General features: G+C 36.2%; 14 protein-coding genes and 4 long non-coding RNA genes across 20 annotated transcripts; 6 read left to right on the forward strand and 12 right to left on the reverse strand.

Moving 5' to 3' along the window:
• Positions 1–2,792: 2,792 nt before the first annotated feature.
• Positions 2,793–4,034, reverse strand: LOC110942268. Its single transcript, XR_002594713.2, has 2 exons — positions 3,721–4,034; positions 2,793–3,138 (listed from the first exon to the last, which is right to left on the reverse strand). It is a non-coding gene; the product is annotated as an uncharacterized LOC110942268 (long non-coding RNA).
• Positions 4,035–13,274: 9,240 nt separating this feature from the next.
• On the reverse strand, positions 13,275–18,446 carry LOC110941486. The gene is made up of 3 exons (XM_022183125.1): positions 16,781–18,446; positions 15,888–16,513; positions 13,275–13,301 (listed from the first exon to the last, which is right to left on the reverse strand). Exons 1-3 carry the CDS (start codon positions 18,444–18,446, stop codon positions 13,275–13,277), a joined length of 2,319 nt encoding a protein of 772 aa, XP_022038817.1.
• Positions 18,447–18,745: 299 nt separating this feature from the next.
• On the reverse strand, positions 18,746–20,112 carry LOC110934464. The gene is made up of 3 exons (XR_002588369.2): positions 20,020–20,112; positions 19,500–19,553; positions 18,746–18,996 (listed from the first exon to the last, which is right to left on the reverse strand). It is a non-coding gene; the product is annotated as an uncharacterized LOC110934464 (long non-coding RNA).
• A 3,612-nt stretch (positions 20,113–23,724) lies between these two features.
• On the forward strand, positions 23,725–37,555 carry LOC110942277 (nicotinamide adenine dinucleotide transporter 1, chloroplastic). The gene is made up of 9 exons (XM_022184018.2): positions 23,725–24,063; positions 30,555–30,650; positions 32,351–32,457; positions 34,641–34,686; positions 34,820–34,929; positions 36,213–36,307; positions 36,418–36,506; positions 36,590–36,684; positions 37,174–37,555. The coding sequence occupies exons 1-9, from the start codon at positions 23,994–23,996 to the stop codon at positions 37,414–37,416; spliced, it is 951 nt and encodes a 316-aa protein (XP_022039710.1). The 5' UTR covers positions 23,725–23,993; the 3' UTR covers positions 37,417–37,555.
• A 4,321-nt stretch (positions 37,556–41,876) lies between these two features.
• On the forward strand, positions 41,877–51,998 carry LOC110942285 (kinesin-like protein KIN-14I). Of its 3 annotated transcripts, none has more exons than XM_022184024.2 (19): positions 41,877–42,131; positions 42,231–42,397; positions 42,480–42,623; positions 42,729–42,944; positions 43,628–43,696; positions 43,823–43,891; positions 43,981–44,058; positions 44,184–44,315; positions 44,392–44,473; positions 44,589–44,684; positions 44,789–44,962; positions 45,484–45,590; positions 45,690–45,868; positions 46,812–46,973; positions 47,816–48,069; positions 48,473–48,636; positions 48,728–48,823; positions 50,241–50,707; positions 51,571–51,998. In XM_022184024.2, the coding sequence occupies exons 1-19, from the start codon at positions 42,026–42,028 to the stop codon at positions 51,698–51,700; spliced, it is 2,892 nt and encodes a 963-aa protein (XP_022039716.1). In that variant the 5' UTR covers positions 41,877–42,025; the 3' UTR covers positions 51,701–51,998. The 3 variants fall into 3 exon arrangements, with proteins under 3 accessions (XP_022039716.1, XP_022039724.1, XP_035833676.1); XM_022184032.2 differs by having other exon boundaries at positions 51,574–51,972; XM_035977783.1 differs by lacking the exon at positions 42,729–42,944.
• A 2,731-nt stretch (positions 51,999–54,729) lies between these two features.
• LOC110942297 (ethylene response sensor 1) lies at positions 54,730–59,488 on the forward strand. The gene is made up of 5 exons (XM_022184037.2): positions 54,730–55,481; positions 56,157–56,703; positions 57,483–57,749; positions 58,379–58,503; positions 59,124–59,488. Exons 1-5 carry the CDS (start codon positions 54,745–54,747, stop codon positions 59,332–59,334), a joined length of 1,887 nt encoding a protein of 628 aa, XP_022039729.1. The 5' UTR covers positions 54,730–54,744; the 3' UTR covers positions 59,335–59,488.
• Positions 59,489–61,670: 2,182 nt separating this feature from the next.
• On the reverse strand, positions 61,671–63,592 carry LOC110942301 (60S ribosomal protein L19-3). The gene is made up of 5 exons (XM_022184048.2): positions 63,403–63,592; positions 62,544–62,666; positions 62,110–62,423; positions 61,957–62,018; positions 61,671–61,867 (listed from the first exon to the last, which is right to left on the reverse strand). The coding sequence occupies exons 1-5, from the start codon at positions 63,512–63,514 to the stop codon at positions 61,843–61,845; spliced, it is 636 nt and encodes a 211-aa protein (XP_022039740.1). The 5' UTR covers positions 63,515–63,592; the 3' UTR covers positions 61,671–61,842.
• Positions 63,593–63,908: 316 nt separating this feature from the next.
• On the forward strand, positions 63,909–64,956 carry LOC110942311 (proline-rich protein 1). Its single transcript, XM_022184058.2, has 2 exons — positions 63,909–64,355; positions 64,442–64,956. The coding sequence occupies exons 1-2, from the start codon at positions 63,926–63,928 to the stop codon at positions 64,771–64,773; spliced, it is 762 nt and encodes a 253-aa protein (XP_022039750.1). The 5' UTR covers positions 63,909–63,925; the 3' UTR covers positions 64,774–64,956.
• Positions 64,957–65,490: 534 nt separating this feature from the next.
• On the reverse strand, positions 65,491–66,094 carry LOC110942319. The gene is made up of 2 exons (XR_002594758.2): positions 65,949–66,094; positions 65,491–65,865 (listed from the first exon to the last, which is right to left on the reverse strand). It is a non-coding gene; the product is annotated as an uncharacterized LOC110942319 (long non-coding RNA).
• A 3,291-nt stretch (positions 66,095–69,385) lies between these two features.
• LOC110942331 (proline-rich protein 1) lies at positions 69,386–70,202 on the forward strand. Its single transcript, XM_022184088.2, has 2 exons — positions 69,386–69,764; positions 69,856–70,202. The coding sequence occupies exons 1-2, from the start codon at positions 69,386–69,388 to the stop codon at positions 70,185–70,187; spliced, it is 711 nt and encodes a 236-aa protein (XP_022039780.1). The 3' UTR covers positions 70,188–70,202.
• Positions 70,203–70,865: 663 nt separating this feature from the next.
• Positions 70,866–79,746, reverse strand: LOC110942324 (putative GTP diphosphokinase RSH1, chloroplastic). Its single transcript, XM_022184075.2, has 24 exons — positions 79,321–79,746; positions 79,048–79,184; positions 77,646–77,822; positions 77,438–77,503; positions 77,262–77,354; positions 77,038–77,169; positions 76,857–76,958; positions 76,707–76,784; positions 76,546–76,617; positions 76,338–76,445; positions 76,135–76,232; positions 75,963–76,023; positions 75,795–75,857; positions 75,658–75,714; positions 75,464–75,565; positions 74,740–74,901; positions 74,514–74,645; positions 74,325–74,411; positions 74,169–74,240; positions 73,996–74,082; positions 72,789–73,233; positions 72,235–72,296; positions 71,353–71,421; positions 70,866–71,269 (listed from the first exon to the last, which is right to left on the reverse strand). Exons 1-24 carry the CDS (start codon positions 79,343–79,345, stop codon positions 71,165–71,167), a joined length of 2,592 nt encoding a protein of 863 aa, XP_022039767.1. The 5' UTR covers positions 79,346–79,746; the 3' UTR covers positions 70,866–71,164.
• A 2,909-nt stretch (positions 79,747–82,655) lies between these two features.
• LOC110942339 lies at positions 82,656–86,020 on the reverse strand. Its single transcript, XR_002594767.2, has 3 exons — positions 84,862–86,020; positions 84,250–84,300; positions 82,656–83,986 (listed from the first exon to the last, which is right to left on the reverse strand). It is a non-coding gene; the product is annotated as an uncharacterized LOC110942339 (long non-coding RNA).
• An 8,872-nt stretch (positions 86,021–94,892) lies between these two features.
• LOC110941494 lies at positions 94,893–101,942 on the reverse strand. The gene is made up of 10 exons (XM_022183136.1): positions 101,873–101,942; positions 101,741–101,779; positions 101,340–101,636; positions 100,996–101,244; positions 100,479–100,917; positions 99,410–100,350; positions 99,176–99,310; positions 98,116–98,865; positions 96,413–98,043; positions 94,893–94,994 (listed from the first exon to the last, which is right to left on the reverse strand). The coding sequence occupies exons 1-10, from the start codon at positions 101,940–101,942 to the stop codon at positions 94,893–94,895; spliced, it is 4,653 nt and encodes a 1,550-aa protein (XP_022038828.1).
• Positions 101,943–102,522: 580 nt separating this feature from the next.
• LOC110941499 lies at positions 102,523–103,483 on the reverse strand. The gene is made up of 4 exons (XM_022183141.1): positions 103,397–103,483; positions 102,990–103,319; positions 102,743–102,922; positions 102,523–102,645 (listed from the first exon to the last, which is right to left on the reverse strand). The coding sequence occupies exons 1-4, from the start codon at positions 103,481–103,483 to the stop codon at positions 102,523–102,525; spliced, it is 720 nt and encodes a 239-aa protein (XP_022038833.1).
• A 5,714-nt stretch (positions 103,484–109,197) lies between these two features.
• LOC110870463 lies at positions 109,198–110,421 on the reverse strand. Its single transcript, XM_022119644.2, has 6 exons — positions 110,281–110,421; positions 109,978–110,186; positions 109,756–109,876; positions 109,490–109,681; positions 109,314–109,382; positions 109,198–109,245 (listed from the first exon to the last, which is right to left on the reverse strand). The coding sequence occupies exons 1-6, from the start codon at positions 110,419–110,421 to the stop codon at positions 109,198–109,200; spliced, it is 780 nt and encodes a 259-aa protein (XP_021975336.2).
• A 638-nt stretch (positions 110,422–111,059) lies between these two features.
• Positions 111,060–111,653, reverse strand: LOC118481206. The gene is made up of 2 exons (XM_035976525.1): positions 111,480–111,653; positions 111,060–111,383 (listed from the first exon to the last, which is right to left on the reverse strand). Exons 1-2 carry the CDS (start codon positions 111,630–111,632, stop codon positions 111,060–111,062), a joined length of 477 nt encoding a protein of 158 aa, XP_035832418.1. The 5' UTR covers positions 111,633–111,653.
• Positions 111,654–112,538: 885 nt separating this feature from the next.
• On the reverse strand, positions 112,539–114,206 carry LOC110934474. The gene is made up of 4 exons (XM_022177496.2): positions 114,137–114,206; positions 113,689–114,048; positions 113,035–113,604; positions 112,539–112,929 (listed from the first exon to the last, which is right to left on the reverse strand). The coding sequence occupies exons 1-4, from the start codon at positions 114,179–114,181 to the stop codon at positions 112,681–112,683; spliced, it is 1,224 nt and encodes a 407-aa protein (XP_022033188.1). The 5' UTR covers positions 114,182–114,206; the 3' UTR covers positions 112,539–112,680.
• A 1,589-nt stretch (positions 114,207–115,795) lies between these two features.
• LOC110942347 (alpha carbonic anhydrase 7) lies at positions 115,796–118,329 on the forward strand. Its single transcript, XM_022184103.2, has 7 exons — positions 115,796–115,962; positions 116,064–116,281; positions 116,674–116,780; positions 116,861–116,963; positions 117,773–117,940; positions 118,020–118,073; positions 118,171–118,329. Exons 1-7 carry the CDS (start codon positions 115,866–115,868, stop codon positions 118,252–118,254), a joined length of 831 nt encoding a protein of 276 aa, XP_022039795.1. The 5' UTR covers positions 115,796–115,865; the 3' UTR covers positions 118,255–118,329.
• Positions 118,330–142,974: the final 24,645 nt, after the last annotated feature.

Below are 142,974 nucleotides of genomic sequence, written 5' to 3' on the forward strand. Positions count from 1 at the left end.
GGTAAATCTAGTATCACGATCCGAGATGATTGACACGGGCACCCCGTGTCGAGATACGACTTCGTTCATGTAGACCTCCGCCATCTTTTCGGAAGAATAAGCTTCTTTAATGGGTAGGAAATGGGCGCTTTTCGTAAGTCGATCTACGATTACCCATATTGTATCATGCCCCTTTTTCGTTTTTGGAAGCTTGGTTACCAAATCCATTGTTAGTTCTTCCCACTTCCACAACGGTATCCCCAAGAGTTGTGATTCCCCGTAGGGCTTTTGGTGTTCCGCCTTCACTTGAGAGCACGTTAAGCATTTTGCGACATACTTAACGATATCGCGTTTCATGCCCGGCCACCAATAATTGGTTTTTAGATCTCGATACATCTTTGTAGCCCCAGGGTGGACCGAATAACGTGACTTATGTGCTTCGTCGAGTAGTGCGGCTTTGACTTCACAAAATCGGGGTATCCAGATTCGGCCGAATCGCGTTTTGAGTCCGGTCGAATCTTCTTCTAATTTATCAATTACGCCTTTTAATCTTTCTTTCTTTAAGTCTTCTTCTCCAAGAGACTTTATTTGAGATTCACGTATCGTTTCGAACAATCGTGGCGTAACTATCTGATAGAAGGGTGAATAACCATGTTTTAACATGTGTAAATATAAGGTTTTAAGTGTTTATTATCATAAAACATGGTTACTTTGAGTGTGTTTCTATTTGTAGGTCCCCAGAGCTTAACGGATGGATATTGAAGCTAAACAGGAGGTTTTCGGGAAGATTTATGAAGGTTAGAAGTTTACACACAAGTTGGGAGTTGAAAAATGCGAAAAATGGTGAGAAACCAGTACTTGGCGCAAGAAGAAATCAGTTTGGCGCAACCTGGTGTCAGTTTGGACGCAATACAGATGCCAGTGAGTCAGGGGCGCAACCTTGTGCCAGGGGGGGGCGCAACCTTGCGCTGACAGCAGATACACATGCGAAAATTCGGGATTTCACTTTATTTGGAGATATCTACAACCCCAAAACATATTATTCACGAACCCTAGCCGTTTTCCACTTCCCAAGGACGAATTTTGGAGTTCCAAACCTCAATTTTCATCAATCTTTCATGCAATCAAACATCCAAGACAACCAAGAAGATCAAATCATGACTATGAGTGGCTAGATTCTTTTGTGATCACCTCCGGGTGGATGGTTCATGTATGTGAAACTCAAACCTTGTTTATTTAGTTTTTTGGGATTGTTTTTCATAACTTGAAGAATACTTGTGGTTTAGTTTTGTTTAAAAGAATTGTGAGTGTTGCAATTATTCATCTTTTACCATTCGCATTCGGTTTTCTTGCATCGTGAGTAGTTTGGTTATTCGGTGGGTTCTTGGCACTTATGATTTGGTAATTAAATTGCATAGGTTATTATTAAAAACTTGTCTTTGATTATCAATCAAACTAAACCGTTAACAAGACCTTTTGGTATCTATCTAATTAAACAGGTTTGGGTGAATCATTGAACCGGAAATCCGGAGGGGGTTGCTTTTCTTTAAAATTGATAACTTTCTTATTTATTCTCAATCAAAAATCTCAAAACGTAATCAAAGCAATAGTTTTTCTTAGTTTTAGTTAATCTAGGTTTCTACAATCAACACTAACCACATATTCCCTGTGGAGACGACCCTACTTACCCTTGCTAGTAAAGGTACTTAGGACCAAATTTTAAACTTGTTTTTGACCGACCTTTCGACATCGATCAAAATGGCGCCGCTGCCTTCTCTGTGTTGGAAACCCTCATCATACCCGTGTTGATGTTGTGGTTGGTTAAGACGAATGATGTCCCCATGTCGGAGATTAAGATTTGCAGGTTGGTTTTGTGGGCCTGGGTTGAATTGTGGAAATGGTTGTGGTGGTGGTTGATTCTGGTTTTGGTTATTTGGCTGGTTTTGATTTTCATTCTGGTTTTGGTTTTGAGGGATTGGTGGATCTGGAATGGGTGGAATTGGTTCATTTTGTGCTTGGTTATGTGGTTCTTGATTAGCCATCTCGTTAGCTGCTTGTTCAAGGTCTTGAGCAACTGTTGATGACTGAGCTTTAGCTTTTACTGCTGAACGTAGAAGAACACGATTCTGTCGAGCAGTCTTTTCTATCTCTGAATCAAACAAAAGCGGTGATGATTTCTTGGAAAACCTGGTATGCATGCAACACGAGAATCACCTGCACACAGACAAACAAGAAACCAAGCGTAATACGGAACAAAACAAATAAAAGACAAATAAAAAGAAATATTTTTGGTTTTTCTGGTTTTTTCTAATTTTTAGGTTTTTTGAATTTTTTAATAAAAACAACTAACTAACACTAAGCGCACCGATTCCCCGGCAACGGCGCCATTTTAATCGATGTCGAAAGGTCGGTCAAAAACAAGTTTAAAAATCGGTCCTAAGTACCTTTACTAGCAAGGGTAAGTAGGGTCGTCTCCACAGGGAATATGTGGTTAGTGTTGATTGTAGAAACCTAGATTAACTAGAACTAAGAAAAACTATTGCTTTGATTGCGTTTTGAGATTTTTGATCAAGAAGAATTAAGAAGGTTATCAATTTTAGAGAAAAGCAACCCCCTCCAGATTTCCGGTTCAATGATTCACCCAAACCTGTTTAATTAGATAGATACCAAAAGGTCTTGTTAACGGTTTAGTTTGATTGATAATCAAAGACAAGTTTTTAATAATAACTTATGCAATCTAATTACCAAATCATAAGTGCCAAGAACCCACCCAATAACCAAACTACTCACGATGCAAGAAAACCGAATGCGAATGGTAAAAGATGAATAATTGCAACACTCACAATTCTTTTAAACAAAACTAAACCACAAGTATTCTTCAAGTTATGAAAAACAATCCCAAAAAACTAAATAAACAAGGTTTGAGTTTCACATACATGAACCATCCACCCGGAGGTGATCACAAAAGAATCTAGCCACTCATAGTCATGATTTGATCTTCTTCTTCTACTTCTTCTTCCTCATCCGAAACATCATATTCCGGATCCGAATCATCCGACTCCTCTACAACAAGAAGTTGTTTCTTTGCCTTTTTTGAAGCCCTTTTAGAAGGTTCCTCTTGAGCCTTCCCTTTCTTATTCTCTCGAACACGTGCCATTCCTACAATTCACACAAACTTCCAACTATCAACTTCCCATAATCAACAAATAACATTATGCAAAATTCGGCCACTTGATTAATTATATTATCTTAATTGTTTGAAAAAGAATTTAAATCTTAACAAGATACCAATTTCACTTAACCAAGACAATATAACTTCCAAACCATTTTAAGGCGAATTCAACATAATCCCAACACTATCAAATTCACACAAGTGTGCCATCCCCACACTTGTTTCCAACAACACTCCTTTTCCCAAATCACCATTATGAATCAAGGTTTTATAAAAGAGTTTAAATTTTCAAGAAAATACCAATTACATAACCTTAATCATATTCACCATTTAACTAAAATTCATGAAGAACTCTCATTCTAAGCATTCGAATGGTGATTTCCTAACAACAACCCCTCTTTCACCAAGGTATACACTATTCAACACCCAACAAGCAAGTTATCCCCAAACCAATGCTAATTAACTCATTATACATCAAAAACCCACCCACATTCAAACAACAAAGTTCAAAATCACATGGATATTCAACATAATCTGTAATAATCTAGCAAAAACGGGTGAAAACATACCTCGAGTGATGATTAAACAAGCACTAAACACCAAGGATGAAAGCTTGCAAAAACCCACCAAGAACCCCCAAAATTTCGGACCAAAAATGTCCAAAAATCTCAAAACCCGTGAAGAATTTCGAAATTCTGTTCGGTTAGTCTTGTTCGTCTCGAAAAAACACACAATTTGGACCCAAGAATCGCTTGATTTCGTTAAGAATTGAATGAGTTATGGTGCTTAGAAGTTAGGGTTTATGTGGGTTTTGTGAAGACGACAATGGGTTTTGGGGGACATGACCTGTGTGTTTTGAATGAAAAGTTAATGTTATTGGGTCCTCAAATTGGAATCAGGTATGGATGTTGTTGACCCATGTTTATTTTATTTTTTATTATTATTATTATTATTATTATTATTATTATTATTATTATTCTTTTTTTTTTTTTTTTTTTTTTTTTAAGTTTGACCCATGTTTATTTAATTTGTCTCACACACATAATGGGTGGACTATAAGTTAGTGGGGCCAGGTCACGTGTGGAGTTTTTAATTGGTGGCCAGGTCACATGTGGCCAAAACTTATGTAGAGCTGGGTAATGGAATTTTAACGCAACATGTGGTTCTTTACAGCGCACTTCAGTGAACAATTAGAATCAACGCAAGGTTGCGGCTTAGCTGGCGTAAAGTGGCGCTGCCAACAGCTGCTGTTCGATTTTTATTATCCCCTGATATATATTTGTGAGATTTTCCTTGAAATTATCTCTACCCATTTTAAAAAAAATCGAACAAGCTGGTTAAAACTTTTTATTTCTTTATTTTCGTTGTTGTTGTTTTTTTTTTTTTTTTTTTTAGAACAATAATTAAGAACATGTTTTTTTTTTTTTTTTTTTTTGAATAAAAATATATAAAAACAAACGTGTGTGCTCATATTTTCTTACTCGTTTGACCACTTATCCCCACACTTACCCGTGCATTGTCCTCAATCACACCTAAAACATACTTGGGATTCCACTAAGTATCCCCACACTTGGGTAACTGCATCCGTGGAGATTAATACCTGCAAGACACACACGCAAGACAAAACAAAAACAATACACTACTCTACATCCTCGGGCTGCCTCCCGAGAGCGCTAAGTTTATAGGTCTTCAGCCAGACCATACCTGATCATGGTTATTCCTCGTCATGGACCAGAGTGCTTAACATAAAGCTCTCCGACTGTTTGCCTGGTCCATTAATGTCATTCGCTTCCATATACGGTTTCAACCGATGTCCATTCACCACTTGTCTCAGATGGTCATCAAAGTCTTCATATCCCGTAACCGATTCCACAAAATCAAGTTCATAATGGAGTTCCGCAGTTTAATGCGGGAAGAGCTAATAATCGGTTTAGGGGCGATCAGATACAGTTTGTGGATGGTGTCCCACAAGTCGTTCAAGGGGCACCAATTCAAGGCGTTGAAGGTCACTGTCGACCAGTTGTAGTACCTAACTCGTCGGCTATAGTCACACCGGTTGGAAATAATAACAGACCTTTCGAGGTGAGGCCTCAATACTTAGGCCATTTGCCGGAATTTTACGGAAAAAGGACCGAAGAACCATACTTGCACATTGCAAGTTTTGATTCGATTTGTCAAACGATTGGGGTTTCGGGGTTTACAAAAGATGATGTGAAACTGATGCTGTTTCAGTTCACCCTGAAAGACAAAGCACGCCACTGGTTCGCCACATTACCTCCAGGTAGTATATACACATGGCAAGAGATGCAGCTGGTGTTTTTGGAGGAATACTACACCATGAATAGAACTAGTGAAGCTCGAGATGCAATCAGAGCATTCCAGCAACATTCAGGGGAACCGTTCCATGAAGCGTTCACAAGGTTTAAGGAGTTGCTTAGGAAATGCCCACATCATGAAATTCAGACATGGGAATTAATTAAGGTGTTTTATGATGGGCTACTTCCTGATGATGTAAGAGATCTTATAGCCATCAGCAATGGTACGTTTCTCACAAATACAGAAGCTGCGGATTGGGCATATTTGGAGAGACAAAGTGCCACTTCAAAGAGACAGACACAATCAAGCAGGAGGGCAAGATCAAGTTCAGCAAAGTCAGTCGATTATGAAGCTGAGGAACGGGTCGAGAAACTGAGGCATCAAAACTTGTTGCTTGAGCGTCAGGTAGCTCAAATGAACCTTGGAAAAGGGGGTGAAGTTAAAACCACCAATACGTTTTCGGTGTGCACTGAATGTGGAGAGTTAGGGCATCAAGTTGGAGAGTGTGCTGTGTTGGGTGGTCAGACTAATGAAGTGAATCAACTGTACGGTGAACGAAAGCAATATGATATGAAATCAAATACATATCATCCAGGTTTGCGAAACCACCCCAATTTTAGTTACGGTAATTCTACTAATCAGTTGAACCCCAATTTTCAAGTGCCTAACCAAGGAGGTCAACAGCATCAGAATCGGCAAGGAAATTACCAACAAGGAGGTTATCAGAATCGAGGCCAATATAATCAAGGGCCTCAAGCCAACAACCAACAGCAAAATCAAAGCAATTATCAAGGGAGTTGGAGGAATCAAGGTAACCAGCAAGGTAATTCTGCAGGTGGTGGAGGCGACTCGAGTGATTCGAAGCTGGATGCAATCATGTCGTTCATGAAAGATATTCAGAAGGAAAATGAGGTGAGAGATAAGACTTCTACAGCAATGCAGAAGCAATTGGGGCAATTAGCAGAGGATATAGCCCAGTTGAGAAGAGATCCCGGAAAGCTGCCAAGCACCACCATGGTCAACCCACAACATCAAAGTAATAGTTCAGCTACCCAGAATGCACGTGTTAACCAGGTAAGTGTACTTCGTTCTGGTAAAGTATATGACAACAAGGTTGGCACTCCACCACAATTTGTTGAGGGTGTGGTGGAGGATTGGGATGAAAATGAGGACAATGAGCTTGAGTCTGAACCTGTAAACCCTAAAGAATCTAAAAAAAATAACTTTTCAAGAATCTAATAATAGGGTAATAGAGAATGACTTGTCCAAACCAAAGGAAAAGGGTGTGGAGGGTAATACCATCCCGTTTCCTAAGGCATTGGAAAATCCTGAAACAAAAACTGGCAAAACGGGAAAAAGGGGCCCACAACAAGAAGAGATGTGGGAAGTTTTTAAGCAAGTGAAAATCAATATCCCATTGCTAGATGCAATAAAACAGGTTCCGGCTTATGCTAGGTATTTGAAGGACATGTGCACCCAAAAGCGGCAAAACAAATTTCCAAAGAAAATCGATTTGACCGAAAATGTTAGTGCCGTTTTGTCGGGTGCTATCCCTCCTAAACTCCGAGATCCAGGTGCTCCGTTAATACCCATTCAAGTGGGTGACTTTAAAATGAGCCGAGCATTGCTGGATTTGGGAGCGAGTGTAAGTATTCTCCCGGGGAGTCTTTACGATCAATACGATTTCGGACCGTTACAGAGAGCCGACACCACAGTAGTGTTGGCCGACTTGACTTTGAAATTACCCCGGGGAATCGTGTGTGATGTCATTGTCAAAGTAGAGGACTTTTACTACCCAGTTGACTTCTTGGTTTTAGACTATGTCTCAATTGATAAAACTAAACAACCTAATGTTATACTCGGTAGACCATTTTTAGCAACTGCCAACGCTTTAATTGATTGCAGAAATGGAACAGTTGACATGACCTTTGGTAATAGGAAAGTCCAATTAAACGTGTTTTCCCGTGCATCTGATTCTCTGGTTAGTGATGAATGCTTTATGGCAGACATCATTGACGAGTGTCATCCTCATGAAAATGGGGTAAACACAACAGAGACGTGTGTTATTTGTGACAGGGAACAGGCTGAATTATCAGAATGTTGGAATGAAGCTGAAAAGGAATTGGAGGTAATGGCTATAAAGGAAGGAAAACCCACTTGGACCCACCAAGTAGAAAGTTTACCTGAACATATTGACACTCACCTTAAGCCATCATTGGAATCACCTCCTCAATTAGAACTGAAGGAGTTACCAAAGCATTTGAAGTATGCATTTGTGGGAGACAATGACACCCTCCCGGTGATCATTGCGTCTAATTTGACGGAAGCTCAAGAAAAGGCGTTGATGGAAGTTCTCATGGAACATAGGGCGGCTATTGGATGGACAATCGCAGATTTGAAGGGAATTAGCCCATCCATTGTGATGCACAAGATCATTACTGAAGAAGGAGCCAAGCCAGCTAGGGATGCTCAAAGAAGATTGAACCCGAACATGCGGGAAGTGGTGAAGAAGGAAGTTCTGAAGTGGCTGGATGCAGGAATAGTTTACCCCATCTCTGATAGCACTTGGGTAAGCCCGACTCAGACGGTACCAAAAAAAGCAGGAATTCAGATTATCAAAGGTGAATCAGGTGAAGAAATTGCCACTCGGCCGGTAACCGGGTGGCGCATTTGCATAGATTACAGGAAGTTGAATGCTGCAACTTCCAAAGATCACTTGCCCTTGCCTTTTGTTGATCAGATTGTAGAGAAACTTGCAGGTCAGAAGTTTTATTGTTTTCTAGACGGGTATTCAGGTTACAATCAAATAGCTATACATCCAGACGATCAACAAAAGACCACTTTTACATGTCCATATGGCACTTTCACATTTAGGCGAATGCCATTTGGATTGTGTAATGCCCCGGCCACCTTCCAAAGGTGCATGATGAGTATCTTCTCAGATATGGTTGGGGAGTCTTTGGAGATTTTTATGGATGATTTTTCCATATTCGGTACATCATTTGAGTCATGTTTAGATCAATTAACAAGAGTTTTAAAAAGATGTGTCGAAACGAATTTGGTACTAAGTTGGGAGAAGAGCCATTTTATGGTTCAGGAGGGAATTGTGTTGGGACACGTGATTTCAAGTAAGGGGATTGAGGTAGATCATGCTAAAATTAAAGTAATTTCATCTTTACCTCCACCTACTAATGTTAAAGGTGTTCGTTCCTTTCTAGGACACGCCGGGTTTTATAGACGGTTCATTAAAGGATTTTCAGTTATTACCAAACCGCTATGTAACCTTCTTTTAAAAGATGTTCCATTTGTTTTTGATGAAAAATGTTTAAAAGCGTTTAACACTTTAAAACAAAAATTGATTGAAGCCCCAATTTTACAATCACCGGACTGGTCTCTCCCATTTGAAATCATGTGTGATGCGAGTGATTATGCGGTTGGGGCGGTTTTGGGACAACGGGTTGACAAGAAACCCGTAGCTATTTATTATGCAAGCAAGACTCTTTCAGATGCTCAGTTAAATTACACCACTACTGAGAAAGAGTTGCTTGCGGTTGTTTATGCGTTGGATAAGTTTAGATCCTATCTTTGGGGTAGCAAGGTTATTATTTATTCTGATCATAGTGCTGTCAGGTATCTCATGGAAAAGAAGGATGCTAAACCAAGGTTGATTAGATGGATTTTATTATTGCAGGAGTTCGACCTTGAAATCCGCGATAAGAAGGGAAGCGAGAATGTGGTAGCGGACCACTTATCTCGAGTGATTCATGAAATTGATGAACCAGATGCCGACATTAAAGAGACGTTTCCAGATGAGCATTTATTAGCTATTTCAACTGAACCTTGGTTTGCTGACTTTGCAAATTATGCAGCTACAGGTAATGTTCCAGAACATTGGACACGGAAGAAAAAACAACAATTTTTAGCTAAAGCAAAGCATTACATTTGGGAAGAGCCAGATCTTTTCAAAGTTGGAGCAGACCAGATCATCCGAAGATGCATCCCGGATGAAGAAATCCCTTGTGTTTTGGAGATGTTACATGCCTCCGCATGTGGTGGCCATTTTAGTGGTCAAAAGACGGGTCACAAAGTTTTATCATGTGGACTTTATTGGCCCACCATATTTAAAGATGCTTTTGAATTTGCTAAGAATTGTGTAAAATGCCAAAGGATGGGTAGTATTTCGAAACGGAGTGAGATGCCCATGCAACCGATTTTAGTAGTTGATATCTTTGATGTATGGGGAATCGACTTCATGGGCCCATTCCCGAATTCGTTTGGCAATTTATACATCTTGGTGGCGGTAGATTATGTGTCTAAATGGATTGAAGCAATCGCCACCAAGACAAATGACCATAAAGTTGTATGCAAGTTTGTCCAAAGTAACATATTTTCACGATTTGGAATCCCCCGTGTGATCATAAGTGATGGGAGATCGCATTTTAAAAACTTTTATTTTGGCAAACTTCTTAAACAATATGGCGTAGATCACCGAATTGCAACACCGTATCACCCACAAACGAGTGGGCAAGTTGAGGTATCGAATAGGCAAATTAAAGAAATTTTGCAGAAAACCGTACGAGCCGACCGCAAGGATTGGTCCACTAAACTGGATGATGCCTTGTGGGCGTATCGTACGGCTTATAAAACGCCTATTGGTACCACACCTTATCGGTTGGTCTATGGAAAGGGATGTCACTTACCTGCTGAACTTACTCATCGTGCTTTATGGGCTATTAAACAAGTTAACATGGATTATGAAAATGCAGGTAAAACGAGGAAGTTGGTGTTAGGGGAATTAGAAGAGTTAAGGGATGAAGCATACGAATGCGCGTCTGCTTACAAGGACAAGACGAAAAAAGTGCACGATGCTAAGTTGAGGCCACAGAAGTTCGAGGTTGGTCAGAAAGTGTGGTTGTTCAATTCTAGATTGAAGTTGTTTCCTGGGAAACTGAAAAGCAAATGGATGGGCCCGTATCTCATTACGCGGGTTGGTAATTATGGAGACATCGAGATTGAAGACTTGTGAAGACCATTGGGCCACACATCTTTGGACGACAAGGGAGAAGACACATGAGTGAATTTTTGTGGAGGAGGAAACGGATATACTTGACAGCCGCCATAATCGGGGGAATCGCATCATCATCACAAACAATATTGAGAGAGACAGATCCGGTCACCGACATGAGCGGCTAAATCCTTGTGGACACTTCGGGTGAATGATTTTTGTGAGACACTTTTAATTCTAGTTTCTGTTTTGTATTGAGATTTGGATTTGTAGTCGGGTGACAGCCGGCTATTTGCATGATTATAGTATTTGTGTGACAGACAAATCCTGAGTGACAGTCAGAGTTATAATTATGTGTCGAATCCACTTATGCTTTTGTTGATTGAATGATTCCTATGTATGTTTGTTTTAATATTTATCTGATCAATTAATATTAAGATTTTGAACTGCATAGGTAATTGGTAGATGTGACAGATTTACTATTCAATCAATAGCATCCAATAAAATCAGAACTAGGTTATTAGTAATTACAGAATCTAAATCCCGGAGTGGTCACGTTCCTATCTTTGTTTTCTCATTTTCACAATACTTATTCATAAAAATTACAAAAATAGATAAACTAGTAAATTTCATAAAGTAAGTTTAGATTAGTTAAACGGTATTACACTGACCACATGCTCCTCTGGATTCGATACCTGACTTACCCTGTCTATAGGTAATTTTAGGTTTTTGCATGTCACGAACGACAGACATCAAAATGGCGCCGCTGCCGGGGATTTGATTTTTATCTTTTATTTGATTTTTATTTTTATTTATTTTTTTTTCAGTACTACTTTTAGTTTGTTACTTGTGCAGCAATTATGGAATGGGATTATGATGTTGAAGCATGCTCATGTTGCGGGAGTCATAATCACTGGGCTCAAGATTGTCCACGTTCTTACCACCCGGATCATGGCTCCAGAGGATATCAAAATTACAATCAATCCGATAAAGGCGGTAACGAGCAGAATCGAAACGCAATTGAGGAAGACGAGAATGATGATGAGGTGGAGTTAGTGCTTGATGAGGATGGGATACCGGAGTGGGATGCGTCAAAGAGATTGTCTAGGTATCCTATTGAACATAGAGCGGGTATGTATCGTAAGAAGATAGAACGAAGTACACAACCTAGGAAAGAACTATTTTTGTGTGAGAAGTTTATAGTTTTGAAGGACTTTCATGCATTTGGTATAGAAGAGTGTTTCAAAAAGTTAGGTTGGCTTGATTTTCTACAGTTTACCGGGGGCGACGAGATTTATATGGATGAAATTATAGAATGGATGTCTAGTTTGGAAAAGGATGAGGGAAATAATCCACCGGTTACTACTCGGTTGATTGGAAAGGTTAACGGGGTGGACGTGGTGTTGTCATTTGACGAGATGAAGAGGATAAGTAAGTATGATACTAAGGCTACGTTGAAGGGGCCATATGCATATCCTAAAGAGGCGGAGTTGGCGGATGAGACAAAGACGGAAGAGTGGAAAGCGAGAGTTCGAAGTTTATTTGATTTGCCCCGGGGGGTTGATTTGACAAAGTGGTCCTTGAAGACAGATTTTTTACGCCCTATGCCTAGGTTTCTTGTGCGGTTTATAACTTACAATGTTATGCCGCGCACTAGTGATTTGGGTAAGGTACGTTTTCCCGAAATGTTGGTTCTTGAAGCTTTATTGACAGGTGTTCCAAAGTTGTCGGCCAAACACCTTATCATGTACAATGTGTGGGAAGCGAGGGAGAGAGAACAACGAATGATGATTCCTCATGCTAGATTGTTATCTTTGTTGTTGAAAAAGCAAGGGGCCATTCCTAAGGGGGTTAAGGGATTTGTCAAGAAGCAAACAAAAATTAATATGCAAATGTTCACTAAGGCGTCTAGGTGGAGGTATTCCAAGACGAGGACTAAACATCGATTGACTGTCGAAGGGACAAATAAGTATGTAGAGGGGCAGAGATCAGATGTGGAAGGAGATGAAGTGGATGAGGAGATGTCGGTTCAGGTTGGTACTAGAGTTCAAGAAGGTGTGCCTTTGGAGATTGAGTTGGAACCAAGGAGAGTTGTGAATGTAGGTGAAGGTGCTTCGCAGACAGCAGTGTTAGAGCCGTATTTGACCGGGTTTACCCCGGAAATGTTAGGGACACCTTGGTATGTTCATATGTATGATACGGTGATGCGAGCTAGGCCCCCAGTTTTTGGGACATGGGATGAATATAAAAGAATTCAGTTCGATAGGCAGTCTCAGGCGATGGAGGAAACTAGGATGTTTCAAAAGCTGATGATCTTGCAGAATCAGCAGCGGATGGGTGAAGGATCGAGTTCGCAGGAACCGCATGGCATGGATGCAGTGATGAGAGGCTATTATGAGATGGTTTGTATGGGACAGGATACGCTTCTAGGAGTTTGATGGGTAGTGTGTGTTTTTTTTAAACACTCACTGATCAGGGTTGCATCCATGATCAGGTCCATGTGTTTTCTCTTTCTTCTACTTGGCATGTTATGATTGTTACTTTAAAACTGTTGGGAGGTGGATTGGGATGTTTGAACATTATGTTAACATTTTGGTTGGAATAGAGGGTTAAATGTTTTGAGATCTTAAGTTCGCAAATGGTACCCCGCCCCATTATTGATAAAAGAGTTTTCTGAAAAGCATACATTGGGGACAATGTATCCCAAGTGTGGGGATGGGGGAACCCGAGGGAAATGTTTGAAAGTTCACACAAACATTGAGCGAATTTGAACAAAAATGAAAATTTTGAAAAAAATTGTTTCTAAGCGGGCTTAATTGCGCTTGAAAGCTGCATTTTCAGTGTAAATCATCAACTTTTCGAACGCCAACTTATTGGTCTAGGTCCGTAGTCATGGTCTAATTCTACAGAAAAGTAATATGAACCGTTTTCAGCAGGTGTTTTATAGAAAATGTTTAGAATTGCCTAACTAGGGGTGACAAGCTCTCGGTAATAAATGCATGCACACATCGGCAACCCTATTCCCTACTTAAGTGAGATTTTGAGCCTACTAGAATGGTTAGATGATTTGATATATATTCATTTGTTGAGAGTGGGCTGTATGTTGCTCTGTTTTAGAACTTGTCTGATTTGATACATGCTGAGACTGTGAACTTGATTTATGCACATAGATGATAAAGGCAAATTAGGAATTCCTTCACCTCTACACTTTTGTTTAACAATTACCCTTAGTAGCCAAATTTGAGCCTGATACCTATTCGTTTGTTAAACCCAAATTATTACCTAAACCGAACCACTCTGTTATCAACTGTTAACGACAATCTATGTGTTTAGCTATGTATATAGTTGTTGCAAAAAAAAAAAAAAAAAAAAAAAGAGAGAAAAGTTCAGCCAAGTAACTGGGTCAAATGACCAAAATAGGCGGCTGAGGAAAAAATCATGTGATAGTGGTGTTTAATTATGGATCGAAAATAACCCAAAGCTGTTCGTTAGTAGGATTAGTATGAATAAAGATCGTTACGGTTTGGTTTTTCTCTGTTCTTATGAGTTACTTACAAAATCGAGAAAAATTACCTGTCCTTAGCCTAAGCCCAAAACCCGTAAGTCCTTTAGATATGTGCATTGTCTATGTGGTACAGTGGAGGTGTGATTGTCAGACAAGCTTATAAGTACAGAGTTTCATATTCAGTTGATGAGTGATTAATACTAGTGCACTACATACTAGTTCAGATATTAAACCGAGGGGAGTGACAATTTGTGAGGGGTGTGTTGCATGAGAATAAAAACCGGGAGCATGTTATGTTTAGCTGGGTAAATTCGGTTTTAAAAAAAATATCATGTTTTCCTGTTGAATTAACACATCTAATGCTGATCTGTGAATGGGGTATGACTTTGGACCGAACCGAGAATTGGTAATGATTAGTGAGGTGTAATTGCTAATGTTGGTGGGATAGTTGTGAGAAAGCTTTGCTTGGGGGCAAGCAAAGGTGAAGTGTGGGGATGTGATAGAAGGGTGAATAACCATGTTTTAACATGTGTAAATATAAAGTTTTAAGTGTTTATTATCATAAAACATGGTTACTTTGAGTGTGTTTCTATTTGTAGGTCCCCAGAGCTTAACGGATGGATATTGAAGCTAAACAGGAGGTTTTCGGGAAGATTTATGAAGGTTAGAAGTTTACACACAAGTTGGGAGTTGAAAAATGCGAAAAATGGTGAGAAACCAGTACTTGGCGCAAGAAGAAATCAGTTTGGCGCAACCTGGTGTCAGTTTGGACGCAATACAGATGCCAGTGAGTCAGGGGCGCAACCTTGTGCCAGGGGGGGCGCAACCTTGCGCTGACAGCAGATACACATGCGAAAATTCGGGATTTCACTTTATTTGGAGATATCTTCAACCCCAAAACATATTATTCACGAACCCTAGCCGTTTTCCACTTCCCAAGGACGAATTTTGGAGTTCCAAACCTCAATTTTCATCAATCTTTCATGCAATCAAACATCCAAGACAACCAAGAAGATCAAATCATGACTATGAGTGGCTAGATTCTTTTGTGATCACCTCCGGGTGGATGGTTCATGTATGTGAAACTCAAACCTTGTTTATTTAGTTTTTTGGGATTGTTTTTCATAACTTGAAGAATACTTGTGGTTTAGTTTTGTTTAAAAGAATTGTGAGTGTTGCAATTATTCATCTTTTACCATTCGCATTCGGTTTTCTTGCATCGTGAGTAGTTTGGTTATTCGGTGGGTTCTTGGCACTTATGATTTGGTAATTAAATTGCATAGGTTATTATTAAAAACTTGTCTTTGATTATCAATCAAACTAAACCGTTAACAAGACCTTTTGGTATCTATCTAATTAAACAGGTTTGGGTGAATCATTGAACCGGAAATCCGGAGGGGGTTGCTTTTCTTTAAAATTGATAACTTTCTTATTTATTCTCAATCAAAAATCTCAAAACGTAATCAAAGCAATAGTTTTTCTTAGTTTTAGTTAATCTAGGTTTCTACAATCAACACTAACCACATATTCCCTGTGGAGACGACCCTACTTACCCTTGCTAGTAAAGGTACTTAGGACCAAATTTTAAACTTGTTTTTGACCGACCTTTCGACATCGATCACTATCATCTTCATGGACTTTACACGGAGAGGAGACGGATACTCTTTTCGGCTTAACGCATCGGCTACCACGTTTGCTTTCCCCGGGTGATAGAGGATATCACAATCATAATCTTTGATAAGTTCCAGCCATCTTCGTTGCCTCATATTCAAATCTTTCTGCTCAAAGAAATACTTGAGGCTTTTATGATCCGAGTAAATCGTACATTTCGTACCGTATAGGTAGTGCCTCCAGACTTTTAAGGCGAACACTACCGCTGCCAATTCCAAATCATGTGTTGGGTAGTTTACCTCGTGAGGCTTTAATTGCCGCGAAGCATATGCAATAACCTTTCCCCTTTGCATCAAAACACAACCTAACCCCTGGTGTGAAGCATCTGAATAAACAACCAGGTCTTCAGTTCCATCTGGTAATGTCAGGACCGGAGGACTCGACAACCTCTCCTTTAGTATACGAAAGGCCTCTTCCTGTTCCTTACCCCACACAAACTTTTCTTTCTTTCTCGTCAGCCTGGTTAAGGGTAGAGCTATCCTTGAGAAATCCTGTATGAACCGCCTATAGTATCCCGCGAGGCCTAGGAAACTCCTTATTTCAGTCGAGCTTTTCGGGGAAAGCCATCTCACTACAGCATCAATCTTTGATGGATCCACTAAAACACCTTCCGCATTAATCACGTGGCCTAAAAACTGCACTTCCCTGAGCCAGAAGGCGCATTTTGAAAATTTTGCGTAAAGTTTCTCCTTGCGGAGAATTTCGAGTACTTCACGCAAATGCCTTACATGCTCAGCTTTGCTTCGCGAGTAGACTAGGATATCATCTATGAACACGATTACCGATTTATCTAACATGGGTCGGCACACCCGGTTCATAAGATCCATAAACGCAGCCGGCGCGTTCGTCAATCCGAACGACATGACTAGAAATTCATAGTGCCCGTAACGGGTTCTAAATGCAGTCTTTGGAATATCCTCTTCCCGTACTCTAACTTGATGGTACCCTGAACGCAGGTCTATCTTGGAGAACCAGCTCGCCCCTTGTAATTGATCGAAAAGGTCGTCGATTCTCGGTAAAGGGTAGCGGTTCTTTATGGTCAGTTTGTTTAATTCTCTATAGTCGATGCACATACGCATCGACCCGTCTTTCTTTTTAACAAAAAGGACGGGTGCTCCCCAAGGCGACACACTTGGGCGTATAAAGCCTTTATCTAGAAGATCTTGCAACTGTGTCATCAGTTCTCGCATCTCGGTGGGAGCAAGTCTATAGGGAGCTTTTGCAACTGGCTTCGCGTCCGGGTTTAATTCGATGCGAAACTCTATCTCCCTTTCGGGAGGAAGTCCCGGCAATTCTTCCGGGAATACATCCGGAAATTCGTTCACGACCTCAACGTCTTCAAGCTTCGGGAGAGTTTGTTGGGCATCTCCTACATAAGCTAAGTAAGCTCTACTCCCGTTAAGTACGTACTTATAAGCTTGGACCAAGGTACACAACTTGGTTTCCACGTTTCTCTCTCCTTGAATACTTAATTGCTTTCCACTTGGAGCTTGAATAACCATTACCTTGGTTTCACAGTTAATCTCCACATGGTGTCGCGCCAACCAATCCATCCCCACGATCATTTTGAATTCCCCCAAAACCATGGGTATCAGGTCGATGTCAAATTCTTCATCTTCTATAGTGAATTTACAATTTCTACAAACCTCATGTAACATATACATCTTGCTATCGGCTATTTCTACTTCTAAAGGCATTGGCATTCGTTCGATCTTAAAGGACGGATGTTGTATAATTTCATTCGAAATAAATGACATAGTAGCTCCAGTATCGAATAGCACATAAACCGGTATGGAGTTTAGTAAAAAGATACCTGAAATCACATTCGGGTGAGACTTGGCTTCTTCGGATGTAATTTGGAACATTCTACCCTTGGCCCTAGAACCTTCTTGTTTCTTATCTTCCTTCTTCGACTCTTGCTGGAGTTTCGGGCACTCAGATTTGATGTGCCCTTTTTCGAAACAGTTGAAGCAAGTTTTTGGGCTATTCGGACATTGATAAGATGAGTGTCCCTCCTTACCGCATTTGTAACACCCTTTCTTGCCTAACAAACATTCCCCCGTATGAAGTTTTCCACAAGTCTTGCACGGCGTGATACCACTCCTCGACTTATCATTTCTTCCTTGCTCTTGATACTTCCCCTTTTTGGTCGGGGTCGAATTTCCACCTTTTTCATTGGGTCTCTTTTCTCCACGCTCTTCTTGCCTCTTGATCTCGATTTCTCTATCCCGCGCTAGATTGATGAGCTCATCAAGGGTCTCACACTTCGAGGGAGTAATGAACTCCCTAAATTCTGCCTTTAACACGCCATAAAAGCGGTTAATCTTCATCCTTTCAGTTTGCACAAACTCTCCACAAAACTTCATCTTATCCAAGAAGGTGTTTGATATCTCATTTATCGTCTCGTTCTTCTGTCGGAGGCGTAAGAAATCCTCTTGAATCTTATCAACGGCGGACTGAGGGCAGTGATATTTCATGAAAGGATCCTTAAACTCTTGCCAGGTCATTGTTTGGAGCCTTTCTTCACCTATCTCTTTACTGTGTGCATCCCACCAATCTTTTGCCTGAAAAGTGAGTTGGCCGGTGGCGAACATCACCTTATCTTCGTTATCACAACGACTTCGAATGAACACCGCTTCTATATTTGAAATCCATCTTTGGCATGCGATCGGATCAATTTTACCATCATACGTTGCCGGATTGCACGCCATAAAGTCTTTATACGTGCATCGTCGTTCCTTACCTTTACTTCTAGACCCCTCAATTAGTTCTTTCAATTCCTCGATCTTACTGGTCATCATAGCATCCACAACCCCCAGAACTCGGCTTTATACGTGCATCGTCGTTCCTTACCTTTACTTCTAGACCCCTCAATTAGTTCTTTCAATTCCTCGATCTTACTGGTCATCATAGCATCCACAACCCCCAGACCTCTTGAGCCAACCGTGGAAGATTGGCTTGCATAACCCCTTCCGCTACTTCCGTAACTTTGTTCTCGAACGCTTCTTGTCTAGCCACATCGTCATTATAAAATAAATAGGAAAATTTAAGGAAAAATTCGGCATGACCTATTCGTTTAAAACCATTAAACCCCCTGTTATACATACCAAACTTCAACGTTTAACATTCTTGACAAAACCCAAAACGAACAAAGCCTACATTGGACACGACATGACTTCGACTACCAAGTTTTTACCCAACAACGAAGTTATTAACATACTACATAAACCTAGTTACATATGACCAAAACTTAACCCCTTTTAAAAGACTTAATAACGGAAGCGTGAGGCGGGCGTAATCCAAGTGTGCACGTTCCAAGCCGTCCAAACGTCTAAATCGAGGATTTACCTACATTAAACATCAAACTTTTAAAAGTTAGTAAAGACACTTATTTAGACCATAAAACCAATATGGTAATTATAATCATCTATATGCTTCCATTTCTCATACGCATTCGATTACCCACCTTAGTGAGTATGGCATTCAATCTCATATTGAGATTCAAGTATCTTGCATTCGACCCGATAACATCGGGTTAATTACTTTTAGCTTAAGAATCTTTCGTTCTATCCGTTTAATGGATTGAACCTTATGCATACGGTTATTGGCTTGCATGACCACCCATTCTAGTCGGATGGTTTCATATCCTTACTTGACCTAGTTGTAAGAACCGGTCGTTTTGCATAACTTAGCATAGTCCGTTTTTAGCTTAAACGAATCCACAAGGGATTACCATTCATTATTAACACTTCAATAATTAAACATAGAATGATTCTTATAACACGGGTTATTCATTATAATTGCAAACGATCAATAAAAAGAAGTAAACTTTCGTATGTAACGGATCATACCTTTGTCTTGCGAGCTTTCCGACTTCTTAGAACCCGAGCCCTCTTCCTTTACACCTATATTAACACATCCGTTCATTTGTTTAGTATCCGGAATTTCATTCCTTTACATTCAATATTTCACATAGGTGTTCATTCAAGCATTTCATCAAACACATGGCGGGTTTCGCATTTTTGAGGAATTTACTTATTTAACTAACATATATAGGTAAGCTAATTTCTTTAATCATTCAATAACATTCAATAAAGCTTTACTCTAAATCAGATTATCTAGTGATTATTCATCATAAACAAGGTTATTCCTCACAACACACATACACATATCAAATCTTGATCAATTTACCCCTAGCAACTTCTCCTCAACTTGGGTTTCGGCTATTAATCACATTTCTTTCAAAAATTCAGACATAATCCTGATCCTACATCACAACCTTAACTAAATTTCATAAATTTCCTACCATGCATTCAAGATTAGATCAAAACCCACTTGCTACAATTTGTCAAATCACAAAATCGAACTTACCCTTTCAAAGGATTAGTTAAGAGCTTGCAATTTCCTGATTATGCTTTCAATTTGCTTGAATCTTTATGATTTTCCTTGTGAATTAGATGAAGCTAGGGTTTCTCCCTCCCCTTGGCCCTTGTTCGATCGTACAGAACCCCACACACGTACTGTGTGTGGGTTTTTATTATTAATCATTTTAATTAATCTCATTTTTAGGTATTTACAGCTTTAGTCCTTGTATTTCCTTCACAACTTTAATTCTAGCACTACCCTTTTAGCGTTACTTTTAACTTATATATAATAAATATTTTTGGGGTGTTACAAAAGGGTCACTCAGAGGTATAATTAAACATGTTGACACAATTAACCCCCGCAACTTGTAATCTCTCACTTTCTTCCGCGTTTCGCTTCCGTACGATCCATGATTTATCGTTTGAAGGTACGAGCATCGTTTAGGGTTACTATACAGTATACTTACCCTTGTTTGACATTTATAACCCTCGAATTTACATACTTTCAAGGTTTGTCAACTTTAGTCCTTTATTTAATATTAAATGCCACGTGTAACCTCAAGACACGTGTCAATACATTATTGGACACAAAATTTCGAGGTGTTACAGTTAAAGGCGTCAACATGTTAATTTATACCTCCGAGTGACCTTTTAACGAACCCGGAGCTTATTGATGTTCGGTTATACTCCCGGTATACCTAATACTGGCTTAGAGGGTTTAAAAGTGCTAAAAATGAAAGTTATAAGAGTTTTGGAGGCAACGGGTTAAAACTGCCAACATTTCAAAGTTTTTGGTGGGCGTCGCGTCGCGCGACAACCCACTCCACACCTTGTCGCGTGCCGCGACGGCTTGATCTGCGCAGAAAGTTACTTACAGCTGCTGAATTATTTCTTGTTCACCACACAAACCACCAATACTCTCACAACTCGAAACCATGAGCTCATAGCTGGTTTCAGGCACATCCTAGGACACCCGGAGTGATCTCCTAGCCTCTCAAAACACCTGGCTTGATCCAAAAACCTCAGCTCCAACTATAAATAAAGGTCTTGGTGCACCATTTCACCTTGCACCTTCTTTAAATCATTCTTCTTGCTCTCTCTGGAGATTCCCAACTGAAGGGAGACTCCACTTTAGTGCAAGTTCGAGCTAGGACCTTTTGTAAGTGTTCCTACCTCCTACATTTTCGTTTATAGGCTTTTAAAAGCCGAAAGTCAAGCTTTTTGGATAAAAGCTTTGACTTTCGATTTAGACCTGAATGGTCCAGTCATTGTTCGAGGCGAACATGGCTACGTGATCATAATTAGGTAGGTGTTAATCCCTCAAAAGGGTACCTCCTGAAAATCACGTTTGCTTGGTCAATTGACAGGTCAAAGTTATTAATATTAAAAAGTCAAACAAGTCAATGTAGTCAAAGATTCTTGTAATAAATACACAGACGGCTTGTAACAAAGGATCCACAGGCGGATCATAAAAATGTATATATTTATCTTGAGGTTGAAAATAAATGGAAATAATCATAGAATGTAGTAGCGAAATTGGATAGTTGTGAGTAATGAAAAAAGTTCATGACAATAAAATAGTTGATGAATAGTTCAAAAATGAAACCTAAGTTAACTAGCAGAGGAAAAAATTAAAAATAACGTAACAAACTTCTGATGTGAGCGTGTCAGCGAGTGAATCAAACGAGTTATGTTTGGGCTAACACATTTATCAAACATAATAAGTTATATTAACTAACCAAAAAACATAATTTTATTGCGTCGTGTAAATGTATTTCGTGTCGTTTGCCGACCCTAGTTTAAACCTCTAATCATCTAGAGATTTGGACAATGACTTGAGAGCCCAAGGCGAGAGTGTGCGCCTAATTTCTCTTCGTTTCATGGACCTAAGGGGCACGTCTTCTTCTTTTAGCTCCGGTTAGAAGTTGGATATCATTCTATATGCTTTAAGAATAAAAAAAATACGATCTTTCTGTTGTGAAGGTTTTAATGATTAAAGTGAAAGGTAGAATAGAATGGTTGGTTTCTTTCAAAGCAAAGTTATAAAGACATTAGAAAAAAAGATGTGGTTGTGTATGTATTGTGGATCAACACCAATACATATCCTGGCTTATCGTCAATACAATTGTCAACGGATCGGCTACTTATTTTATATTATGGTTATGATTCATCCACGTAAAAGAAGAAAAAAAGGCTTTATATCCATATCTTGATTTCCATAAATGTGTATCATGAAATATTGGTTTTAAACGAACCGAATAAATATAAACAAATTCTGTTTGCGTCTGTTTAGTGTTTAGTTAGATTTAACTGAGGAAATAAACAGACGTCTTTTTTTGTTTGTTTGTTGTGGTCCATAAAGAAAATTGTTTGTATTGGTTGTAAGAAAATGAACTTGTTTGTATTTGTTTATATATGTGTGTTCATACGCTAAACGTATCGCTTACTAACTCTTTTATTAATATTGTTTTATATTATTAATAGAATGAGTAATTATATCTTTTGTAAATAGTGTGTATCTATATATATAGATACAAACATACATGTAAATGAAGGAGTATTAACAAATTTATTGTGATGCACAAATAGGCTATCAAACATTCATTTCAATTAAAACCAGTTCGATACCTTCATGGCTAAACAATATAGTTTGTGTCAAACACCTCGAATCCTATGAAATGTGTCGTGTCATGCAACCTACGCATCAAACGTGTCCGTGTCTAAGTAAATGACGCATTTAGCTAAACGTGTCTTGCCAAACGTTAAAAACCATTTACCATTTATGGGTGCAGTTTTCTCTTGTTAAATCCTTCTAATTTATTATTTTAATAATAAAATAACCAATGTTGTAGAAGGCGCTAGGCGCTAGTCGGGCGGTGAGGTACAGCCTAGGGATTAATCGGGATTAATCGGAATGGGATTTTTGTATGTATTTTTTCAAAATTATATATATATACCCAATAATATAAAAATAATACTTCAAAATTCACATAAATACTTCAAGTTTCAGATAGTATGGTTCGATTTTGACCGATTTTTACCAATTTTGACCGCCTAGGACCGATTTTGACCGACTAATATTGTCCGATTAATCTGATTTTTGACCGCCTAGGACCGATTTTGACCGATTTTTGACCATGACCGATTAATTGACCGCCTAGCTCAAAATTAGGCAGTAAGTGACCGCCTAGGCGCCGATTAATCGGCCGCCTAGGCCGATTTCTGCAACCATGAAAATAACTAGTGAACTATCACCTGCGCTTCGTGGCGGGGTTCAAAACGTGAATAAAAATAAGCAAATCGCAACCAATCATTCTACGTGACGATAAAAAAATCATGTCATGGCGTTACATTTGAAACTCACAGAAAAGTTCAGCACTCGTTATAACCATAAAAACCACGATATAACCCAATAGAACAAGTCGGTTTTTAGATCAAAATAGGTTTAGCTTCAGTCAAAGAAAGTCAAACTTATGTTTTGCTAAACCAATCCAGCTTAAAACCTATTTGGTCTTAACCGGTTCTCTGTTCTCAATACAACTACACAATGTTTAAAAATCCGGTTCTTATACCGTACTAGATTAGATTCAGAAACAATTTAACCGAGCGTATTGGATGGTTCGGTTTTAAACCAATTTTTTTCTCCACCTCTAAACCAAACTCATTGATTTGAATCTCCAACCGGCCCAATTAACATTTCAACTTGTCCATTTGCAATTGGGCCCCACTCCAAAACACCAACCACCAGCATCCATCCATCCATCTCTCTTTCGTTCATGGCGTTTTCCTTATCCTCTCCTTCTTGATTGCATCGCGATCATCGATCCCCACTCACCTCTTCTTCTCCTTCTTCATACAAACCCTAATAATAAATAACCTCTGCACAAATCACAATATTTTTCACTATTATGCGACCTTCGTCATCCACAACTGTCTTCTTCACAGAGGACTCATTCAATTCACCAATTCAATCGTTCTTCAATGGCCACCGATGCGTGCGCTCCCACTCCGTTTCCGATTCTCTGTAATGCCGCTGCTGGTGCTTCCGCTGGTTTGTTTTCCTATTTCTACGTTTTGATCTTTTTTGTTAAGTAATTTGATAGAAGGCTAGGGTTTCGGATTGTGTTATTGTTTTTGATTATTGAATTGTGTGTGTAGTGTTGGATCAGTTCTGTTTATACATAAAGGAAAACGTATGAATCATACCTGTCAATGCAGACAGTGCAGAGGAGAATCCAGTGAGAGAGTTCGACATGCCTGTCATCTTGATTCGGTTCCTCCTTAGGGTGCTAACTGATGATGGTGACTTAGAAACCGAAAAGGGTATCGGTTTAGGAGAGGAGGTTTAGTGATGATGTTATGGCTTATGGGGTGTGAATTGTGAAACTGAGTAACCCTTAAACCTCCACCTTATTCTCCTTATATAAGCACCCAGGAGGAAACCTAATTAGTTACTAAGGGTAATATGGTCCATCAACAATTACCAACTAATTAAATAATAGGTTCTAATATATTTTGATCTCTATAATGTAAATGATTAAGATGGCTATAGATTAAATATTAAACATAATAATATTTAATCTTACATTCTCCCACTTAGCCGAGTAATCATTTACTATGAGTATTAGATAAGCCTGATCAGGAGTTAACACTCATTTTAGCCTTAAACAAGTACTATAGCAGAAAAATACAGCCGTTGAATCATTATACGACTCAGGACCCCCATTAATCATACTACAGCCTTAATTTAAAACCTAATCATCATGATCAAAATACGCGTAAGCCCTTTGTTTGATTTGTAACTTTTATTTGTCTATATGCCATTATACCGGTTGAACATATTCTAACAGACATACAAAATCAAACTTGAGGAAAATTAACTAATACTTAGTCATTCATAGTACGATATGCGGTTGCGCATGGCCATTAATTAATACCCGTCTATGAGCTCTCTTAATAAGACTTATGGGTAATAGCCCTTCAGTTATAGGATCCTTAAGCATATCATGAATGTATTCGATACAAAACTTAGTTTCCTCAATTCGTTCATAAACGAATAATTAATTGCGTATCGAAACTTAATGCAGCACCTCTTGAACTGTTACTGTTCAAGGAGTTATGGTAGCTGACTTTATCACACTAATTCTTCAAAACATTATATGGAGTTAATAAACTTATGAGTCCACTGATTAAATTTCAACAACATTTAGTGACCATGTTATGTCATTATAACTTAGGTTGTTAATATCAGTGCATTATGACTCCTCCATGAAATAGGTTTTGTCTGCTGACATAAAGATATACCCGAAACTGCATTTTTATAATCTTTGAATATCTCAAAGTTAGAGTAATAAACCGGTTTTAATTCTCACTTCTTCTTTAAATTGTAGTCTCTCGTTTCTTTTAAAGATATTGTAATACTCCATTAGATGCTACACATTAATCTAGACATATCTAGTGTGTTGCAATATGAGTAATATCTAAACGAGTATAGACTTAAACTTACATAAGGCTTCTAATTAATGAAGCGTAAATAAATAATCTCATTTATCCTATTATCCTCTAAAGGAGAGCAATATTGATTGTTACATATGTAAGGACCCATTTAATGTTAAACTTATGGAACGAAACTAATATCCCATTGGGTCTATCTCAGTATGTTATGATATCAATCACGTAAGAGATATCTCTGAGTTTTATTATATCAAAGTTTGTGTTAACAATGCTTTGACTTATGTAACATATGCTTGTCAAAGAATGTCATCTATATAGACAAGTTTATTTTAGTTGCTCCCACTCATCTTGAGGTAGGTACATTAATCCACTTGATTCTTGATGAAAATAATTACGTTAGCTTTTCATCACATTATGATGTTTGCATTAACCCATACATGGATATTATTGGCTTACAAATAAAGTGTTCTTTAACCTTCAGTTTGAAACTTTAGGTTGTTATCTAATGAACATGTAAATGTGTCAGCCATTTATTAGGGAAAATCGTTTTAATGTTTATCTAATGTAGCTTAAAACTATTATAAGCTACTAGAACAGTAATGATCCTCAAAGAAATCTTTTGTTAGATATGCTATAAAGAGTCTTTAATAACTTATCTCTTCCTGAGTACAACCTTTGACAATCAATCATGCTTTTGAGTGTCTTAACGCTTATATTAGGATTTGGTTTAGTCATGAACACTCTTAGGTAACTTAATCAAATCCCAAACGTTATAAGAACACACAAAATCAGTTTTACTAGAAAACTGTTTTATTCCATTCAAATGATTGATTTACACTAATGGCTTAATTTGAAGAGATAGGATCAGTAAGCATTTCCAAAATCCATTTCAACTTCAATTAGGGAGGTTATGTAATCATCAAAGTTAGTAGGCTTTTAAACCTAGATGACCTCCTGAGTTGATTATTGGGTTCATTAGAAGTTTCAATTTTATGAATTAGCTCTTGGTTAGGTTGCTATCATTTTCATTCTAAGTTTGTAAGAGTTGGTGCAGTATAGTGTACAAGAGGTGTAATCGGAGTTAAATTTGGAGTGAATTTAATGACACTCTTCCCCCCGCCTCTTGTATTCCTTGCAAGTCATAATAAGGACTTTGACTGCTCCCACTAACCTTAGAAATCTTTTAGGAACTCAGCATGCGTAGGGTCAATACTTAACGACCAACAAATTCTAATAGAGAAACAAGTTAATGACGTTAGTCGTTGTGATTTCTCTTGTTGAGGATTACGTTAGTTTAGGTAAGAAATCTAAGTGCGCCCACAATTAAGCAACAATGAAACTTTTGTAAGAGTAGCATTAGATTTAAGGAGATAAGGTTTGATTGAACAGTGTCGTGATGGAGCGATGTCTTGTACAAGAGGTGGAAATTTAAAATTTTCAATCCCCCATCTCTTGCAACTATTGCAAGTTATTATTAAGACACTTAATGCTCCCACTAATCTTTAATATCTCTAGAATGCTACAAGAGAAGTTTCAATGAGCTACGTGACGTGGGAACCTATCACATATACGTTAGACTTTATTTGATTTCTTTAATGTCCAGATATCATAAGAAACTTTAAGGACATATTTAATAGAAATCTTATAAAGTATATGTATGAATAAATTTCTTCTAAGACCGTGGGCCATATGTGACAAAATTTAGATACAAGTTGATAGTCTGTTAAATGATAAATGAATTATGTCTGAATATTCCATTTGGAATAAGCTCCACGAATGTCAATGAATGACTTATGATGGACCCATATTTATTCCTTAAGCCAAGTAATATTTAGGGCTGTAACGTCATGATTTAGAATCACTGAAAATGAGATTAGGTAAAAAAATCATCCTCATTAACCATGTTATGATTTCTCATGAATTTTGGTTCTAATGGATGAAATTTATAAGTCTCATTTTCCTTTTGTCAAATTCTCATTTGCATGATGACAAAGTTGTGAAAAAGTAAGGTATCATCTAGTTTCATCACAGTAATGTTTCTATCCAGATATTTAGAACAAATAAGATGAGAATTTAAGATAAGTGTGACTTTATGTTGACTATGCAAACCTCACAACCTTCATAACATTGCTTAATTATGATACTATATTCTGATTAATCAGAATATATAAGGTATCGAAAAGCGTTGTTGGAAGAGTCTTCATTATGGTTCTTATAGTCTTGACATTTAATTTTGTCACTAACTCTCATGTTAGTTATTTGTCGAGTTCTGGTAAGGAAACGTATGGAACTAGAGTCAACTAATCATGTGTTAATTGGAATATTAAAATTATCAGACTTAAATATCATTAGTAAGTTACTATCTAATCAATTTATCCAACTGCTCTTTAGAATAATGGATAGTCTCGTTGCTTATGCCTAGTCTAATGACATAATTATGCAGTGAGATTTTCCCTTGAAGAACCTTAACGTTGAGATTAGCACTTGTAATTTGTCTATGGACTTTAGAACAATCCTCTCTTAAGGTTTTAGTGGTTTTAAGGTGAATAACATCTTATTTTCCAGTTTCAAACATTTATTTTCTATGTACATATGTTGCTTATCAACACACTCGTTATACTTTGGTACTTTTGAGTGTTATAGCTGATTTATAATGCATCAAATTGTACAAATGAAAACTTAGTATGTAATGTACTGGAAAATGTACTTATTTCCATGCGTAAGCCCTTAACTTTATGGGTCATGGTATTGTACATTATAATATATTCACATATACCACTTAACCATATAATTTATAATTAGTCAAATGAAGACATGCACCTTAGGAGTTCTTGTAATTATTCCACAATTATAGATTAGTCTTAGGAAAAAATTAATCTGGAATAACTTTAGTGATAGCAATTATATTAGATAGTTCTTGATTATCATAAGAGACATCATGTTCGATTTATCCTAATCATCATGCTCTACTTTTCTTCTGTAGTGCCTTATCAGAAGAGAGCAATAAGGATCATCGTGTCTTAAGAGATAATCAAGGATTTAATTTAAGAGCTAATTCTTATAGAAACTTTAAGTAAAGCAAAACATTTTAGGCTTAGGAATTGGAGTGGATGAGATATAGATTTATAGAAGAAAATTATAGTGAGTAAAAATTATGGGTACTAAGAATAAGGCAGACAAAATGATCACAAAAATTAATTGAGGATCATTATGTGAAGAGGTTGTGATATGTCTATTACTAACATCAAAATAATAGACTACTTAAAGTTCTACTTAAACGAAGACAAAACAGCTTTGGCCAGAAGTGTAATCATTTAAGCATATGTGCAAAGTGGTTGTAACAAATCAGCTTTGGCCAGAAATTGAGACAAACACTTTAGTTATGCACTTGTTGAGTATGCCATCTATGAATGAATTAAATCAGCTTTGGCCAGAAATTAAGACATTCATGCTTATGATGCACACACAACATAGCTTTCGTAATACCTGGATGATAAGTAGATGCATCAAGTCAGCTTTGGGCAGAAATGATGCATCAGAAGCTCATTCAAGTAAAGCCATTTTGGTTTTGTAAAACATTATTTGATCCTCATTAATTAACTAAATAATTACAAAAACCAATAATTTAATAGCAAACCACCCGTTAGCGCGGATCGAACTCCGCGGTGAGTTCGCTGGGGGGTGCGGGGGACAGCGTGCCCCCGCCCGGGGTTCGGGGCGGAGCCCCGAAAATTTTTTTTTTTTTTTTTTTTTCCTTAGTTCACATTTAAACAGCTTAAAATAATGAGATTTCGAGTCGCAACCACGATTTCGACTAATGACGTTATGGTTGCGAGTCGCAACTACTGTTTCGACTAGTCACGTTATGGTTGCGAGTCGCAACCTCATGGTTGCGAGTGATGACGTTATGGTTGCGAGTAGCAACCTCATGGTTGCGAGTCATGACGTTATGGTTGCGAGTAGCAACCTCATGGTCTCGACTAATGACGTTATGGTTGCGAGTAGCAACCTCATGGTTGCGAGTAGCAACCTCATGGTTGCGAGTAGCAACCTCATGGTTGCGAGTAGCAACCTCGTGGTCTCGAGTAGCAACCTTATGGTTGCGAGTAGCAACCTCATGTTCTCGAAACTTCCTGTTACAGCTGTTAATTGTGATGACATAACTGAAAATTCGAAATCTAAGGGATTAAGAGATATTCTTTCCTGTTTTAAGCTGATCTAATTTTGTCAACATATTTCGAAAATAATAACTGTTTATCTAATAACAGTTTCGAATAAAATTAAAAGATAAAATTAGATCAAACATGGAAAAACACCCATTAATCCTAAATCATTCCAAATCATAACAGAATTTTTCGAATTTTCACATGAACATGATGAACCCTAATCATAAAAAATAAAATTCTGGAACCCGAAACCTGAATTTTAATAATTTTACTAAACAGATTTCGGCTAAAATCGTAATCCAGTTAATTCGGTAAACAAAACAATTAATCTTTTCATCGAAAATCAGGGATCTCGAGTCGCAACATGATGAACTCGAAATCGGCTGTTATGTTTTTAAAGGTTTCAAAATTCCGTTTTCCAAGTTTCAATCCCAGAATTATGGATACGAAAACAGAACTGACTAATCAACATATGCTCTGATACCACATGTTGGATCAGTTCTGTTTATACATAAAGGAAAACGTATGAATCATACCTGTCAATGCAGACAGTGCAGAGGAGAATCCAGTGAGAGAGTTCGACATGCCTGTCATCTTGATTCGGTTCCTCCTTAGGGTGCTAACTGATGATGGTGACTTAGAAACCGAAAAGGGTATCGGTTTAGGAGAGGAGGTTTAGTGATGATGTTATGGCTTATGGGGTGTGAATTGTGAAACTGAGTAACCCTTAAACCTCCACCTTATTCTCCTTATATAAGCACCCAGGAGGAAACCTAATTAGTTACTAAGGGTAATATGGTCCATCAACAATTACCAACTAATTAAATAATAGGTTCTAATATATTTTGATCTCTATAATGTAAATGATTAAGATGGCTATAGATTAAATATTAAACATAATAATATTTAATCTTACATGTAGGAGTTATTGCTGCTACGTTTGTGTGTCCTTTAGATGTGATCAAAACTAGGTTTCAGGTTCATGGTCTTCCGCAGCTTAATGGTGGAACTATTAGAGGTATGTTGACTTTGTTTGGGAATATTAGGGTTTGAGATTGTGATAGTTTTCTAAATTCAGTATGTTGTTACATATTTTTGGAGACTGTTGGTTGAAAAGTGTATAAAGTTTGGTATATGTCTATTTTGATATTCGAACATGGTTGTTAGCGGCGAATAGCGGCAAATAGCGATAAGGTACCTATATGCTGCATAACGATAAATAGTGGGCGGCTATTTTAGAAATAGCGATACACTAGAATTTTCTTTTTAAATTTTTATATATATTATATCAAAGGGTGGGCTTCGACTACAAAGTCTATTTTTCCTACAAAGTGTACAAAGTCATAAAACACCACAATTTCAGCCATAAAACACATTCAAAACCCACAAATAACATGTTGAAGATCACTAAAACACAATATCCAAACCCCAACAGTTCATAAAAAGCTTCAAACTGTGTTTAAAAAAGCGCGCTTAAAGCGAGCGTGAAGCGCTGGAAAAAACGCTTTTTTGGGTCTGAAGCGTTACATTACGTGAAGCGATGTGAAGCGAGCTTTAAGCGGCGAAGCGATGAAGTTGTGAAGCGACGCTCCAACCAATCAGATCACCATTTGGGCCATTTTTTAAGCCCAACAGTCTTTACAAGGTACATATCGACCTTATATCGACGATATAGCGACTTCCTATGTGAAATCCGGCGACAAATTCCGGCGACGGAGTTGCTTTCAGCTGGAAACCAGGAAGAAGGGGGAAGAAGAAGAAGAGAGATGCTGAGAGCGGCTGCGTATCTGTCTTTTAGGCTTTTAGGGTTTTTATAAGTTAAGGTTTTTAAACATTTAACCCCTCTATCTTTCATTAGTTTACATTCAGTCCCTGAAACTTCTAACTTTTTACTTAAAAAGTGTAAAGATAGTTTGTCTATTTAAACATTTAACCCCCTCTATCTTCAGTAGTTTACATTTGGTCCTTAAACTTTTTAATTTATGCATAAAAGTACAAAATTAACATTATAAAATACATATATATAATATGGATAGCTATTTTTTATACATATATATAAAATTAACATTATATATAATTATATATAATATGGAGTGCTTCGTATACGTGAAGCTCTCGCTTCGCGCTTGAAGCTTCGCTTAAAGCTTTTGGAACCAAAACGCTTCGGAGCGCTTCGCGCTTTTTTAAACCAAGGCTTCAAACACACCATCGTAGAACTATGAATATAAAACACAACATGATAATCAACATAAAACACACTAATGTTAGTCATTCGATAATCAAAGCCTTATCATCCGAAACACAACATAAAACCCACAAATATGGCATTTTAGTAATCTTCACTTTGTTAGCTGTGTCTTTTGAGTGTGTTTTATGGTTGACATTAGAGTGTTTTATGACTTTTTACACTTTGTAGGAAAAATAGACTTTGTAGCGAACTCCCACCCTTATATCAAAAATACCCTAGTATATATGCTATTTTAAATGTATATTTAACAAAAACCGAAAATCCAGCTGTTTTATAGCTATATTTAAATGCTATTTATATAAAAAAACAAAAAGTAAAAAATAGTCGCTATTATCGCTATCTATCGCTACAACCCTAATAGCGAGCCTAGACCTATACGCTACGTGGCACACTATATTGACAACTATGTATTAGAATTGTGGTTAAGTTTCTGATTTTGTTGGTTTCTTCTTTTGGAATTTTTGGATCAGGTAGTTTGATAGTAGGTAGTCTAGAACAGATTTTTCGCAAGGAAGGGACGCGTGGGTTGTACCGTGGGCTTTCGCCCACTATTCTTGCTTTGCTTCCAAATTGGGCGGTGAGTTGTGCTTTTTGTTTCTTAAAGTGCTTTAATAATCTTGATTCTTTTAGGGCTTGTTCTTTTTTTTGGTTAGCATGTTCTTTCTTTTAGATAGGGACATAGGGTTATAACCTAGTTTTTTTGTTACATATGCTTCCCTGTGTAACAGAAAGGTCTTATAATATAGTTCAAGAACGATTTGTTAGCTGTTTCTTATTCTTATTAAGTTCCTTCATTCTTATGTATTAATGAATTTTACATTTTCTTCATGGTTAATACTTAAATTTCCATCTTTGATAAAATATGAAGTTTGTGAATAGCTGGATTGTTCTTTCAAAATTAAAAGTAGCTTTCTTTGTGATCATGTAAAATGCTAATGCATAGTTGCATACATGTCCTGACCTGTTAGCGATTTTCTTTATATATTACTTCTATGATTTTTAGCCATTTTCTTGATATATTACTTCTATGATTTTTAGGCTGTACATACTACAAATAGCTTTTTCTAGGTTGTACATATAGCGGTAGGTGTGTGTGCATGGATCGGTTTGGGTCGGTTTTGGCCTAAAACCATAACCATAACCAGTATGTCGGTTAATGGATAACCATAGTCACATAAATCGCTCAGAGTCCTGTGAATTCCGTATTGGTTCGTTTTGTACCAAAATGAAATTCGTTTTGTACCAAATCGCTGCTGGTACTCGACTTCAATATAATGGTATTTTACAATTGATCCGATGATGGTGGGTTCTGTGATTTGGACCGTTTATCAAGGCTATCCGCTACACTATAATACGCGACTGGTACGTTCTGATCAAATCATAATTGACGTCTAAAATAGGGATAGGGCACTGTTATAGGAAAGTTTGTTATTTGTGGAATGAATCGTCGACCGGATTGGGCTAGGATATGGCGGGAATCAACATGCGGGAATTCGACGTGTAGATTAGGATTTTAAAACTTTATGTTTATGTTTTTCTATTTGCTAATATGAATATTGGATTTTGATCATTTGGATTTATGAAATTAGTAATTTTTGTTTAATTTGTGTTTACCGAACCGGTCGGAATGGTACACCGTACCGAATCGTACGGGATCGTACCGAAATGAACTTACCCCCCTCCGAACCGAATTCGTCCCAACTAGCGAATTGCGAACCCGAACCGGAGCATACCGCGAGTTAGGTGACTATGACCATAACCATAACCGATCGGTTATGGCGGTTATGGTTAATCGGTTTTGATGGTTATAGCGGGTCGGTTGTGGGTGGTTAACCGTGTATTTAGCCTAGCTTAAAATATGTTAATTTTTTAACATGGAATAAATTGTTATTGCATATTTGTATATGTTAGTATATTACATAGTATTAAAAATACATATAATCTATAATATTAACACTGAATATTCAAATAAAGTGATGTGATATATTTCATAAATTCAAATAAACATTCACCCAAAACTGCAAAACAATATAAAATAATCCGTAAACACTAAAAATCTTTAATAAAAAACATCAAATATTAAAAAAACCCGGTGAAAAGTCCTAAATCCTACAAAGGTTTATTACATGTTGGTTCGGTTCGGTTCGGTTATGGTCGGTATGGAAACATTGATAACCATAACCGAGCCGCTACATTCGGTTTTCAAAAAACCATTAACCGACCCACCGGTTTTTTATTTGGTTCGGTTTTTCGGTTCGGTTTTATCGGTTAATTCGGTTATGGTTCGGTTAATTCGGTTTTTTGCACACCCCTACATATAGGTTATATATATCGAATCGTGTATAGAGGTTTAACTTTCTAAATTTTGGGTGTTTAAGGATTAACATTAGTACATTATAGTAAACATCACCTACAATAAATATATAAATATAATTTTAATACCCTATCAGTCTATCGCCTCGCCTACGTGATGCGTGCGCCTCGGCTCAGGGTACCATATCGCCTTGGTGCGCTTCGCACTTTATAAAACCAAGCTATACACTTAGCTATCTTTACTGCCAAGTTTTCATGTAAAATAGCTATCTTATTTAGCGACTTCCGTTTTCATAATTAAATTTGAACTTAGCACAGATAAGTTCTAGACTCATGAAGAAAGATCCATAACTATCTTTAAAACCTTTTTAACAGCATCTTGAAATCTATCTGTCTTAACCATGAATGTTGTAACTTCTTTAAAACCAAATATTGTAACTTTTGCAGGTTTATTTTACTATATATGAGCAGCTCAAAGGTCTGCTTGGTTCCGGTTAGTTTCAGATCTTTTACTTCTTTTTTACATTCTTTACAAAATTAAAGAATATGGTGTTTTTATTCATGAACGAGTGAATTTGGGCTCGTTTCAAGTGATTGATGTGGTGTTAGCTATTTTGCATCTTTAGATGGAATTCATGGTCTATCGTTTGGTGCCAATATGTTAGCTGCTTCCGGGGCTGGAGCCGCAACAACCATTGTGACAAATCCTTTGTGGGTTGTGAAGACAAGACTACAAGTATGTTTGTAACTTTGGATTTAGGATCTTGGAATGGGAATGATAAAATGTGTTTGGTTTGATGGTATGCATTTTAATAGAGTAAAATGGCATTTTCGTCCCTGAGGCTTGGCCAGTTTTGCGACTTTCGTCCAAAGGTTTGTTTTTCTGCATCTGGATCTAAAAGGTTTGAAATCTCGCCATTTTCATCCTGCTCGTCAACTTCATCCATATTTCTCTGTTAAGTCAAGGGTATTTCCGTTTTTTTTTGTTAACTTAAAGGGCAATTTTGGTCCTTTTCACTCTATGTAAAAAGACCCCATACCCTTGAAAAATACTAAATTGCCCTTTAAGTTAACAAAAGGAGTAAATTGCCATTTTAGTCCATGAGGTTCGACCAAAATTGCCACTTTAGTCCAAATAGTTTTTTTCTTGCCATTTTGATCCAAATTGTTTTGTTTTCTGCCATTTTAGTCCCCGACTTCTGTCATTTTTTGCCATTTTCATCGACCACCACCACCACCTCCCACCACCACCCTATCACAACCTTCTATCATCGCCACCACCTGCCTGCACCGTCACCACCCACCCAACTACCCCACCACCATCACCATCACCACCCACCATTTCCACCACCACCGACCACTTTTTCGCCACCCACGTCATCAACCAACACCACCGCCATCATCGTAAAACCAAGAACCACCGCCATCATCTTCACTGTAAACCGGCACAACACCATCCCCATACCATCGCACCTGCAGAAAAAGAAAGAAAAATGTGGTTTGACCAAAATTCACCTAAGTTAACTAAATTTTTTTAATGGAGTTAGTGGGTTTGATCAAAATGGCCAAAAATAACAAAAGTCAGGGACTAAAATGGCAGAAAACAAATTATTTGGACTAAAATGGCAAGAAAAAAACTATTTGGACTAAAGTGGCAATTTTGGTCAAACCTCAGGGACTAAAATGGCAATTTACTACTAACAAAAGGGATGGAAATACCCCTGACTTAATCGAGAAAAATAAATGGAGTTAAGTAGCCGGATGAAAATGACAAGATTTCAAACGTTTTGGATTCAGATGCGGAAAAACAAGCCTTTGGACGAAAGTCACAAAACTGGCCAAACCTCAGGGACGAAAATGGCAGTTTACTCATTTTAAAATAAGGAATTATATCCTCAAAAATCGCCAAAGAGTGTAGCTCTAGAAGTTAATCGCCAATCCTATTGGACCTATTCCCACTCCACCGTACTTTGACTGCAAACCAAACACCACCTGAATATTTTGGTTGCTATTGCGCAGACTCAGGGAATGAGGACAGGCATAATGCCATATAAGGGTACATTTTCAGCTTTGAGAAGAATCGCTCATGAAGAGGGTCTTCGTGGCTTATACAGGTTGTTGTCGCTTATCATATACATGAATACGATATTATCATTCCTTTAGTAATATTATGTTCAACCTAAATTTAACGTTTGCATCTTGAAATGCGTCATTCGGTGGACAGTGGTCTAGTACCTGCACTGGTGGGCATTAGTCATGTTGCAATCCAATTTCCCGCTTATGAGAAGATCAAAATGTATTTGGCTAGTAGAGGTAAAATAAAAAATAAAAAATTATTTGAATTCCGTCTTTCCAACACAAACAAAAACATATTCGGTCTTTTTGAATATTTACAGAGGGTACCACACCTGATAAACTTGGTGCTCGTGATGTCGCTGTTGCTTCTTCGGTTTCAAAAATCTTTGCATCCACATTAACGTATCCACACGAGGTATGAATGTATGATGGTAACTATACCACCAATGTTTTGATGATTTTTTTAGAGTAAATTACAAAAATCGTCCTTTATGTATGTCACTTATTGCAAACTGTGTCCTTTATCTTCAATAATTACAGAAAACGTACTCGATGTTTGCAAACTCTTGCAAGTTGTGTCCTTTAGCCCTAACTTAGTTAATTTTTTGTGGTTAAATCTGACCAAATGAGGGTATTTTGGTCATTTTACTCTCATGTGGGGCCCATTTGGTCAGATTTAACCACAAAAATACCCTCATGTGTGGTCCATTTGGTCAGATTTAACCACAAAAATTAACTGAGTTAGGGCTAAAGGACATAACTTGCAAGGGTTTGCAAACATCGAGTACGTTTTCTGTAATTATCGAAGACAAAGGACACAGTTTGTAATAAGTGACATACATAAAGGACGATTTTTGTAATTTACTCTTTTTTTATATATATTAATGCGAGAAAGTATGAACAGGTTGTTAGGTCAAGGCTACAAGAACAAGGGCACCATTCCGAAAAGAGATACGCGGGAATGATGGATTGCATTAAGAAAGTATTTGAAAAAGAAGGGTTTCGTGGGTTCTACCGTGGTTGTGCTACCAATCTATTGAGGACAACCCCGGCTGCAGTTATAACGTTTACCAGCTTTGAAATGATTCACCGGTTTCTCGTCACTTTATTCCCTTCTGACCCGCATCCTCACACATTATCAAGATAATTACATTGGTATTTTTTTAAACATAAACATTTGTATAATTACAGGACTTTTATTCTTGGGTAGTGTATACCAAATTAGTAATCAAAATTCAAATATAAGATTTTTGGATTTGGATGTTAAAACGAGATTTCTTTTATTTTTTTGGTAATCGTAAGAACCTATTACTGGAAAACTCACAGGACCTGCCACCCGCCGATACTTCAGATGGGATTAGGTAAAACGCAACTTGTGTTGGGAAAGTTTGGTTATAGTGTGTTTGAATATAAGTTAATAAAGTGTTGAAGTACTAAAAAGTTGAAAGTAGAAAATAGGGAACAAGGGATCAATTATCAATAGCTTGTGCTGATGAATTTAGAGACAAATAGTACTAAATCTCTTATGATCAAGTAAAACCTCTATAAGGTTTAGGAGGTACTTGACCATGGACCATGGTATATGGACCATATCAACTTGACTATTCTTTTAGCCTTTACATCCTGATGCCACATTACTTGGCTAAAAAAGGTGGCCTTAAAGCTGCAACATTGTTAGCAAATGGTATAATATAAAAAAAACAAAATAAAACAACAATGAGTAAAGTTTATGATGCAACTTTGCACATGCAAAACCATCATGCATAACAATAAAGAGAAGAGAAAACAGGAAGAAGAATGATTGGATATTATTAGTGGTGAGAAGGTGTGATTATATGACACACATCATCATGTTTAGTTTAATCACAACTCACCACACAATACACCATACACCACACACCAAAAAGAAAGAAAAAGAAGTGTGCCTTGCTTTCATTATATCTTTCATCTTTGCCAATTGCCACCCTTGGCTTTGGGCCCTCACTCACCACCACCATTTGCTTCTTTCCCACTTTATTTTATCTTCTCCAAAGAATTACACAACTTTTTAGTCTTATTAATAATCAAAAGAACAATGTTTTATTTTTATTAACTTCTTGGATTCTTGACAATATTGTCACTTTTATTATAAAAAAATAATACTTTACATACACTTGGTAAAACAAACATTAATGAAATAGAACAAGAATATTGTCACATCATAAACAAATTGGTGTCACTAGTACTTTTGATTAGGGCATAACGTAAAAGGTTTGACAAGTTAATGAGTAGGTTAATATGATTAATGTCTAGCCTTTTGATTAGTTAAGTTTGATTATTGGTAATTGGTATTAGCTTTCTATAAGTGACCAAAAGGAAATGCATATTGTTTAACCTATGGCCAACTCAGAAAGGATTGTTATGATTGTGGTAACTACTATGGTTTCAATGCTTTAATAAATCATTAATCTTAATCTTATTGGAAATTACATAATACCTTTTTGTATATTAAAAAAGTCAATATCCATCTAGCTTTTTTATTTACAAACATAATTTTTTCAAGACTTCTTTTGCATGTAATTATTAGCAAAGTAGCATTAGTATATTGTATTGAAAAGCAAGCAATCCATCATAAATCCTCTTATTATATACACACACATATATGTATGTGTGTACATGTATATATATGCAAGAAAGAATTTATCATGAAATAAAGACCAAAAACTGAATAATCTCATTTATATGAGGATATGAGTTTATGATGTCAGTCATCAACCCAAAACAACAAGACATTAATGGGACAAATATATCCTTTTAAAACCACCACACCCACACCTACACCATAGGCCACATCTCAAGTGGTGTTAGGTTAGTTCATATAGCATTAATATTAACTAGGTCTGTTTTCAACAACCATTAGTTGCTTGAAAATGATGTTTTGCCTTCTTTCACTCAAAACCCTAACTAATTCCATTCTCATTTCCTATTAAATCCAAAAATTAAATAAGTATCTTATAGAGTAATACTTTAATACCCTCTTACACCAAGCACTTGAATCCGTATAAGTGACAATCATACACTTATTAAAATTAAATATGTAAATTCAACTCATCCATATATAATATAAACATTGCACATAGTGAAATTTTGTGGTCATTTTTTGGTCATTTAAAAAAAAATGTTTGGAATTTTGGAGGCAAGGGTAGTGTTATGATCAAAGGAGGCAAAAGCTTCATATAATAGCATGAAGATATGGAGAGTAAATAAGAAGCAATGTTGCATGTTATCACATGTAATTAACCACCAACATCAACTTTACTTTTTGTCACTTCACATCAATCTATACTAAAACTTCCATTAATATATATAAAAACAAAACATGAATATTAACCAAAATCTCAACCTTATGTGTAGAATTCTAGCTCATTTTGCGTATCTAATATTTTATTTTCTTATTTAGTTTAGGTTGTTTATTATTAATCTTATTTAAAAAAAAAGATAAAGTTTAAATTTGTTTCACTTTAATAAAAGTCATGAAAAACAGCATGTTATGATAATATATGAGTAACATAGAAGGTGGTCCTAGGATTCCAAGAGCACCCAACCTGGAAAGATAAAAACATATAGGTAATTGATGCTTCTTCCACTTTCACTTTCGGTTTCCATCAAAAAGAAATAAAAATACCATGTAATCCAAAAATAAAATTCAATTTCTGAACTAATATACATGGTGAAATCAAAAAGTTTTTATGCATCAATAATATAGTTTCTAATTAATATATATTAATTTATTATACATATATAGAGAGTTAGTTAGTTAGTTATACCATATAGCTAAAAAAAATTATCTCTTATTTGAGTACATTATTGTTGTATTACAAAGAATTAAGTGTATTAAAAATCGGTTATTACACACTTGTAAGTTGTTTATTATATATATGCAATTTATTTTTATATATAATTAGATTATTACATATACGTAACTCAATTATTACATATATTTCACTCGGTTATTACATATATGTAATTTTGTTTTCTATTATGTTTTTTTTGAACGACTAATTTTTCCCTTTAAATACTTACACCTTCAGGGTTGAACCTTGATCTCCTCACAAGAGAAAATTCCTCTTAACCAGTAGACTATAACCTAAGTGGTTGTTTTCTACTATGTAAATGTAATTTCTATAATCACATTAATGTAATTGCGCAATCATGTTAGAAAAGTTCATGATTACATATGTATTCGTAGAATCAAGGTTTTTTAAATGTATTTTGTGTTAGGGAAACGAAAAACGTTTAGATATGAGAGAGAAATGAGAAATCTTAAGGATTTTCTTAATAGCGTGTACTAATTTCCAACGTTAAAAACTTGTTAAGATGTTGATTAGAACCATTGATCATGATCAATAATTGAGATTGAGTTTTTTATTTTCTCGTTTAAATGAGTTTAACCCTCTTATACATATATGATTATATACTATTATACGTAAAACATTTTATATTTTTTAGAAATAGACGGTTTTTTTTTAAATATATAACAATTCTATAGTCAAATTCAATAGAATGAAATGTTCAATACTTGTATCGTATAATTAAGAAAAAGTGAAATACATAAAATTTACATGGGTTTTAGAAAAAAAAAAAATGATTTAAATAAAAGTTCAATAACTTTTCATTTTTGCTCTTTCAAATTTCAATTACCACACACGTCTAGTAAATTATGTAACCACGATCCCATTTTAGTCATCATCCTGTATATTATGTAACCACGATCCCATTTTAGTATTTGTTTTAGTCAAGAATCTAGATTTTCTTCTTATGCTAAATCCATATAGTGTGAAACTAAAATGTATAACTAAAACACACACTTTAAAAAATATATATAACAATACTATACACAAATTAAAGACAATAAAGTGCTCAACATTTTATTATATAATTTAAAAAAACAATGAAATATACAAAAATTGTTTGCGTTTAAAAAGTGAATAACGATAACTTTTCATTTGCTCTTTCAATTACAACACACATCCAATTATTTTAAATTTACCACAGTCTCGTCCAGTGGCGAAGCTTGAATTTTTCGGCGGGGGGGGGGGACGTATATACCCAAAAATTTCTATAGAACCGGGGGCGAAAACGTATATACCCACAAATTTCTATACGAAAACTACATATATAACACTACTGAGCGAAAAATTCGGGGGGGGGGGGGGGCGCCCCTCTTATCCTTCGCCCCTGGTCTCGTCTTAGTCATTGATTTACTTTGATTAACGATCTAGATTCACTTCTTACGCCACAATACAAAAAATAATAATCTATATAAAAATTGCCTTTTTATACTAAGTTTTATACTTTTATGTTTGTGGACGTAGATTCAACCACGCAAATCCTTATATTTTTTTTTTATTGTGTACTTTATACTTTTGTACTTTGGATATTTATTTATATCATAAACAATAGTAATAGAATAAATATTTTTTTTGAACGGCAAGAAAGAGAATAATAATAATAACAATTAATTAAAACTTTAAATAAGAAATAAAGGGGTTTGTTAAGCAAGTATTAAAACTTTAACTAGTACATGAACAGTACTATAAAACAAGCAAACAAAAGCAAAGATAGAGAAGAATGTTATAGTTATAATACCTCTGTGCATTAAGCAGCAAGCAACCTCCTCACCCTACCTCTTACCTCATTCATTTACTTTTTGTTACCTTCTTCACTGAATTTCACGTTCCAATATTCATTTTAGACATCATAATTTATGCTTGATCATGGCGGACGATAGTACATTATCCTTCTCGATGGCTTCTGTTGTCGAAGATGTCCTTAACCGCTCACAAGCCCTTGATATGGACTCCCGAAGAGCACAAGAAGCCGGTATGCATATGTTTAAATCGTATAATGTTCTGTTAACATGTAAATATGTAATATATGTTGGATCTGAATTATATATATGAATTTTTGAAATGTGTATAGCGATAAGAAGATATGAAGGTGCGGCATGGCTGCGAAAAATGGTAGGAGTTGTTGGCGCAAAGGATTTGCCTGCAGAGCCTTCAGAGGAAGAGTTTCGGCTCGGTTTAAGGAGTGGATTAATATTATGTAATGTGATTAATAAAGTACATCCAGGAGCTGTGTCTAAGGTTAATAATCCCATTTCTTAATAGTTTTATTATTAATTAATTAAGATTAATATTATGTTAATTGAGGTTTTGATTTGATAAGGTTGTTGAAAGTTCTTGTGATTCTGCTGCTTCACCGGACGGAGCTGCTTTATCTGCGTATCAGTATTTTGAAAACGCGAGGAACTTTTTAGTGGCGGTTGAGCAAATGGGGCTTCCTACCTTTGAAGCGTCCGATTTAGAACAAGTGAGTGTTTTGTTGTGATAAATATGATTAATGTGGTTGTGATCATGGGAGTTAAATTTATTTTTTATTTTTTATTTTTTATTTTTTATTTTTTATTTTTTTTAGGGAGGAAAAACATCAAGAATTGTGAATTGTGTGTTGGCACTAAAATCATACAGTGAGTGGAAACAAACAGGTGGTCATGGGACTTGGAGATTTGGGGGAACGGTGAAACCGAGCACGCCTAGTAAAAGCATTGTTCGCAAAAACTCGGACCCGTTCTCGAATTCTTTGTCAAAGATGAATGTTCAATCTCCAGAAACTGATAATAATAATAAAATGGTAGGTAATTAATTTAACTAAAGTTGGAAAAATGAATCATACAATTCACTTTTACCAAACATTTTTTTAACTGTTTGGTGCAAGAAATTTTACAATTCCTACCAAAGTATGCAATTGTTGCATTAAATGGTAAAAACTGGTAAGTATGCTACATTAAATGGTTATAAAACTGCATATTGTAGGTAAGAAATGGTGGTAAGTTTGTTGCAATAATTCGATAAAAAGTACATTGCATTTTACAGACGTTCAACGCCCCGCTTGCGGTATGCGCATATAATGTATATATGTGTGGGCCATCGGGGGCAAAAGTGAAAGTGCACTAATTTTAACGTTATTTTACTAATTTTGTGAAAATAACGTTAAAAGCTGAGGACGGTTAATCATGCATCATGTGGTGGCGTTGATAGCTGAAAGACAAAAGGTTACATGCACTAATCGGTCTTTGTCCCGATTGTTGAGTGTTATGTGCATTATGTCCAAGGCTTGATGCAAAACTACTATCGAGTCGGGGGTAGAGGTAAGGCTGTCTACATCTTACCCTCCTGAGACCCTACCTTTGCTTTGCTATTGGTGGGATTTACCGAGTATGATGATGATGATTTTACAGACGTTCGATTTTCTAACTAATGATTATTTTTTCTTCTCATCGTTTATCTTGATACTTGCAATGTTCTTCTATGCAGCATAATTCATCCTTAAGTACACTCGTTCGTGCAGTTTTGATGGATAAAAAGCCCGATGAAGTGCCCGTCGTAAGTGCAACCGATGGTTCTTAGTAACTTTGTGTACTAAATTAACTAGCTTCAGTCAAAATGTCATTTGTTTTATTTTTCGTTAGTGTGATAATACACCGTTTGACGCTAGTTCTCCCCGTGCAGCTTCTAGAATCGTTGCTAAGTAAGGTCATGGAAGAGTTTGAACATCGTATTGCAAGTCAAGTTGAATCGGTAATCCATTTACTCATGTATAGACATCCAGATTGTGTCGGGCACCATATTTACTCGTCGTTTTGATTTTTTTTTTTTTCGTTCAACAGCAAAAACCCGTCCCCAAGGATTCGCCTACTTTAAGTGCAAACAGAACATTTTTGAAACATACTACTTGTGATGCTAAGGTAACTTTGTTAATTCCTGGTTTTTTTTTTTTTTTTTTTTTTTTTTTTTTTCAACAAGTAACACCATTTTATATGTGAACACTAATATGTTACATCTTTTAACAAATTTTTTTTTATCATTAAAGGTAGAAGACCGAAACGCTGCAGTTGTAGTGAAAGAGAAAATCTCTCATAAGAACGTCGTTCATGACGAAGAAATTAAACGAAAACACATAAAACATCAAATGGCTTTCGTTGCACAACAAGAAGACATCGAGGTACGCTCCATATTTTTTTTAGAAATTTACGCTCCTTATTTAGCTATGTTATAACAGCGTAACACCGGCTTTTCAGGCATTGAAGCAAACGCTGTCAACCACAAAAACCGGGATGCAGTTTATGCAAAAGAAATTCTTCGAAGAAATTAAGAATCTCGGTAACTTTGTGATTAATGTTTTTTTCATTTTAATTACTCTCTCTCTCTCTCTCTCTCTCAATTAGTCATTTCTAAAATCATTTTTTTCTTTTTTCTTTTTTTTTTGTGTTTGTAGGTCAACATGTTCTTGGTCTAGCTCATGCAGCTTCAGGATACCATAGAGTTCTTGAGGAAAACCGAAAGCTATATAATCAAGTACAAGATCTTAAAGGTACCTAGAACCTTTCAGAAAGTGTCATCACCTTTCATCACCTTATTTTTATAATTCAATGAGGCGAAATCTCTTACAACGGTTGATGTTTATTCTCGTAACAGGAAATATTAGAGTTTATTGTCGGGTGAGACCTTTCTTAGGACGACAGTCAAACGCTACAAATACTGTCGATTGCATCGAGGAAGGAACAATAAGCATTAACACCCCACCGAAGTATGGAAAAGGACGTCGATCGTTTAGTTTCAACAAAATTTTCGGCCCCTCAGCAACCCAAGGTTGGTGTTTCTTCTCATTTTTATAGTTTAAAGTAGAGTGAATTTCAAGGATTGTCCTTTATCTTTATACCCATTTTCAGGCGCTATCTTTTATGTTTAAAATTGACGAGTTTTGTCCTTTATGTTTTCATATCATACACGTTTTGTCATTTAGGCCTAACCTAGTTAGTTTTTTCAGTTAAATTTGGTCATTTGCTTTGCACATGAGGGCATTTTTGTCAATTCAAAGGTTGCAGAAGCTTTGAACTGTAAATCTGCCGTTGAACTTACCTTTGAATTGACAAAAATGCCCTCATGTGCAAAGCATATGACCAAATTTAACTGAAAAAACTAACTGGGTTAGGCCTAAAGGACAAAACGTGTATGATATGAAAACATAAAGGACGAAACTCGTCAATTTTGAACATAAAGGACAACGCCTGAAAATATAAATAAAGATAACGGACAATCCTTGAAATTCACTCGTGTTTAAAGTATTATTTAATAATTATATCTTATGCATTGCTCTTGTACATGTTAAGAGGAAGTCTTTGAAGATACTCGACCCCTAATTCGCTCTGTTCTTGACGGTTACAATGTTTGTATATTTGCATATGGTCAGACTGGATCCGGAAAAACTCATACCATGGTACTTATTTTTACTTTTTTCTATATAAAATTATAAACTAGAATTTACATTAACCAATTATTAAGATAATATTTTCTTACTTTTTTTTTTTAAATCCAGAGTGGACCGAAAGATCTAACCGAGAGTAATCAAGGAGTTAACTACAGGGCGCTAGGCGATTTGTTTCTTCTAGCGGAGCAGAGAAAGGGAACTTTCCAATATGATGTCTCGGTTCAAATGATAGAAATATACAACGAGCAAGTGCGGGATCTCCTCGCTACTGACAGTTTAACTAAAAGATATCCTTTTTTTTCTTATTAATGGCAAATTGGAAAATAATAATCTCATCTTTCTGAAATTGACCGATAATAATCCCAAGTCAGTTATTAGCTAATAATAATCCGACCTCGTCCAATTTTTTTGTAAAATAGTCCGCCGTTAAAACAGCTTAACGGAGTTAAGTGTTTTTCCGAATTACAAACCGATGTTTTAGGGCTTTTGATCAGAACGAGGATACGAGTCGATTGATGTAAAACTTACCTCGAAATACTGCCCCCAACCCACGAAAACGGTGCTTCAATTCGGGTGTTTAACTTCCAATTAACAAAATTCAAGCCATTTCGAACACAATTTCGATGTAAGTTTTACATCAATCGACTCGTATCCTCGTTCTGATCAAAAGCCCTAAAACATCAGTTTGTAATTCTGAAAAACACTTAACTCCGTTAAGCTTATTTAACGGCAGACTATTTTACAAAAAAATTGGACGAGGTCGGATTATTAATGGCTAATAACTGACTTGGGATTATTATCCGTCAATTTCAAAAAAATAAGATTATTATTTTCCAATTTGCCTTAGAAATAAAGCAACAGATTTTACTTTACTTTACTTTACTTTACTCTAAAGTATTTTATTTCTAATATAATGTAATTAAGAACCCTGGGCTTATAGCTCAGTGGTTATGGAAATGAGGGAAGACTTTTGACCGAAAGGTCTCAAGTTCGATTCCTGATCCACCCGGGTTTTACCGGCTTTGCATTGTCGTGCCCTCGGGCGGGTGCAGGGTCGGGTTTTCCCCGGAACTGGTGGCATGGTGGGCTAGGGGCTCCGTGCGTGCAGGTTGGGCTGCCGCGGGCTACCTTTCGGCCAATGGGTGCCGCGTACGGAGTACCCGGCGATTCTTATGTTGGACGTTCAAAAAAAAATATAATGTAATTAAGTGTTCCTTAATCTGTTATTACGTTAGAGATCCGTAACAACTCACAGAACGGGTTTAACGTTCCAGAAGCTAGCTTGGTCCGTGTTTCATCCACATTTGACGTTATTGATCTGATGAATTTAGGCCAAAGAAATCGGGCCGTGGGTGCAACTGCTCTTAATGACCGTAGTAGTCGCTCTCACAGGTTACTTTAAATCCGTACTTTTGTCACTTAAAGGTTTTTTCTAGCCCGTACGTTGTTAATAGCGAGCATAGCGCTTGCTACAGCGAATAGCGTAGCGAAGTGGCAGTATGTCGTAATATAATGGTTAGCCGTTAGCGACTCCATAGCGGGAAAATAGCGAGATTTTAGGTTTTTTTTCGTTTTAATATAAATAGTGATGCCAATTAGTTTTTTTTGGATTTTTTTTATAAAGAGTAAAATGCACGGATAGTCCCTGTGGTTTGATGAAATTTCACCTTTAGTCCCCAACTTTTCAAAATTACACTCTTAGTCCCTTTGGTTTGACAAGTTGTTACTCGGATAGTCCCCAAAGCGGATGGAGGTTAGTTTTTCTAGTTAAGTGGGTGTGAAATGACAAGGACTATCCGAGTAACAACTTGTCAAACCACAGGGACTATCCGAGTAACCTTCATTCACTTTAGGGACTATCTGAGTAATAACTTGTCAAACCACAGGGACCAAGAGTGTAATTCTGAAAAGTTGGGGACTAAAGGTGAAATTTCACCAAACCACAGGGACTATCCGTGCATTTTACTCCTTTATTTAAGTATAGCTATTTAATATAAATAGTATACTTAGATTAAAGAAAAACAGCGTATTTTGATAAATATACATATAAAATATTTCTCAAACTTTCTTCTGGTGTATCGCTAAACATGAAATAGCGCCCGCTGGCCGCTAGGTAGCTTGTCGCTATCATCCACTATTCGCTATTGACAACTATGTAATCTGGCCTAAAAACAAGTTGGTCACCTTTTATACGATTGTCCGTCAATTGACTGTTTAAATTTCGATAAACGCAGTTGCTTGACCGTACATGTGCAAGGGCGGGATCTAACATCAGGAGGCGTTCTACGCGGTTGTATGCATTTAGTTGATCTTGCGGGAAGTGAACGCGTCGATAAATCTGAAGTAACCGGAGATAGATTAAAAGAAGCACAACATATTAATAAATCTCTATCTGCCTTAGGAGATGTCATATCTTCGCTTGCGCAAAGGAATGCGCATGTACCTTATCGAAACAGCAAACTCACACAATTACTCCAAGATTCACTTGGTAAAAAAATGCAACCATACACATGCATATTCAATCTTTTTTTTTTTTTTTTTTTTGAGTAAACTTCCGTTTTGCTCCCTGTGGTTTGGTCACTTTAACGGTTTTGCTCCAAACCTTTAAAAATAGCCATTTTACTCCCTGATGTTTTGGTTTTTTTGCCAGTTTGCTCCCCGCCTCTAACTCCATCCAAATTGTTTGTTTTTCCATTTTGCTCCCCGCAGGGAGCAAACTGGCAACAAAACCAAAACATCAGGGAGTAAAATAGCTATTTTTAAAGGTTTGGGGCAAAACCGTTAAAGTGACCAAACCACAGGGAGCAAAACGGAAGTTTACACTTTTTTTTTTTTTTTTTTTTTTTTTGTGAATTAAAGATTTAATGTTTGTTGGTGTTATGCTATATTAGGTGGGCAGGCGAAGACGCTTATGTTTGTTCACATAAGCCCGGAGTTGGATGCTGTTGGAGAAACGCTTAGTACACTTAAGTTTGCCGAACGGGTTGCCACTGTCGAACTTGGTGCTGCGCGAGTAAATAAAGACAGTTCAGACGTCAAAGACCTCAAAGAACAAGTAAAAAAAAAAACTTATATTCGCCACGATTATTCAAAAACTATTGTATATAAAATTTGATTAAAATTAAAAATCATATTTGCTTTCTCAGATTGCGAATCTAAAGGCAGCTTTAGCACGGAAAGAAGGAGAACAAGAAAGTGTTCAGGTTCGAAGGAAACCGACAGGAGAAATAGGCAACATTGAGGTATCTCCGTCTCTCTCTGTCTCACTTATGTATGATTTGTAATGTTTATTTCATAGGATCATATATAGGCCACTCGAGTATTCAAAAAGCGAAACCAAGCGCCAAATCACAAGTTTAAAAAAAAATTGTTTCGTTATTGGATGTTTAGTTATTGCTCAAATTCCTACGTGGCAGTGACCTGGCGGTGATGTGGCAATATTTTAGTAATTTTTGTAGAAAGATTTGTAAATAATTGACGAAAATGCCCCTGCGTCCCAACGTTAAAGCTTTTCCTACATCTAGAGTTATAAAATTACAAAAATGACCCGAATCCGCTTAAATACCTTTTGACAGCTTCCCCCCCCCCCCCCCCCCCCCCCCAGGTATTTTCATGATATTGCAATTTTAGCCCCTTTACTTTGTAACCTTCAAAGTTTCATAAAATGGCAATTTTAGTCCCTAAACCTTCTACTTTGAATTTTCAAAACCACAACCTCATCTTTCAAACTTTGCCAGCACCAACCCTCTACTTTGGTTTTCCACCATCACCCCCTTAGCTCTTACATAGTTACGCACCAACCCTCTTCTTTTACATTTCCACCAACGCCCCCTCATCTTTTACACATTTCCGCCACCACCCCTATACTTTTACACTTTGTCTTTTTTAGACTTTGCTTTTTTACCCCTTGCACTATTACTCCATTTTTACACCCGCTCAACTTTAAAAAAATTGCAATTGTAACCCCTAGACTACAACTCCTACTTTTGCAAATGCCAATGCATTGTGTTTTACGAAATGTCTTAGGCATTGTGTTTTACACTTTGTGTCTACCTTTGTGTTTTACACTTTTTTGTATTTGTCTTTTACGCACTGCGTTTTACGAATCGTGTTTTGTCTTACTATATGTTTCCACCCGTCACGCACCACTGCAACGCGCTGCGGGCAAAATACTAGTTTTACAATATGTCATAAAGTTTATGGCCTGAATTGACATAAATGAAAAGATTTGATATATGAATGTCCTGTAATATTGTTTGGTTATCCTGGCCACATAGTAATGTTAAAAAGGAGTATGCATGCATTATCCATTGTTTCATAATCTAAAAGAGTTAATTACTGTTTTCGTCCCTGTGGTTTGTCAAAAATCACTATTTCAGTCCATTAGTTTAAAAATTGCGATTTCAGTCCCTGTGTTTTCACTTTCGTAACCATTTCAGTCCACCTCGTAACCATTTCAGTCCCTGTACTTAGAATAAATGGATTGAAATGGTTACGAAATTGAAACCACAGGGACCGAAATTGTTACGAAAGTGAAACCACAGGGACTGAAATCGCAATTTTTAAACTAATGGACTGAAATAGTGATTTTTGACAAACCACAGGGACGAAAACAGTAATTAACTCAATCTAAAAAATGACATTATGTTTATGTTTTAGGCACGAAAAAAATACAGGCCAAGACAGAAGACACAAAGTATCGATTTAGACGAACTGTTAGGAAACTCGCCACCTTGGCCGCCAGTAAGCAGCCCTGGTGAGATGTACGGTGAAGACGATAGAGAAACCGGGTCGGGTGACTGGGTAGACAAGGTGATGGTAAACAAACAAGACGGAGCGCGTGGGACCGTTGGATGTTGGGAACCCGAAAATACCCGAATGTCTGATTCGTTTTACCAAAAATACCTCCCGGAACAATGTTATAACATGTTCGCAGGCGGAAATGGGTTCGATGTTGCCACTACTACAGATGATCTTGATGAACTTGATGCTGCCACTAGTGACTCATCTGAGCCTGATCTACTCTGGCAGTTCAATCACTCAAAACTTTCAAGTTTGACCAATGGAGGAGCCATGTCAAAAGTCAGTAACTTAAATGCAAAGTCAACAAGGAGCCCAGATATAAGGTAGTCACTTATTATATTATAGAGTAAACTTCTGTTTTGCTCCCTGTAGTTTGGTCACTTTAACGGTTTTGCCCCAAACCTTTAAAAATAGCCATTTTCCTCCAATAGTTTGCTATGTTTTTTTCCATTTTGCTCCCCGTTTCTAACTCCATCCAAATTGTCTGTTTTCCATTTTGCTCCCCGCAGGGAGCAAAATGGAAAAAACCATAGCAAACTATTGGAGGAAAATGGCTATTTTTAAAGGTTTGGGGCAAAACCCTTAAAGTGACCAAACCACAGGGAGCAAAACGGAAGTTTACTCTATATTATATTGTATCATATCATATTATCACATACTGCACGCGATGTAAAAAAAGGGTGAAATGCCATTTTTTGTCCCTGAGGTTTGATCAGTTTTGCGACTTTCATCTAAAGGTTTGTTTTTCCGCATCTGGATCCAGAAGGTTTGAAATCTTGCCATTTTCGTCTGGCTGGTTAACTTCATCCATTTTCCTCCGTTAAGTCAGGGGTCTTTCTGTTTTTTGTTAACTGAAAGGGCAATTCGGTCTTTTTCAAGGGTATTCGGTCTTTATACATAAAGCGAAAAAGATCGAATTGCCCTTTAAGTTAGCAAAAAAGACGGAAATACCCATGACTTAACGGTGAAAAATAGATAGAGTTAACGAGCCAGGTGAAAATAGCAAGATTTCAAACATTTTCGATTCAGATGCGGAAAAACAAACCTTTGGACGAAAGTCGTAAAACTGGTCAAACCTCGGGGACGAAAATGACATTTTATTTTACTCAGAAAAAAATGTAAACATGGTCAAAAGTTTCCTTAAAAAAATTGAAAATTTTGTTATTGATTGTTTGACTAATTACAGCAGCAGAACAATGAGTCCAAATCTCGGGCCTTCGCCATCAAGGAAAATGGCGAATGTGGGTCCGCAGCAGCGAGCTGGGAGGCAAGTAGCCTCTGCAGAAGTTAAAAGGAAAACTGGGAACAGGAAGTAGCCAAGTGACTGATCTGCTTTTGAGTTTCTTGTTTTCTGTATTTGATCTTATTTTTTTCTTTATATATAGAGAGTGAGAGTGATGAGAGGATTTACATACTTTTTTTTTTTTTTTGGTTTTTTGTTGATATTTGAATTAATTGTTTCATGTTATATATATAATATATATGTGTAAATTTGCCACAACAGTTTCAGTTGCTTGCATCTTATGTATTTTGACATAAACTCTATTATATTAAACAAGTCAAGCTCAACTCATGTTAATGAATTGTTCAAAATACTTATATTCTATTATTAAATTTTATTTGTCTCCATGAATAGTAATATATTAATTTTTTATTCATAATCCTTTATTTTTACTTTTAGTTTTTTTTTTTGTTATTTTATTATTATAAATATTTTTAGCATATTTTATTTTTCTGTTATGATTTTTAAGATACGGTGTTTTATAATATTCTTAATAGATTGTTGCTACATGCCTATTTTTATCTGCGTCTTTACATAAACTTTACTCAAAACCGAGTTGTGAATAGTTATGCACAAGTTATCGAAACAAGTTCATGTCATCAAAGTTGCCTCACTGTTTAGTTTAGTTTTTTTATATAAGTGATGTTGGTTACCCTTTTCGTTATTCTAATAATATAGTGTAATGCTTTGTAAAATTCCGAACATAGCGTTATAGTATTGGTATATGTATCATGTGATTTCGACCAAACAACATCGGTACCCGTATAACTATGGGGACTGTTACTGATATTTGTTTTTGTAGTTTGTTTCATGTAAACCATGTGTCAATATCATTTTGAGCATATTACGACTCGGTTTTTGAGTTTTATCTTCGATTGCTATACCAAGTGCCAAAAGCCGTACATAAGGATTTAAGTGTCTCAGCCGAGCCGAAAAGAAAATGCCTTTTGGCCTAATGAATTATATAAACTATTTTTAAACGACGATTAACGTTATAGTAATAAACATAGCAAAAATATAGAATTGCCATATTCATTGGTTTCTAATGTGTCAAGTAACTTCAACTCCATATAAATTTATCAGCCTCAATATCCGATCTTTTTTTATTTTTATTTTTTGAACTTCTAATTATTAATTGCATTAGATTTATGCTTGGAGATAGAGGATCCCGTACATTAATCCAGAAGTGTGAGAAGTGTATTATAACACTATATATAACACTATATAACACCATATAAACACCGGGTAACACTATGTAACACCATATAACACCATATAACACTATGTAACACTATATAACACTATATAACAAATAAAACACTATATTTTGTCTAATAGCATGTCTATGATAGACGTATAGTTTTATATATTGTTATATAGTGTTACATAGTGTTATATGGTGTTACATAATGTTATACGGTGTTTATATGGTCTTATATAGTGTTATAATACGCTTCTCACACTTCTCACACTTCTGGATTAACGTACAAGATCCCTTCCCTATGCTTGGATAATGGATATGGATCAAAATAAATCTAGCTAGCCCAATATGTTATAAGATTTTAGATATGGATATAAAAAGTTATTTGGGCCTAATAAGTTGTAAGATTAATTTTTTAATAGAAAGAGTTAAATAAATTACATTAGATAGATGTTTGAATAATGGATATCGATCAAAGCCCAATAGGTTATAAGATTTTAGATATGAATAAAATAAAATTATTTGGTCCCAATAAGTTGGAAGCTTAAATTTTTTATATAGAGTGTCCAATAAATTTTTCAATTTCATATTATAAAAATATAAATATATATATTTTTTTTTAAATTTGGCCCCTAAGAAATCAGGCCAGGTACGGTTCACCCACCCCTAGACAAGCCCTGCAAGAACTGATATTGACTGAATTCTTACCGCAAAGTGCGGGCAAAAACTAGCTAGTTTGCCAAGCAATGATGACAATTAAACAATTAAAAAAAAAAACTCAACTAAACTCATCATGAACTATTAAATTCACATTGTCACCTTACCAAACATGCATGCTATTAAGATACAAAAATATAGAAATCAAAAGGTGGGGCCCAAATTGATAGCAAATGAGGAAAAACTTTCTCTTTTCCTTGCATGAACCCGTGCGGTGTGACTAAGATTTTGCCACTTTTACGTGAATGACATGATCAAATATCTGTAACACTGCAAACCCACCTTTTTTTTCTTCTTCTTTCATTTTCTTTAGAGTTAAATGCCATTTTACTCCCTGTAGTTTGACCATTTTACCAGTTTAGTCCAAAGCTTTGAAACATAGTCATTTTAGTTCAAATAGTTTCAAACGTTGCCATTTTAGTCCACTGGGTAAACTCTATCCATTTTTTCTGTTAGAGTTAAATGTCATTTTAGTCCCTGTGGTTTGGGTTATTTTACCAGTTTAGTCCAAATGTTTCATTTTTCGCATGTGGGTCCAAAAAGGTTTCACCGTTGCCATTTTAGTCAACTGGGTTAACTTAATCCATTTTTTTTGTTATCAAGTTGGGCAAATTGGTCATTTTATATGGCCGAATTGCCCTTCTAGTTAACAGAATTACATATTAAATGACCGAATTGTCCTTCTCGTTAAAAGAAAAAATGGATGAAATTAACCCAGTGGACTAAAATGGCAACGATGAAACCTTTTTGGACCCACATGCGAAAAATGAAACCTTTGGACTAAACTGACAAAATGACATAAACCATAGGGACTAAAATGGCATTTAACTCTTTCTATTAACTATAAGGGCAACCCGATCATTTTATATGGCCGAATTGCCATTCTAGTTACCAGAATTACATATAAAATGACCGAATTGCCCTTCTAGTTAACAGAATTACATATAAAATGACCGAATTGCCCTTCTAGTTAACAAATAACAGAAAAAATGGATGGAGTTTACCCAGTGGACTAAAATGACAACGTTTCAAACCTTTGGACTAAACTGGCAAAATGTGCCAAACCACAAGGACTAAAACGGCATTTAACTCTTTTCTTTATTTTCTATATAAGTTACACCATCTACTAGACTAAATCTTGCAGGCTTTTGAACCTCCTCATGGATCATCATTCCTGTGATTGCTTTGAGACCCAATGGCCAGCTGATGATATCCTCATCAAATACCAATACATATCCGATTTCTTCATCTCAATCGCGTATTTCTCAATCCCTTTAGAACTCATATACTTCGTTCAGAAGTCGTCTTACTTCCCATACCGATGGGTGGTTATGCAGTTTGGTGCGTTTATCGTGCTTTGTGGGGCGACACATTTTATAAACTTGTGGACATTTTCGTCACACTCGAGGACCGTTGCTGTGGTTATGACTGTTGCCAAGTTGTCCACAGCTTTTGTTTCATGCATTACAGCTTTGATGCTTGTGCATATCATACCGGATTTGTTGAGTGTGAAGAAGCGCGAATTGTTTTTGAGAAAACGGGCCGAAGATCTTGATAAAGAAATGGGGTTGATTATTAAACAGGAGGAAGCTGGTAGGCATGTTAGAATGTTGACACATGAGATTAGAAGTACACTTGATAGAGATACTATATTGAAAACTACTATGATTGAGTTGGGTCGGATCTTGGATCTTGAAGAGTGTGCTTTGTGGATGCCTTCTAGGAGGGGTTGTTTGGTCCTTGAGTTGTGTTATTGTTTGCATAATTTGATTCCTTTTGGCTCGACCGTTGACATGAATTTGAGTGAAGTTAGTCGCGTGTTGAGTAGCCAGGATGCGCTCAGGATTCATGGGTTGTGCCAGTTGGCCAGGGTTAGATCCGCCGTGGGAGCATACAGGTGTTAGACGAGTTTACTATCTACTCTAGTTATTATTATTTAGAGTTAACTTTCGTTTTACTCCCTGTGGTTTGGTCATTTTAACGGTTTTGCTCCAATAGTTTAAAAATAGCCATTTTTCTCCCTGATCTTTCAAGTTTGTCGCCAGTTTGCTCCCTAATCTTTCGAGTTTGTCGCCACTTTCCTCCCTAATGGAGTTAGAGGCGGGGAGCAAAATGACGATAAGTTAGAAAAATCAGGGAGGAAAATGGCTATTTTTAAACTATTGGGGCAAAACCGTTAAAATGACCAAATCACATGGAGCAAAATGGAAGTTAACTCTTTACAAGCGGTAAATTGCATTTTATTTATCTTTACTATATGATGTAGTTATTAGGGTAAATTGCATTTTACGTTCTTTACGTTTTAGCAAAAAAAATCAGGCGTTGTCCTTTAACTAACGAAATTACAGCAGATGTCTTTTATGTTCTAATTTTTTACATGCGGTGTCCTTTCTTCATAAAAAGATTACAAAAATAAAGGACATCCGCAATAAAGAAATTAAAACATACATGAAATCTGCTGTAAAGAAATTAAAACATAAAGGACGTCCGTTGTAATTTCGTTAGTTAAAGAACACACACAAAATATTATTCACCAATACAGTTTTTCAGTTCTTTTGAATTCTTTCAATAGGCAACCAGAGGCGGTTGCGGTCCGTGTACCTCTCTTGCACCTCTCAAATTTCGAAATGGATGATTGGTCCGATCGCGCGGTAGACAGTTACGCGATCATGGTTTTGGTTCTTCCGGTGAACGGTGTAAGAAAATGGCGAGATCATGAACTAGAGCTTGTGGAAGTTGTTGCGGACCAGGTTGCCGTTGCGCTTTCTCATGCCGCGATTCTAGAAGAGTCGATGAGAGCGCGCGACCAGCTGATGGAGCAAAATATTGCCTTGGAGTTGGCCAAACAAGAGGCAGAAATGGCGATCCATGCTCGAAATGACTTTCTTTGTGTCATGAATCATGAAATGAGAACACCTATGCATGCGGTTATTGCATTGGCATCTCTTCTTCTTGAAACCGAACTTACTCCAGAACAAAGAGCCATGGTCGAGACGGTTCTTAGAAGTAGTAACCTTCTTGCGGCACTTATAAACGACGTTCTAGATCTTTCTAGACTAGAAGACGGCAGCCTACACTTGGAAAACGACGTCTTTGACCTTCATGGATTGTTCAGTGAGGTATTGTATGCAGGGTTGTAAACGAATCGAACGAACACGAACAAGGCCATGTTCGTGTTCGTTCGTTAAAGAAATTAACATGTTCGCGAATTGTTCACGAACGCATACCGAACATAAATTTGTGTTCGTGTTCGTTCCTTAAGGAAATTCAGTTGTTCACGAACAGTTCGTGAACACTGGTCTCGAACACAAACGATCGCAAGCAAATAAAAACAAACGCAAACGAACATTTAACTTAAAAATAAAAAAATAAAAACATCGTTATCCTTAAACATTGGATATAAGTAGTTAAATACAACCATCAAATGATAAATCAAAACAAAAGAAGTCTACTAGACCACCAAACGATGAATCAAGTTTACCTAATTTAGACATAATTATCCCAAAAAATGTCTTAGAACGTCCAAATTTTTGCTAACTTAGAAAAAAATAGGGTTTTAAGTTTTCAGAATGTTTAGATAAAAGGTTTATTATTTATTATTTATAATCAAACGAACACGGATGAACGAACATATTACCGAACGTTCACGAACGTAGTCGAACGAACGAGACCTATGTTCGTGTTCGTTCGTTAAGCTAACCGAACAAAATTTTTTGTTCATGTTCGTTCGTTAAGCTAATTGAACGAACATAAACGAACTTCCCGCCGAACGGTTCACGAACTGTTCGCTGAACGTTCGGTTCGTTTACAGCCCTAATTGTATGCACTTTGCACTTTTCTTGCATCACAAGTTTCGACATGCTTAACTTCTTTAACACATGATTTTGTGTTGTGGCAGGTCATTAGATTAATAAACCCCATCGCGTGTGTGAAAAAGGTATCCATGACGTTGAACTGCGACATGGATTTACCCGCGTGTGGGTTTGGAGACGAGAAAAGGCTTATGCAAACCATTTTGAATGTAGCTGGTAACGCGGTTAAGTTCACTAAAGAAGGTCATGTCTCGGTTGAGGCCTCCGTTCTGAGTTCTGAATTTGTAGGAGAGTGGCGTACGCCTGAGTTCTGTCCCACGTTGGCCGACGGCTTATTTTACCTTCTTGTACAGGTCAGCATAATATCAAAACAATATTTCAACTTAGAATATAAAAAAGGCAAATTGGAAAATAATAATCCCATCTTTCTGAAATTGGCAGATAATAATCCCAAGTCAGTTATTAGCCAATAATAATCCGACCTCGTCCAATTTTTTTGTAAAATAGTCCGCCGTTAAAATAGCTTAACGGAGTTAAGTGTTTTTCCTAATTACAAACCGATGTTTTAGGGCTTTTGATCAGAACGAGGATACGAGTCGATTGATGTAAAACTTACCTTGAAATACTGCCCCCAACCCACGAAAACGGTGCTTTAATTTGGGTGTTTAACTTCCAATTAACAAAATTCAAGTCATTTCGAACACAATTTCGAGGTAAGTTTTACATCAATCGACTCGTATCCTCGTTCTGATCAAAAGCCCTAAAACATCGGTTTGTAATTCGGAAAAACACTTAACTCCGTTAAGCTTATTTTAACGGCAGACTATTTTACAAAACAATTGGACGATGTCGGATTATTATTGGCTAATAACTGACTTGAGATTATTATCGGCCAATTTAGAAAGATGAGATTATTATTTTCCAATTTACATAAAAAATTCTAGAAAGAAAGAAAGAAAAACATACAAAATATTTTGTGCAGGTTAAGGATTCTGGAAGTGGCATCACACAACAAGAAATTCCACACATCTTTTCCAAATTTTCAGACTCTCAAAATGGTTCCATTAGAAACAATGGTGCAGGGCTTGGACTTGCCATTTGCAAAAGGTATAACTTTTTTTTTTGAGTAAACTGCCATTTTGGTCCCTGTGGTTTGGGCATTTTTGTCATTTTAGTTCAAATCTCAAACTTTTTAAATCTGGGTCCCTATGGTTTCACTTTTATTGTCATTTTAGTCCAAAATTCAAAAACTCATTTTTTTGACTATTGCAACCTGCCTATTTTGTCTTTTTGTGCAGGGGTATTTTTGTCCAGCTGATTTTAATTTAGTTTTTACATTAAGAATAGAGTTAAATGAAAATCAGTTGGACAAAAATACCCCTACACAAAAAGACAAAATAGGCAGGTTGCAACAGTCAAAAAAGGGAGTTTTTGAATTTTGGACTAAAATGGCAATAAAAGTGAAACCACAGGGACCCAGATTTAAAAAGTTTGAGATTTGGACTAAAATGGCAGAAGTTCCCAAACCACAGGGACCAAAATGACAGTTTACTCCTTTTTTTTAATTTGGTTGTTTTTATACATATTTTCCATGAGAACCCGTTACCTAAAAAACTAATGGGATCAGTAAAACACAACATTTTAGGTTATATTCTAAGACCTCTAAGACTCAAGCGCTTACACGATTTAATTTTTATTTTCTCATACTTAGAGAAATATGATTTCAGGTTTGTGAATTTGATGGGAGGACACATATGGGTTGAGAGCGAAGGGTTAGGAAAGGGCACGACGGTGACTTTTCTTGTGAAGTTAGGACACTGCAACAGTCCAAATGACCCAACCCGTCATGGCAGCGGTGAGCTAATCACACACAGATATTTGTCGAGTCAAGATTACAAAGCGACTGCATCCTTCCCTCGTTACCAAAAGGGATTCTAGCACCTGCCGGGCGTATGGGGTGTAGTGTTAAGCTACAGAAAAAAGAAACCCAAAGAGCAAACACCAATGCCTTCATGGGAGGAATGAATAGATTTGTTTTTTGATATTCATGTTTGATTTAATAAATATTTAGTCAATACTTTTTTTAACACCAGATCAACTGGATTACTTTCTGTACACAGAAGTACATGAAATCATAAACCGAACTAAATCACTGAAAACCGAATTAATAAATAACGAATTGTGTATTGTATCTTTAAAAGAGTATCATCCATGGAGGTAACTCGAATAATCAACAAGTATTAAGATACAAATATGTATTAAATTGCTAAAATAGTCCCTAACGTTTGTTCACATTTGCTAGATCCATCCAAAAAAAGATTTTTTCTCATATGAACCACTGAGGTTTCAAAAAAGTTGCTAAATTCATCCAAACTTTAAGGACGATTTTAGCAATTTAATAAAACAAACTTTTTTTGGATGGATTTAGCAAATGTGAACAAACGTGAGGGACGATTTTAGCAATTTACTCTATTTTTTTATTTTCATCTTTTTATTATATCTCTTAATTAACATAAAATCTACCCCACTCTGGCCAAGACGATAGATTTTAGCCCGGTTACTCTATTTACTCTACAACAGACGATAGATTCGCACCTGCTTTTGCAGGCCCTCCACCCCACTCTGGCCAAGACTATGTTGTCTTAACCGGGCTCACGCTTCGCATCGAGTTTGGTTTGGCGCTCCCCGACAAAATTTCCAGCCTATTGCCATATGCGAGTAGTTGCACCCTCCACAAGAGCCGAAAACTCTCTGGAGTAAGTGCACTGTAATAGAAAACTCGGGTGTATTCCGCGGGTTTCGAACCTTTGGCCAGGCCTTCACGCAGTATTTTTTTGTTCATTTATAAAATAAAATACACGTTCTTGCTAAACAGGTAACAAATTAAACCGTTGAAAACATTTTGTCGTATAATTAACTTTATTAAAGGATTAGTAATGAGTAAAATGTTTACATTTTAAAAGACTTGGTTAGATGATTATAAATTTAAAACCGTATTCATAATTGTAAAATATAAATGATTAATCTTTATTATGAAGTGGGTGAAGGCCTGGTCACAGGTTCGAAACCCGCATAGCACACCCGAGTTTTCTATTACAGTGCATTTACTCCAGAGAGTTTTCGGCTCTTGTGGAGGGTGCAACTACTCGCATATGGCAGTAGGCTGAAAATTTTGTCGGGGAGCGCCAAGCCAAACTCTGATGCCAAGCATGAGCCCGGTTAAGACAAGATAGTCTTGACCAGATTGGGGTGGAGGGCCTGCAAAAGCAGGTGCGAATCTATCGCCTGTTGTAGAAATTCGTCGTTCAAAGAAAAAAAAACTAGTAGATTTTATGTTAAATAAGAAATTTAATAAAAAGATGAAAATATATAGATTTTATGTTAATTAAGAGATATAATAAAAAGATGATAATAAAAAAATAGAGTAAATTGCTAAAATCGTCCCTGACGTTTGTTCACATTTGCTAAATCCATCCAAAAAAAGTTTGTTTTATTAAATTGCTAAAATCGTCCCTGAAGTTTGGATGGATTTAGCAACTTTTTTGAAACCTCAGTGGTTCATATGAGAAAAAAAAAAATTTTGGATGGATCTAGCAAATGTGAACAAACGTTAGGGACTATTTTAGCAATTTACTCTATTTGTTGAAATCTTAAACTTTTGTAGCCCAAGAAATCGTAAACCGAACTAAATCACTGAAAACCGAATTAATAAATAATCAAATTGCGTATTGTATCTTTGAAAGAGTACCATCCAGGGTTGTTCATAAAGCTCGCGATTCGTAGCTTGACTCATAGCTCGCTCGAAAGAAGCTCAGAAAAACTAGCTAAAAAAACTCAATTTGAGATGACGTGAACCAAGAAAAACTAGCTAAAAAAACTCAATTTGAGATGACGTGAACCAAGCTGGCTCATTTTGTAACCAAGCCCAGCTGGAGCTAAGCTCGGCCCATTGCTCGGCTCGTTGGCTCGTTCTTAGGCCCGTTTAACTCCGACGTAAAGCTCAAGCCAAGTTTAACCACCTGAATTAAATTCGAGCTTGAGCTCGACCCCACCCTGGCTCGACTCGTTTACAGCCCTACCCAAGGCTGTGGGTAAAAAAGTGTGGTCCATGGTTCCAAGATACTTGTGGGTAGGCGTCACCAGTGTTTTGTTGTTCTAGGGTACTTTGGTGTATAACCGATTTGTGGTTTCAGGGTACTTTGGTATATAACTAACATGGTAATGCGGGAGAGGCCGAGAAAACTATCAACCAGAAGAAAAACACAAGGGAAAACTAGTGCAAAGGCTACAAGTAGTATAACCAACATCAAACAAGCAAATGAGTATCAACATCAGTTATAAGTAAAACTGTTTTATAAAGGAAACAAGAACAAACAGGTCAAAAAAAACTACACTGCATGGCTAATCAAAACATCAACATAATCTTCATCTCCCAACATACAGACCTCACTTCTTAGATTTCTTTGATGCCCTGACAAAAACACAAATATGTCAGATAACCATACATAAAACCTTAACCTGTTAAAAATTAATAACTTTAAATTCACATTCGTTACTCACTGTGCAGGCTGTGCTGCTGGAGCAGCAGCCGGGGCTGCTGCTGGTGCTTTCTCTTGAGGCCCCTACATAAATTTGAATAACAAACATTAGACTTTTACAAGATCAATAATAAAAAGTTTAACTTTTAGATTATATTGTGAATTTTTATAATACCTGAGCAAAGCGTTCTTCTCTTCGTGCCAACTTTCTTTCTCTGCTAGCCTTGTTTTTGGCTCTCTTGGCCTCAAACTGGTCAGAGAGTGTCTTTTCACGGGCCTTCTCAGCCTTTGACTTGTGAATGCTTTCCATGAGCACACGCTTATTTTTAAACACATTACCCTTAACCTTCATGTACATGTCATGATACATATGCTTGTCAATCTTCTTCGCCTCTCGGTACTTGCGGAGCAACCGCCTCAAAACTCTCATTCTCCTCATCCACAATATCTTTGTGGGCAACCTTGCCTCCCGTGTACCCTTACGTTTACCTAAAGTTGATCAAACAAAAAAAATCATTAACACTAGTTTTTTTTACAGAAATTGGATTTGGATTTTGATTTTGATTTTGATTTTGTAGAACATGAATAGAGACTACAAAGGTAATATACCATATCCAGAGTGACGCCCCTTTCTTTTAGCTTCCTTCATGCGACGAGCACGGGATCGTGAGTGAATCTTGGTGGGTTTCCTGATGATAAACCCATCCTTGACCAGCTTACGGATGTTCTGGCCTGTAATTATCAAGCAGGAGACAAACTTAATAAAAATTTATAAGTTAAAATAACACTAGTGCATTTTTACTATTGTTAAGATGATAAAACTTTTAATAGAATTTGGAAACAATCAACTAAATGTTAAATATGAAACTAAACTAAAGTTATGAATCTAAAGAGACATTTGTTTGTTCAATTCATAAAAGACTCTTGCAGCAACCTAAACATTGCAGTTAAATAATTAGAGTTAGATACAAGCATAAATTGCATTATTTTGCCATACACAACAATAGCTCATGATCTCTATTTTTTGTCCAAAGACTGCACTGCCTTAATTGTAACATATAAAGCAATCAAATACAAAATTTCAAATATATAGTGATACTGTTTCAGCTTTAAATTATCATTTAATAGCAACTATTATAATTTAACACAAATATATCTGTTCTATTTGATTTCATGTTTTGAAGCTCAAAATGCAAATAAATTACCACATATACACAGCTTATCACATCAAATAAGCTTAACTACAAAATTAAACACCTAAACTACTCGGATTCATAAACTAACAATCAAAATACATAATATTAGCATAACCTAATACTCAATTCAGCTTAACATAACCTTTCAAAAGCTACAAAAACAAAATCAACACATAATATAACAACGTTCCGTTCACAACAAATCCAGAAGCAAGTGTAGATCAGCGACAATCGATAAAACCGAAAACAGAATCGGAAAAGTATGAACATACGTGAATTCGCCATTGAAATCTCATTTCCTTCATTAGGATCTAGCCAAACCTTGCCTCTGCCGCACTTGAGGACGCTTGCGGCAAGCCTCTTCTGTAGCTTCAACGACACCATCTCCCTCCCGATCCAAACCCTAACCCTAACCCTACACTGGATATTATTGTGTGTGCGCGCACTGATAACTTTTTATATCCTCACATTTTCCCTTTAGGGTTTACTTATTGGTCTGGGCTTATGGGCTTCAGATATTCTATATTTGGGTCATAAAAATAGTAGCCCAATATGTGGCCCAATATCAAAAGAGGGTGACCACGTTGCGGCCATTAGTCAATTTTAGTGTCGTGCTAACAAGTAATGCACTATCTTGCACCTCCCAAAGTAATGGGCACAATGATATATATATTTTTATAAAAAATAAACAATTCATTAAAAAATGATAATAAGTTATATATAGCATATGTATAAATAGGGTAACAAGGTAGAGCCATATACCACACCCAACATTGTTCATCTATAACCATAAAGATGGAATCAAAGGGTACGAGATTTGCTTCGATTGTTCTTTTGTCGTTGGCGGTTGTGTTGTTTGCTTATGTTTCGGCAGACGGTGGTTATGGGAAGTCGCAGCTAGAGGGATATATGCCACCAAAACCAGCAACACCAAAAGAACAGACGGGGTATGAAAAACCCAATCCTAAGTTACCAACAAAGCCTAAGTTGCCGACGAAACATGTGGCACCCAAAGAGGAGCATGGAGCATATGAGAAGCCGAAGCCTAAGTTGCCAACAAAGCCTGAGGTACCAAAATATGACCAGAAAAGTTATCAAAATAACTATCCTAAGGTACCATCAACCAAAAAGCCGTTGGTACCCAAGGTGCCAGAGCATCCGAAGAACATAGCGGTTCAAGGTCTTATTTATTGTAAATATGGTTCCAAACTCCTCCCGATTCAAGGTAAGTTCTATGTGATACTACTTTATATAAAATTGTGTTGTAAATATGTATATGTAAGAAGTCATTTAAGTATTACACATTTATAGGAGCGACTGCGAGAGTGACTTGTTTGGCGGTGCACAAGAACGGATATGAATCCGCTCCATTTTCATTCTCGAGTTGTCCAGCAGACGAAAAGGGTTACTTCTTGGCCAAACTACCATCATCGACGCTTGTGAAGGATGATCTATGGGAGATCACAGAATGCAAGGCTTTCCTTGAAAACTCGCCATGGACGAGCTGCAACGTTCCAGAAGATACCAACGGAGGAATTAAGGGTGTTCGTGTTACATTTTCTCGTCATCTCAACAGCAGTGGATTTTGTTTGTCATCCGTAGGCCCTTTTATATACACCCCGGGACCCAAAGAAGGTTACTAGACGCATCATCATTTGACAAAGTTTTTTTTTTATTATTGTTTTACCATCGTATTTCATTGTGTGATCATTGATTTTTTCATTTTGTTGTGGTGTTTTGTGATGAATTGATTCGACGTCAAAGCCTCAAAGGCTCATCAGCTCATATTTATTTGTTCAATATATCCTTGAAGAAATTTCTTTAGCCATGTTGTGTTAAAATATGTGTTATAAGATTGTTGACAAATCATTATAAGAAATAATTAGTCATAGTGTCTACGCTATGTTAATATGGTAAAGTGAATTCTCCCAACAAAGCTACTGGTTTTGGCCCTTATAGCATGTTGTAATGTGATTTAAGGTCCCATCAACAAGATAATATGTTCTAGAATTAAATGTGGTACACTTTATGGGGTCAAGCTACACGAAAGTTTCACCGTTGGCTTAACAAGAAATCCGGTCGACCAGAGTCGTCTCACTGGACCCCGATCCACCCACATTAACATCAGCCCAAGTCAAGCAGTGGCGGAGCTTGAACAAGCGGACTCTAAAAATCCAAATCGGTGTAGACCAGACACTTAAAAACCCAATATTTTACACTACCAACAAATTTTCTATAAAATTAACACTACGTGTGAAAAAAATAGTGGGGGCTAGGGCAGAAGAATTAGATTATTGGAGATTGAAGCTAAGATCAGTAACAAGAAGATTGAAGATAACACAATTTTACGCAAATATAAATTGTATCGCAACAATACACTGACTTGGTGATACTTGAAATATCAAAGCTGCAATACTTTGTGTATACATCTCACTATTTCATCCTTCCAAATACATGTACACCTATACTATTCTCTTTTATATACACTCCCCCTCCATCTACTACATTATTTTGTTATCATTGTGCAACAAATTTATGTGTATAACTACAGACAACAACTGAGGAAAGAATTGTGTTTTTATTCTGAACCGACAAAACTTGTTACCCTGCATCTGTTCGCGATCAAGTAACTAACATTCGCGTATGTGTTGATTTTCGCCTAAACTAGGCCAACTACACCCTGTGGACCACCCTAACACACCAAGGACTATATCAACCCTTGAACATGCACTCACCTGAACACCAAAACACACGCTTACCATTTTTTAGAAAATCAGTTACATAGAGTTGAGATATGATTAACGTTCATGATACATACCAGATTGTCCAAGCTTGCTTCAACATGAAAAAGAATTACCGCCATTCCTCTTCCTCTATCAACCTCGGCCTGTTCGATTATACCAATTAAATGTGTATTGAAAATAAAATTATTATTTAACAAAGTTATATTTTACTTTTTTTACAAATTTACACTATAGCCTCTGAACTTTGATAAAGTTGTTTTTTTTTTCTTTTTCTACCGATTTACACTACAACCCCTGAACTCTAACCAAGTTATCACTTTGCGTTTGAAGTTTTTGCTACGTGAAATTTTTTTATCGGATTCGTAACGCTCGACGCGAGTTATTTTCCGTAACGTTGTTTTTTAAACAGATTGATTGTTTTAAATGTTATTTAAACCGTTCGGTTTTTTTTAAACCACCCGACGCTCATCTCTAAACATACCATTGCGATGTGCTTTTTTAATCTATATTTAAACCGACCCGCTGCAATGTGCGGCCGTCGTTCTTATCTTTATATACGTTTTGATGGTGTAAATTTGTTAGAATAACATGGTTTGGAATACGACGTAACTTTTCCATGACTTCGAATATATCGCCGCCATGGTTTTAAAAACATTTGAGGCGTGCGCCTCAAGGCGCGCCTCGAGACGAAACAGCCAGAAAAACGAGTCTGAGGAGCGCGTCATGGTGTTTTTAATGTATATGCGCCTCAGAGGGGCTGAGGCGCTAAGAAAGCTGCGCCTCAGAGGATTTTAATAGTTGCTTTTGATGTTTTGACTTTTTGTGTCAATTTCAAGCATTTCATGTCATTTTTAAGTGTGTTTTTGATGATTTTGATGATGAAATTAGTTAGTATTATTATTTTTATAATATATATATATATATATAGGGTAGGGATCCTAAGAGAAGTCCACCCTATTTGAGAAACTTGAGAAGCATTCTGGACCACACATTTTTCTAAGCTTTTCGTAATATACACATATGTATAGTTTAAAATTGACTATATACATATGTGTATAACTCAATATACATATATGTATATAGTGTATTTTAAACTATACATATGTGTATATTACGAAAGGCCTAGAAAAATGTGTGGTCCAGAATGCTTCTCAAGTTTCTCAATTAGCCTACTACTTCTCACATGATCCTTATCCTATATATATATATATATATAATTTTTATATTTATTTATTAATACCGCCTCGGCCTTACGCCTCGTTTCGCCTCGAGGCTTACGCCTCGTGAGGCGAAGGGAAAACGCCTCGAAACTCGTTTCAGTTCTTTTAAACCTTGACCGTGTTAGGGGTATCATATCAGAGTAGGCTCGAGCGGAAGCGGAACAAACACACACACACTAGCAGAAAATAAAGAACACGAGAATTTACGTGGTTCGGTCAAGGTGACCTACGTCCACGGGTTGCAACTAGGGTTTTACTTTTATTAGATGCTCACAACTGTTTTCAGAATGACACAGACTACAGTTACATAATAGGTATTTATAGAACAAGATTAGGGTTTCCTACTTGGTCAACAAGTTAACTAAGTGGGCCTAATAACTAGGGCTGACTAACCCTAACTAGGGCAGGCTAACCCTAATTAGGGCCGGCTACCCTAAAGCCTACGAACCCAACAATCTCCCACTCGGAGGCTTTGTATAGTCCACAAAGTGCATCCAAGAAACCCATCACCAATAACTTCAGTAATCTTTACGTTCAAGTCTTCCCAGCCTCCAGTTCTAAGAACAAGCTAAGACTTCAGTCACATCCAAGCCACCTAGTTGCAACCACACCTCTCATTAAGTACCTGAGAGACCAGTTGAAGCTCCCACAAGCTCCAACCCAACAGTCTTATCAGACCCATTCTCTATCTCAACCGGCTTGCACGATCCACCAGCTCCAGAGATACACCGAGAATTAATACCACTCTCCACATTTTGCAAACTATTTCCAGGAGAGCTTTTTTCTTCAGTCGGAATCTTTGTCTTCAAAACCCAACGGTTCTTTGTGGTTGTACCCGAAACACGACCCATGCTCCCACTATCACCAAATCCCCTGACTGGCTTAAACTTAGACCCCCGACCACATTCAACTGACATCCCCAAAGCACCAGAATTCAAGTTTGCAAATTGAACCCTCTTCCGCTTACTAGATTCAGTGAACCAGACTTTATGTTGTACAGGGACGGCTACTCCCTCAACAGGTATCTCAACTAGATACAACGATCCTCTCCCACAGGCAACAACAAGATTTCCATCAATCACCTTCCACTTCCCACCACCAAACTTAACATCTAGTCCCTGTTTATCCAGTTGACTAACAGAAATAAGTTTCTTCGTTAAACCTGGAATTACCCTGACGTTCTTTAAGTTCCATGTAGTGCCCAGTGGAGTCTTCAGATTGACATCTCCCATACCCGTAACATTAAGAACATGACCGTTAGCTAATCGTACCTTTCCAAAGTCTCCTTTTTTCAGATTCACCATCGTCTCCCCGCTGTGCATGGCGTGAAACGAAGAACCAGAATCCATAGCCCAAGAATCTATAGACTCTTCACAGCAAACTAGTACGTCACCGTCAGATTCATCTGACACAACGCTGTTTACATGCTGCTTACCATCCTCTTTCTTAGGATCAGGACACTCATTTTTAACATGCCCCTTTTCACCACAGTTCCAGCACCTCACATTTTTCCCAGCTTTAGAAAAGCTTTTCCCACGACTCCCACTGCTTCTGTTTTTACCTCTTCCCCTGCTAACACTGAGCATACCAGAAGTAGATCCTCCACTAGTGTTCCTCCGGCGAACATCTTCACCCAAAACACTATCCCGGACCCGATCAAACTTCAAATTTCCAGTTCCAGCAGTTTCAGTGACCGTTGTCACAAATCCTGACCAGCTATCAGGTAAGGAAGATAACAAAACCACAGCCTGAGTGTCATCATCCAACTTCATGCCCACAGTTGCTAACCTGGACAAAATTGAATTGACTTCGTTAATGTGATCAGCAACTGAACTGCCCTCGTTCATCCTCATATTAAACAGTTCCCTCATCAAGAACACCCTGTTACCGGCAGACGGCTTCTCATACATATTTGACAGAGCTTCTAACATATCACGAGCAGTTGTTTCTTTCATGATATTAAATGCAACGCTTCTCGTCAAAGCCAATGTAATTTTTCCTCTTGCCTTTTTGTCCTTTGAGTTCCAAATTGCCTCGGCAGCTTTATCCATTCCAGCAGGTTTTTCTTCTAGTACCACATCCAAATCGCATTCACCAAGCAACGCCTCTATTTGCATTCTCCACCAAGCAAAATCAGTACCGTTGAACTTCTCGATTCGGAACTTCCCGTCTTCAGCCATAGCAAACGAGAAAAACCAGAAAAAACTACAAGGAACCAAGCAACCGAAACCCGAGCAACTTTCAATAAACCAGAAACCCGAAGTACCCGAACCAGCGACTTCTCGTTGGCCATGGTGTTGTTTGCTTCTGTTTCGGCAGACGGTGGTTATGGGAAGTCCCAACTCGAGGGATATATGCCACCAAAACCAGCTACACCAAAAGAACAGACGGGGTATGAAAAACCCAATCCTAAGTTACCAACAAAGCCTAAGATGCCGACGAAACCTGTGGTACCCAAAGAGGAGCATGGAGCATATGAGAAGCCCAAGCCTAAGTTGCCAACAAAGCCTGAGGTACCAAAATATGACCAGAAAAGTTATCAAAATAACTATCCTAAGGTACCAACGACCAAAAAGCCGTTGGTACCCAAGGTGCCAGAGCACCCGAAGAACATAGCGGTTCAAGGTCTTATTTATTGTAAATATGGTTCCAAACTCCTCCCGATTCAAGGTAAGTTCTATGTGATACTCCTTTATATATAATTGCGTTGTAAATATGTATATGTAAGTCATTTAAGTAATTAAGTATTATACATTTATAGGAGCGACTGCGAGAGTGACTTGTTTGGCGGTGCACAAGAACGGATATGAATCCGCACCATTTTCATTCTCGAGTTGTCCAGCAGACAAAAAGGGTTACTTCTTGGCCAAACTACCATCATCGATGCTTGTGAAGGATGATCTATGGGAGATCACAGAATGCAAGGCTTTCCTTGAAAACTCGCCATGGACGAGCTGCAACGTTCCAGAAGATACCAACGGAGGAATTAAGGGTGTTCGTGTTACATTTTCTCGTCATCTCAACAGCAGCGGATTTTGTTTGTCATCAGTAGGCCCTTTTATATACACTCCGGGACCCAAAGAAGGTTACTAGATCAATCGCATCATCATTTGACAAAGTTTTAATCTTTTTTTGTTTTGTTTTTTTACCATCGCAATTCATTGTGTGATCGTTGATTTCTTTGTTTTGTTGTGGTGTTTGGCGATGAACTGATTCGACGTCAAAGCCTCAAAGGCTCATCAGCCCATCATATTTATATTTGTTCAATATATCCTTGAAGAAATTTCTTTAGCCCTGTTTGTGTTAAAATATGTGTTATAAGATTGTTGACAAATCATTATAAGAAAAAACTAGTCATAGTGTCAATGCTATGGTAAAGTGAATTCTCCCAACAAAGCTACTGGTTTTCACCCTTATAGCATGTTGTAATGTGATTTAAGGTCGCATCAACAAGATAATATGTTCCTAGAATTAAATGCGGTACACTTTATAGGGTCAAGCAACACGAAAGTTTCACCGTTGACTTAACAAGAAATCTGGTCGACCAGAGTCTCCACCCACATTAACATCAGCCCAAGTCAAGCAGTAGCAGAGCTTGAACAAGCGGACTCTAAAAATCCAAACCAGTGTAGACCAGACTCTTAAAAACCCAATATTTTACACTACCAACAACTTTTCTATAAAATTAACACTACGTGTGAAAAAATAGTGGGGGCTAGGGCAGAAGAATTAGATTATTGGAGATTGAAGCTAAGATCAGTAACAAGAAGATTGAAGATAACACAATTTTACGCAAATATAAATTGTATCGCGACAATACAATGACTTGGTGATACTTGAAATATCAAAGCTGCAATACTTTGTGTATACATCTCACTATTTCATCCTTCCAAATACATGTACACCTATACTATTCTCTTTTATATACACTCCCCTCCATCTACTACATTATTTCGTTATCATTGTGCAACAAATTTATGTGTATAACTACAGACAACAACTGAGGAAAGAATTGTGTTTATTCTGAACCGACAAAACTTGTTACCCTGCATCTGTTCGCGATCAAGTAACTAACATTCGCGTATGTGTTGATTTTCGCCTAAACTAGGCCAACTACACCCTGTGGACCACCCTAACACACCAAGGACTATATCAACCCTTGAACATGCACTCACCTGAACACCAAAACACACGCTTACGATTATTTAGAAAATCAGTTAAATAGAGTTGAGATATGATTAACGTTCATGATACATACCAGATTGTCCAAGCTTGCTTCAACATGAAAAAGAATTACCGCCATTCCTCTTCCTCTATCAACCTCGGCCTGTTCGATTATACCAATTAAATGTGTATTGAAAATAAAATTATTATTTAACAAAGTTATATGGGGAATTGGCATATAATAATTCCACCTAGACCTTATTGGCCATTAATAATCCCACCTCAGAATATTCCCTGCACCAGTCCCACCTTTCACCTATTTTTCCTATAATGGTCCCCCGTTAAAAAAACTTAACGGAGTTAAGCTTTTTTCCAAATTACAAACATATTTTTTAGGGCTTTAGATCAGAACGATGATACGAGTCCATTGATGTAAAACTTACTTTGAAATGGTTGTTTTTTTTTCTTTTTTTACTGATTTACACTACAACCCCTAAACTCTAACCAAGTTATCACTTTGCGTTTGAAGTTTTTGCTACGTGAAATTTCTTTACCAGATTCGTAACGCTCGACGCGAGTTATTTTTCGTAAAGTTTTTCTTTAAACAGACCGATTGTTTTAAATGTTATTTAAACCCTTCGTTTTTTTTTTAAACCACCCGACGCTCATCTCTAAACACACCATTGCGATGTGCTTTTTTAATCTATATTTAAACCGACCCGCTGCAATGTGCGGCCGTCGTTCTTATCTTTATATACGCTTGGGTGGTGTAAATTTGTTAGAATAACTTGGTTTGGAATACGACGTAACTTTTCCATGACTTTTGAATATACCACCGCGACGTGGTTTTCTATCGTCACGTTAAATGTCCCGTCACGATTTTCTTATTTTTATGTACGTTTCAAACCCGCCATAGAGCGCAGGTGGTAACCCACCAATAATAAACAAAAAAATATATAAAAACTGAAACACTTACTGCACATGAGCATATACTAATGCCTGCATCTGCCAATGCTAGGGTGATATCAGCCATCATGCCTGCACATCAGTTGGAAGTAAAGATTTATAAACATTCATATTGGGGTAAAATGTCATTTTGTCCCTGAGGTTTGGCCTATTTTGCAACTTTCGTCCAAAGGTTTGTTTTTCCGCATCTAGATCCAAAAGGTTTGAAATCTTGCCAATTTCACCCGGCTCGTTAACTCCATCCATTTTTCTCCGTTAAGTCAAGGGTATTTCCATCCTTTTTGTTAACTTTTTCAGGGGTATTCGATCTTTTTACATAATTTGAAAAAGAAAAAGACCGAATTGCCCTTTAAGTTAACAAAAAAGACGGAAATAACCTTAACTTAACAGAGAAAATGGATGGAGTTAACGAGCCGGATGAAAATGGCAAGATTTCAAACCTTTTGGATCCAAATGCGGAAAAGCAAACCTTTGGACGAAAGTCGCAAAACTGGCCAAACCTCAAGGACGAAAATGGCATTTTACTCTCATATTGGAAAATAAATACAAAAAAGAAGTTTTTACCTTTTCGATCGATGCATACAATGCATAACCATTGGATGGAGTGTCCTTGAAGCTTGCTCCATGACGAAACTTTTCCCGCAAGCCAGCTTTCTAAACTCGGTAACACTTCCTTATACATAGGAACGTTGGCTTGCATCAATTTTCCAAACTCGTTTCCATGTGAGTTGGTTTTCAAACTCACATGCTGCACATGTTTGTTATGTTTTCCATTCACTTTACCGACTTTAATGCTACCATTTTTGAACCGAAAAAGATCTTCATCAACCATTTTTGAAGATGACATTTCCATAACATTCATTAAAATCTTTTCCCATGTATGTTGTGTCCCTTTAGAATAATCCGGCACATCTTCAACTTCACTATCGTCTTCAGTATCAGCAATAAACTCGTTTACTGAATCCGCAGTTATTTCCGATGCAGATAGTGCAGCTTGTTCCCTTAAAAACTAAACAGAACACCAATTGAAATGAATTAGTATTACTATTAGTATTAGTAATTAGTAATATAACAAAAGATGGTGTCTTAGGAATAGTACCTAAGACACAACCTCTATTTTTTATTGTTTTTCTTTGCCAAATTTAGAACAATGCATTCCAACCCATGTTTTTTTTTTCTTTTTGTGTATTCAACCCTTCAACTTTTGGCATTGCCACTTACACCCATCAGTTTTCTTTGTAAAATTTCATTTTGACCCCCTCGAATTTTACATGCTTATTTTTATGTACGTGGGTCAAATATAATACCTTTTCGTGCTTATTTTTTTGTACATTTTGTTCAAAAACGAGTAGGGTCAAATATAATACGTTTTCATTAGGCGGTATAAATCCGAGTTACTTTACATTTCGACTCCGCGACAACGCGTGGTACCATTCTTTAACGTATAAAAACACTATTTTCTTACGTGCTTTTTTCAAGTACGTTTCATTATAAATCCAAGTTGGTTTATGACTTTATGTTTCGACGTAAATTTTCTCGGTAACGAGTCAAGTCAAATAAAATATGTTTTCATGCTTATTTTCATATGCGTTATCAGTTGGTCTACATTTTGACGTAAACTTTGTAAGAAAACGAGTCGGATCAAATATTTGACAGTACAAGTTCAAGTTACTTGAAGTTTCGACGCCGCCGCAACACGCAACGGGTCAAAATACTAGTTATACATAAAAGGATGGTAATTCTACAATTATTAAAAACCATGGTAACTTACTTTCATAATCTTGTGCCTGGCGCTACGTGTTTTGGCATGTTGTAACCATTGTTTGTGCCTCTGGAAAGCTGATTTGCTCGATAATCCCTGGTAATGATGAGAACCACATTTAGAATAATCATTAAGAAAGATATAACCAGGTTGTTTTATCTATAATTTATCTAAAATAGTACATTATAGGTTACTATCTCCACAACTTCAGCATTTGCAAGCACGTGCAAAGGAGGAACAAGATTGCCGTTGACCTGCAAATGACACAAGTCAACCAGTTATTTAACTCTCAAGAAAAGAAAAACATATTGACACGGTAAAAAATCTACTAAACTCGCCTTCGCAGCCACCATCTTGTTTCCGATTTCAGTGTGTATCATATAAGCATAGTCAATGACAGTTGCTCCCTTAGGCAAATTTTTTATCTGTCACAGCAGTAATAAAATAAAAACAATAAGAAACTGAATTTACTAGAGAACTTGAGGAAAGGTAAATCATTTAATTATGTCACGAACTTAATATTTTACCTCTCCTCTTGGTGTAAATACAAATACACGACTACCGAGAAGATCCTTGGTAACTGTATCTACAAATTCTCTTGAGGTCATGTTTCCGACGAACTCCTCTTGCCACTCTCTAATTGCATTCAACCAACCAATCTAACAAAAAGCAGTTTATTTATATAATAATCAATAAAAAAAAATTGATGTACATATCTGACCCAAACTCGTTTTGACCCATTACCCATCTTACCCTGAGTGCGACGTTTGCATTGTTAAGAATGGCTGGTTTTCCTCTCAAAATTCTATCTTCACAAGACACTGTATGTCTGATCAAGTCATTTACAAAAACTTTCCCGCTATAATGAGCAGCAATGCCTCTATTTGCTATCAAGTTCATCTCTTCGGTTCTAATCTGTCAAACATAATATAACATTTTGCATTTAAAATTAGTAACGCCAAAAACTGAAGATATGTTATAATATTATTAAAGAAAAAGGGGTTGAATGCTATTTTCGTCCCTGAGGTTTGGCCAGTTTCGCGACTTTTGTCCAACGGTTTGTTTTTCGCATCTGGATCCACAAGGTTTGAAATCTTGAGTTCTTGACATTTTCATCCGGCTCGTAAACTCTATCCATTTTTCTCTGTTAAGTCAGGGGTATTTTCGTCTTTTTGTTAACTTAAAGGGCAATTCAGTGTTTTGATTTTTGAATACTTGTACATTATGCTAAATGCTTGTACATAAAGTGAAAAGGATTAAATTGCCATTTAAGTTAACAAAAAAGACGGAAATACCCCTGACTTAACAAAGAAAAATGGATGGAGTTAACGAGCCAAATGAAAATGGCAAGATTTCAAACCTTTTGGACCTAGATGCGGAAAAACAAACCGTTGGACGAAAGTTGCAAAACTGACAAAACCTCAGGGATGAAAATGGCATTTTACTCAAGAGAAAATAAGTTAACCAAAAAACCTACCTGAACTTCCAGCCTAAATGTACTCTCGTAAAGAAACGGAATTACAGTAGTATGAAGACTTTGATAACCATTAGGTTTTGGGGTTGCGATGTAGTCTTTCATCTGTAGAAAATGTTATCGAGGTTATCATTGTAAGCAACAACACGGAGCAAAACATTAACGTTTGAAACTGACAAAATGACTAAAATACCCACAGCTCGAGGTATGGGGGTCCAGAACCCATGAACTAGCCCAAGAACATGGTAGCATATCTGCGTGAAAAATAAATAAATATATATTTGAGGAAAAACCATGTAGCTTACTAGCATAACAATTTGTTTAAAACGAATACCTGTTGTGCATTACATAAAGGGGCAACACCAACACAAGGCTTCGGTTTAACAATGATGCGAAGCTGTAATCCAAATGCATAAATTAAGGTCAAATAATGAAAATTATAAATATAAAAATTAAAATTATGTATTCTATGTGCACCACTTAAGGAACTTTGATTAACTACCTGTGCAATTTGATTAACTTCATTGATTGAACCTCCGGATTTCAGTACAGACTTATAAATACTGCAAATAAAGGAACTCAAAATCAATAATGAAAACGAATGTGTGAACAAAATTCTCAGAAAACAATTTTATTTATTTATATTAATATTTTAAAGAAATAGAGAAATTTACCTGTATGGTTCCTTACATACTGACTGGACCTCAGTTGTCAGAGCCATGAGGTTTAAGAACTGATCAGCTTCAATCTTCTTGATCAATAATTTATTCGCCTAAACATGATAATAATAAATAAGAAATAAAGTGGTTGATTTTGGTTCCAGTCATACGCAAGTACCAAAAAATAGAAAATTTTTAGCTAAAAATAAAAGCAGTACCTCTTCAATTTCTTTCTCGTGGTCTTTATATAGTTCCGCTACCCGCCTCTTGATTCGACCGTAATCTTGAGGATTTGTGTACATAAAGGACAAATTCTCAAGCTCAGACTGCATGAAAAAAAAAGAGACAAAAATGAACATATTTAAAGTTCAAATATAAAGCAAAAAATAATTGAACTATTAAAGCAGTAGAGAAGTGGTAAAATACCTTAATTTGGTACATCCCCAGTAGCTTTGCTAGAGGAGCAAAAACTTGTAGGGTCTCCATTGCAATGCTGGACTGTATGCATATAAAAAGACTTTAAAAATAATATTTAAAAAAACAGGATAACGAAAACTTGACAGCTAATTAATGTAACTTTACTTCACCTGCTTATGTACAGGCATATGTGAAAGAGTGCGCATGTTATGCAACCTGTCGGCTAACTTCACAATAATCACCCGAACCTGAGAAAGATAACGTTAAAAATTCACCGTAAAAATTATGAAAATAAAGATATCACTTGGTAGAACAATCACCTCCTCTGTCATGGCCAGAAACATTTGTCGAAGATCGTGTGCTTTCACTTCTTGTACAGAAGAGATTTCGTTATTACACTTTAGCTTCCCAAGTTTAGACACCTGAATTACCGAATAAACGAAAGTATGATAAATGCAATATGTTGAAAAAAAATCAAGAAAAAGTTTCAAAATTGACCACCTTCGTTTCTCCTTCAACAATGTGGCGAACTGTGACACCAAATTCCTTCTCTATTCTTTCAAATGTAACAACGTTCGTATCTTCAACCGTGTCGTGTAATAAGCCAGCAGCTATTGACTCCCAATCTAATTCCTTTTTAAAAATACTAGATGTTAATAACGTTAAAAGCATTATCGTTAAAAGCATTATTTTAATTAAAAGATTTATAATTTAGTCAAACTCACTAATTCACCGAGAATTCGAGCGACTTCTACAGGGTGTATGATAAACGGTTCTCCACTGCGCCTTTTTTGCCCATCATGTGCCTCAAAGGCCAGCTACAAAATACCATTATCGAAATAAATTACATATAAAAGGATATCATTTACTTTATAAATAGAGAGAAGATAAAGGAACTTACTTTTAGAGCATCATGAACTATTTCTAACTCATTAGACGTAAGGTATGCAATAGAAGGTTTAAGATCCTGAAGTAATAAAATAAGCCATCAGTACCCTCAATGAAACGTTAACTACACTTATCTTGTGCAATGTGATATAAATTTTAACGTTTACATACTATTACTGCATTATTATATAGTTTTGATTAAAAGCAACAATGTGACGTACCTCCCACAATATTTCAGGGGAAAGTTGATCATATCCTGAAGGGGAAGATGAAGAACAAGCAACTACCCATTTTCTACAGCCAATATGAAGCAAACTTGACCGCAAGAATTTTCTTGGAGGAAAGAAGTCAGAAGTTTCGGAGGATAACCATAATCTCTTTCCAGAAACTTCACATCTCTGGCATAAATATCAAGTAGAGTAACGTATTAATGTATCAGTACAAATTCGATGAAAATATACCATTTCTATAAGATATAGAACTACAGACTACTTATGGCCGTATGATAACTTAGAAGGAACTGGATATCAACACAGGTGTCTCTTGTAAAGAAATTAATGGAGATGAATGTATAACATCTGTAACCACTAAGATGTCAATGAGTTGTTAGTTCATCAGGGTGTTCATGGACGTTGTCGAATTGAAGGTACTTCCAGAAGTTTATTGATGGGTTGAAGCGATAGTACTTGATTTAAGGAGAAAGATGTAACATTTCTTTATAAATTGTGTATTGGAGCGTAGTAGTTTTCTTTATTCTAGTAAATATATAAGAAGGTGACCAGGGTAATTTGCATACAAGGTTTTTGCGATTTGTTAGATCACACTATGATTCTCAACCCTTGTTTTGGTATATGCTTTAGGTAAGTTTTCTTGTACATTTGTGCCCTAATTAATTTTATCAGAGTACTGATCAAACTCCCCTCTTCCACATGACTCTAATTGATTCAACTTCTCCGATCATTTTCAGCATTTACTCATCTGGTAACGAAAGTGACCTATCACAATAATGTGATACCTTCTATTAGTAGCAACTAGCTAGAAGCAAGTACCTTAAGTCTAAGTCTACCTACTTGATCGAATGTAGGTCTACCTAATTGCAAAACCAAAAAGCATCCTAACACTTAAATGTATGCATGATGCATCTCAGTAATATCCTGATTTTAGTATTTTACGTCACTAAATCCGTTGCAAGGCTTTCCATTCTATTAACATTCCATGACTCAACATTCAAAACCGCATTATAATTCATCACCGTACCATAGTTGTCAATAGCGATTGTAGCGATCGCTATAGCGCTCTATGTAGCGTATAGGTATAATGTTGCTATTAGGGTTGTAGCGATGGATAGCGAGAATACTGACAGCTTATTTTGTTTTTAATATAAATAGCAATTAAATATAGCTATCAAATAGCTGGATTTTAGGTTTTTGTTAAATATACATGTAAAATAGCATATATACCAGGGTATTTTGATATAATATACATATACAAATTTTTTAAATTTTTTTCTAGTGTATCGCTATTTATCGTTATTCGCTATTTGTCGCTGTTCGCCATTAACAACTATGCACCATACATAAATTAAACAAAAACACAGTAAAGTACAGAGCAAGTGAGCATTACCGACGAATGCGCAGTGGTAGCCAAACACCCTGTCATCGCCCTAGGCGCCTTCCACGCACACGAAACAACACTACAATCATACCTTCCACTTCCATCCCCTTTAGAAAACCTACACACACTCACACATTCCACTGGCACTACAAAATCCACACAAAACACATTCAAAACACAATCAAACCCTAGCTAACACCAATAACCTAACAAAACACACAAAAACACATCCAAATATACTCAAACACGCTCAAACACACTCAAACATATTCAAACAGCTACCTGATAACGACGGAGCAGACGCCATAGCTAACAACAAGCATCGGAACCTGAGAAACGCCTCATTGAATCAACCGAACGCATACACAACAACAACCGAACCGTAGATGATGAAAGAAGGATTAGAATTGAAGCAGGAAAGGAAAGGAATCGCAAATAGTGAGGGTTTATGGTGGAAGGAATGAAATGAAAGATGTGAAGAAGAAGAAGAAGAAGAAGATGTATGTAATGTAATCTAGTGCAGGATGATGGATAGAGGTTAGCGAAAGGAAGCCACACAATTTTATTATTATGCGAATATTTTAAAAATTTTTGAAAAAATTTTGGTAGTGAATTTGTAGGTGAAATGAAAGAAATATTCGTGGTTGGTTTGTTAACGTGAAGAAGACGGATATTCCGTTTTCCTCTTTGTTATCAGTTTTAACGCCCGTCCCAATACTAACGGTATTTGTATTTAATTTATTGCTTCTTTTGGGCTTCTTGTTGGGGTTTTATATGGATTTGGTTTGCTGCTTTTTAAATGGTTTATTGGGCTTGCTCTAATTCAGTTCTAAACACGTCTTTCTTTTCATAGGGGGTAGTAAGCTAGGCTCGCTTAGATCAAACGTAAAATATTATGTATTTCGGGTATAATACAAGTATGGTATGGGATTAGTTTTAGAAAACTATACGGGTGTGGGATGTGTATGGCATTAGGTGATACCTGATATGATTGAAATTTACATATTTGTTAATATCAAGCTTGTGCATTTACATTTTGACTTTATATATGAGTTATGAAATAATCTATTGTGGTTGGATCATGTAGAAGACTAATTTTACCTATGAAAGATACGTGATGAGGAGAGAAGGACAAATGTTATTGGCTTCAAGGGTAATCTAGTCCTTTCTCACTTGAACAACCCCTCTAATTTTCAAACGGCTATAACTTTTTCATACATTAATATTTTTTTAAATGGGTTATTGGATTTTAATAATCCTAACTTTCACCTGTTGGCCGGTATTAATCACAACTCTAAATATTCCCACCAGCGATCCCAACTTGTAAGAGTTTGGCCCTCATCGATCCTTTTCAAAGTGTAGGTGCACTTAATTCGATTAAGGAGGCTGGAGGTGCACTTGAAACTATGTTGGAGGCCAAATTCTTATGTGTTATAAAAGGATCAATGGGGGCCAAATTCTTACAAGTTGAGATCTTGGAGAGAATTTTTAAAGTTGGGATTATTATCGGCCAACAGGTGAAACTTTGAATTATTAAAATCCAATAACCCTAAAAAAATTACCCCGCATTAACGAGCATTTCATTTTCTTTAACGAGCATTTCATTTTCATTAAAAAAATACAATATTTTGAATACGCATTAGTCCATTACGTGATTTTAAATACCCGAATACGTGATTTTGATTACCTGAAATTTACATATTTGTTAACACCAAACTTGCGCGTTTACATTTTGACCTTATATATGGGTTATGAAATAATCTATTAAGATGTTTAACTTTATACTTTTTGTATTTATAATTTCTTAAATAATTAAACTATATAAAAAATAAAATAGCAAAAATGTACTTGAGAATCCTAACATGTAATTTAACAAACTAACAAGTATACCTGATCTTAGAATTCAACACTTGAACCGAAGCCGCGAGACGCGGCCTGTTGCCTTGAGATGGGGGTGGTGTTGAGTCAAAGTTGGGATGCAGCTGAAAGTGAGTTGTGGCTGGAAATAACAAGTAGGTAAGATAATCACAATTCCATGTTTACTTATTTTTCCTCGTGAAGAATCATATCAACATCAATTCCATTATCAAACATATCTAAATATTTACATCAACCATCAAGGACTAATTCCAAACCCAAAAGGCAAAAGCTCATATAATTAAGACGCTAACCATTGTGATCGTTTACATCTATGATCTTTCTCCTATATAAAACAATATCATAGTTAGTAAATTCATCATATAAAGCTTTCAATTACGGTTACATTGTGTAAATTTTGATATCACTATATTTCTTATTGTTCAACAAGATGGAATACATCGAGATTTATAGAGAAACAAAAAAGCAACGACGTCTAAGACTTGGCTCTACGCAAGGAAATAAATGAATGCCCACAAAGGAGGAGATATGACCAGGTGATTGATCAAAAGTTACTAGAGAATATGCTACTAATTTACACTCCCCCTCAAGTTGGAGCGTGTAGGTCACGGACGCCTAACTTGTCGAGAAGAAAGTGTTGTTATCGCGAACCCAAAGCTCTGGTAAACAGATTGGCGATTTGATCTTTCCTATAAATGGATCGTGTTCGAATTTCTTGTGATTCGATGCGTTCACGAACGAAGAAGCAATCCATTTCTACGTGTTTTGTCTGTTCATGATACACGGATTATTGGAGATATGTCTAGTCGTTTGGTTATCATAGAATAATGGAGTTGTATAAATAACAATTGTATTTCTTTTATATTAATAAAATTAGGTTATATACCCGTGAGCTTCACGGGTTATGGGTTGTTTTATAAAAATTTATATTTACAAAAGAATTTTATATATATATGATTTCTTATAATTGGATAACCTCTTCATACTAACATTTTATTGGTTTTTGATTTTTTTTTTTAAACACCACTTTAACGTCCTTTCTACCACGTGTTTTTCTTACCGCGCCGTCTTGCTAACGTGACTGCTACGTGACGCTTAATGTCTCCTCTTTATACCCTCCCACACTTAATGTTTCAACCTCAAAGCACACCCAACATTTTATATACCCATGACATTCACGGGTTATGGGTTATGTTAAAAAAAATCTATGTCTATAAAAGTATTTTTGTGGGTGAGAAGTTTACTTAGGGCATTTACTTCAATATGGCAATAAGTAATAGAAAATGCAATACTATTAATTCTCTACGAAATACCTATTTAATTTCAGATGGAGACGGATCCGCACGAATATGGATCAGACCTTTTGATTCGGATAATCCAACTTGTACTAACGAATTATGAGTTCTAACTGTTAAACGGTGGAAATTGAAGTTATTTAAATTAAAGATCCCGCGAGTTTCGCGAGTGGCTTAACACAAACATATAATATCTACTGGCATGGTATTTCTTTCATGATGTTGTAAATTTTTTTTACCATACTACCACTTTTTAAAAGGAAAATGTCCCTTACATTTGAAAAGAATAAATCCTTTGTGTGTGGAAAGTTTCCTTACATACAAACAAAATACGGTTACACATTTGAGCAAAACATTGCTTTCCTGCTAAATTTAACTTTGTAGTTACCTAAAGTGGTAACATTTATATTATTGGCTTAAAAAACAAACTACCATATATAATACTAAAATCAACACACAACTAAACTTGTTGACAAAACAAACAATAACATCAAGGTCTAGCCGAAAAAAAAAAAAGCAGAGCCAAAAATATATGAAATCCAGCACCTCTCGGCGAGATAGGAGTCCCTGCGTTAGCAGAATTGCCCTCAAGAGTCATTGCACCACCAGACAGTATAAGCCCGGGTCCCAAACTATAATTTAGAAATCAAAAGTCACCCATTTTTCCCACTACATATGCTGCTGTTCCGCCTGGTGTTTTATCCACAAGGAGGTGGATTGTACTTCACCTAACAGCCTTTCAATGTGAACCCGCTTGCTCGAAAGTATGAGATCATTCTGACACTTCAATATTATGAAGCATACTGTCAGCACCACAACTTGTACCGCCTTTTTCTTCATTCGAGTGTAGCCTGGAACCTTGCAGACACTTAGTAGATCTTTGAAAGAGAAGGCGAAGACCGGCGGTATATTACACCGCTCACTAATTTTGTTCCACACGACAGCCGCAACGTAGCAGGATGTGAATACGTGTGTTGCATTTCATCTCCGCCATTACAAAACCTGCACAACGTGGAGCCGCTATGGATTCTTCTTTTATGTAGACCAACCAAAGTAGGTAAATGCTCTTGTTCTACACGCCACCCAAATATATTTTATCTTTTTTGGAACGCATTTTACTCTTTGAAAAGGAAAATACGGTATTGCATACTCTGTCATTAATCTCCTACACGAGCCCACTGTAAACTAACCTGATCCGTCCAGTTCCCACACCCATCTATCCCTACCATCAGTGACCGCAATGTTCATTAATAAAACATTCAGGTGCTCCATCTCCCTAATTTCCTATTCTCTTGTAGGTCTCATCCACTCTCCCAGTCATCCCAAGACAGAAATTCGCCTCGCTATAGTTGTATTTTTTTTTCAATTTCCAAGAGAAATAAAGCTGGAAAAATCCTCCTTTAATGGTTGCTGTCTATCCATTTATCTATCAGAATCAGATAGTTGACCCGTCCCCAAGAGCCCCTTTTTTAGATGACTTATCTGGATATTAAGATTACTTAAATCCTTCTCCATCTTGATAATTACATTCCAAACTCCAATACTCCATAAATTCCAGCTTTGACTGGCACATATGACCACGATCTCGGTTGTGAGTGTACCGCTTCTATTACTTGTTTCCATAAAGCCTTATCTTCATTCTTAAAAACGCCACCACCATTTTGCTAGCAAACTAATATTCATGTCCCAAAGAGACCCAAGCCCTAGCCCTCCTTTTTCACATGGACCGATCACCCTAGTTCGTTTTCTTTCCCAACTACGAACAACAACACAATCTGAAACAGAAAACAATAAAATAATTAATGTATATAACCTCTGCCACTAAATTTAAGGTGCTTTGCAATTTCACAAAAGTTGAAGCATCTTCTTTGGTGTAGCGTCAAAGAGCATCTTGAAGAAGCAAAAGTGTATGATTTTTGGTTGATATATATTTACTCAAGCGATATAGGTGGCTTTTATGCCTTTAAAATAAATTCAAATGGTGTTAAATCACTTGGAAATAAGACAAAAAAACCCAACCAAGAAATTGAAAACATACCATGGGGGTGGTCGTAAGATCCTAAAAAATACCGAACCTGTCATTTATAACCTACATGCACCACGTTCCGGTCAAATGAGTCAAATATGAAGTAAGAAAACAATGATTTGATTATTATTATTATTATTATTATAAAACCTTTATATTCGTAATAAGTATACTATATATGATATTAACATCTACCAACAGCAATCAAATGGGACCAAAGTTGAGTAAGCAACTCAATCACGGAAATTTGCTGAACTCAACCACCAATGTTGAGTAAGCGGCTGGCACTCAATCATGAAAATTTGCTGAACTCAACCAAGGGGTGGCACTCAATCATGGAAATATGTTTATATTCAGAAAAAAAAAACTTCACGATATTCTTTTAGTTCATCTGTTTATTTCAACATAGGCAATTAACACAAAAAGGTAAGACCAAGATCTTCACTTTATGGGTAATGTTTAGACAGTTTCAAAACATAAGCGTAAGCAATCGGGGTGTATGAACATTGGTGGAATTGAGTACAAACATTAAGAATCCGCTACAAAAGACAACCGATTGAATATAAATAAGAAATAAGCCTAAAACAAGATAGCAATCTTAAACGATCAACAAAAGAAGTATACCTGCTTTTTATCTTAGATGAAAACGACAGAAGTAACCATAGCGCCGACTGAATGAGTTGAATCACCCTTGCTAATTGTTACCGCCACAGAAGTAACCAGATCTTCCACACCCGAACCATCTTAACGTTGACGCCATTTGTTCCAATCATCTCCAACGAAAAGTGTCACCATTGTAACCAGGCGATGATTAACCATACAAACACAACTCATCAAACACACAACAGAAAATAGAATAAAAAAAATACTGTAACCGACAAAACTAAAAGTGTGCACATCAACTCTTTTCTGTTTTGACCCATACGAAAAAAAGCATGTTTGAACCACTTTCTATGTGGAATCCTTCTCTTGTTCACAATGACCAAACCATACATGTGGAGGAACAAATGTGTCTTGGTGTTATTTATGCTTCATTATTAGAGTTTTCAATATATTTGAATCATAATCAAACTAATTGGATAACCTCTTCATACTAACATTTTATTGGTTTTTGATTTTTTTTTAAAACACCACTTTAACGTCCTTTCTACCACGTGTTTTTCTTACCGCGCCGCCTTGCTAACGTGACTGCTACGTGACGCTTAATGTCTCCTATTTATACCCTCCCACGCTTAATGTTTCAACCTCAAAGCACACCCAACAGTTTATATACCCATGACCTTCACGGGTTATGGATTATGTTAAAAAAATTATAGGCACTTCACGGGTTATGGGTTATGTTAAAAAAATTTATGTCTATAAAAGTATTTTTGTGGGTGTTTGGGATTCCTTCTCAAAAATGACTTATTAACTTATATAAGTCATAAGTGAGAAGTTTACTTAGGGCATTTACTTCAATATGGCAATAAGTAATAGAAAATGCAATACTATTAATTCTCTACGAAATACCTATTTAATTTCAGATGGAGACGGATCCGAACGAATATGGATTAGACCTTTTGATTCGGATAATCCAACTTGTACTAACGAATTATGAGTTCTAACTGTTAAATTGTGTTTTTCTTGAATAGGAATTGTCGTTTTATGCAAAGATGGGACTGTGTGAAACGTATCTCAGAGATAAAGTGAGATACAGAACTGTTGTTTTGGGTTTTTTTTAACCCTAGCTAGAAGTGGAAGTAATACAGAGGGTTACAAAATGGAAGGAAGAAGAAGAGAAGGAAAGGGAAAGAAGTTTGGGAGCGATGGTGGACTTTTGACCTGCATGAAAGAGAAAGCGACGTTTTGTCGCCCAGCTTCTTCCTCCATCTGCCCCCATATTTGACTTTAGGGTTAAAAAAAAAGAAATTAGGGGAACGTGACACGTGGGAAAAAGAAAGGGGAGGGGGCTTGATGTGATGAAACGTGGCCTACCAATGTTTTGCTTTATTAGAAAGATGTATTTTTTTCATAAATTTATTTTAATATTTTCTTATTTATATACTAGGTTAGAACCCCGTGTATTACACGGGTTGAATAAATATAATTTTATATACCAATTAATATAGATATATATATATATATATATATATATAAATATATATATATATCTTTTAAAATGTCGTTTATTACACGGGTTGAATAAATGTAATTTTATATATTAAATAATAAAAAAGTTGTATTTTTAAGAACCCCGTGTATTGTACGGGTTGAGTAAATTTAATTTTATATATTAAATAATGAAAAAAGTTACATTTTTAAGAACCTCATGTGTTACACCGGTTGAGCACATGCAATTTTATATACCAAATAGAGAAAAATGCTCGGATAGTCCCTGTGGTTTCGCCTTTTTTCACCTATAGTCCCCAACTTTCTAAAATTACCTGAATAGTCCCCAAGTTTTCAACTTTTGTTCCCGGATAGTCCCTGGGTCTAACTTCAGTTTGTTTTCTCTGTTAAAAGGGTGTGAAATGTCAAAAATACCCTTTCCTTAAAAAGGCCAAACCACAGGGACTATCCGGGCATCTTCTTCATTTTTATTTATAAAACCCCACCACCACACTTCATTTTCAACCTCCACCCACCATCACCCTCCTCCAACCTCCACCATCACAGAGGTGATTGAACCTACAACGTACTGTTTCCCTCATCTCCGATCAATCTCCGGCGATCTCAACTCCTCTTCGATAGCTCCCGATTAGCTCGACAACACCACTCCGTTCTCTCGTTCACCGTAAAGTTCATCAGCCGTCGATCTACCGTCTCATTTTTCTTGTACTCTTCTTCTCTCACTTCAACCTCTGTTATCAAGGTTAATAGATACTGATGTTGATGTTTGTAATTTATCATGTGTCTTAGTAAAATGACTCTTCATTGCTTGTTCTTAAATGATGCGTGAAATAATATTGATGCTTACCCTGTTCACGATAATGCTTCTGTTTATCCGAAACTATGTTCAAACGATGTGTTGATGAGACAATGATATAATAGATAAGGGTTTAATGAATCTCTGTTAATAGTTGAAGGTAGGATGCTGGGTTTTTCCTTGAATGTACAACTGCACATGCTCCGGGTACAACCTGGTTATGCACGTTTCAAATGTTCAGAAATAAGGTGTGATGTTTGCTATATGTGTTAAGAAAAGGATGATTTTTTGTGTCATGATATCGATAGGAGGATTTAACAAGAATCAAATGTTGTGAAAAGGCCTGATGATGAACGATTCTTTGATAAGTGTTTGTAAAATAATGATGATAAGTGCCTCATAGTTAGCGACAATAATAAATAGATGATAAGTGCCACATTGTGCTATTACTTCCTCACCACCACCGGGACTGGTCCGGTTACTCCCGTTTGACCGGTTCGACCGGTGCCGTGGTGGCTGTTGCGGCTCAATCACCTCTGTGATGGTGGAGAGTGGAGGAGGGTGTGATGGTGGGTGGAGGTTGAAGATGAAGTGTGGTGGTGGGGTTTTATAAATAAAAATGAAGAAGATGCCCGGATAGTCCCTGTGGTTTGACCTTTTTAAGGAAAGGGTATTTTTGACATTTCACACCCTTTTAACAGAGAAAAGAAACTGAAGTTAGACTCAGGGACTATCCGGGAACAAAAATTGAAAACTTGGGGACTATTCAGGTAATTTTAGAAAGTTGGGGACTATAGGTGAAAAAAGACGAAACCACAGGGACTATCCGGGCATTTTTCTCTACCAAATAATAAAAAGTTATATCTTTATAAACCCTATGCATTATATGGATTGAATAAATCTAATTTTATATACTACATAATAAAAAAGTTATATTTTTAAAAACCTCGTGTATTACACGAGTTGCATAAATGTAATTTTGTATAGTAAAAAATAAAAATGTTATATCTTTAAAAAAACTCGTTTATTACACGTGTTGAATGAATGTAATAAAAATGTATATCTTTAAAAGTGCTAACGGATATACTCAATATACGATGGATGAGGTGATTGCGGTGATGGTTCTGTCACGTAAACATAGTGATTACCGCATTTGAATTGAGAGTTGAGCACGAAAATAAAAATATAGAACCAATAAACATTGATTAATATTTTTGTTTACCCCTTATCAGTGTTGTAAAAGTCGGATTACTCGGCCGAGTACTCGGCGAGTACTCGATCCTCGGACCCCCTCCGAGGCGACTTCCTCCTAGGCGGTCTCAATTAGTCGGCCTCGGGATTACTCGGGAGTACTCGGTGCTTAGTCGGCGCCTAGTCGGACGTAGTCGGCCTAGTCGGTCAAGGCGGTCAACGTGGTTTGTTGACTTTTAATCGGTCAAACTCGGTCAAAATCGGCATACTCGGCCTTGTACTCGGACTACTCGGCCTTGTACTCAGACTAGTCGGACTTGTATTCAGAATATTTGAACTTTAAATATGTTTCATTTTAAATTATACTCAGTTGACATGAATTATACTTATTTTAACACATAAATAATATATAACAATTAATTTTCTTTATATTTACCATGTCCGCGTACTCCCCGAGTACTCTCCGAGTACTCCGATTACTCCCAACTCCCCAGTCGGCCGACTAGGGACCGCCTAGCGACTTTTACAACACTGCCCCTTATAAACATTTTTGAAGTAGGTTATACCCTTAACTACTTTAGTTTAATAAAATAAATAAATCATTTACATTATATTAATTTATATTTAGCGTACATCTTTTGTTAATTTCAGGATAAATAATTTTGAAATCTGATAAATATTTTAAAATATTAGATTATCTCCTATACGAATTGTTTAAATTTATATTAAATTTAATTTTATAATTATCTTTTAATTGATATTAATTATCTATAAAAACAAATCTAATAAATATTTTAAAATATTAGATTATCTCCTATACGAATTGTTTAAATTTATATTAAATTTAATTTTATAATTATCTTTTAATTGATATTAACTATCTATAAAAAATAGATGGCTTCAATGAATGACTTGTGTCCTCCCGTTGGTTTCTTTTATTATATAGTATAGATTATTATTAGAGTTAATTGCCCGGATGGTCCCTGTGGTTTCACGTTTTTTCACGTTTAGTCCCCACCTTTTGAAAATAGCATGTATGCTCCCTATGGTTTGTTATTTTGTTACTCGGATAGTCCCCTGAGTAGATGTCAGTTAGTTTGGAAATAACAGTTATGCTCCCTATGGTTTGTCATTTTGTTACTCGGATAGTCCCCAGAGTAAATGTTAGGGGACTATCCGAGTAACAAAATGACAAATCATAGGGAGCATACCTGCTATTTCCAAAAGGTGGGGACTAAACGTGAAAAAACATGAAACCACAGGGACCATCCGGGCAATTAACTCTTATTATTAAATAAAAATTTTATAATAAAAATAAACATGTGATAAAATGATATTTAATTTTTTGAACTGCTATTTTTTCGAATGGTTATCGTCCTGATGGCTCTTTTTTCCAAACGATCACTATTCGAACGACTCTTTTTTGAAACGACTACTATGACTCTTATTCAATGGCTATTTTTCTGGTCCCTATAAATACAACATTTCACTTTACATCCCACATTTGCACATCTTACTTCACAATTCAATTCAAATACAAAACTAATTAGAAGATACATATGGTGGTTATGATCCAATATGTGGTGGTTATGATCCAAGTGGTGCAGCCAAACCGTCGAATCTCAGGCGATCGAGACGTTCTAACCATGCTTCATCAAACTCTCCACCTCCACCGACAGCAGTCTACATTCCACCTGCAATAGTTACCCATCACCGGTTATAGTCTACCCTCCATCTGCAGCAAGGCCTAGACGATCACCATGTTTAAATCCTCACCTTGCAAATCCTTCGGGTGCAGTAGTCTACCGTCCTTGACCTTCAAAACTTTCACCTACACACCTTTTCCTCCGGTAGATGATATTTAAACCCTCTTACAAACGAGGAATTGAACTTGGTATATGAATACACCATGACTCTAGGGATGAGCATTTGGTACGGGTATCAATTTCCCCGTTTTTCGATACTGATATCGGTTTATTCGGTGCCGATACCAATTTTACCCGTTTTTTGGTACCAGTATCGGTTCGGTACTGAATGGGTACCATGCTTATCCCTACATGGCTCAACTACAATTTGATCGACTATGACATGGGGAGACTCAAACAAACTTCAATACAAACTTTCATGTCACAAACCTCCATCCAAGACATGTCTTACCTAACTGGGTTGAAGTGTACGAAACCGACCTGGTTGTGGAATACATATCTAGGTTGGACGAAGAATCGTACCCTCCATCTCCTTACGTCGGACGCAGTAATCGAGACGTAAGGTCATACGGTCGTGTTAGCGATCGTAGTGTGTTATCCCTAGAGTCCAACCTAGATGGTTGGGATGAGATGTATTAGGGTTTTTGTGTGTTTATTTAAGACGTGATATTTTATGTTTAATTATGTTAGGTGATGTTTTAATTAGATTTGTGTAATATTTTTAATTATGTTTATGTAATTTCTAGTTTTGGTTTGTGTAATATTATAATTAGGTTTGTAAAATAGTTTAGTCAGGTTTATCTTATTTTTATGTAATCTGGTTTATATATTTAATTTGTTTAATTTAATCAGGTTTACGGTTTTTAATTAAAAAAACAAAAACTTTTTTTAACCCAAAAAAACCTTTTCTTAATTTATTTAAATATGAGCTAATTGTCATTTTCTTCCTTGTGGTTTGTTCACTTTTGCTATTTCGGGCCAATTTTCAAAAATGCATCAGTTTCCTAGTTTTCTCCTGACAAACTGGAAACGTGCCACTTCAGTTCAAAAATTAAAAACCAGTTAAGTCAGACAGGTTAAATGAAGGGTATTATTGTCAATTCATAAAGCACACCGTAGTCATCCAATTACTTAATTAACACACTTAAGCATACGATTTTCATTTTGTAGCAATTAAGGGTTGTCCTACAGTCCACCCGTCAATCGTGTGTGCATATATGAGGTTTTTTTTAAAAAAAAAAAAAAAAAAACTGTTTTTTTAAGAAGTAGCCTTTGTCAACGGCTAGTTTAGAATGTGGCCCGCCAATATCGTCTGTTATTCATTGTCATTGCTACCACGAAGGACCGATAGCGCTCCCGTAATAACGCCTACGGTATGGATGGAGGACGCTATTGATGAGAAAATGGTTGAGGTGGATAGGCAATGATGCCACTACCACCAATCCTTACAATAGATAGATAGATCTCTGATTCACAAAGGAGTGTTTGGTCAAACTGATTAATTAAAATCACAAGATTTGTGATTAACGTGAATGGTTAGATTTAGTAGAGTATATATGATCTAATTAATGAGTATTTCAATGTGTGTTATTTAAAGTTGATGACACGGATTTTGAATTTTTAAAAGATGAGACCATGTTTTGCAATTAAACTCTTAGCCATCCGTAGTCATAAAGCCTTTTTGGAGGCGTTATGCGACATGTGGCATGTCATGTCACCCCGGGGCTTTATGGGGCGTTATGCAAGTTGAGGCCGTAGTCATAAAGCCCCTTTGTCATCATTACTCAATTATTTTAATTTTTATTTTTTTAATTAATTTCTAAGTTTTTTAAAATTAAAAATCATTGCATTAAATAAAAAACAATACATTAAAATTAAAAAAAACGGTAAAGAAAAAAAAACGTTACACCTAAAAAGATAAATTTATTCTTCGTCTTCATTGTCGTTCTCTTCTTCTTCCTCTTCGTTTTCTCCCGCATCCAAACCTACGTCTTCAAAGTTCCCGTCTTCGAATTCCTCACCTTGTTCTTCCTCGGAATCTTCTTCGTCGTCACCGTTGTATCGCATTGGGCGAATCGCCCAAGCATGCTCAACCAAATCCGCCTTCAACGTGTAATGTATTTCCTTAGATCGCAATAGTTGAGCATTTGCGAGTCTCTCTTCCATTGTTGCTTGGGTTCCTTCGACTAAATCTTCCGAAATATAGTTTTGGCATATCGCTCTTCTATTATCCTCTATGATCATATTATGCAAAATGATGCAAGCATACATGGTCATTCGTATTCTATCCTTATGCCACATGCGACAAGGATTTCTGATAAAATGTCATCGTTGCTGTAGAACCCCAAAACACCTCTCGATATCCTTTCTCGAAGACTCTTGTAATTTTTTAAAATACTTTCTTTTCTCATCGAACGTTTCAGAAAACCTTTTAACAATAATCGAATACTCCGGGTATATACCATCGCCCAAATAGTAGCCATGCTCGTAGTCGTTCCCGTTCGCATGAAGACCGACCTTTGGTATAGTTCCAGAAATGTAGCTCTCTAATAATGGTGAAGCCTCTAACGTATTAATATCGTTAAAACACCCGGCTACACCAAAGAAGGCCGACCAAACCCAAAGGTCGTATGACGCAACAGCTTGTAATACCAAAGTTGGCCCTTTATGATCACCCCGTGTATGTTGACCTCGCCATGCGATTGGACAATTATACCAACGCCATTGACGACAATCCAAGCTACCAATCATGCCGGGTATTCCATGCTTTTCTAGATGCACCTCATATATTTGTTGAAGGTCGTTCCCAGTGGGATTTCTCAAATAACGTTTTCCATATAACTTGCATATACCTAAAATATAATTTAATATATAAAAGTTTTACTAGTAAGCTACTAAAAAAGTAAATATATAAAAGTAAATAAATAAAAGTCAATAAAAAATACCATAGCAAAAATGTTCCAAGCAATCTCGAGTTGTTTTCTCCGCCATCTTCAAGTACTCGTCGTTGATGTCGTATGTGTTTCCGTATGCTAATATGCGTAAGGCGGATGTGACCTTTTGATTTGAGGTGAAGCCTAAATATCCCCGCGCGTTCATTCTTTGCTTAAGGAAATCATACTAATTTTCCAAATCATTATTAATGCGCAAAAATAACCTTTGGCTCATCCGAAAACGCCGTCTAAGAACATTGGGTCCGTGAACCGGCGTCGCATCAAAATAGTCTTTCATCAAACGCTCGTTCGCGGCTTCACGATCTCGCAAGATATAGGTGCGCCGCAAGATGGGTCGTGAAGGGGGGAGTAGACCGAACGTGCTCAAATGCTTGTACATGCACTCGTAACCGCTTCTTCCTCCTCCGCGTCTTCTTCGGGTGAAAAAAATCTTCGGTAAATATTGGTGAAGGAGTCTTCCAACGGGGAACCCATTTTTTTTAATAGGGTGGGAGTAGCTTCAACACTTTTTAAAAAATATATAGAGAAGGAGAGAATAGGGTGAGTATGAATTGTAAAAAAATGGAAGAGTTGGGAGTTATTTATAGAGTGAAATAAAAAACATTGATTTTTTTTTAAGATTATGACCGTTGTAACGGTCAAAAATTCAAAAAAAAAAAAAAACCAAAGCATGGCGCCATTATAGAGGTCGCGCCCACTTCCATTTCTCCTTCATACCGCCCCTTGTGGCGGTGTTCGGCAACGCGATTGGGCGCTATGCCCTGCCATACTGCCCCACTACAGAGGCACTTATGTCGAGTCTTAATTTTGTTTTTTCGAACGGCTAATTTTTTCCACTTAAATACTTAACCTCCCAAGGATTGAACATTGGTCTCCCCATAAGAGATAATTACTCTTGACCACTAGGCTATAACCTAAGGCCATGTGTAGTCATAAAGCCCCTTTGTGGGCGTTATACGACAAGTGACGAAATGCGTAAGAGATGGGCTTTATATCACAAGAGGGTGTAGTGGTAAGGGGGTTATATAACCCCTTCAATTATACATACATATGTATGTATATATATGTGTGTGTGAGTGGAGGGAAAGATTGTGCAATGATCACGCCGCAAAGATTATAACGGGAGCAAGATTTCCACCCCCCATAACGCTCCCCGTAATGATGTTCAGGGGCGTTATTGGGCTTCATGGTGAGAGATGGCGTTAGCGCTCCATTACACATGGGCCTTATGTCGAGTCTTAATATTTTGGACGTTACATGTTTTGTTTTAAATGTTGGTTTTGATTGGTTGTTATCAATGATGGTGAACGATGGATTGTGAGGTTATTGATGAGATCAACATCATTCAATCAAAATTTAACATTTAAATTCAAATTCAAAATATTGTAAAGTATCGACTTTAAAAAAAAACGTATGCATGAGCTAATTAGCTGCGTATATTTTAGCTAGAATTCAGATCAAATTAGAAATGTAAACATGGACACTTGTCTTTAACGGCTAACGAAACAAAAGCACGGTTACCGGTGGCAACTCAATGGCAAAGGACGACCTCATACGCTTGCGACCGTAGATAGCGTTAGGTAAGCCAAACCCACCATCTTTAGTTCCCAGAAAAACCCACCGTCCAAAAACTCACTACGATAAAACCCGGTTAAAATCAGATTCGAACTTGAGACTTACCGTCCCAAATCTATATATTCACTTCCCCACCAATTAATGCGAATTTATAAAGAAAGATAACTCTATAAATTATGAACTACATTAAATGAATAATCTACAAATATACAATTACTTATATCGGTTAAGTTTGGACACAAAGGTATATTATTAAATCGATTTCTAATTAAGCTTTCTAAGGGTATCCGGGGCACCAGCGGTAACCCCTTTCGGTGACCCAAGTCACCTAGCGGGAGCACCGCCGCCGTTGGTGCGGGGAGGGGGTGCGGGGAGGGGAATCGGGGAGAAGTCACCGCGTGAAGAGGGAGGAGATGGTGGGCCCATCTGTTATTTCAACCAATCAAAACATTTTTTTAATAAAAAAACAAGTCACCTAATAGGGGAGTGCCGCCATCAAATTAGGGTGTGAGGGGAGTTTAAGAGGGGAGTTGACATGGCATAAGCTGATTCGGTGTGCGTAAGAGAGGGGACTCCCCTCTTAGGGGAGTGCCCCGCTCACCCTAAAGTCTCATCGGTCTCTGAAAATTTACGGACAAACATTTCAATGTACTAGGTATTGAAAAAAAATGTAATTTTACATACTAAATAATAAAACAATATATCTTTAAAAACCTCATTTATTACACGGGTTGAATAAATGTAATTTTATATATTAAATAATAAAAAAATATTATATTTTAAAAACCTCGTGTATTGTAATCTATATACCAAATAATAAAAAAGTTAATTTTTTTAAAAACTTTATGTATTACGTGAGTTGAATAAATGTAATTCTAGATTAATAGTATATTAAATAAATATAATTTTGGATTAATAGTGTATTAAATAAATATAATTTTGGATAAAGTCTTATATATAAATTTTAAGTAATCAATATATTTGATAAATAATAAAAATACTAATAATAGTAAAAAATCTAATTTATATACTAAATCTATTTTATACTATAATAAAAGAAACTAACTTTTGGATACGTGTCATTTATTAAAGGTATTCTTAAATATATATACTTATCTTATATTAATTAAATAAATAATAAATTAATATTAAATATTATCATACTTTAATTAAACATGGTTAGTTATTATAAATTATAACTAAAGATGACATAGTGAATGCATGTTGTATTTAACAATAAGTGATTAAATAGATGGCCAAAGAGTTGAACTTCAATTGAAATGTATTCAACTATCTATAACCTTCTAACGTATTTAGTTAAAAAAAATATTTTAGTAATTTATTAGTATATTCCTTGTTTGAAAATCAAAGAAATAATATTATAATTGAAAAGTATAGATTAAATTTAAATTAAATACTAATTATCTATAGTTAAGTAGAAGAGATTAAACAAAATAATATTTAGTAGAAGAGTTATATATAATTATTTAGAAGAGATTAAATTAAATAATAACTATCCATAAGATATTAAACTAAATAATATTTCGTAGTAGGGTTATTTATAATTAATAAGAAGAGATTAAACTTAAATTAAACTTAAATAATAATTATCCATAAGACATGGTCTAATATGATGACAAGTGTCCAAAGTTAGTTTCTTTTATTATAAACTAGGTTATCACCCGGGAAATGCTTCCCGGGCTAGAGAAAGTTATACATGTCACTTATTATTTAAAAGCAATGCATACTTAAATAAAATGATAAACAAACTAAGTGACATGATATATGAAATGAAAAAGCAACAGTTTACATCATAAGCTACCAAAGACTTCTTTATAGACTACATTAGACGTTTTATTTGTTGGTTTTCCCTCAGCATCAAATATCAATATTTTAACTCCTTCTCTGGTCTTGACCCTTGATAATGCAACGTACAACTGACCATGAGTGAACACAGGATCTTTCAAATACAGACCAACTTTTGATAAAGATTGTCCTTGACTCTTGTTAATTGTCATGGCAAAACAAACTGATAAAGGAAATTGTCTCCTTTGGAATTCGAATGGTATTTTTTTGTCTGACGGAATCATATTAAGTCTTGGAATAAAAACTCTTGTGCCGATATTACCGCCGGATATCACTTCAGCTTCTATTACCCGTTTGCCTAGAAAAGTAATTCTTAGCCTTGTCCCGTTACATAAACCTTTTTGTTGATCGATGTTTCGTAGAAGCATGACAGGAACACCAACTTTAAGAACTAATCTATGATTAGGCAAGCCTGAAATCTTAAGAGCATTTAAGTTCTCCGTTGAGTATAAGCCTTCTTGAAATGAATCAAGCATTTGTTCAGTTTGACATATGCTATCGGAACTCAAATACTCTTTAGCATCACCTGGAAATAACGAAAGCAATCGATCGTTAATTTCATGAACTACATCATTTTTTGGTGCTAGAATTGCTCGCTCAGAAAAAAAACCAGGATTCCGAAATTGTTCCATAATTGAAGGGTAGACGAAGTCAATTAAGCTTTGTATTGGATCAGAATTATCGGTGATTAATAGATCATCTGGTATCTGAATAATTGCTTCACCATCGTTATCATCTCCCAACTTACCTTCACCAATATCAAGCAGCCATTTCGCAAACTCCCTGATAGACTCCATATCAGAACTTTCAGCTCCAATTGTTAGGCGCATGTTTTTAGTCAACCTTAACAATTTGCACTTTGACCATATATATGAAGAGCTTAAAGAAGCACAAACAATTTGTTGTCTAGTACCATTAGGAATAACTGGTAGGATTTGTCTAAAGTCACCGCCGAATACAAAAACTTTCCCTCCAAACGGAACATCAGAACGAATACTCCTACCGTCAGAAAATACGTCAGACATCGTCCTATCTAAAGCTTCAAAGGCATGTTTATGGACCATCGGTGCTTCATCCCATATGATCAATTGAGTTTCCTTTAATAATTTTGCGATATCACTATTTGGCTTAATATGACACATGGAATCTTCAGTCAGATTAATTGGGATATGGAAGCGAGAATGGGCTGTCCTACCACGAGAAAGTAATAACAAAGCAATGCCACTTGAAGCAACATTTAAAACTATCTCACCTCTACAACGAACTGCTGAAGACAAAGTTTTCCATAAAAACGTTTTTCCAGTTCCACCGTAACCATAGACGAAAAATAACCCTCCTTTACGGCTTGCAACTGCTGACATTATTTCCTCAAAAACAGATCGTTGTTCATCTGTCAAACATTGATGCAAATTATTAAACTCAGCTTGTACTTGATCTACGTCGTGTGATAGCTCTTCATTGATTAGACGATTAGTAGCATCACGTAACGAATTATCATCAGGGAAAGGCATCGTGTTAAATCCTCGTAACGACGAACCATTCGAAAGTAAATACTTTTCAATTTCCAACAAAGTAAGGTTTTTAATTTGATGTTCAGGAAGAAGTAAACCTAAAAAAAATTTAATTGTTATTAATAATGAAACGGAAAACTGTAATGTAAAATAGAAAGACATGTAAGAACCTTGAATATTTGTTTCTTTTTGACGTCTGTATAAAATATCATCTGCTAAGTATTTCCACGTGTTCTCCCAAACAAACTCTGGCCGTGAAAGTGTATTTGACAACAGCAACGTAGCAAATAACGCTCGCAGATACCCAGCATGTCCTTCAAAACTTGCTTCTTTAATGGCCTCAACATATTCATTGTCATCATCTAACAGCCCCATTGCGTAGCAAGCATCTCTAAATGTCGGGAATAACTGACCGTTAACAGTACGTATTTCCTCAAAGGATCTGGGACCTCTAACTTTATTCAGAAGTATCCTCAAAAAATAAGGTTCTCCTAACGCAGGAGACACAGAATGTATACGTCCAACAGTTTGATACGTCTTACGTACCTGCCAAGATCTATCTTGAGGTTTCCAAACAAATTTGGTAGGAAACTCGACATAAGTCAACTTTCTAGCATTTTCATCTGACTCGTTTAATTTCATCCATTCAACAAATATTGAAGAAGCAACAGAAGGCTTGCTTAACACATTATCAATATCGTCATCCGCACCATACACAACATTCTGTTGACCCGGCATGTGAAAGGGAAGCCTCATAACAGCAGGATACCTATAATGAACCTCATTTGAGAATATTCTCCATGATGCTTCACAAGCTGAAATATATCTGCAATCATAATATTCCTTGATCTCATCTCTTGGCTTATCATTAATGGTTGGATTTGAAAGACCAGAAACAACCGCAGTAGCCATATCAGGGCCTTTATTAATGTACTTGAACAAATATTTAACTGAACCAGATTGATTACACCATTCTACATTTATGTGTTCTTGATATCTTTTTAGAAGTCTTTTGTTATATGGAACAACGCTTCTGTTGTCCAAACTAACACCAGATTTTATAACTGTGTGTCCGGAATCGCGTCTTCGGTATACAGGGAAACCACTTGAATCAACAGTTGTATGTGATGAAAATTTCTTTGGAAAGTTTTTTGAACATCTTTTGTCAACCATGCAAGGACAATTCAAATTAGCATTTCCACATGGACCGTGAATCATATAATCACTTACCAAGGAATAAAGTTCCGGATCTATCAGGAATCTCAGCGGATATGAATGGATCTATGTAATCTACTGTAGGAAGTTTGTGATCGACATTCATAAATAAGCATATATGTGCATGAGGAAGACCACGCTTCTGGAATTCTACAGTATAAACAACTAAAAAAACACATATTGAGTATTTTATAAAAGTAATTGCAAATTATAAACGAAAAAAAGAAAAGTAAAAAAAAACTAACATACCAGCATTAATCTCACCGAGATAATTCGAATCCTTCAAATCTTTCAGTATGGAATCAAGCTTAATTTTAAACAATCGACACAATATGTCAGGCCTGTCTTCAGCTTTGATGGAAGAATCTTTTAGAAATCTCTTTACTTCTGGCCATTTTGGATTACAAGTTATAGTTATGAAGAAATCTGGATACCCGAATGACTTACATAAGGCCATTGCATCAAGGTAGTTTTGTTGCATGAATCTTGCACCTCCAGTAAATGAAGAAGGTAGTATAACAGCCTTTCCAGTGTCTTTTAAAGTTTGTTTTCCTTTAGCTTTATGCTTCTGAAGATTTTCAAATGTCTCAGATCGAAGTTTTGTTTGTTGTCTCCGAATGAAATGTAGCCTCTCGCTCTCGATCATAGTATATGCATCAACTAAAAATTGTTGCAACAACCTTCTTCCATTAAGAATTAAGGAAAAACCATAATTTCTATCTTGGATCCTGTATGCAAAAAATTCTCTCATGGTGCACTTTGGCTTTATTTTCTTTTGCGTGACAATGAAATCTCTATGGGGAATATCAATTCTATATCCATCATCACCATATGGGAATAGCAACGGATATTGCAAGGCAAGATATGATGGATGTAATTCACTAATACGCTGGAGCATTCCAGACTGAGTCTCCACAAGAATATCACGATGATCTATAGCTTTATCTATGTCTCCGACAACCAAAGCAGCAATTTCAGACGTGGTTGGTAAGTTATATATTCTGCCATCTTTTTCTCTTTTATACATAAGACGGAGTTTAAGATTAGCCTCTGGGGATTCGTGAAAATGGTCTCTGACCATCCTATATGTCTTAACCAACATATTTTCTGAATCTAAAAAATTCCTCAAATACTGTATCATTTCAACATCAAGCTCTTTATCATTAGAGGACGAAGATTTGCTTGTTTTCCTAACAAAATATAAATAAAGTATATAAAGTTAATATAGGATAATAATAATAATAATAATAATAATAGAACATTGTTTTTTTTTAAATAATTATAAGTAAAAAAAGATGGTGCTTATAATTAATCATACCCGAATAATGTCTGTCTGTTTGTTATTTCATTTTCAGTGTCATATATGTATAGCTGACAAAACTGAGGTTGATTTCCATTAGAAGGTTTAAGACTACCGATGCAATGATAGTTTTGACCACTTATACGATATACAAATGGAGCGTTTCCCTTGTTAATAGTAGAATCAACCTTTCCACCCATAGATGTAAAAGAGAACATAGAGTTGTATCGTCTAATATTCTTCTGGAAAAACTTGCTTTTTTCGTTTGTCGAAGAAAACAAATTTTGATAAGACGGATGAGCATCCTTTAAAGGCGGTAGCTCAACTTTACCATACCCACAACACATACCATAACATAGTTTATTCAGAGTTATTCGCCCTTTTCCACCTTCTGATGTCCATAACTTTGCACTACAGATTTGGCATGTAAGAACTTGGTCACCATGGTCCAAATAATCTATTAAAAAAATATTAATGGTTATTTTGCAGTTTCATAATAAAATATATCACATAATAGTAATAAATAGAATTAAACCTTTAGATACCCCTTTGTAAGGGTCGTCCACTCTAACTAAAACAACATCATCTTCATCAGAATCCAAATTGACCATCGGTATAGGAGTGGTATCACGTTTCTTGTGCTCAAGCTTACGTTTACCGGAAGACAACCTTGTAATTGTAGAAGTAGTACCAAATACCGATTGATTGTTACTACTATTGATGCGAGGAGAAATGGAATATCTAAGAGTTTCATTTGACGGTGTGGATTTGGTTCTGGAATTATCTAAAGGTTAAATAATTTTATCATAAATGTTAGTATAAGCATATTGATTAGTAAGATGTATTATATAAGAAAGACAAAAGAAACTTAAGAAATACCTGTTATGTTTGAAAGTAATGAAGTTGTATGATTTATACTTGTATGAGGAGAAAAGGAGCATACGTTGCGATCAATAGTGTTAGAAGACTGCAGCGAACTTATGTTGTCAGGAAATATGTTAGAAACATTTGTTGATGATGACGATTTCTTTGATCTCTTGGTATTATTAGAAGACTGCAGCGAACTTATGTTCTCAGGCAAAATGTTAGGAACATTTGTTGATGATGACGATTTCTTTGATCTCTTGTTATCAATTATTATTTTCCGAAGCTTACGTCTTTCAGCAGTTGAGTCAACTTAATAATTAAAAAGTTAGAATACATAAGAAACATAAGAATTAGTAGCGTTCGAACCATACAATGTAAACATTATACTTTTAATTAGATTTAACAGAATTTACCATTTGAGATATCTGAAAGAGGAGTTCTAATAATAGGACCTAAAAAACACAAACATAAATACAGGTTTAATATAAAAAATTGAAAGTTGTGGTTAGATAAATGAAAACTGAGTAACTTAGTATGTCACTTACTGTTAAATCTTTGTTGTAATGAATTCGGATCCTTTGAAGATGAACGCGAGTTATATGATCTTTTTGACATAGTATATGTGAATAATCACAACTTCATTAACAACAACGACAAATAAAATTATTATAAAACAAAATTGTTCATATTAAAATTGTAGAATAGGTAAAGGAAAAGGAACTGGTGATAATTACATCTTGTATGTAATATGCACTAATGATGAATACATATAGAATTACCTTCAAAAATCTAATGCGGATGAAGTGGAACATAAAGAATTGAAATGTGTGTATGAATGTCTTTCAAATTGAGAAGTTGTCTCTTTTGAATTTCATTAAATATTATGCATATCAAATATACTAATGCAAAATGAGAGGCTTAAATAATTGCTTTTATATATTTCGCATTAATTGAGACCAACTATTAGAATTGCTAAATTGATTTTCGATTATATTCAATTATATACTTTCTAAATTTAGTTTAAATGTTCCATTTATACATAGTCAACGATATTATCACGGAAAACACCAAAATTTCAATAATAAAAATTAGAATCGAGTCTAATACATAAAACAAACTTGAAAAATCAAATCTTTAAACTCGTGTGACTAAACAAAAATAAAAAATAAATTCTTAAATAGTAACTCTGTAGACTTCAATGAAAATCTTTCCCAGTTTTTTCTTCATCAACCTTACGCTTTGTAGAACAACTCGGAAATGCTGGATCAACATCGTACAACTCATACAGATTACGTTTACCTTTTGCGATATTCTCCTCCTGTAAATGAAAAATATGTTTTCTATTAGTTACTTAAATATATATCAGATTTCTAAAATAAGTGATAATACGTATTGCTTATAAGCAATATTTTTACCTGTTTAGTCAAAAGGCTCTTTTTAACATGAAAAATAAGAGAATAATCGCTGCTTATCGCAGTGGTATCATAAACTTCATCAAATTTTTCGATATTTTCATGGGTAACTTGAATCTTATAAGCAAACAACTTCCCAACCAAAGATTTAATCTCCTTTGGAAATGTTGAATATCCATCGATCTGTTAATATTTTACAAATGTTAAAATAAATATTATAGAATAAAAGTATTATAAACTGAAAATATACCGATTCATTATCTTTTAGCAATTCAGCAGCAGATTTATTCAAAACCTGTACAGCTTGATCATGAAGTAATATAAGATGAGTTGAATCAGTATCGTCCTCAACTTCAATTTTGATCTTAAATTTCGGTAGAGGTTTTATGATGTGTTCAAAACATTCATAGTTAGAGCAGTGATAAACTTCAAATTTATTAGAATCACAAGAACCATCAAGTGGAAGATATTCCTCAATCTCCATAGTAGCCTCATGCAAACATGTTGGACACGTCATGTAGTACCAACCAAAACCAGTAACAATGTTCTTGATGATACCGAATATGATAAAAGCCTTTGGCTAAAAAAATACAAAAAATACAATAAATAATTAAAATAAATAATTGAAAAGTTTAACATAACATTAGTTACACATACCTTAGTTGTCTCCCATAAAACATCAATGCTACTGAAAGATGCATTGTTAAAAAACTCAGAACAGACATCATTAGATGTTGAAAACATGATTGCTTCAAAATATATGCCAAAGTTCAATTTGAGATAATAGGTTTAATGTAAAACCAGTTGTATTTATAAGGTTACATAATTCATTAAGTATGAAAAAGATTACGAAATAACAAATGTAATAAATAATATTATTTGGAAAGATTTGAATTGATAAAATATAATGGAAATTTAAATACTTTAATTATATGAATTATTTCAAAAAAATAGATTATCTTTAATATGGAAAGTAATTAAAAATCGTTTATATTTAAAATCAACATAATTCAATTGTTAAAAAAAATAATATACATTTTTTTCTTATTTGTTATTAAATAAAGAAGAGATAAATAATACAAAATGTTAACAAAACTAATTATTATATAGCCGTTGTTTATTATCATAGGTCACCTCAATACCTTCTTTCAATGAATAACATCATTACTTTTACTTAATCCATTCTAACAAATTCAAAAAATAATATTATCACTTCAACAACAACAACAAACACCATCGGTTAGGGTTTTGAAGTTCCTTTCTTACATGTTCTTGAAGACAATCAAATTGTACGGAATAAAGATTGGTGTGTAATTTCAAAGAAAAGATACGAATCGTATCTCCAGTTCCGTTAACCGGTTAGTATTTCTTGGATCATACCTTGATTTATTTAGATATTTAAGTTTAGATCTGATACATAATGAACAGGAAATCGATTAAAACAAAAATTCAGTATTAATTAAACATTGCATGTTAAGAATATCTTGGATTTAGAGTGTTAACAAAATTGATAGATGCTATAACTCATAAAAGGAATAACTTTATAGTTAAGAAACGAATGAAATGGTTAAGTTAATTAATTATTTTATAAAATTATGTAAATATGATACCTGTATGTTAAACATATACCAAATGGAAGATATAACTTTTTCTCATTATAAATAATCATAACATTAAAAATATGAATTTTAGTCAGAATAAGATGTTTGGATCAATTTTGCAAGATGTATGTCTGTTTGATGATTCTTAATTAAACTTTAGAATAAACTTATTTAACTATAAAAAATATGAACTCCAAATAATAAGTATTATGCAATGCAGTGTACAAAATGGTTCTATGGTTTGTTCAACTGATGGAAGATCCTAAAGAGCTTTCGTTGGTATGTGTACTTTCAGTTTCTAAATTGATCAAATATAAGGTTATAACAATATGATTTAATTAAATATGTTACTTTGTACCTAAGACAACCTGTATAATGTAGATGGTACCTGTTGCATTTGTTAAAAAAAAATGGGGCAATGACTGGCAACATATGAACATAGAGGTTCGTCATGAAGACGGTAGACATTGGATGGTAAGACTTAGACACATGGATGATCTACCAGTATTAACAGATGGTTGGAGGGCTGTTGTTAATAATCTTCATTTGTTAAGAAACACATGGCTATTATTTAGAAGCATCGGAGAAAAAGTGTTGGAGGTTTTTCCTTTCATAAACAATGTTCATGGTGAATCATACATAACAAAGAACAACTACACAAAACTCGGTCTTACGGTAAGCATAATGTTTGATAGTAAATACATTGTGAACATTGTAGACAATTGAAATGTAATACATATTTAGTAATTATCATTATTAATAAGATTTAATAACTTGCAGGTAATTCCAGATGAATTTATTAACATGTTCTACAAAAACCACGAGCTAAACGGCAGTTACCAAGTATTTGCAGGAGGTAAGTACTGGGATCTAATGGCAGCTAAACTACATGTTACTTATGCTTTTACAGATGGATGGCCGAAACTGTGTGAAAGTTTGAACATATGTGATGGTGACACGCTGGTATTCGATAAGATTGGTAATGTGATATTTCATCTGAGAGCATTCAGGAATGGAATCGAAGTTGCATTGGGTATTCAAAAAGAAGCAGTAGAAAGCGATTTCTGTGAAATAATATCTCAATCAACATATCAACGAAATGCTTATTATGTAAGTATCTTCCAGTTTAAAAATAAAGGTTTAACAAATAGATTTGATTATTAATATTTATAAATTTTATTTACAGAAATTTGTTGATTCTGATAATGGAACGGATACAAGTGGAGATACGTTGATGAATCAGGTTAAAGACGTTGGAAGTGAAACTGAGAAGATGATGAATACAAGAAAAGGAGTTCAAGGTAGTGAGAAGGTAATAATCACTTAATATAAATAGAAACAACATTCAATATGATTAGTATGTATTTGATTTACAAATTCATATGTTTAAAATATGTACTAAATAGATTGAAAAGAAATGCAAAAAGGTTGCACAACTTGTTGATACAAGATCAAAAAAGGGAAAGCAAAATGAAGAAAAATCAGAAGTTGTCAAACCAGATGTTTCAATCTGTCGTAGATCATCAAAAAAAAGAGAGGTAACAATTGATTTAATTAGTGATTGCTATAGAACCAAATTTATAATTACTTATTGGAAATATTATTTATTATTGATATTAACCTTCAAATGTTGTTAACTACTATAATAAGGTATCTAAAGTTGGAGATGAAAGCCAAACCATACAACATAGTGGAAAACGAAAGAAGCCTGAAATTGATGAAGAAAATTATGAGTTTACAAAAAAAGGAGAAAATAGATTGGTATGATAAATTGTATAATTAGTCGTAGTTAAATAATGTATAAATTATAGTGTACATCTTAATAATAATATGAAATATTATTTATGTAGAGGCTTCCTGTTGAAGTGGCGAGGAGATCTGGTCTTACAAAGAAGCTCCATGCATTGAAGATTAAAACTCTGGATGGAACAATAATGGAGAACGAAGTGGAAACCGAAAAAAATGGGAAGGTACCGCGTTACAAAATGGTCAATTGGGGTAACTTTATGTCAGCAAATGGTTTGAAGAATGGTGATATTCTTCACTTCAACTTTGTTACCTCATCACAGGTGATGGAACTAACAAATGTGGATCGAATTTAAGGCATGTAGAAGGATGGTAATACATCTTTTTGTTGGTTTATTGGTGGTTAATAGTTATGGTTGTTTTGGATAGTTATATATTTTGATATGAACATGTTGTTGGTAGTTGGTTTTCTAAAACTTTAGTTATTATTTCAGTATATGTATGATGGGAAGTTTTTGAAACAATATATTATATACCAATACATATGAATGTTAACAATATTGTTTAATGATACTGATAGTTAGCATCATCATAAAGTTGATAGAGAGTATTTTGACCATTCTCAATTATCACCAGCTAATCAAACACCTTTAAATTTGTGTCACTTAACTGTTGATCATGAAACCTATGTTAAAATACGTTAATGAAACCAAAAACTATAGCATAACAGAAAAAGTAACAAAATGACCTTATTGACGTACCATTTCTTCCAAAATCCGATTATACAAATATGGAATTGATTAGTTAACAATATTTTCGAAAATTAACATTTAGAAACTTCATCAACATTTTTGAATTAGATTTCGTTTCTTTTTCTTTTTGGTTTATTCTATTAGGCCCAACTAATTCTACTATATAAAGGATCAACATAGTATATTCAATTATAGGTTTCAAAACCATTTCATAATGGTTTATATTCCTTTCGATATCATACTGTTTGAAATTTTAATTAGGCTCTGTGGTAGAGACATTAAGCGGTACAAATGTGTATGCAAACAATGGAATGAAGGGCTATCATCATGGCCGTTTGAATGGTTACACGTCAACTATGGTAAACAATATGCGGTAATGTATTATACTTATCTTGTACTAACATTCAATATTTAAATTACTTTTTACAAAAATGTCTATTTTTTCTTAAAAATTAATTTCCGATTTATGGACGCAGGAAAGTTTCTGGGAGGATTGCCCAACGCTATATAGAATCATTTATGACGAGTACTTTCCTCCTCAATCAAAACGCCGAAAGTTAATGGAAAAAGATTATGACGCAATGGAATAAGATAAAATGATCGGAGAAAAGAAACATTAGTCTTTTGGAACATTTACCTTATGGCTTGTTTGTTCGTTATAATAAGTGTTTTCTATGATATGAATAATATTTCCAGTTTTAATTTTGGATGGATTAAATAATATCGTGATATGCAAACGAATGTTTTTTGATTGTTATAATTATTAATCTGTTATATAATAATATGTGTAAAATGAAATTTTAATTGTGGTTTTTCATAAAGAAAAAAACAAATCAATAATTAACAACATGAAAATAGGTTAGACATCTAATTTATATGTAAATGGATTTAATAATTTTTTGTATGGGCCTGGTCCAAAAAAATGTCACATCTTTTCTGACCCATTACAATTCCCATGTTTTCTATGATATGAATAATATTTCCAGTTTTAATTTTGGATGGATTAAATAATATCGTGATATGCAAACGAATGTTTTTTGATTGTTATAATTATTAATCTGTTATATAATAATATGTGTAAAATGAAATTTTAATTGTGGTTTTTCATAAAGAAAAAAACAAATCAATAATTAACAACATGAAAATAGGTTATACATGTAATTTATATGTAAATGGATTTAATAATTTTTTGTATGGGCCTAGTCCAAAACAATGTCACATCTTTTCTGACCCATTACAATTCCCATATTTTACTTTTAAAAAATATACTTTCTATATATAATATATATAATAGATTTTGTCATATTGTTTACATACTTCTTTTTTCTGCCGGGAAAAATATAAAAATATTAACAATTTAAAAAAAATAAATTTAAATTTGATTGATTAACGATATAGGAAATAGATGAAAAAAATATAAACCAAAAATAATATTTTCTAAGAAAAATTTTTTATGCAACATTTTAATGTAACCCTATTAATTGGCGATATCAAAATATACTCACCAACATACAATGTCAAAATTTTTATTCAATATTTCAAACTTTGTTATAGTACCATACTACTATAATATTAATATACTATTAATTGATATTTTTTTATCAAACTTAACTACGAAAAAATTAAAATGTAACAATTGTAATCAAATTCTAAAATACTGTTAAGGAAAGTTGTCCATTATTGATTCATTCTCAATAATATTTAAAAGAAAAAGGGTTGACTAATCATGTTAATATATGACAATTAAATATACAACCAATTAATTGTAAACGTTAAATATCATCAAAATTATAGAATTTTTTTGTTAATAAGGTTTTTACGTATCTCAATCAAGATAATGAAATATATTATTTTGTATATAATTCTTAAATACAGTAAAATGTAAAAATTTTTTTATGATGATTAGAGTAAGACAATATAATTAAATCATTAAATAAGATAAGTCTATTCAATTATAAAATAAAGTGCTATTTATAAAAATTAAATACTCATTGAGAACACATAAGAAAACAAAAACAATGATTTGAAAGAAAATACGACAATCAAATCAAATAAAAAACCATTCAAGGATTATCCCACATATAAAATCAAACAATTCAAAATCCATAATAAACGCAAAACCACGTGTTCAAACACAAACCATAATAAAAACCAAACACAAATATTGTTTATAAAAATGTAGGAAATTATTTCTCAGTCTTCGGAATCAATGTCTTAGAAAGACCAACAACTTCATCTTCGACAATCTCATCACTCATGCGGCGCTTTGTAGAAGAACAACGTAATGCATCATCTACTTCATAAACTTCACCTAGATTGCGTTTTACTTCACAAGAAGACGCCTTCTTACTGCTTCCATCTACATTGGAGATAGGCGTAACATTGTCACCGGTGAATGAAGCATATCCTAAAAAAAAACAATAAGAATAAATATTAAAATAAAATTTAAAGTAAAATAAAAATTTATTAAATTACCTTAGTAACCTCACAAGCATTAGACAGATTGGCGGACAACGGAACACCATACGATTCCGACTGCTCATGCTGCAATTCAAAATAAAAAATACAATAAAGTAAAAGTGGTTATAATTATATACACCGAAGACGAAAAGAATATGAAAAAATAAGAATTACATAATTGCAAATTAGACCTGGTTAATGTTGAATTTGGAATAGAGAGCAGCAATAATATCATCATCGTTTGTTGCCATTGCAATACCGTAATTCTCGACTTGATATTCAATGTTATAGTCGCTAATATTTATGACAAACGCATATTTCTTTCCAACCAACGTGTCAAATAACTCAGGATAGGGATTGGGTATCTCACCGGAATTAACAACCTATTATTTTAAAAAATTAATTGTTACTGAGTAAGAGTACAAAAATTAATAACATGGAAAATTACTTAGATTACCTGATCTTGGACAGCAAGTAAGTCTTTTGCAGATTTCTTAAATATTTTGAAAGCTTCATAATCAAACAGCGTTAATGAAACAGTACCAGATGAATCTTGGACCCTGATAGGTATCTTGAAACTATTATATTAAAATTAAGAACAAATGAAATTGTTAATATTAGATCATACCAAAGTAATTTCAGTTTAAAATTGTATAAAGAGATAACAAAATTTTCAAACCGCGGAATTGCATAAATGTCCACTCCTTGACATTCGTTGTTGGTGCAAACCAAACCCTTTGTTTCACCAGCATCACATGAACCGTCATCACCCTCTTTGGTTACAAATCTATCCTCGACACGTGATTTGCAGTGGTTACAACCATTGTAATACCAAAGCTTATCCGTACATATGGCCGTGACTGTGCCAATAACCAACACCTTCTTTTTCTAATAAAAATAATTAACAATATTAATCTTAAAATGAAAGTATAATACATACCAATATATAAAATAAGAATTGCAAAATAAAAAAAAAATATACCTCTAATACTGTTCCAAGTAAACCAATGAGCATGAAATCTCCTTTATTGAGGAACTCATCTTCCACCGTTGAAATAAGATAAGAACCACCATTGTCATTCGATGAGGAAGAAGATGAAACTTTGGCAACATACCTATACATAATTATAAGTTAATGAATAAAATTATAACTTAAACTAAATTAATATTGTTAGATTATTATTTCGGTATTACTACATATACCTCTCTCTGAAAGAAGAAATTTCTTCAATGTCAGCTTTATCAATAAAAAGCCTACTTAGATCAAAACTGTTGGCCACTCCACGCTTTCCTGAAATGAAAAAAGAACAAACAATTAAATCAATATTTACTGCATAAAACATATAAAATATATGTAAATATAATGCTAACTTATAACATACTAAAAAAATAATAAATTATGAGATGAAGATTTGAAATGTACCCTTGTAAAGATTTACTGTACCAAAGTGGCAAATGATAACAACATATTTCTCGCGTTTTTTGTCATTCATGTAATTAAACATGTCGACAGCAAAAGAATCCCACAACGTAACAGGACATTTTTGACCTCTAAAAATAACATAAAATTAAATAAATGAACCAAAAACAATTTAATACGAAGATAAAATTGTAAATCTTGTCTACTAAATCAAATACTAACTCAAGGTCTTCAATTTTCAGATTCAGTCTTTTTCCTTTGCTGCCATCTTTCTTTGTTGTGTCTTCAATGTTGAAACACACTTCCACAATCCAATGAAATCTAGACAACAAAATAAGTGGTTAAACAAACTTAATATATATCACAAACAAACTAAAAGAGGATGTAAGACACATACCAATAGCAGTATTAACTTCTACTTTATTCTGAACAACATCTTTTAGATTGACAAAATTAAATTTGTATTTCGGACCACACCAGTCAACTACTTTCTCAACAGAAGTGTAAAAATACAAAGATATTTTTTCATTCTTGTTGACCACTTTAGAAGATGACTTATTAGCAGCAAGAGAAGGTTTAGTAATCTGAATACATTCATCAAGCTGTAGGAACTCTTCGAATCTTTCTAACAACTTATGAAGGCAGCTAGCTTGTATCATATTGCCCTAAAAATTGAAACGACAAAATTAGATATATACATTTCATATAAAATTAGATTTTCTAGATTTAACCGAACAAAATTAGTAGAATAAAAACGGTACCATTTCATCCATAAAGATCATATCCAGCCGATATGTTTCATTCTTATTCTGATTCATCATTTTCCTTGATGTGCTAACGATCTTCACTCTAATGGAATAGTTATTTGAATAACTATTTAAATCATTAAGCATAGTAACCTTTGCAACCTCCATTTCACAGCTGAAATATAAACATTAAAGAGTAAGTGCAAATAGAATTAGCATTATCAATAATGTAAAGTTAAAAAAAAACTCTACACTTGGAATTTAATTTACCGAAACCAGGTTGAGAGCTAAGATTGAATGAAATGAGAAAAGTGATTTGCAATTGTTGACATAAATCGATTTATATAGTATGCCAATGATTAATGCAAATTTAGAAACGTTATTCATATTAAAGGAAGGTTTCATATTCAAAATAATTAAAAAAATAAAATAATTTTATTACCTTGATAAAAAAAAATAACAGTTGTATATAGGTTTAGTTTGTATATGAAATCTATTGTTACTATTGTTATTGTTATGTTATTATTAGAAACTGATAAATTAATAGAAACGTTTAGCTAATTTATCGAAATTGCATTTAAAGGTTTCTATCTATGAATGTAATGATTATAAATAGTGCTAAATATCTAACGAATTTTAAATTGAAAATTTATTTTTAGAAGTATATTGAATCGCTAATACAACCTTCATTATTATTCAGTTATTATAAAATTTGTAAACGGTATCCATATTAAAGGAAGATTTCGTATTGGAAGTAAAAAAATAATATATTTTTATTACCGTGATAGACAAAATAACAGTTGTAGTTAGAGTGATTATGAAATCTAATGTTAATTTTAGAAAAGGATAAATTAAAACAAATCAGTACGTAATTTTTAAAATTATATTTTTAAAAGTATTTTGAATCGTAGTAATGGATGGAGCATTATTAGGCAGGTTTTAATTCTTTAAATTTGATGATTAGTCAACGTTATGTCGAAAAATTAAAACACACACATTGTGCATAAAAATGTGTGACGTTATATTATATCTTCAAATCATCAGCCAAAACTTAATAACCAAACATGTTGTTCAAAATCATAGATAGGCAAAAGGTTTATATATCAAAAAAACTGTTCAAAACAAACCATCCAAACATGTTCGAACAACAAACTAAAAAGATACTAAAACATGAAATATTGTTCCAAAAGAGTGGATAGTAAAACAATAAAACGAACTACTTCGAAACTTTCTTCAAAATCAACTTATCTTCATCAGGAGAGTATACAAAAGTGCATCTATGAGGTGCATTGATCCCATTAGGCTTTGTGAACTTGGTACGCCATGCATTCGCAACATATCTGAATCCTCCACCATGTACCTCTGGTCGAAAAGTAATAACAGTATCAACGCCAGCCAGATTTTGAACTGTCATCTTCCCAGATACATCAACACGAGCTAGACTTGCAACTTTGCTATTCAGTCGCTACAAAAAAAATTAGAAAAAAAAATTAAAATACAAAAAATAAATAAATTTAAGAACAATAATCACCAAACAATTATTACAAAATATATAGTTAATAAAACTTACGAAATGACGTGGATGATACTCCCATTCAAATTCTAAAGGCTGATAATCGGGGTCCTTTTTGTCATCATCAGATTCAGAGGTAGAATCTTCAAAGTCATCATCATCGAAATCATCATCAACCGATAAATCACTGTCAGAACTACCACCAACGGATTCATCAGCATCAGATGGCTCAATTAAAACATCTACCTCCGGATCAAGTTCAGATTTTATATCATCATCACGATGAAAATCATCAACATTGTTTACCAACGGAGTTGAAGATGGAAATCCAGGATCAGAATTAAACTTTAAAGCAAGCCTAGGGATAACAACCTCATATCCATTCACATCAAACAATGTCAACTGAAAGTTGTAATCAAAGATATAGCGTAAAACAACCAGATTTTGAGTACGAACCCCTAGATGTTGCACAATGTTGTTCCAACCATTGGTAAAAAAGTAACATTTGCTATCAGAATCTTTCTCTACAGAAACATCTAAAGAGTCCCATGAATTTAGATGAACCTTCATTGGTCTTCTAAGTTTACCAACACCAATAGTGTTTTTAACAACAAACGTAGGAAGAAGCTAAAAAAAAAATATTAAAATTCATAGTGTAAATATAAAATAAAAAGTATACATTATGTACAAAAAATAAGGTTTTAAACATACCAGTGTATTAACACTTTGATCATTGAAAACATGACAGAACGACTCTATGTAATTCCTATTCGGCAAAGATGAGATGGATAGAAACAAAGAGATGCCTGGATCACATAGTGGATAAGGTGTTTCCTTGAAAAAAGGTGTGAGTATATAATTATACGGATTAACTTGCTTGAAAAGAAGTATACAACCATCAGATAAAGAAAGGTCACATACAACCTTTGACCATCCTTCTGTAAAGGCAAAGGTACCATTGTTCTTGGAGAAATTAACATTCCACACCTTTTCGTTGATACTCTTTATGACTACCATATTATCACCAACAGCAGAAGATAACCATATCTTTGAAAAATGAAGAGGAATAACCTTCAGAATACATAAAAATATAAATAAATGTTAAATAAATAAAATAAATATTAAAAAAATAACTGAACATCAACGAAGATGAGAGTACCAAAAAATCTCTGGTAAGTGCAGACATTGACTTGTAAAAAGACATTGTTGCGTTTGTAATGTTGATCCTGAAATAAGCACTATAACATTCATACCAAAAACATCTGATCACAATAAATATCCCTATATTATGTAAACATATTAAAAGTATGACCAATGTACCAAAAAAACCCTAAAAGTTAACCATACAAGATTCATAGAAACAGGAAAACTAAAAACCCTAAAATCATAAAAAACAAAAAATCATAATACAAAATAGAGCAAATTATCATTCGGATAAAAAACCCCTATTCTGAAAAAATAAATCGACAAACAGTAAGTCAAAAAATTTTCATTAAACTGAACAACCCTAAAACTACAACTTCAAAGAAAATAAGATCTGTAAAAGAAAACATATAGTTGGGATGAAATCAACAAAATATGATTAAAAGATGATATTAAAAAAAAAAAACACTACTATGAAGAACATGAAGACCAAAAGATAAACATCATATACACTAAATGACTGTAAGTTGAGTACCTCCAAAAACTAAATCTGAATATGATCTAAAGATTGTATCGCCGTTTCAAGATTGGGATGGAAGAGAGTTGATATGAGAGTATCGATGGAAGATTGGACATAAAGGTTATTAGATTACCAAGATTTTTCTGACATATAAAGAAAATAGGGAGAGAAGTAATGATCAAAATCAGGTTGTGAAAAGAAATAAAGAAATATAAACGGTTTATATAGGATCCGAAAAATCGGGTACCAAATCCATGAACGAAGATCCGCGTGAACCATCTAGACCAAATTTCGTTTTCCCGCCAAAAGTAAAATCTAGATGCTCTAATTGACTGCCACATCAGCCCAAATCTTTATGTTTATTATATATAATAGATATATCATATGTAATTTATTTTAACACTATTGTAGGCTCTATATATTGTTGTCTAGACGTAATATATCGTATGTAATTTATTTTAACACTATTGTAGGCTCTATATATTGTCGTCTAGACGTAATATATCGTATGTAATTAATTAACATAACAAATTAATTAATTAACATAACAAATTACGTCCAAATGACACATACATATAATAGAATTTTTAAGATCTGTACCAAAGGTGTTCTTTCTTAAATGGTTGAGGTTTCTAGTCTTAAGTGAACGTTGATGTAGTTTAGAAGTAGGCTTAGAGAGTTTGTATTAGCGTTTCTAATAAAATATGATTTTATAAAAAAAAATATGTTAGAATTTCTTCTTCAATTCTTTTTTTTTAACAACAATCTATATAACTTCCTACCCCACATCATTGTCCATTGTGGTACTCAAAACCTCGACTTCACCTCACCTTACCTTATGGAAAGCGACGTTATTGTACACACCCTGGTACGTACCACTAGACGAAAAGCCGTTTGCAAGATGTTGCAATTTCTAGCAACCACACATGAAGCTTTTGGCTTCCAAAAAAACATTCATGATTTTATGTATTTTGTTCCAAGCAAGTGGGATGTAGCCTTTGGCTTCCAAATTGTGGCAGACACAATCGATATGTCATCATCTTCATTAAAACAATAAACATCAAATGAAGAGTCGAACTATTTCTAAGAACCACACATGAAGTTTCCATGTAATTTCCCACATATGCATATATATAGAGTCCCTATGTACAACCATACAGCATAACACATATCCATCACTCTTAAATACAACATATTAAATCTATCTCTCTAAGTTGTGTGAAATATGAAGAATATGAAATCAAACTCCATTTTGTCTCTTGGTTTTCTTTTGTTTATGCTTATTTTCTCTCATCCATCATCAACTCATGCTCAAGAAGTTGGTAATGCCTTATGCCCACAACATGATTTTTGTGTAACCTAGTAGTTTACATGCATGTGTTTTCTTTTTTAACTTTAACTAGTGATCATTTTTGTGTTGTAGAGGATCAAAGCGGATTTGATTATTTGAGAGGTAGCACGATGGGGCCGGATAGATGGGGTGCGATGAGGAATGATTGGTCGTTGTGCAGCAATGGGACGATGCAGTCTCCCATTGATATGTCGAGTCGAAGGGTGGTGATGGTGGACCATCCTAAGAATCTATACAGAAACTATAAGCCTTGTAATGCAACCATGCTTAACAGAGGTCATGACATTATGGTAATTACTATTTCATAAGTAATCAATATGTAAGGGATCGTTTGTTTACCTCTTAACGGGGCTCTTAATGGTTCAGACTGTTTGTTTCGCGAGCAGATGTATGAATGGTTCAGACATTTGACTCTGAATGGTTAAGCAATATACCGAGTCTGAATGGTTAAGACCTCTAATCTGAATTGGTCAGACATTTGCCTCTGAATGGCTAAGCATTGTACTGGCTCTTAATGGTTCAGACCTCTTACTGATTCAGCACTTAATGATTCAGATCTCTTACTGGTTCAACACTTAACTATTCAGAAGTTGCCAACCAACCCCAAAACTTGTATCATTTTTTTGTTGTATTTACATGTTTCATATACTCACTGAGATTTACAATGGATTTAATGTTCCAGGTTAAATGGATAGGAGATGCAGGATCAATTATCATCAATGACACTGAGTATGCTTTAAAACAAGCACATTGGCACTCACCTTCTGAGCATACCATCAATGGCATAAGGTTTACTTACTTTTTCTATTTTATTTTCCAAATATCGTAGTTTTATTGTTGAGCAAATTTACTCATGAATTTATGAACAGGTTTGACATGGAACTACATATGGTCCATTTAAGCATCGACAACAAAATAGCTGTCATTGCTGTACTTTATACAATCGGCAGACCTAGCCATTTTCTTTCTAGGGTAATTATTCAATTATTTTATGTTCTCGTGTTTACTTCCCCTTTTTTTATATCTTGAGTCTAAACGAGCCATGCCGTGAATGAGCTATACGAGGTCGACCTACGAAAATCTCAAATCAAGTCCAAGTCCAACATGAGTTTGAGCCTATAAAACTAATTATATGGGAAGGTTTAAATAAGAACGTTAAATATTGCGAGAATCGTAAGAACAAATGAAAAAAAAAATCGCAAGAACTTGGTCAAAAACAATTAAAATTCAAAAATTTCTTTTACACTTATGATTATTAGTCGAATACAATATTAGAAATTAAATTTACACCTTTAAGTTGACGTGAATTCGTAAAATAAACACATGTGTAAGTTTGCCATTTACGCGTGTAAATTTTTTTGTATTTTCACATGTGTAAAAAATCTAATAAGAGTTGTTTTGAAAGGAAAAATGAATTATTTGATGGTGTAAATTCCTTTTTTGATGTTGTATTTTAAATTTTAATTACAATAAGGTTTGTATTAAAAAAATTGGTTTTGATTGGTTTTTCCATTTGTTCTCACGATTCTCACAATATTTAGCGTTCTCAATATAACCCTCCCCACTAATTCTAAATGTAAATAAATTAATTAATAACTAATAAATGAGCAGAGCTCGAGCTCTAAAAATAGAGCTTGAAATAAGCTAAGCCTGGACTCAAGCTCCATTAGTTAAAATAATCAAGTTCAAACTTATATGAACACGAGCTCAGCTTGACTTGTATGAACCCTGACTTAGCTCGACTTACATTTTCTCTTACATTTTTATCTTTTGATTTGCAGTTGGCTTTAAACATATCATCTATGATAGATCGAAAGGGCATGCGTGAACATAGTGGGATAGTAAATCCTAGAGAGATTCAAATGAGCAGTAGGATGTATTACCGATATATCGGTTCACTCACGGTCCCTCCTTGCACCGAGAAAGTTGTTTGGACCATTAGCAGAAGGGTAACACTCATATATTTATAATTATATACATGGATTATTATTTATTTTTATACTGAATGCTGATTTTATGTTCATATAGATAAGAACAGTTTCAATACGTCAAGTTAAATTACTTCGGGAGGCTGTAAATGATGTAAGTATATATTAGTAGAATCAAGTGAATGCCGAAGTTTATTGTTTTCTTTCTCTCGTGTGAAGTAAATAAATGCTAATTGACATTTATGTCGCAGTATGCAGAACATAATGCAAGACCAGTACAACCAGACAATCTACGAGACATTCTTCTTTATGCCCAAGCTCGAGAGAGGAAATAGGAACGAAAACATACACACTCCATTAATGTTTTGTAATACATGAAATCTATATATATTGGATTTTTCTTAGATTCATTTAAAAGATTGGTTTCTACTTGTACCCTCTTCATATCGTGAGATTATCTGTTCTAATAAAAGATTCCACAAAATTTTATGTGGCATTTTCTCCTTTAATGTAGGTCTTTTGTTATTAATTATTATTATTAACTAGCGGTAGGACCCGTGTGCAAACATGAGTCGTTTCTTAGAAAACCCTGCATAACACATATTGACAGAGAGTAAAAAAATATTTAGTGCAGACTTACAAAATTGATATAAACTAATGGTCAATAGGTTTATTCAACAACAATTCCATTATGTTGAAAGCAAACCATTGTTGTCTATTAACTGTTAAAAACCTCTATTGCTTTCCAACAGACTTTCGTAAAAACTGTTATCCATTATCTCCAACAGAGCTTGCCAGATGAATAGATAGTAAACATATATGCATGTTAGTCAACCCATGTTAAAAAGGTCAGTCAACAGAAATTACAAAGGTTAGTAAACAGATGTTAAGAGAATAATGTTATTAACAAAGAATTTAGTACTCTTATTAAAAATGGGAGCTGCAAACATGGGTCGTTTCTTAGACAAGCATGCATAATACATATTAATAAAACATATAGATACGTGCATAGATATTGTACCAAAACGTGTTATCTATTATAGCTAAAATGTGACAACTGTCACTTTTCCGTACATTCCGTACACTAATTGAACAGTAATCCGTGCTTAAATAATTGTGCATGATCTAGTTTACAAGAGAAATGAATTTCTGATTACTGTTATATACATACAATGGCATTTCATGTTGCAAGACTTTATTCGTTGCTACATGCAACGCGATATAGTTCTAATAATACGCAGAACGGAATTGGCACCATTACCAGACAAACTAAAAATGCTGACGAAGTTCAGTACATAGACAGACAGTTTTTTGAGGCCCAGTATGAGCCAGAGATGACGTATTACACTAGTATAGTGTGTAAGGGAGTAAGGACCACAAAACTGCTTTCCTAGGAAATAGATAAAGTGCCGGAAAGTGCCTAAAACCCACATAAAGTGCAGAATTCTGCATAAATCAGCATTTTAACAGGTTTATTAAATGCAAAAATATGGCAAAATGGTCCTGTATGCTTTCCTTAGTGTCGGGAATTAAAAGTGTCACAAAAAGTTACATAAAGGACACGATACGGAATAACTTGACACTTTAACGAACCGGTATCTAACCGAACAACTAGACATTACCCGGAACACCAAAATTATGTTAAAAACACTGTTTTATTATTACTAAGCTAGTCATGATCCCCGAACACCCTAACACCCACTAAAATATCTAGTGATTAATTACACTAACTAGATACTTATAAGGTAACTACATGGTTCAAACTTACATCTAGACCCCTCCCCATATCCTAACAAAATCGGCCCACATGTCTAATTACAAGATTTTGTTGAATTGTTTAATAGATTGTGTTTAGTACTTAAGGAACATGAAAACCATTGGGTAAAACTCTTGTTGGAGGTTATAAGAACAATCCACTAGATCACAATCCTTCATTCTTCATCAACATCCAACACCTTCATCTCTCTCTCCCTTGCTCTTCCTCTCTCGGCTGAACATAGCTCCACCCACCACCGCCATTTTCGATCATCATCTAATCATTCCAATGTCACTTTGAGGTGTAAGAAGGTCACTAACGAAACTTGGAGCTTGTAGATCCTCAAGGACCTCTCCCGTTTGCTTTTATCCACTCAATCTTCATCATTGTTCTTCCCTAGCTTAAAGCTAGTAGTAAGATCTCTCATAACTCTTGTTTACTTCTATTTTTAGTGGTTAAAATATATGATATGTTGAAAATCACAAGAACACTAAAGAACATAAACTTGAATCTTGAACATAAAGCTCACATATGATGATATATGAATGAAATGATGTTGTTTAGTGCATGAATGATATTTACTTGTTGATTACTAGAGACGATAACGTTAATCATCACATGGAACTTGCTAGATGGTGATTAAATACATAATCTAGCAAGTGGGAGGATGATCATGTAACAGCATATGATGATCATCTTCTAGTGCACAAATGAACTTGATAAATAAAAATGATTTCTTGTAAAACAATGATCAAAGTGACCTAGTAAACTTATAGATTCAAGACTTGTGAATAATTTTTCCAAGAAAACCAAGTTTAAAATATGATTTTTAGAAGATCATGGTTTTTATTAAACCTACACTATTTTTAGTGACAAAATAAGTGTAGAAATACTTTTGAAACAAGAGGATCCAATAAATAAGCATTTTTGTAAAATGTGAATACAAGTTGTAAACATCTAGAATTTCCAAGAATGAAGTTTACCAAGAAGTAAATATATTTTGGAGGGTAACTAAGGCTACTAAACACTTTACCAAGTTACTACACGTTTTTGTGAAAGATTAAGTTCATGTTGTTATATAAAATGTATAGTTTTTGCACTTGGTAAGTGCAAGATGTTTAGGGTTTGATTGTTGTTCATTGTGTGATTGATTTTGAAAAGAAAATGATATGCTAAATAGCATGTACACCTCCATTTACAAAGGAAACTATGGCGAAATTTTCTAAAAATTCAAACACTTAGAAAATATTTTCTAAACAAGTGTGTACAAGTATGTTTTAAACTATGTTTTTCAATATAAACTATGCCATGAATTTTGTTACAAAAATACAAAGTATCGGAGGTTGGTTTTGTAAATAAAAATGGATAAATATATATTTAGAATATATATTTTATACTAAAGACACTTGTGTGAATGTTTGTATACTCTGTGGAACAGTTATATTATTTTAGGGTAAAATAATATAACTTACAAATACCAAGAATTTACAATCCAAAATAATACCAAAAACCTCACGGAATAGATATATAAGTTAGACACTAAATATTGTGGAATCGAACGCAAGAATGTAACTTACAAAATATTCCAGAAAATACCGTTACAAATATATTTTTGGTAAATATTATTTTGGATACAAGAAGTGAAAATATGATTTTTGTACATATTACCAAGTTATGCCATATTTTCAACAAGAAGAAAATATATTATCTTTGGGAGATGAAAATATATATTTTCTTGCAATACATTATTTTTGACAAAATAAGTTTAAATATATTTTCTAAAGTAAGACTTGAAAATATATTATTTCGGAACTACAAATACAAGAATACGAGAATACATGTATGAAATACTCCCATCATTGGGAAGGAAATACAAGAATAAATACTTGAGAAGTAATATAACTTTGGATAATGTTAAAGACATAAAGGAAACGTAACTCAAACATGAATACTAAGGCAAGGCACGGCTCGCTCGTCTAATAGACCCTAGCACATTGTAGGTAGTCGTGTTTGCTGACGAGATTTGAGTTACGAGTACTGAAGACGCAAAACAGTGAGTTCATGCTCCCCCTTTTCTTTAACTATTTTTGGTTTTATAACTCTCGCGGGTGGAATACATGTACGAATGCTTAAACGGTATGAAATGCTTATGAAATACTAGATCATGTGAGCATAGACTTAATATTGAAATGCCATTATGTCACGGTCACCGCTCCAGTTTTAGCCGGTACAGGAGCCGCGGGACAGAAACCCGTGGTATTTATGTTTACAGCGGAAGTCTTAACAGGATCGTTTAAACTTGAAAATGCCCGTTTATTACTTTATTTCATAATATGGGATAAATCCCGTAATTTACAATAGAGGAATTTCGTAAGAATTCCCTGATTTTACAAAATATGTTCATTTATTTATTTGAGCCACTACTTCAAGCTGGTGAGTGCTCTGTAGCATTCTCCTTGATTCACAGTAGGTCACCTGACACATGTTTTAAAAATAATTTGTCAGCGGGGAAATACTGGTGAATCATTCATTTGCACAAAACGACACATTGTTATAATATACAGTATTAAGAGCGATTACATTGTTTATATCAACCAATTACCCAACGGTATTTGTTACTCGACTCGTTTCTGTGACTATGGTCATATCACCCATTGGTTAACCCGTTGTCTAATGGTGACGATTATCAAGTAATGTATACAAAACCCCACATACCGGCTGTAATTGAAGACTACAAAGACTTAATCCCTGTAATTATAACATTGGAAACAAACATGATTTTGAAAGTAAATTTTGTAAAAAGAGAATGATTCACATTGCAAGTTTATACGGGCAGAGTTTAGCCTGATAACCTAGTTTAAACAATAATGCACAAGAGCTGGGTTAGTAACTAATACAGCATTTACGATAACTCACGAGATACAACCCTCACAACGAATGACAAAGTGCAATACTAAACATCCATCGAATTCACGACGAATGAAAAGTATAACCCTAATGCGGGCAACACTTAAACATCCATTGGATCGTTTCAATCGATCGGACATTGAATCGTAGCAGCGATCAAGTTATTACCCGATATCGTGGCAGCACCTCACTATATGAAAATTTCGACTTTTGGACAGCTTAACTTCGTTTTTATGAAATGTTTTCGACACCAGTGAACAAGCCATGACCCGATCTATTTATAGCTGAAAATTGAGTTTTACGCGGCCCGCGTAAGCCTTAACAGGCTTTTACGCGGCCCGCGAGAACCACCTATACGTAGATTAGGGCATTCGTGTCATGCGTAGGTGTGCCACGTGGCCCTAAACGCTTATCCGGTGATTCAATGAGTTGTCGCGGCCCGCGTAAACACCCCTTATGGTTTACGCGGCCCGCGTGAAACCCATTTTTCTTGATTTCTTGGTTTTTCAAGCTTGTTAGGGTTTTAGGGGTCCGGGTTTTTATTTATGGGTTGTTTAGGGACATTTTTGAAGGTCCTTACATCCTCCCCACCTTAATTAAAATCTCGTCCTCGAGATTTATTGAAATAAGTGGGGATATTTTCGCTTCATCTCTGATTCCAGCTCCCAAGTGTATTCGGGTCCTCTTTTGGAATCCCACTTGACTTTGACTAGCATGAGTCGTCTGTGTTTGAGGAACTTGATCTTTTTATCCTCTATCTGCAGTGGCTTTTCCACGAATTTCAATTTTTCGTTTACCTCTACATCTTGAAGAGGTACTACCAAGGATTCGTCAGATATACATTTCTTGAGATTGGATACATGGAACACATCATGTACTCCAGCTAACTCTTCTGGTAGTTGTAAACGATAGGCAACTGGTCCTATGCGTTGAATTACTCGGAATGGTCCTACATACCTTGGACTTAGTTTCCCTTTCTTTCCAAATCGCACTACTCCTTTCCAAGGAGAAACTTTCAAGAGTACCTTGTCACCGACTTGGAATTCTAACGGCTTACACCGGTTATCTGCATAACTTTTCTGACGATCTCGGGCTGTCTTTAGTCTTTCCTTGATTTGCGTGATCTTGTCGGTAGTTTCTTGTACTATCTCGGGACCTGATAACTGACTTTCTCCTATTTCTGCCCAACAAACCGGAATTCTACACTTGCGTCCATACAGTGCTTCGAACGGGGCAGCTTCAATACTTGCATGATAGCTATTGTTATAGGATAATTCAATTAAAGGTAGGTGATCATCCCAGTTTCCACCAAAATCTATTACACATGCCCTGAGCATGTCTTCCAGGGTTTGGATTGTTCTTTCACTTTGTCCATCTATTTGGGGATGATAAGCGGTACTTAAGTTTAATCGCGTCCCCATGGCTTCTTGAAAACTTGTCCAGAAATGTGAAGTGAAACGACTATCTCTATCTGACACAACGGAGAGTGGAACTCCATGTAAAGATACTACTTCGTCTACGTATAACCTTGCTAGCCTTTCCATGCTAAAAATTTCCTTCATGGGTAGGAAATGAGCTGATTTGGTTAATCGATCCACAATTACCCAAATCGCATCATTACCTTTTCTGGTTTTGAGCAACTTGGTAACAAAATCCATGGTTATTAGTTCCCATTTCCAAACAGGCATTTCTAATTGTTGAAGTAGCCCTGAAGGTTTCTGATGTTCTGCCTTAACTTGTGAACAAGTAAGACACTTAGATACATATCTAGCTATGTCCTTTTTCATTCCTATCCACCAGAAATTATTTCTTAAGTCCTGATACATCTTATTATTTCCAGGGTGCATAGTATACCTAGATTTATGAGCTTCTTCTAAAATCTTATTTCTTAAATCTCCCTGCTTAGGTACCAAAATCCTTTTCTTATGGAATCTCCAAATCCCATCAGTTTCTTGCTCCAATTCTTTTATTCGTCCTTTCATTCCTTCAGCATCATCCTTGATTGCTGTTACTTGAATATCCTTCAGTTGTTCCATTAAATCTAACTGTAGATTTAATCTAAGAGCACAAACTCGCTTTTGTTTTTCATGATACTTATGACTTAAGGCATCTGCGACTACATTCGCCTTTCCTTCATGATATTTAATATCACAGTCGTAATCACTTAAAATTTCCATCCATCTTCTTTGCCTCATGTTTAATTCTTTTTGCCCAAATATGTACCTTAAACTTTTATGATCTGTATAGACAGTAAACTTACTTCCGTATAGATAATGTCTCCAAATTTTAAGGGTAAAAATTATTGCTCCTAATTCTAAGTCATGAGTCATATAGTTTTCTTCGTGCTTTTTCAATTGCCTTGAGGCATACGCAATTACCTTTTTGCGTTGCATTAACACACATCCTAATCCTAGCTTAGAAGCATCGCAGTAGACCTCAAAATCTTTTGTTCCTTCTGGTAATGCTAAGATTGGGGCGTTTGTTAACTTTTGCTTTAAAGTCCTAAAAGCCTCCTCCTGTTTGGGTCCCCATTCAAATTTTTCGGCTTTACAGGTTAGCTTAGATAATGGCACGGCTATCTTAGAAAAATCTTTAATAAATCGTCTATAGTATCCGGCTAGGCCTAGAAAACTTCTAACTTCCATAGCTGATTGCGGAGCTTTCCATTTGGCGATCGCTTCGATTTGAGAGGGATCTACGTGAATACCTTTGTGATTCACCATATGACCTAAAAATTGCACCTCTTGTAGCCAGAATTCACACTTCGAGAATTTGGCGTAAAGCTTTTCCTTTCTTAACAAAGTTAAGAGTGCATGCAGGTGCTCACAATGTTCCTCCTGACTTTTGGAGTAAATAAGTATATCGCCGATGAAAACGATTACAAATTTATCCAAATACAGTTTACAGATCCTATTCATCATGTCCATAAATGCTGCAGGAGCATGTTAGTCCGAAGGGCATGACTGTAAACTTGTAATGTCCATACCTAGTTCTGAAAGCAGTTTTAGGTATGTCTTCCTCTTGCACCTTCAGTTGATGATATCCGGAGCGCAAATCTATCTTAGAAAAATACCTAGCTCCTTGCAATTGATCAAAAAGATCATCAATCCTAGGTAATGGGTATCGATTCTTAATTGTAACTTTATTTAATTCCCTATAATCGATACACATTCTCATTGACCCATCCTTCTTCTTTACAAACAACACCGGAGCTCCCCATGGAGAAGAACTAGGTTGGATGAATCCCTTACCTAGTAATTCATCTAATTGTTTCTTTAATTCTAGCATTTCAGTGGGTGCTAACCGATAAGGTGCCTTAGCTATCGGTATAGTTCCTGGAATTAGATGAATTCTAAATTCTACTTCTCTATCGGGTGGTAATCCTGGTAGGTCCTCCGGAAAGATATCCGGGTATTCTGATACTACGGAAATGTCTTTAAGTTCCTTACTTTTGGTATTAGCAACTACCGGAACCATATATTCTATTCCTTGTTTTCTTGAATAACTGGCCAACTTTATTACTGAAATGAATTTCAGTGGCTTTTGTGGCTTATCTCCGGTAATCATTACTAATTCTCATGTGGGTGTATGGATTTCTATGGAATTTTTATCACAGAGGATTCGAGCATGGTTAGCTACTAACCAATCCATTCCTAATACTACATCGAATCCGGCTAAGTTCATAGGTAACAGGGTTGCAGAAAATTTATGGCCTAAAAGTTCTATCTTCCCTTCTCGCAACACCTTGTCTATGTTAATAAAATTCCCATATGCTGTTTCGACTGTAAAGATCTGCCTAAGGTTGGTTAAAGGTAAATTAAGAGCTTGGCAGAACGAAGTATTTATAAAACTTTGGTTTGCACCAGAGTCAAATAATACTTTCGCATAGACGTTGTGAACTAAGAACGTACCCGCTATAACGTCAGGAATTAGTTCGGCTTCCTGCGTAGTCAATTGAAAGGCTCTTGCGTTTTTCTTGGTAGTGCCTTCTGCATGTTTAGTTTTGTTGTCTGTTGGTTTGACCAATTTAGGGCATTCTGGTCTGAAATGCCCAGTTTCTCCGCAGTTGAAACAGACTGTTGTTTTCTTTCTGCAATTCTCTTCACGATGTACTGCAACTTTGCAAAAGTTGCATGTTTCATTACATTTTCCAAAATGCTTCTTTTTGCAGTTTCTGCAGAACGGCGAAGTGGATGATTGCCCTGTTCCTCTTTTCTTGAAATTTCTATTATTACCCACACGAAATCCTTGGGTAATTTTCTGAGCTAACTCCTTCTTCCTATTTTCCTCCCGCGTACGCACCAGTCCATCCGTTAGAGTGTTAGCTAGCTCTACTGCATCATCGATTGTGCGGGGTCTCGCGGCTTTGACAATATCACGGATTTCGCTAATTAAACCCCAAATGTATCGAGAGATAAGTACCGGTTCTGGCGAAGCCAGAGTAGGTACAATTCGAGCATACTTTAAAAATTTTGCAGTATACCCTCGACAGTCAACATCCCCCATCCGATGGCTCAGAAACTTATTTGCCATCTGCTCTTTTTCGTATTCAGGGCAGAATTTCCTTTCTACCAGACGCTTAAATTCCTCCCAACTCATGGCATAGGCCATGTCACTTCCCTTAGCTTGCAATGCCGTATTCCATCATTCTAATGCTTCTTCCTTGAAAAGGTGAGAAGCGTACATGACTTTATCCTCCTCGGCACATTTACTTATTTTGATTACTGCCTCGGTTTTCTCTAACCAACGCAGTGCCGCCGTCGCCCCTTCATTGCCTGCGAACTCAACAGGTTTACAGGCAAGGAACTCTTTATAAGTGCAACCAGGTGTTGCAGCTTTCATTCTTTTGTATGTTGGGGCTGGCATCCCATTATTATTATTACCTTCTCCATTAATACTATTACTGGAGGTATCGCCGTGCGTGCGTTTACTAGGGTGAGCTTGCGAAGGCTCAACGGGACTTTTTACCGCAGCGACAATTGCTGGAATAGCATTAACTATTCCCTGAGCGACAATATTTTCTATGTCTTGCCGATTTAGGAAGTGATCCTCGTTATTGTGTTCCGATTGATTAATTTCATTAACTGGTTCATTAGTAGCGTGTTCCATCTGAAAGTATATCAATCACAAACTATTATTTAATACAACATTTTGGTACACTGACTAGACTTTATTTAAAATAGTACACAACAACCTTACATATCTATTACAACTTATCACTGGAAATACTGTTGTCTAATTTTAGCTATGACTATTATGCTCCTTATTTATTTTATTGCCTCGTATTTATTTATATACTTTCCATGGTTGGTCTAAACTTGGTAGTTTATCTTAATTAAGGATCAAGATTCACTGCTGTAGTGGCTAACATATAGAGATCTGACCATTTTTCATCTAATTTGTCTTCCCAGGGCGGGTTTTTGCCTATTTCCTGAGTCTCCTTATTAACTATTACTTCTTTGGAATTTGACGTCCCTATTTTCTCGCGGCTTTTTCTAATAATCCAATTTCTCTTCTTGGTAGTAAGTGGGTTCTCATACTGTGTCTTACGAATAAATATTCATTCATTAGTATTTACTGAATATCTTGAGGAATTTGATCGAGATGAGGTTCCCTTATCCTTTTGGACACTATCTAGTTGACAATAAATATCCGAAAGCTTTTGCTTACCTATTTTGTACATTAACAAGTAATCAAATAACACAAAAAGATCAACCGAAAAGCATGTAATTACACAGATATGTACAGCCAAAACTGTCGACTTTGCGACTATCCGATTTTATATAATTTATATTATTTTATGCATCCATACACACTGATTATCTTACAAAGTTTTATTTTTAAACTATTTTACAAGATTTATATTTGTACTTTTATTATTATTATTATTATACACTACAACCATGCAACCTCCCCCTGCTATCTCTGTTAGCTGGCAATTTAAAAACGACGTTCCCTCTCGTCATATTTCTAGGAGATCAGCTCTCCCACCTCCCGAATTCTATTTCCGGCATCCACCAGCTCCTCGCCATAGCGGCGGAGTTCTGCTAAGTTTTCATTGCTCATTGGTGGGTTCGGTATAGATTCCGGGTCAAACTGAGGGAAGAAAGTATTAGGATTATTCATTAGGTTCTGGAATTGCCAGTCGGCAGTCCACCATTCTTCTAATGCTCCTGGTAGAGGTCTAGGGTGAACTATAGGGTCTGGAATAGCAGGTTCTAGGTTTATTGGAAGTTGGGTTTTGGCAAAATAAGGATAGAGGTTGGTATTAATAGGTCTGAGGATATCACAACTTGCTAGTATGTAATCTAATTCCTCCTGTGATGGTAATTTCTTGGCTTGCCTAGAGCTTTCTCCAATTTCTATCTTTTTTCCTTTATCACTGGGATTTTTCCTAGTTACGGGTTTCCTTTGGCGCACACTTTTCCAGCCCTTAATTTCTCTTCTTTTCTTTGGCTTTTGCTTTTCTGGAGATGGAACTGAAAATTCCATAGGTTCATCCACATTAGCCAAGTAACCAGTAAAGTCTCTGGAAACTTCTATTCTCACAGGGTAGAGATTGAAATTCTGAAGAGCCTCAGACAACTCATTCATGCTGTTAGCACAGACGAAGACGCACACAATCCTAAGTTAAAATTTAGTAAACTAAAATTTTCACAAAATCACAAAATGGCAATCAGATAAATTAAGTATTTCTAAATACTTAATTGGCTTAAACCAGTGGCTCTGATACCACCTTTTTCTGTCACGGCCCCCGCTCCAGTTTTAGCCGGTACAGGAGCCGCGGGACAGAAACCCGTGGTATTTATGTTTACAGCGGAAGTCTTAACATGATCGTTTAAACTTGAAAATGCCCGTTTATTACTTTATTTCATAATATGGGATAAATCCCGTAATTTACAATAGAGGAATTTCGTAAGAATTCCCTGATTTTACAAAATATGTTCATTTATTTATTTGAGCCACTACTTCAAGCTGGTGAGTGCTCCGTAGCATTCTCCTTGATTCACAGTAGGTCACCTGACACATGTTTTAAAAATAATTTGTCAGCGGGGAAATACTGGTGAATCATTCATTTGCACAAAACGACACATTGTTATAATATACAGTATTAAGAGCGATTACATTGTTTATATCAACCAATTACCCAACGGTATTTGTCACTCGACTTGTTTCTGTGACTATGGTCATATCACCCATTGGCTAACCCGTTGTCCAATGGTGACGATTATCAAGTAATGTATACAAAACCCCACATACCGGCTGTAATTGAAGACTACAAAGACTGAATCCCTGTAATTATAACTTTGGAAACAAACATGATTTTGAAAGTAAATTTTGTAAAAAGAGAATGACTCACATTGCAAGTTTATACGGGCAGAGTTTAGCCTGATAACCTAGTTTAAACAATAATGCACACGAGCTGGGTTAGTAACTAATACAACATTTACGATAACTCACGAGATACAACCCTCACAACGAATGACAAAGTGCAATACTAAACATCCATCGAATTCACGACGAATGACAAAGTATAACCCTAATGCGGGCAACACTTAAACATCCATTGGATAGTTTCAATCGATCGGACATTGAATCGTAGCAGCGATCAAGTTATTACCTGATATCGTGGCAGCACCTCACTATATGAAAATTTCGACTTTTGGACAGCTTAACTTCGTTTTTATGAAATGTTTTCGACACTAGTGAACATGCCATGACCCGATCTATTTATAGCTGAAAATTGAGTTTTACGCAGCCCGCGTAAGCCTTAACAAGCTTTTACGCGGCCCGCGAGAACCACCTATACGTAGATTAGGGCACCCGTGTCATGCGTAGGTGTGCCACGTGGCTGCCACGTGGCCCTAAACGCTTATCCGGTGATTCAATGAGTTGTCACGGCCCGCGTAAACACCCCTTATGGTTTACGCGACCCGCGTGAAACCCATTTTTCTTGATTTCTTGGTTTTTCAAGCTTGTTAGGGTTTTAGGGGTCCAGGTTTTTATTTATGGGTTGTTTAGGGACATTTTTGAAGGTCCTTACACATTAATACTTAATTAGGGACGAGGGTTAGATCTAACGGGTACGACCGAACCCCACTCATGGTCACAACTAGTACCAAGCAGTGCTTCGGAATCCCAGTCGAGGGTAATCGACACAGTCGAGGAAAATCAACACAGTCGAGGTAAATCGACACAGTCAGGGGAAATTGACACGGTCAGGAGGTAAATCGACACTGTCGAGGTAAATCGACAAGGGTATATGCCTACTCATTACGAGTGCTCCCTATGTCCTCACATGCCTTAAAGTCCTTGTAAAACATTCATGTTCATACACGCTTTTCATACCTGTTTACAAAGGAGTCTCTCAAAGATTTACAAGATTACAGTACTCACGCAAAACGCATGAACTCGCTCAACTTTTGTTGATGTTTTCCAAAATTACATGTATTTCAGGTGACAGGTTGGATCTTGGGCGCGGGGGTTGTAACTAGAAGTAGACTTCAAGTTTAGATGTCATCCACTTTTGTTGGTTTGTAACCTAGTCGAAGATTGTGTTTTAAAACTTAAACAACCAGTGTTTGTAATACTCAAATTTTATGAATGGACGAACATCGTTTAATCATGTAGTTGTTTATTATGATTGAATGCAATGATATTAAACCAGTCACACATCATACGCTTCCGCAAAAGTCAGGGTATGACATAAAAGACAACTATAAATAAAAAGACAATATAAATTGTTTATAGACATACGTACTTAATAGAATTTGAATACAACTTAAGGTTCAATAAACGTTACCTACAAACACACAATCAGCTGCCTCAACAACTTTCAACAAAACTAAATCAAGGAATCAACATATTTTAGAAATCAGCAGATCTTTATTCTCTCATCAACATTTCTCGGATTTGCCCTTTGAATTGGAGCTCAAAATCCAAGGAATCAGTATCATCTTCATCCCTATCAAGCTGAAGGTTAAAAAGATCTTGGAGGTCAACTGGATTCAGACCAAGTACATTCTCCCTTGATATCTTTTCAACACTACCATCAGACTTGATCAAAGTCAATTCATGGGTCAGTTTGTCAGACTTCCACTTTACTATTTTTGGATCTGATGGGTTTCTTGGGAGAAGTTTTATTTGAAAGGAGTTTGGCGATTGAGGCCTGCTTGCCAACTTCTGAAATGCTTGAGCAAATGGAGCTTGTAGTTGCAACGAAGCATCATCCATTCCATATCATAATTGATTTCTGATAGACTCTTTTCTGTACTCAGCATACCTATTTTCATCTTCCTCATCCATCAGTTGTTGTCTTTTTCTTTGGTTCAAGGCAGCGATGGATACATCTGCTGATGAGGACAACTTTTTAGATGTAACGGTCTGCCGACGTATAACAGTCGTTTCATCTTTGTATACTGGCTTGTTAGGAAGGGATGGATCTGTCTTTCTTCGCTCTTCTAACTGATGTGTGAAAATGTATATATTAAATTCAGACAAGTTTTAAAATGGAATCACAACCTAAACCACACACAATCGGCAAGTGCACCGGTCGCAGTGTAGTGTAGATGGCAAGACCGGATATCAATCCGTGGACACTATATGCAAACTTTAGATACTGAACCTCTATCGAATAAATAGTCAATTTTTGGATTTGTTTCGAAATATATTGTAATAATAACTAAATGAAATAAACAGAACGTACGAAACAAAGCAAACAAACGAGGCAAGAATACGAGCAAACTGTGATCAAATATATATGAGATAAAGACTACCTAGGCATAGAATCCCTAGAATCATGCAATGCTAATGTGATAGTGATAACGGTTAAATATCTATTTCCCTCAATTGACCCCCTGCCAGAGATGTCCCAAATGAGAAAGCAAGACTAAATGTGAAGTGCTAGAACGGACCGGCTCGAGCTATCGATACCAAATCCTACGAAAATAGAACCCTTTTGACCTCAGAAACAGTGATGTTGAGAGAGGATCCCAAAATCGCAAAGCAAACCTAACTTAGATAATCGAAATCCTAGGAAACCCTAATTACGATACAATAAACGAGCCCGAGCTATCGGTCACCCAATCTACACACCAATAATTAGCTAATAACCTAGCTCACCCTAATCGTCTTTCGAGTCACAAGATGAGGATGCACATTTTAGTAAATCAATTTTAATTATTAGTTAAATTGGTTAATTTCTCAACACAATACTCAAACCGAAAACCCTAAGATCTACGATTCAAATTAAACTCTAAGTCTAGGGGGAATTTCTTCGTGCCTAAACCGCTGAATTCATCAACCAAAAATCAATCAAAACACACCAACATCCAATATCAAGATCAATACCAAAGACAAGTTATGTAAATCACATCAAATAACCGAAATCATGTCACAAACGCATTACAATCAACTAGTTCATCAAAACCTAGGTAGTTATGAAGTTTAGCTACTCATAATATTCAAGAATTCAACAATACAAAGTCTGAAACAAACTGAAATCATCGTTCAAGGCGAAAAGAAACCGAAAAACTAATGTTTAACGAACCCGGAACGCTCCAAACTCGAACCGAAAGATTCCAAGACCTTTGCACAACTTCAAGATGCTCCAAAATAGCCCCACTATGCTCCAATGCCGTCTGGTTACCGAATGAATCCAACCCTAATCGGCTGCCATGATTTTATAAAGTTTTTGCGAATTACGATCCCCTTACGGACCGTATGGTAACAGCCTTACGGTCCGTAAGGCTCTAGGGCAACTGGACGCGCGCTCCTCCCTTGCGAACCGTAAAGACCAGGTCTTACGGTCCGTAAAGGGGTCCTGTACAACAAACTTTTGTCTTTTTCCTTGCTTTTCCGACACGTCTTTCCGTGTTACTTTCGCTGCACCATTTTCCTTCCGTTTTCACCGCGAAATCAGCAGGTTCATCATCAATTCCTGCAAATCCATAATTTAAACAATTAAGTATCCAAATCGCGAGAAAACCACATCCAAAATCATCAAAACGTAGGGAATTTGATACGTAAAATATGTATAATTATAAACATATCAAACATCCCCACACTTAACCTTTTGCTTGTCCCTAAGCAAAATCCTAAGCAGCATGTCTAACTCAAACACTTTAACAAAAACGCAAATCTCGAACAAGTTAAAATGCGAACTACTAAATCACCAAGCACAACAGTTTCGCAAGACTTACAACGTTCAAAAGGTTGACGAATCATAACATTTATATAAAAACGGGCCTACCTAATCAAGCTTTTCTTACCTTCAAGCAACCAATCATGCAATGTCAACACCCCTCACAATTTCACTCGACACTCGGTTGATATATGTGATAATTCAAGTGAACTCTCAAAACCGAACTATGAAGCATACTATCATAAGCTTGTACGCCAATCAGAATTCCACCTAATTGTCAAGATTCAACACGGATCAAGAGGGCTTTATTGGGTAGGTAAGGGCTATAGGTAGGTTATTTTATTCGAACACGATAGGCTAACACAGATGGAAACACGATAAACCGAATAATCACGAAACAAAAACTAACATATTGGTCGCTTTGACCCACAAGTTTAACACATATACTTTTTCTCTTTTTTTTTTGATTATTTATTTTTTTATTTTTTTTTCATTTTTCTTTTTCTCTTTTTTTTTCGAATATAATAATCACATAACACGATCCGGCTATCAAATCACAAATGGGTAACAAACGAATGGCTAGGCTCAACGTGGTGTATCTAAGGGTGATGATGAAATAGGTCAAACATAAAAGTGACACAAACAGGGTGATCCTAATGCCTCTATCATATCCATGCCGAATCCTAACCGAAGGTCTCAAACTGCATCAAAACGCACAAGTTCTAAAGTAATGCAACAAAGTCGGTAAACACACATGAAACGAAAGTAGTGAACATATAAATATGAACATGTAAAGGCTCAAATCTCACTATCATGTGGTAAATAAGGGCTACCGATGTTGACAATGCACAATCAATCACTCTCCGGCTCAATCCACTATCCTAGGCATCCCAAACCCTTTTACTTCCCAAAAACCGATTCAATCAACCTACTATCCCGCAACTTAAAGAAACAAGTGCTCTCCGACTCGCAGATTCGACAATCAAACCGCTTTTGACCGACGTTTTGAAAAGGTTTTTCGTTTTCTACACGCTAAAGACCGGGACTCACAAACCAACTCTTTTTTTTTTCTTTTCTAAATATTTTTTTTATATATGCGTATATACAAATATATAATCTAAATACAGACACAATCTACAAAATTCCCCCATCCCCACACTTGAAAGACACATTGTCCCCAATGTGAACAAAAAGGAAATAAACAAAGAAAATACAACAACAACAATCAGGAAGAGTGAAACTGAAACTCCCCTGATATGCGTGATATACTGCTCGTGGATAATCAAACCGCTCAGCTACGTGATTCAACAATCATAATATAACCTGTATAATGAACTGCACGGCTAGAAGCAATATATCAAACACAACCATAATATACAATAAATATACAAAGTACAAATACAACAAAAGACCCAACCGGTTACCCTTACAATTCCCCCGAATACATGTATCAAGTACAGACCATTAGCATAAAAACAAAAATAAAGAGAAAAGTACAAAGGTAACCCAAAATCCCTGCAGATGCTGACTACTGCTGGCCTGGTGAGTGCGGCTGATCCTGCGGAGGAATCTGCAAATGATCAATAATGCGCTGAAGCATCGTCCTCACCTCCGCTACGGACTGCTCTAAACTGTCCAACCTATCCTCCACTGTCCTCGCTGCTCTAGGGGCTCCAGCACCCCTAACCCGAGCTCTCTCCCTATCGCCATGCCTATGACGTGGTTGTCACACCCCCAAAATCCACCCGCGGAGTACCACCGCTTGGGAGCGTGACTGACCAGGATCAAGCCATCAATCATATCAAACATAGCATTTAATAATCAAAGTAATTAACGTAATTCATCATGACATGATTGATGTTTCAAAACCAAACATTGTTTAAGTAGCGGAAGCATAGAAATGTAAACTCAAAATAGTTATAAGTTCAGATGTCGTTCATGATCCAAATACCACAACGACCTGCTCCTCCCTGTGCAAGCTCCATAATGTACCTAAGGTCCTGCAAGGCATGCAACAAATAATCAACAAACTAGTTGAGCGAGTTCACAGAAAGTAAGTTCATAACATAGTGCATAAGTATACTAGTGGGGGCTTCCCATACTAGTGTGTACTAAAGGTGGGGGCTTCCCAAACCTTGTGTTAATATTACCGGTGGGGGGCTTCCCACGTTTATCCTTACTAACGAGGGCTTCTCATTAGTGGTACTTACTAGACTAACTTCCAACCATGTGTTCTTCTTTACCGAGAACAGGAATACGTACTGGGTCACGTAGGCTTTACGTGACGTGCCCTTCCCCGAGGACAGTGGTACGCGTGGGGGCTACGTAGGCTTTACGCAGCGTGTCCTTCCGACCCGGAAGACAGTAGAAGGTATTGGGTTACGTAGGCTTTACGTAACGTGTCCTCCCGACCCGGGAGACAAATGGCAAATACTGGGTTACGTAGGCTTTACGTAACGTGTCCTGACTATCCTGAGGACGGTGGTCTATAGTCTAGTGGATGCGTAAGTACGAGTAACTCTTTCAATATCAACATATCCAACCCAATTCCCAACCCGGGAATCCCATGCCTTGGCTGTGTGAACTCACCTTGGTTTGCTCGGCAGATACACAAAGAGTACAGGTAAGCTAGTAAATGGTCAACCACGTCCTATCATGGTTATTATACAAGTCAGGTTTTGACTTCACGTAACGCACGTATAAAACATATAAGTTAACATGTTTCGAGCACTCATAGAACATGGTAACACTTAGCAGTCAAGAGCATAACTTGTGCGTTCTAATCTCGGCCCAACATAACCCGGCCCAAATAATATTCACCCCAATAACATGTCGGCCCAAACAGATAAGCAGTCCAATAACAAACAGTCCACAAATCCAATCATTTGGCCCAAACGATTGGGCCCGTGACAGTGAAAGCCCAAAACAGTGTACGTACAACGGTGGTCTCGAGTCGCAACCGGCGTTCTCGAGTCGTAACAGAGAGTTACGAGTCGCAACAGCTGGTTACGAGTCGCAACAGGTGGTTTCGGCTCATCATGGTCTGGTTACGAGTCGCGATATGACTCGCAACCGTTGTTGCGGCTGATGCTGTTAAGGTCTCGAGTCGAGACTGTGGGTTCCCAACTCGCAATCTGAGTCGCAACCTAGCGTGTAACAGCTTTCCTGATTTCATGCAATTCAGTTACAACATTTATGCAAATCAATTATCGTTGTCAGTTTCCAGAAATCAATTAACAACTAACAGTTTACCATTCAAGAAATCATCGATCAAACAGGGTTTTCTAAACCTTAATTCGTATGAACAACAACATGAACAAATATTAAAATCATTCAACTCGATATATCATACAATCATACAAACAATCCGAACAAGTAAACTGATTCATCCAAATTGTGTAACAATCCAGCCGATTAACATCTACACCAGTCCGAATCATATTCATTTAACCCTAACCATTACCACCACTAATCCGGAACAAAACATAGTAATAACCCAAACGGTTCTAGCTTATAACATGCAACCCTAATCCGTCTAACCTAAACATAGAGTCATAACATCATACCAAATCATCATCAACATACCGAGCATATACAACACACATCAATGGATAACATACTAACCGGAAGATAGGATCAAGCACAAGAAAAGTGAGCCGAATGGAAGAGCAAGGTCTCCGATCCTCTGAGTTGTTCGCCGTCAGGTTCTAGGCAAGCCGAGAGAGAGAGATAGAGAGCAAATAGGGTTTGTGTGTGTTATGTGTTTTGCAAAAACAATGAAATCAAACCCCTACTCTTGGTTTTGGTGTTTGCGAGTGGGGAGTGGGCCGAGCCCACTCGGCTGCCTAATGGATCCGTGAACAAGGTGTGGCCCAAAAGGGCTTGTGTGACCGGTTATAATGTGCGGTTTGGGTTTGGCTCGATTAACATGCAAACATATATCACACAACGCACATATTAACATACGTACTCACATAATTATATAATCAAGTTCACATAGTACGTAACATCATAACATTCGTTAACTCAAAGTGTCATATAAGCACACATAACATTACATCTAAGCAAGTCTAAAGTTCGAGTTGTCACATTATCCCCAACTAATTGGAAATTTCGTCCCGAAATTTGGTATGCACTCACTGAGGAAGCTAGGTAAGTTCAATCATTCACTGGTTTTCCTGGGGTGTCACATCCTCTCCCCGTTGATCTGGAATTTCGTCCCGAAATTCCGAAGTAGTAGCTTCAGCCTCAGTAGTGGTAACATTGGTTTCGAATAACTGGGGGTACTTTTCTGTCATCCTGTCTTCGCGTTCCCAGGTGTACTCTGGGCCACGTTTGGAGTTCCAACGAACTCGAACAAGAGGGATTCTCTTGTGTTTGAGGACCTTCACATCCCGGTCCGTGATTTCAACTGGTTCCTCGACGAACTGCAACCGCTCGTCGATAGTGAGTTCTTTGAAAGGAATGATGAGGTTTTCATCTGATAGGCACTTCTTTAAGTTCGATACATGAAAGACATTGTGAACTGCCCCGAGTTCAGCTGGTAGGTTTAGCTTGTATGCTACTTTGCCAATCTTTTCTATGATTTCGAATGGTCCGACGTATCGCGGACTCAGTTTGCCCCGTTTGCCAAAACGTACCACACCCTTCCAGGGTGAGACTTTTAATAAAACCCGGTCCCCGACCTGAAATTCCAAAGGCTTTCTACGCTTATCGGCGTAGGCTTTCTGACGGTCGCGTGCTGCCGCCATGCGTTGTCGTATCTGTGCGATCTTTTCTGTGGCGTCCACTACAATCTCTGGACCCGTAATCTGACTATCCCCCACCTCTGCCCAACAGAGAGGTGACCGGCATTTACGTCCGTACAATGCCTCGAATGGAGCGGCTTGGATGCTGGTGTGATAACTGTTATTATACGAGAACTCCACCAAAGGGAGGTGCTTTTCCCAGCCGTTGCCGAAATCGATAACGCATGCCCTAAGCATGTCTTCAAGTGTTTGAATCGTTCGCTCAGACTGCCCATCCGTCTGAGGATGATATGCTGTGCTCATGTCTAACCGTGAGCCGAAAGACTTGTGCATCGCTTGCCATAGCTCTGACGTGAATCGTGCATCGCGATCCGAAATGATAGATGTGGGCACCCCGTGCCTCGAAACAACTTCTTTAAGATAGACGTCTGCGAGAGTGGAGAACTTATCCGTTTCCTTTATAGGTAGGAAGTGTGCAGACTTGGTGAGTCGATCCACGATCACCCATATAGTATCATTCCCACGCTGGGATCTGGGTAAGCCTGTGACAAAATCCATGGAAATTTCTTCCCATTTCCATTGAGGTATCTTAGGCTGCTGAAGTAGGCCCGCTGGTTTCTGGTATTCGACCTTGACTCTCGCACAGGTCAAACACTTTCCAACGTACGTAGCAATGTGGGCCTTCATACTAGGCCACCAATAAGTAGTGCTGATGTCGTGGTACATTTTATCCGACCCTGGATGTACCGAGTAGCGAGACTTGTGAGCTTCATCCATTACAAGTTCGCGTAGACCGCCATAAAGTGGGACCCAAATACGCCCCGTTACATAGTAGGCGCCGTCTGCCTTCTGTTCTAATCGTTGTCGTGAGCCGCGTAGGGCTTCAGCCTTGACGTTTTCTGGTTTCAATGCTTCTGCCTGAGCATCCCGTATCTGTGCAGGAAGGCTAGACTGAATCGTAAGCTGTAGCGCTCGCACGCGCTTCGGTAAGGTGTCCTTTCGACTAAGGGCGTCAGCCACAACATTGGCTTTGCCTGGATGGTACTTGATGGCGCATTCGTAATCGTTTAGTAGTTCAACCCATCGTCGTTGACGCATGTTCAAATCCTTCTGCTTAAGAATATGCTCGAGACTCCTGTGATCGGTATAAATCATGCACCTGGTACCGTACAGGTAGTGTCGCCATATCTTAAGCGCGAAAACAACAGCTCCCAGCTCTAAATCGTGCGTCGTGTAGTTCCGTTCGTGAATCTTGAGTTGACGAGAGGCGTAAGCGATAACCTTGTCGCGCTGCATTAACACACATCCAAGTCCCCGAATGGATGCATCACAATATACCACGAAGTCATCTGTGCCCTCTGGCAATGAGAGGATAGGTGCACTGCAAAGTCTATCCTTTAAGTGTTGAAAAGCAGTCTCCTGGGGTTCTCCCCAGCGATAGGTGACACCCTTCTGTGTCAGTAGTGTAAGCGGCTGAGCAATCTTTGAAAAGTCCTTGATGAACCGCCGATAATAACCTGCCAAACCCAAGAATTGGCGTATTCCTGTTGGTGTACGTGGTGCAGGCCAGTTTCTGATCGAATCTACCTTGGATGGATCGACATGGATCCCATCCCTGTTCACCACATGGCCTAAGAAGTGGACTTCACGAAGCCAGAAGTCGCATTTAGAAAGCTTGGCGTACAGCTGTTCCTTCCGAAGGAGTTCCAATATCAGGCGAAGATGCTGCTCGTGTTCCTCCTGACTCTTGGAGTAAATCAGAATGTCGTCGATGAATACTATGACGAACTTGTCGAGATAGGGTTTGCACACCCTGTTCATAAGGTCCATAAATACAGCAGGCGCGTTCGTTAACCCGAATGGCATGACGAGAAACTCGTAGTGACCGTAACGAGTTCTGAAGGCTGTCTTGGAGACGTCCTCATCCCGGACTCTCAGCTGATGGTATCCCGACCTCAAATCTATCTTCGAATAGTAACACGACCCTTGCAACTGGTCGAATAAGTCATCTATGCGTGGAAGAGGATAACGGTTCTTCACCGTCACCTTGTTGAGTTCACGGTAGTCGATGCACATTCTGAACGTACCGTCTTTCTTCTTCACGAAAAGCACTGGAGCTCCCCAAGGCGAAGAGCTTGGACGAATGAAGCCCTTTTCCAAGAGCTCTTGTAGCTGCTTTGATAGTTCCTCCAATTCTGATGGAGCTAGACGATATGGTGCGCGAGCTATGGGTGCTGCTCCTGGAGCGAGCTCGATCTGAAATTCGACCTGACGATGAGGCGGTAAGCCAGGTAAGTCTTCAGGAAACACCTGAGGGTAATCGCGTACAATTGGAATATCCTCCAATTTCTTTTCTTTTACTGATGCGTCTGAAACGAGTGCCAGAATGGCAGTGTGCCCCTTTCGCAAGCATTTCTGAGCTTTCAAGAAAGAGATGATGCCGACCACTGCACCACTCTTGTCACCTTGAACTTCGAGAGGTTCTTGACCAGAACGTGGAATACGAATTATCTTCTCGCTGCATAAGATTTCTGCCTGGTGTTGAGATAACCAATCCATCCCAATCACGACGTCGAAACTACCCAAAACTATGGGAATGAGATCGATAGAGAAGGCTTGACCAGCTAGGATAAGATTACAACCCTGAACTACGTGCGTGGCTTCTAGACTTTTACCGTTAGCTAACTCTACTACATGTTTGGTGGGTAAAAGTGTTGGTGCACGTTTTAGCAGTTGACACATTTTCACAGACATATAGCTTGTATCCGCACCCGAATCAAACAAAATAGTAACGTAAATATTGTCGAGGAGAAACTTACCCATAACCACATTGGGATCGTTCACTGCGTCTCCTCTTCCCAAAACGAAAGCTCGACCTCTTGCCTCGTTGCCATTATTGTTGTTGTTCCCGCCGTTGTTATGCCCATTGCCCTGGTTGTTGTTGTTGCGATTCTGGTTCAACTGAGGGCAGTCGCGTTTGAAATGACCTTCAGCCCCACACTGAAAACATCCCCGGTTTCCACGCTGTGGCTGCTGTTGCTGGTGCTGGTTTTGTGGAGCTGGTTGCTGAGGCTGCTGATTCTGATTCGCAGGCCGTGGACTCCTACAGTCCTTGGCCTCGTGACCCATCTTAAGACACCTTTGACAACGACCCTTGTTACACGGGCCATTGTGATGTCTGTGGCAATTGTGGCACTTAGGTTGACTTCCCTGATATCTCCTCTGTCTGTGACCACCAGAGGATTGCTGACTGGGACTCTGATAGTGGTCAATCTTCTGCTGCTGTGCTTGAGACTGAACGGATGCTGAACCTTTACTAGAATCTTCTTCCCACTTTCTTTTGCCGTCACCAGTAGTAGCGGGAGTAGCTGAAGGAGTGACTGTAGCAGTAGCGTTGACACGCTTAGGCAGTTTATTCTGATCCACTGCCTGGTCGGTGATACGATGAGCGAGACGCTGAATTTCCTGGATGTTGTCGAGGTTAGCCGAGGTAACATGGCTCTGAATTTCTGGTGCCAACCCCTTGAGATACATCTCGATGCGCTTGTACGGAGGGTCCACCATAGTTGGGCACAATACGGCCAGCTCATTCGACCGTTTAGTATATGCTTCAATCTCTGACCCAACCATTTTCAGGTTATACAGCTCGTCTTCCAACTTGTGTATATCTTCACGTGTACAGTACTCCCTCTTGATAAGTTCCTTAAAATCGTTCCATGGGGTGGCGTTAGTAGCTGCCAACCCCAGAATTTGCACCTGCGCGTTCCACCAGGTTAGCGCGATTCCTTCCAAGGTGCCAGTGGCAAACTTGACCTTGCGAGCCTCAGGGCACTCGCACATTTCGAATACTGATTCTAGCTTTTCAAACCAGTGGAGGAGTCCCACTGCCCCCTCGGTGCCGCTGAAAGAATTTGGACGACAGTCCATGAAGTTCTTAAAGGTGCAAACTTGCTGCGCTGGCTGACCTATTGTGTATGAATAGGACGAAGTTAAATACGAGAGTTAATGTAGGATCTAGAGATCCTAGTGTGTGCCTATACTGCAGGATATACTACCTGCTTGAGCTGCTGCAACTGCCGCAGCAACTTGAGCTTGAACGAGAGCCTCTAGCTGGGCTTGAGTCATGTTGATTCGTCCAGACATGATCTTCATTGTAACAAGTAGCGTAAGTAAGAATGGTTCGCGAATAGGGCGATGACAGAAAAGAGTAAGCACGTAGGGATTCTCATGCTATAGTATCATGTGTATCTAAGCGTAATGCGAGCAAAGTTCTAAACAGTTCTAGCAAACAGGCAATAAACATAAACCTTATTACCTAGGATGTCGAGTCTTGCACGTGGAGCGAAGCGTCGTTGTGGATCGTTGAGAGCACTGTTCTGGTTATAGTCTGGTTTTAATAAAAACGTTTTCCCATATTAAAACCAAGTTCTCTATAACCAATGGCTCTGATACCAATCTGTCACACCCCCAAAATCCACCCGCGGAGTACCACCGCTTGGGA

Source organism: Helianthus annuus, chromosome 1 (genome assembly GCF_002127325.2).
Source record: "Helianthus annuus cultivar XRQ/B chromosome 1, HanXRQr2.0-SUNRISE, whole genome shotgun sequence".
NCBI classification, from domain to species: Eukaryota; Viridiplantae; Streptophyta; class Magnoliopsida; order Asterales; family Asteraceae; genus Helianthus; species Helianthus annuus.

Coding starts and splice junctions, on each gene's coding strand:
- LOC110942277 (XM_022184018.2), top strand. CDS start 23,994: ATGGCCACCGATGCGTGCGCTCCCACTCCGTTTCCGATTCTCTGTAAT. Junction 36,308..36,417: donor GGTCTTCGTGGCTTATACAG/GTTGTTGTCGCT, acceptor TTCGGTGGACAG/TGGTCTAGTACCTGCACTGG. Junction 36,685..37,173: donor CATTAACGTATCCACACGAG/GTATGAATGTAT, acceptor AAGTATGAACAG/GTTGTTAGGTCAAGGCTACA.
- LOC110942324 (XM_022184075.2), bottom strand. CDS start 79,345: ATGGCGTCTGCTCCGTCGTTATCAG. Junction 74,646..74,739: donor ATGCAAACGTCGCACTCAGG/GTAAGATGGGTA, acceptor GCTTTTTGTTAG/ATTGGTTGGTTGAATGCAAT. Junction 73,234..73,995: donor CCAGGCACAAGATTATGAAA/GTAAGTTACCAT, acceptor TGTTCTGTTTAG/TTTTTAAGGGAACAAGCTGC.
- LOC118481206 (XM_035976525.1), bottom strand. CDS start 111,632: ATGGAGGTTGCAAAGGTTACTATGCTTAATGATTTAAATAGTTATTCA. Junction 111,384..111,479: donor TGATCTTTATGGATGAAATG/GTACCGTTTTTA, acceptor TTCAATTTTTAG/GGCAATATGATACAAGCTAG.
- LOC110941494 (XM_022183136.1), bottom strand. CDS start 101,942: ATGTCAAAAAGATCATATAACTCGCGTTCATCTTCAAAGGATCCGAAT. Junction 101,637..101,740: donor TCTTTCAGATATCTCAAATG/GTAAATTCTGTT, acceptor TTAATTATTAAG/TTGACTCAACTGCTGAAAGA. Junction 98,044..98,115: donor AAAAGAAACAAATATTCAAG/GTTCTTACATGT, acceptor AATTTTTTTTAG/GTTTACTTCTTCCTGAACAT.
- LOC110934474 (XM_022177496.2), bottom strand. CDS start 114,181: ATGTCTTTTTACAAGTCAATGTCTGCACTTACCAGAGATTTTTTG. Junction 114,049..114,136: donor CACTTACCAGAGATTTTTTG/GTACTCTCATCT, acceptor TGTATTCTGAAG/GTTATTCCTCTTCATTTTTC. Junction 112,930..113,034: donor AGTATCATCCACGTCATTTC/GTAAGTTTTATT, acceptor TTTTTTTTGTAG/CGACTGAATAGCAAAGTTGC.
- LOC110942297 (XM_022184037.2), top strand. CDS start 54,745: ATGGATCATCATTCCTGTGATTGCTTTGAGACCCAATGGCCAGCTGAT. Junction 57,750..58,378: donor TATTTTACCTTCTTGTACAG/GTCAGCATAATA, acceptor TATTTTGTGCAG/GTTAAGGATTCTGGAAGTGG. Junction 58,504..59,123: donor GGACTTGCCATTTGCAAAAG/GTATAACTTTTT, acceptor ATATGATTTCAG/GTTTGTGAATTTGATGGGAG.
- LOC110942347 (XM_022184103.2), top strand. CDS start 115,866: ATGAAGAATATGAAATCAAACTCCATTTTGTCTCTTGGTTTTCTTTTG. Junction 116,282..116,673: donor ACAGAGGTCATGACATTATG/GTAATTACTATT, acceptor TTAATGTTCCAG/GTTAAATGGATAGGAGATGC. Junction 116,964..117,772: donor CTAGCCATTTTCTTTCTAGG/GTAATTATTCAA, acceptor TTTGATTTGCAG/TTGGCTTTAAACATATCATC.
- LOC110942331 (XM_022184088.2), top strand. CDS start 69,386: ATGGTGTTGTTTGCTTCTGTTTCGGCAGACGGTGGTTATGGGAAGTCC. Junction 69,765..69,855: donor CAAACTCCTCCCGATTCAAG/GTAAGTTCTATG, acceptor ATACATTTATAG/GAGCGACTGCGAGAGTGACT.
- LOC110942301 (XM_022184048.2), bottom strand. CDS start 63,514: ATGGTGTCGTTGAAGCTACAGAAGAGGCTTGCCGCAAGCGTCCTCAAG. Junction 62,667..63,402: donor GATTTCAATGGCGAATTCAC/GTATGTTCATAC, acceptor TGATAATTACAG/GCCAGAACATCCGTAAGCTG. Junction 62,424..62,543: donor GGGGCGTCACTCTGGATATG/GTATATTACCTT, acceptor GATCAACTTTAG/GTAAACGTAAGGGTACACGG.
- LOC110941499 (XM_022183141.1), bottom strand. CDS start 103,483: ATGTTTTCAACATCTAATGATGTCTGTTCTGAGTTTTTTAACAATGCA. Junction 103,320..103,396: donor TTTTATGGGAGACAACTAAG/GTATGTGTAACT, acceptor GTATTTTTTTAG/CCAAAGGCTTTTATCATATT. Junction 102,923..102,989: donor TGCTAAAAGATAATGAATCG/GTATATTTTCAG, acceptor AAATATTAACAG/ATCGATGGATATTCAACATT.
- LOC110941486 (XM_022183125.1), bottom strand. CDS start 18,446: ATGACCAGTAAGATCGAGGAATTGAAAGAACTAATTGAGGGGTCTAGA. Junction 16,514..16,780: donor TAAAGGCTTTATACGCCCAA/GTGTGTCGCCTT, acceptor ATGAATTTCTAG/TCATGTCGTTCGGATTGACG. Junction 13,302..15,887: donor GGCAATTAAAGCCTCACGAG/GTAAACTACCCA, acceptor CTGAAAATGCAG/CTTTCAAGCGCAATTAAGCC.
- LOC110942311 (XM_022184058.2), top strand. CDS start 63,926: ATGGAATCAAAGGGTACGAGATTTGCTTCGATTGTTCTTTTGTCGTTG. Junction 64,356..64,441: donor CAAACTCCTCCCGATTCAAG/GTAAGTTCTATG, acceptor ACACATTTATAG/GAGCGACTGCGAGAGTGACT.
- LOC110870463 (XM_022119644.2), bottom strand. CDS start 110,421: ATGTATAGGTATGTTGCCAAAGTTTCATCTTCTTCCTCATCGAATGAC. Junction 109,682..109,755: donor TACTTGCTGTCCAAGATCAG/GTAATCTAAGTA, acceptor TTAAAATAATAG/GTTGTTAATTCCGGTGAGAT. Junction 109,383..109,489: donor CCAAATTCAACATTAACCAG/GTCTAATTTGCA, acceptor TTTGAATTGCAG/CATGAGCAGTCGGAATCGTA.
- LOC110942285 (XM_022184024.2), top strand. CDS start 42,026: ATGGCGGACGATAGTACATTATCCTTCTCGATGGCTTCTGTTGTCGAA. Junction 42,945..43,627: donor CTGATAATAATAATAAAATG/GTAGGTAATTAA, acceptor TCTTCTATGCAG/CATAATTCATCCTTAAGTAC. Junction 46,974..47,815: donor CGTAGTAGTCGCTCTCACAG/GTTACTTTAAAT, acceptor CGATAAACGCAG/TTGCTTGACCGTACATGTGC.